This window comes from Colius striatus, chromosome 3 (assembly GCF_028858725.1).
Source record: "Colius striatus isolate bColStr4 chromosome 3, bColStr4.1.hap1, whole genome shotgun sequence".
NCBI classification, from domain to species: domain Eukaryota; kingdom Metazoa; phylum Chordata; class Aves; order Coliiformes; family Coliidae; genus Colius; species Colius striatus.
In genome coordinates this window covers 85,855,740-85,999,918 of record NC_084761.1, presented here as the reverse complement: position 1 = coordinate 85,999,918, position 144,179 = coordinate 85,855,740, and the positions used below count along the sequence as shown (strand labels likewise).

The 144,179-nt window shown below is 39.2% G+C and overlaps 2 protein-coding genes across 4 annotated transcripts; one reads left to right on the top strand and one right to left on the bottom strand.

The window, feature by feature from the left end:
- Positions 1-52,719: 52,719 nt before the first annotated feature.
- On the top strand, positions 52,720-117,209 carry STX18 (syntaxin 18). Of its 2 annotated transcripts, XM_061992902.1 has the most exons (11): positions 52,721-52,963; positions 83,639-83,706; positions 95,239-95,354; positions 96,369-96,446; positions 96,551-96,617; positions 100,113-100,228; positions 105,167-105,255; positions 114,492-114,550; positions 115,163-115,232; positions 115,859-115,939; positions 117,097-117,209. In XM_061992902.1, the coding sequence occupies exons 1-11, from the start codon at positions 52,802-52,804 to the stop codon at positions 117,190-117,192; spliced, it is 1,002 nt and encodes a 333-aa protein (XP_061848886.1). In that variant the 5' UTR covers positions 52,721-52,801; the 3' UTR covers positions 117,193-117,209. The 2 variants fall into 2 exon arrangements, with proteins under 2 accessions (XP_061848888.1, XP_061848886.1); XM_061992904.1 differs by lacking the exon at positions 96,369-96,446 and having other exon boundaries at positions 52,720-52,963.
- Positions 117,210-117,572: 363 nt separating this feature from the next.
- NSG1 (neuronal vesicle trafficking associated 1) lies at positions 117,573-142,822 on the bottom strand. 2 transcript variants are annotated; one of them, XM_061992905.1, is made up of 5 exons: positions 142,459-142,822; positions 141,748-141,898; positions 138,199-138,315; positions 126,274-126,384; positions 117,573-120,193 (listed from the first exon to the last, which is right to left on the bottom strand). In XM_061992905.1, the coding sequence occupies exons 2-5, from the start codon at positions 141,874-141,876 to the stop codon at positions 119,993-119,995; spliced, it is 558 nt and encodes a 185-aa protein (XP_061848889.1). In that variant the 5' UTR covers positions 141,877-141,898; positions 142,459-142,822; the 3' UTR covers positions 117,573-119,992. The 2 variants fall into 2 exon arrangements, with proteins under 2 accessions (XP_061848889.1, XP_061848890.1); XM_061992906.1 differs by lacking the exon at positions 142,459-142,822 and adding an exon at positions 142,395-142,413.
- Positions 142,823-144,179: the final 1,357 nt, after the last annotated feature.

The window sequence follows — 144,179 nt, the reverse complement described above, 5'->3', positions numbered from 1 at the left end:
TTTATTGAATTACTGAAGCTTCACAGCAATGACAATGAGACCCTGGGAAGCTAGCTGAAGAGAAAACAAGATTACACAAGTCCAACAATTCAGAATGAAATCATCAGTCTAATGAGCCGTGAAGTTATCCACACTATTGTAAAGGAAATTAATTGTAGTTCACAATACCATTCTGTCATAGCTGATAGAATTGAGGATTACATAGATATAGCATGCAGGAGAAAAGTGTCTATCTTCACCACATTGACCCTGGCATGCAAATTAACAAAACTCAGTTATAATTTCCTCCACATCAAATAATTCCATGGACTTCATTGGAAAAAAAACTGCTTATTGACATGGAGTTCCTTGTTGATAATGCACAATACACATTAATAAATCAAGAACATTCTCGAGATAAGGTCCTTAACTCCATATACTTTCAAGTCTACATATATTTTTAACCGAGGTGGGATTCACAGATCATCTAGTCTGCTCCTCCTTTGTAAAAGGATAGTTTCAATAGAGTCCAGTATCCAGACATACGAGATATTCAAAGGAAATTAAAACTAGAGATATAAAAACTAAGGTCAGAAGTCTTGCAATGGGAGAATGCAACTGTAAATGTGCTTCCTTTAATGTCCCATACTCATAAAACCCCTGATGAGTCTGAAATAAAAGTTTGTAAGAGAGTCAAAGCACAACACTAAGCAGAGTATGTCAAGTAAACTTTGTCAAAGAAAAGTTAGTGAGGCAAAGAACTGATTCAACTGTGTCTATTATTAAATAAGCAGAAGAAATTGTCTAAACATTAGAACTGGATCCAACAGTACCTCTGTATCCCAAAGCTTGCTCTGCTGCTATGCTGTTAGAGGAGACAGCAACTTTACATAATCAAAGGAAAAGAATTTTTCAAATTGTAGTGCTTCAAACAAATTTGTGGTTTGTTTAGCTGAAGAAGTTGTTCCTGTAGGCTAAATGAATATCCACAGTTGTTTTGTGTTGATATGAATGAAGAATTTGCTGGCTGTCAACCTGAAGGGAAAAAAAAATATGATTAAGAAATATCCCCCTACTCAGAATCTGACCATATGAAATATAACTAGAGACATCTTGCACACTAGAACAGCTCCTGTTGGGAACATACAGTCTGGTAACTGTCTCAGCACAGCTGCAGTCCCTTCAGTGTGACAGCTTCACCATCAACTGCCACAGAGAGGCTGTGACTGCAGAGCTCCACAGTTAAGCCACCTCCAGACTAGACTGAGGACAGATTAATTTATTTTCCTTTTCTAACAACTTTGCCTGCAGTGTTTGTTATTATACTTACCAGCCCAAAGATTCACAGCACATGCTGTTTCCCCAAATATCTGCTTTGTTAGGAACTGTCTAGCTTTGAATGCTCTGCAAGCATCATATCATCATTTCAGGTCATACCAGGGGAAAGCAGGCTTTTATTAATGCCTTTACCCATTATACAAAGCTGTGCATTTAGCCAGAAGAACATCACTATTTTAGGCAATATGCTTAACATATAAAATTTAGAAAAAAAAGAGTAAAAGAAGGATCTCAGGTGACTCTCATTAAAATTTCACAATTATATGGAAAAGTTGTTTGGCTGTTGTAGCACATTCCCATTCTTACTGACAATGAATCATCTTTGATGTATGTGATGCTTCTATAACTCATAAAAATACTTAAAAAGAGAAAAAACATTACTTTGGGAAGGTGTTGGACAACACTCTAATCACACCTTTTCACCCAAAAAGCTCAAGGTAGAGTGAGTGTAGAGTAGGCTCAAGGTAGAGTGTTAGCACTATGAGCTACCATAGAATCAGAGGAATTAATGCCAAGGCAAAAATAGCTATAAAGCACACAAGAGAAGCTACTGTCAAAATTCATCAAATTGTTAAGCAGGTGATGAAATTGACTGACCTTCTAAGTCTAGTTATCAGTTGAAAACCTGAACTTTCAAGAAAATTGTGCAAGTGGTTAAAGTGGCAAGATTAGTGTAAGAAACCATTGGTTTACCTGAAAATTAATGTATTCTGGCCTACTATGTGATGTCAGCTTTTCACTTCAAAGAGTATTGAATCGGGGGAAAATATTTGTATCTCTGAGAATGTTCTGGATTTCATGTCTCAGTCAAAGACTGTATTTCATATGGGAAATAGAAGACAGTTGTCATCTTGAGATGTGTCAGTCTAAGTGTAAAACTATACTTGGAGAGATAAAGAAACATTTTCTGGACAATCTGTGTGTCAGAATTGCTTTCAGGCTAAGTAGCATGAGTTAAAAAACTTATTTTATGCAGTGGAGAGATTTTAACCTAGTTTTGTCTTAACTAATGTGTACAGAGATACCATGCATCTTCCTGCATCACAGTTTACCCATTTGAGAGGAAATAGAACATTTTTACACTTTCAGAAAAATTGATGTTGTATAATAGTAACCGTAGTGAATCAAGTCCAGAATCTTGATTCTAACAATAACAGATTCTAAGTGTTTCAAAGTAAAAGCTAGACTATTTATTATTATATACCACTGTAGATTTTAGACCAAAAATCTTACATTCTGAAACTGTTTCCTTTACCTGTTTTTGCTCTAGTGAGGAAGAATCCTAGCACATGCATAATTTCCACATTCTATTGCAGTAACTTGACTATTTTTGAGGTTCCTCAGCATGGTCTCTTCACCTGTTCAATACTTATCTTCCATTTTTATGCCTGACCAGTTCCTTATAAGCAGTCATACTGCCAATTTCATTACCAGTCTTATCTTGCTATCTACTGCTGTTCTTGAACAATCCTGTTCACTGCTACCTGCATGTGAAGGTTATATAAACCTGCAAAAGACAGTCACTGCATCCTTGATAAGAGTAACTGCATACTTCACAAGGTTTGCAAGAAATCAGTGCAGAAAGCAAAACCTAATCAGTCAGGAATGTGAATTTCTTGCACATCCAGTAAATACGTGTATTCTTCCATATCCGCTTCTTCTGATGAGATGTAGATTGTTTATATAGGTGTAATGCTTTCTGCTGCCCAGTAACCAAATAAGTTTGTTAAGCAAGATCACTCAAAAGGAGCTACGTGAACTTTCAAACTGCCCAACTGCAGGTCAGTGCATAATCTTCTTTCATCTTATATCTCACAGTGGACTAAATTAATAGTTTGTCTTGTAACAAACAATTGCAATATCTCATAGTATGGAAGTGCAGATACTGCCTATTAATTTCAAATTGTAGGGAAGATGGAAGAGAGCAGACCTAGGAAGATTTTCAAGAATACCTGGTAATGGAAAGAGAGGACTCAAAAGGCACTTGGCTTTTGTTGGGGTAATATAGAGAAGAGTTAATCGACATCATTTTTAAAATAGTTAAATTGTCCCATTCAAGAAAATCCAAGGACATCAAAAACCCTTAAGTAAAATTCAGCTGCAGTAGCTGGAGTGTATACCCATAAAAAATCACAACGTAGTTCTGTATCTCTTCATCTATACTATATGAATTGGACCCTCTTCTTGATTTCTGTTACTTATGCAGCCCATATACCTTCACTCATATCCTGGACAACCAAATAGCTGTCCTAACTCCCTCTATAAATGTAAAAAGCAAATAATTTGGCAGGTTTAAATCCTGACATTTCTTCATTAAAAATTGAACCAAATGTAGAAAAAAAAATCCTTAAATGTAGATCAGCCATTCAGACATTTCCCTGAACACTAGCAAAACACTGCTTACAGCGACCATTTTTCACTGTATCTCACTTTCTTAAACATCCCAACAGAAAACCACATGCAGAATTGTTCAATTGTGTAATTCATGAAAGCCACACCAACCCTAGAGTAATCATAGTAATATAGGAGCTTATAACCAATAAACATTGTTTAAAGTATAAGACTGTATGCTAGTGGCTCTGAATTGAGGTAGGAGTATGTGGGATGTGGGTGATGGAAGGGAAGTAGTTGGGGTTGAGAGGAAAAACTGATCAGTTGATTGTAAATGGGGTGTGGAATGATTTAACTGCTTGGTTTTTTTCATTTGTGGGCTGTGAAATTTAGGAACCTTGTCTCAAAGGTCATGAAGATCTGGTGCTTGAGTATATGTGGATGTGAAATAAAATTAAATCTGCATTTCAGTACATCACATTTTCTTGAGAGGAAATTAGAGTCTGGTTCTTGCTCGTGTATCACAGTAAAAAATTGTGGCATTTAATTGAGGAGTTATGAGATTACACTAGTAGAAATTGAATGAGAGAGAATGAGAGTCCAAAACTATAAATATATTATTCTATAAATATATTCTGTAACTATAAATATATTATTCATGCCCAGTGTTTTACTGAGAGCTTGTAGAGCAGCATTTAAAGAACGGATACAACATCACCTAAACGCTCCCTCTTGTGTTTATTCTGAAAACGGCAGGTCTATGCTCAATAATGGGACAAGAGAAATCAGATTTTTAGTTAGCAAGTCCCTCACAGCAATGCTTTATGACATTTTAAAGACATCTGCATATCCTAACTCCGACTGTAAAGACAAAATCAAGTAGCATGTAAATATTTTTGTAAAAATGAACTTCAGATGTGGAAAACCATTTTGCCAAAACAAAATCACCTCAGTGATTTTCAAGGAATCCTGAAGTTCTGGAAGAGCTTTTCCTTACAGAGAAATCTCAGCTATGCTTTGGAGATTCAAGATATTTGCATTTTCAAATGTATTCTATATTCTACAATAAAATTGTCATGGAAGTGCAAAGCTGACAAATGACAAATGTGAAAGGATATTTTGTTGAAAGGTAAGTGTAGACAAGTCTTTAAGAGTAGCATTCAGAGAACAGTCAAACAGGTGACTGCAGTTTCACTAAAGAGAAAATATACATATAACAAATTCTGTTGCTGTTCAAATCTAAACTCAGAAATTGCATGGGAATAAATGTCAACTTCATGTTTTGCCTGGAAATCTGACCACTCAGAAAGTGCAGTATATTTTGTTAAATGTTTACTGCCTGTGGCTTGAAATCATTAATGTTAAAGCATAAGAATTTTAAACCAAAAGTAAAAGCTGCTTTGGCACATGTTTTTATAGCTTGCATACTTGAGGTTTATTTCAAATCTGATCCACAAGCTACTCTGATGCTAACTTACTCATTTAGATGCTGGTGGCATTATTGGTTACGCACTAGTTTCTTTGACAAAGTAAATATGAGAAAGTATTTTTTCAGTAAAATATTTGCATCATTTTCTGTCACAGAAGTTAAAAAATCCTTTACTTCATCATGTAAGCAAATGAGAGAGACAGAAGATTGATTGGAATTATTAGGGGACACAAATATATCAGGGAGAGTCAGAACTACACAGACAAATCTCAAGTCTGCTCCAAGAAACTGCTCCATGTTGTCAGATACAAGGTGTCATTTAATTTTTCAGTTTCTAAGTATTTGAAGAATATCTGCCTGTGATGAAATGTTGAGAAAATGTCTACACATGCAGATAGCTTTCAGACAATTCTAGCAGGCCATTTTAAATGATCCTCCACTTGTTTCAATGAGTGTTTTGATTAAGGACTAGCAAGAGTTATATCTTAATCTGTCATCAAGATTCGCATAATGGTCTTAGCTCTTACAAACACTTATTCATGTGAATTCCTCTGCAAGTGTGGTCTGTCCCACTGTACTAAAAAATAATAAAAACAAAAGAAAATAGAAAAATCCTATTTCTACTAGTGGAGTTTTACAGGACTTGGACCTGAATGATCACTGTTGTGGCACATGGTCACTTTTGTGATTCTTCTGTCCAAAAAGTTGAGAACAGTTATAAACCAATTTGAAAGCTTGGGCATGCTTTTACTATTTTTGCTGATTCAGAATGTTTCATGTTTCACTTGTCACAAAATGAGCCATGTGTCTGTACATGCAGCTGTAATGCAATCTGCTTCCTGCTTCACTCCTAACTACTCATGGAAAAGTTAAGCTCTGAATAGACAACTGCTAGCCATTTCATTACTATCTTCCTCAAAACATTCTTTAAGAAGTTCTAACAAGACTGAAGGCAATCATTTCTCTGTGAATTCATTCCAAAACTAAAGATGGGAGAAACACATGAAATTTCCTAGAATCTGTGTGCTATTATCCTCAGCTCTGTAGACCCAAAATGTCTTTGGCAGATTTTCTTCTACCTCTTTTAACCAAGTGCATATTTTTCCCTTTGATGGTGATTCATATTACGAGCAATTAGGTCTTGCTCAATATTATCTTTGCATGTTCTTCTTCATTGGCCTGAGGATTGAAACTCTTCATGATGGCTGTCCAAAATAAGCCTTACTGGTCTGTCTTCCATCATCCTAACTACATAGTCTGCCCACTCAGGTCACTGGGATTTCACTCCATTCACCACATTTGGCTCTTCATAGACCTCCCACAGTCCCTCCTTCAATAGATCTCTCCACACATCACTCTCTCTAACTGGCCCAAATATTTATCACAGGACTTAATTCTCAAAGATCTTTAACTATCCTTTGTTCTTTTTTAGTAAATTCCCTTGTTCCCCATTCACATAAAACAACATCTCCCAGTGGTTCTATATATTGGCAGCTTGATCTTACTCTGCAATTGCCTTAAGCTAAACATTATCTTCAGAGAAAAGCAACAACTGTTCCTCCTGTGTACTAATTGCACATTTTCCTTTACCAAAATGTTAGTGAAGTTTTCTGGAATTCATAGCAAAAATACATGATTTGGTAATTATCTTTAGAAATTATGAGTTTTAATAGTTCTGATTAAACCACTGTATCTGTCATATTTTAATAATGTTTCATATCTATCATACTGCTTTTATAACTGTTTTCTTTTTCCCTGTCATCCAAACAATGAAGTTTCAAATTAAAATGTCACTATTGACTTTATTCCAAGTTTCTAGCATTAATTATGTATACATTATCACATGTACTTCTCTTTCCAGAGCTATTGTTATTTTTCCTGTTGCTGCCCACCAAGTTACACAGTTCCAATATTGTATATTGTTTCCAGATTAACATGGAGGTTTCCCATACAAACAATAGTTTTATTACATTTTACCCATATTAACATTTTTTAAAAATCAAATCCTGCAGTATTTGATTCCATGGCAGAAAGAGAACATAATATGCTATAAAATTAGCCTTAAATCAAGTAAATATCCTTTAATTCCTTTAGCTCCAGGCGAAAGATGGTATCTCTGAGAGAAAAGATTTTTAAAGCTTAAGGACTCCTATTTTGCATCCAAGCAGTAAAAGCCACTAAAGTATTGCTGTTACCTTTGTATCACTATTTGTGAAGAACAAAGGCCTTTTTAAGCAGTGAAAAGCATATTGGTGCAATTAAAGTCTGTTAATAACAATTGGAAGTATTTTCATAAGTCAGTGCAAACTGAGGTTTTAATCTTTGGTGAAAAGATTTAATCAGGAACTTCTAACACGCTGGAATTGCTGTAAAAACTGATGACTTTATCTCCTGTCCATCTGTCTATTTTCTTCCCATTTGCTGTTGCCTTGTAATCTCGCTCTTTATCCAAAGTTTTAATTTCACTCTCATACTTTGGCAGAGCTCAGTATGATCACAGCTTCTGTCAAATCTTAAAATTAGTGGGGCTGTAAGAAATTCCTGTGTGGAAGTGCACCATGTTGTGGATGAAAGTGCAAAATATAAGCACTGACAAAGAAAGAAACAAAATTTAGAGTATGATGCAATAAAAGCATGGGAAAGTTGGACATCACTTTAATAGGGTTATGTGGAAGCTATGAAAGAAGTTATGCTCTTTGCTAAACATTTTGCCAATGAAAATAAAACAATCCCTGATGTTTGGGAAATGGACAGCAGCACACAATAATGCCAACAGACTCACTTCAAATCATTTATAAATACTAGTCTAAGGAAACTGCTTTTGCTTGCAGGTGACTTATTGGCTGCAAGGCTCTCGTATTGCAGATTACTGGAAACCTATCAATCAGGCAATTTAACTTCTCTGTTTACATATATAACCAGGAGCTTGCCATGAAAAAGCTGTTGCTTTGCAAAAGGTGTTTCCTGTGCCTGTTGTTAACCTGCATTTCAGCTGATAGGCATATTTGTCTTCATATTGGCCATCATGCCAATTTAAGTGGAGAAGGAGAGATGATGGAGAAATTCTGGAGGCAGCTTCCCTGTATAAAATGTCAGTATGAATCCTCCCTTTATCCTGCATTTTGTCTGTCTGTCTATGCAGAAAGGAAGACCTTTCAATAAATGCCTGTCTCTGGCCTAGTCTGGGGTCCCTGAAGTTAAAGATTCTGACGTTCTTCAGTAGCACTCGGTTCCTGGTATGTACATGTGCAAGAGCCCATCTAGGTCAGAGAATGTCGATGCTGTTGCAATTACAGAGAAGCTAGCTGTAACTCTGTCGTGAAGACTCACCATATATCTGAAGCAGAGAACGTATTATCCAGGCAGCAAATCCACCCTGTATGTGGGACAGAATTTTGGAGTGCAGGATGAGTCTTTTTAAGTCTCCAGGTAAATACATTATCTTAATTTAGCCCATAAAAATTGGGTTGGTATTTCAAGAAATTTAGCATCTGTGTCAGTGTTTTCTTTGAGTCTGGTTACACATAATGGTAATCCAAACATATTAAGATTAGGGCAGTCTGGCACCTATAATAACTTTAACTCTGCCCTTCAGTGATACCACAAATAGGGAAAATATAGGATAGGGGAATCTTATGAGCTTTTAAAAACTAAATATAATCTAATCCAGGACCACAAAGACAAAACACTTTAATTGTAATCATATAATTACCACACAGTTAAAGATGTTTCAGAGCCTTAATCTTCATTGATTACCTTAATGAGTGTATCTCTTTTAAGTTTAATCACATTTTCTAGCTTTGACTTTTATGTTATTGAAACAAATCTGTACAATATTTTTTCCAAGTACCGTCTTAATTTAGCTTTTTATCAGGGCATACCACGTAATTGATTTTTAAAATGAGTAGTTATGTGCCTCAGATCAATGGAATAGCTCATTTTTCAAGGGATTTATACAGCATGTTAGAAAATACTTCACTTTGGTTAGATTAAGGACTCTAGTAGTAGGGTATACAAGGAAATTACTGTGTTTTATAGCTCAGTAGATATATCTTCAAGTGTTATATTAATATGAAAATATGTTTTTAAAGAAAAATCTTTTAACACAATTTTTCACATTAATTCATTTTACACAAATATGCCATTATTACAATTATATTGGAATTTGATCACCCAATGTATTTAATTATACACAATTCTGAAAGCAGAATACAAAAAGTAAGTGTTCTAGCAGGCAAAATTACAGTTTATATATGTCTTTATCTTAGAAGTGCCTTGTCTCTGCTCTAAATACATTAGTTTTCCATATGTTGCTACAAATTGCTTAGTCAATGAATGCCTTTGATCAAAATCTAGGGAGGAGCACCACCCTTTGATTACTGTATCTCTCTCTAAAGCCATTCAATAGCAAAGGTTGATAAGAACAGAGATAAAAGTTTACCAGCAGCCTAAGATTTGGAATGTAATTGAAAGCTAAGATACCCACAGATAGGTGCAGTGCTGTTTAAAGTGAAAAAAAAAAAAACCAACCTGGGGGATAACGAACAAGAAACACTAAGAGTTTGTTTTTGCTTGTTATCCTTGCTTGTTATCACAGAATCACAGAATGGTAGGGGTTGGAAAGGACCTTTAGAGATCATCTAGTCCAACGCCCCTGCAGAAGCACCTAGATCAGGTCACACAGGAACATGTCCAGATGGGTTTTGAAGACCTCCAGAGAAGGAGACTTCACAACCCCTCTGGGCAGCCTGTGCCAGGGCTCCCTCACCTCTAGAGTAAAATAGTTTTTCCCTTATGTTTAAATGTAACTTCTTTTGTTGACCTGCTTCTGCAGAGGGGTTGGACTAGATGATCTCTAAAGGTCCCTTCCAAACCCTACCATTCTATGATTCTATGATATCCACCATTTAGATATCTGTAAATATCACAATGTTGAATGACTAATGTCCAAGCACTGCATTTTGCAAAGGCAGTAAATCAAAGGTGGAACTTTTAGGACAAGTCATTGGAAGATTTATATGTAAAACTGACTTATATATACTTTTCTTTTTCTGTTAAAACCTGGCAGTCTAGACCTGCTACACGGTAGCAATACCTGCATTTGTGGGGTCACAGTCAACAGGAACTGTAAGGAAATGTGCTTCCAGGTCCTGCTGCAGTCAAGAGGAAGAGCTTCTAGTCATACAGTCAGATATGCGAGGTCAACAGGGAAGGCAACCACTGACAAGCTCTCTAGAGACTGGGATAGTCCTCCCAGTCAAGAAACTGATAGTGACAATGACAACCATTAACAAGAATCTTTTAGAAATAACTCTATGTAGACTCCCTTTTTGCCATAACCATTTTCAAAGCAATTGCTAATTTGGCATGATCCAGCTTGTGTCACTCTGTAGCAATACGTCCCTTTAGTTCAAAAGCAGAAATTCAACCTCAATCCAGTGGAATTTACACAAGTGGTACCATCTACAAGCCTGCTGTGAAGCTGGTTGCAATGCTTGCTTTAATGTTTTGCTGAATCGGACCGGACCAAAAAAGGACACAAAGTATCTCAAGATTCCTGCAGAGAAGAGAAAAGTCTGTCAAGCTCTAAACAAAGAAACAAAATTCACAGAACTATATAGAAAGTATTTCATTTTGGTAGAAGTATTTTACAAGTGATTGGTAGTAAGTAAGGGTGATGACCATGTGAATAACAATTTGCTCCTTTCATGCTGCTCATTTTCTGTTCACTTCAGCACTTTTTGAGTTAACTTATAACCGAGGCTCCTCTTTTTTTATTATATAGAATAAACATAGTATATGTTAGGCTAGGATATGACTCTACTGTCAGATTAAAGTTTCTGAAAGAGTTTTCTATGACATGTATATTACTTCCTTTGACTGGACACTAGGAATCAGTTTCTAGGACATTTTCTTTTATTTGACTGTAATAACAGAGGAGACACAAAGTATGGCTGAGCAAGTGATTATACCTAAAACTTGAGCCTATCCAATGCTTCATGCTGAGACAAAGCCCTGTCTGAGACAAAGATTGCCCTTGCCTTCAGGCAGTTTCTAGTCCATTCAAGACAATTATTCAGGCATTCATAAAAGAGCATTAAAATTAAGACTTTGTTTATAAATATGTGCTTTCCATGAAGCTCACACTTATTTCTAGTCACTGGGAAAGCTCTCAGGGTGATAGTAAAGCATAAAATAGATCCCTAGAGTGCAAGAATGTGAAAGAAAAAATTTACCTGTGAAGATGATAATTATCCTAAAATAGTAACTGAGCTTGATTTAGTTACTAGCTATTTACACATATAACTATCACGGAGTTGCTATGCACTAAAGACTGGAGTAGTCATTGAATAATTGTATTTGATTATTTAGCTGAAGCTCTTATACTCAGAGGCTTTCCTTGTAACTTCAAAAGGGCTAGGAGCTTACCCATAGCTTAGCTACCTCAGTCAGCTCTCTGAAGAAAGTGAGAAACTGCAGATGGGATTTATCTTACCTAAATATAGCTGCCTAAAGGTTAGGAGTCTAGTCTGCAGCACTTACCCAGACTTCCTGTGTAGCCAGTAAAATGCTGCAGTCATCTTCTTATGCAATAAATTCCATCTACCTTGATGCTTTATGAGATCTACATAGCTATTTGTGCTTTCCTAAAATGTCATAGAGGCTACACTGCTTCTTCCATCTTCCTCTAAGCCTGCAGAACATTTTACTCCAGGATGCTTCCTACACTGCTGTGTTTGTGAGGTTAGCTCTGCATGGTCTTTTCTACTTCTCTTTTATTTTCAACAAATGCTCTGACTTCAAAGAAACCCTGTTGATCGCCTTTGTTACCAGATACAGTCTACGAGATGATTAAGCCAGAGCCAAGCAGAAATTGCTAAGGGGGATAAGGAAGAGCTGCAGTCAGTATACTGAGCATGAGACTAGCAATTGCAGAGCCATGGGCCAGGCATCTGTGAGCTGCAGTTTATTCTTTGGTCAGAGGCATAAGACCCAACTGCTGAGAGGCCATACACAATAGTTTCCTAACCTATCTCTCTGCTGTATCTCTGACTATGTGAATAATTATATTCTACTCCAAATAACAGACAAACTAGTAAGTTTAAATCTTCCTCCTTAGTTGTGATTTCAGCCAGTCTGTTCGGTTTTGCCTTAAAGGCCTTGGAGCCATCGCAGAGACCGATGAATTTTGCAGTTGAGCAACTGCTACCTGAAAATTAACACTTCCTTAAACCATTTCTCCTGTGAACCTCAAAGTCTGAATGCCAAATCAGGCCTGTAAGCTTGATTTACTTTTAGAACTTAAACAAATATCAAGTTAAACAAGTAGTTTAAGAAGCTGTTCCTCTTTGCTTTCAGCAGTTCATTACCATTTCTCAGCTCAGACTGGGTACCCGATACATATGTATGTGAGGGCTTACTTGGCTAACATCAAATGGAAAAATCAATATTGCAGGTTAACAAGATCCAGTCTGGGGATCAGAATACAGTTGAATCTTCAGTTATTCTCTTGATAAAGACATCCCACCTGACAGACTGAAGGAGTCTTCTACAGAAACTTTTTTTGCCAAAACATGCTGTTTTCATCTTCTGTTCCTCATAGATCAGTAAATGGTTTTATAGTCTCCATATCTTCTGTAATGAAGATTCACAGCTTTTAAAAACAGGTTTAAGGAGACTTGAAAGGCTTTAGTCTTAAGGGGCCATACAATCTGCCATCTTATTCGTGCTTATCTTCATGGTTAACTCCATGGAACAGTAACTGCCTATCCATACAATATCTAGCTTGTTTTCTTGATTGGATCTTCTAGTTGCTGCTGTAAAGAAGAAAATTAGGAATTTTCAGTGTCAACAGCTTTTAAAATTCAGAACAATCACCACAACAGAAACATAAGAATGTGTAGTAAAATCATCAAGGATTTATTTGAATGTATTCTAGTATTTTTAAATGATCAAGAAGAAATAATTTAAGTAACATGTTTGTCTAACTTGCCAGGAAGTGATTTAGGCTGAATTTAAATGTCATGTAACTTATTCACTGCAAGTTGATGACTCTAACTGATGTGACATCTAATGTCACAAAATGGCACTTACAACTTTAAGATGGGGTTGTCCTGCTCTTGCATTGGTTCTTCACACATGCTGCCTGCCATGTTACTTGCGTTGGACCTAATAACCAAGAGACCTATGGGTGAGTTAGTACAGTTTACTGTTCTTGTGGAAAAATAATACACCTAAAGAAAAAAATTATTATTTTCTTCTGCATGAGTTCACTAAACTATCTCATACTCTGTTAAAGCTGACAGAAAGAAAGGAAAAAAGCAAATGGTCTGAGAAGGGAACGTGACCAGTCATTCAGAAAGAAGTCTACAGTGCTTTGAGTACAATGATGAGACCCTGGTCTTATAAGTGTTTTATTTGATCTAAAACCAGACTGCTGAAAAAAAGCCCTATAGGAACCTCTGTGCTGCTAGTAATATGTTTTCACATTGTCCCTTATGCTGACATTGCACGTAGCTGTAGCTTGACCAGGTGCCTTACGTACAACAAAACGGCTTTGCAGTATCAGCAAGTCCAATTACTGAATTTTTTAAAAAGCAGCAGTTTATGAGTACTTTTTGGTAAAATTTAGGTTTGTCAGTTCCCTGATCTATATCATTGTGTAGTTATCTAATTTGCTAGAGGTGGTACAGGAAGAAATGTTATGGTATGCACAGGGACTAAGAAACGGTTGCCACAGCCCCTTTGGTAGTTCACTCCTAGATCATCTTAAAGTGAACACAAGATGTATGCCAGGCTACAGTGGATATCAGGTTTAGATATAAAACAGAGAAGGATCAAATACCATCTGTGTTGTAATTTTGTTAATTTTTTTATGCACATTATCTGTTTTACGCTTTTAAGGTTCATATTCTTTGAAGAAATAACTACAACAGCTATTCTGCTATTTCATTCTGTACTGCTATAATCATTATTCTGCACATCTAGAAATAATGCATGCAATTCAAAGATAATTTCTGGTTTGTATCTTGTGATTCAAATAAAATATGTCTCTAATTAGCTTCTGAAAGGAAGTATTATATATGCTGAACACAAAAGTGACCTTTTTTTCCATGCCTAGAGAGATTCTGCTCTGCTAAAGGAAGAGACTGTGCATAAATCCAGAATATCACATAAGTAGTCAAGGGACTCAACTGTACCCAAAGTGGGATCAGAGGCCAACAGTTTTGTGATATACTTTTGTAACACGTTTAATCAATTTTTTACACCACGTATTTCTTCCCTCTTTCCATTAAACACAACATTCCTTTAGCACAAAAGTTTTATTTCTCTTATTTCATGCCTTTTCAGAACCTTCCTTCTAGTCATCTTTCATATTTCTTGCATCTACAGCCTCTTCAGGGGACAGAGAGGTTGCACAGTCTTCACCTCTGGTTGTTCCTTGCAGCTAAAATAGGTCTTTAATTTTCAGCCAAGTATTTGCTTTGTAAAAACTGGAAATTAAGTCAATGTACTGAAGACAACGATCACTCTCAGGCATTTTAAAGAGTGATCCTTGTGTGTAGTTCTTTTAACACTCACAAACTTTTGCTTCTTGTGACAACATATTGTAGAAAATAAGCGTATGCCAGTATTGAAAAAAGCAACTGCGTTTTCAGAAAACATAAATAGTGCTTTCAAAGGGTGAAGATACTAAATACAGTAGCTCTCTCTCAAAATTGTTTAGAAAACAGAGTAAGAGATCAGAAAGTGTTGTGAAGAAAAAACTAAAGCATAGAAATGTCTTGGGGAAAAGCGGTCAAAGACAAAATCCTGGCTCTTTAAGAGTCAATTTCCCATTAATTCCTACAAGGCTTGGATTTTCTCTCCAGCATTTATGCTAGTTGTATTTACTCTTAATTCCTTCATCCTTACCACAGGGCAGTAAACTTTCATTTTCTTGTTTCCTCCTTAGAGAAATTTGAGGATACACAGCAATGCACTGTAGATTGCTATAGATTTCAGCAGCCTCCAGGCCAGTCGTCAGCATTTCGTAAGTGATATGGTCACATTTTCAAAAATTCTTGATCACAAGTTTTCCTTATGTTGTCTATGTCAACTGTAGGGAGGGTTAAAACAGGACACTTAGAGTTTACCTGCAGGTTCTCTGTTGCACAAATCCTAGAAAGATACTTTTAGCTCCAAGCATCTGAGCTCCTTCCAATTTTTTATAGATGAAACAATAATGTCGTGAGACCTTTCATCTTTATGAGCTTTCACAGTGTTCATTGTAAAACAGTTCTGGGGAAACCTGGAACTTGAAATTGATTAATGAGGCTGCCAGGCTGTCATTAATTAATGGAGAAACACAGATGACTGTCCATAGTACCCATAGAAAGGATGCAAGACACCATCCAGTCTCTTTCATCTCCTGAGAACACACTCTAAAAGAACTTTAAAATATGAATCATGGTAAAAAATTAGGAGCAAGTCAGGTGTCCATACCTCTTGATCTGCAGTGCAATGTAACACACAGAGACTTAATGTTATCTTTCTAAATTTTTAAACAGTTAAATATTCTATTTAGTCAGTTAGCTGACTCAGCTGAATTGCCAGAGTATGCTGGGAATGTGAGTGTACAAATATATGAGTACCCATTATTTTTACAATGAAATCTATAGAACTATGTCTATGTTTGTGAATGAAACACAGGCCCAGCCTGCCAGATATATGATCAACCATGAAGTTGAATTATTTGCATAATCCCTGGGACAGTTTTGGCCTGTGCAAAAAAAAAACCCAGTCTTACAAACTGTATCTAGATCAACAACTATTATCAACAGCAAGTTTGGATTTGGCTTCCTGATTCCAACAGGAGAATTCAACCATAAAGATGTGAGCTGTGTCACACCATTTAGTCATAGGGCCAGAAAACACTTTGTGGCCTGTTTAATTTACTGTTGTAAATATACTCTAATGTATCAAAGAGGAAATATATTTTCAGAGGCAGCATAAGCAGCCAAAAGGACTGATGCTTTCACATTCTTGAGCATGGCAGCTACATACACACATCATTTCATAAAAATTAAGTCATATAAAAATATACTTTATCTTAATGTAATGTCTACATTTTTGTTTGGTTATTTTCTTTGTTAGAATCTTGCTCAAAATATCAATTGTTTTGGTAAAGACATTCTAGTAATTCTGATTTCAAAGCTAAAACATGTATCTTCTGACTTGTATTATAAATGTAATCTTGTCTAGGTTTTTTCCTATCACATTCCTGAAAAACTAAAACATGGAATTTGTAAAAGTGTTTGTGATCAGGAGAGCTGGACTTTAAAATAGCTTCTGTGTTTATCTCCATGCATTTTTACTTGTCTTCCATTCAAAATAGAAACACAGCAGAACTGAGTCAAAGAAAGCAAGGTCTTGCTCTTAAACAATATCAGCTTCCTGATCTCTGCAGAGATTCAGAAAAAGAACAAACCGGGGAGTTCTGGCAGTTGCATTGCTTATCACTCTGTATGATGCCGAAGTTCCAGGTTATTTCAATATCAAAGTGGGGAGAAGAAACCAAAAAGTCCTAAACAAGCCAAGATTTAATAGCACTGAGGACAATTCAAAGCAATTACCAGGTAGTGTGTATCTTACATTACTTCAGGCATGTTAGAAATGATGTAATTTGCTTTTGTAAATAAAGGATAACATCCAAGACTGCATGTTTATTTCTTTTGAAAAGATAAGTGTTCCCTCTGCCAGTAGCCTCTGCCTACAAGGCTGAGGTTTTATCTTACTGTGTGTTTTCCACATGAAGCTATCAAGAGGAATCTTTCCCATGTGTTAAATGCTTTGTCATTTCAACTTCATTTTAGTCAGCTACAATTGCACTTTAACATACAATTCATAAAAAGCAAAATTAGCTTGCAGGTATCTGGGTCTTAAAATTCAGTTTGTGATGTCTGCTTTCCTGCACTAATGGTTCATGTAAATCTGTGGAATTTTATGCCAGTAATCACCTGTACATTTCCCCCTTATGCTTCAGCATAGGACTGTGAGAATTACGATTGTCTTCTTCAGTGTAGAAGGTAAGAAAAACCTGGTAGCAAGTTTATGTACCTAGAAAATTGTTCAAGCTGCAATACCAGTACATGCACATATGATAAAACTTCTGAGAAGAAATGTGATCAGACAAATCATTATGCAAGTTGTGGTTTCACTTAACCTATTTAGTCTGTGAACATATTTGATGTTTTCTTACAGCAAACTTAATAAATTCAAACATCCCTAGACTTCCTGGCCACCACTGTCCTTTACTGGTATGTAGATATTTGGAACTCAAACAGCTGGAGGTAACTTACAGTCTGTTCATGCTACCTTTGCTACTTACACTTTAATTCAGTATAAAGCAAATAAACTTTCATCTCCTAGGCACTTAAGCTAATTACATTTAGCCAGAATCTCAAGTGTGGGAATCAGTTCTATATATAGCTATTACAAAGCCAAACATCATAAAATCCAGATGCAAAAAACATGGCAGCTTGGTCTAACAAATTTTCTTTGGCGTGAAATATAAACAAAACCCTATCAACCACTCTAGCACTTCAGATGTCAGACTGTTAATCAGTGTTTTAAAACAAAACCGTACTTTACTATGATGAGAATGTTCCTGTACATTATTACTAAAATGTACTTAAATACTAGAAGATATTAGTCTAACTAGTATGTTGAATCTTTGAAAGCATTTTCCCAGAATAGTAAACACGAGCTATAAAGTCAATTTCATTTTGATAGTCTATTATTTTTTCCATTGAAGGGATTTTCCGTGTTTTCATTTCTATGCCACAAGTACTGATGGAACTGTGGCTTTTGTAAAAACTACTAGCAGAGATCAGAATTATAAAAAGCCTTTTTCAAATCAATCCAGCCTTTAACACTTTACTTATCCCTACAAATTTCTAAGTCATACTAAACAGTTGATAAAATAAAACTAAACGAGGTCATAGGAAAGAGTAGCAATGTAATCTAGCTGTCTCATTTTTGACAAAATAATACATGTATGTACCAGGTTGTGTGATACATTAGCATTCTGTCCTTCACAGGTGCATTAATACTCTGATTTGGGAGCATATTACTCCACTTGACACAGTGAAAACTGCTTTTAATATTATTTTTCTATATGTAATCCAATAACAATATAAATAAGTTCAAGGTCCAGAAAAGATTGTTTTAGCTTTAGAAAGCTTTGCAGTGCCTCATTCTTCTCTTACACCACTAGTGTCAAACTGCTTCAGCTTCAACGTTCTGATTCCTCAGCTCAGTCTGCACAACAAACTGTTGTGCATCACCTTAAGTTCATACCGTTGTTTACATAAAAGTAAACCCTAATTATTGTATGGATTTTAGAGGATGCATAGTGCACCTCATTTTGGCAGTAAAAATTCCATCTAAGATAATTTGGGAGGTCTAGATCATATTAATTCATTGTAACTTGTTTACTACTGGGTTCATTTATTAAAAGGTGCACTGAGAGTGAGTGTGGGGTTCAGTTCTATTTGTTGTTAGAAAAGTAATTTGAAAAATTATCATCTGGCAATTCCTGGAGGCAGCCTGTAAGCTCCTGTCTGCTTTTGAACCATCAGGAGTCCTCAATGCCTGTGAAGCAAATGTGACACCTAGAGTTCACCAGGGGATTCCCATCAAGTCATCTTCAATCAATGTCAGTCAAAATCAAAATTCCTTAGTGGGATATTTGTACCAAATCTAACGAAGGTGCAATTCTCGTCCAAAATAAGAGAGTAACCCACATTAGACTAGTCAGTATATGGCATATGAGACAATAAGCTTCAAGACTTTGATCTAAGTATTTTTGCTTAAACAGATTCCAACGGCTCCTAGTTTTTTTTTTTTTTTTAAAAAAAAGGGGTGAGCGGGGGAATTCACCACAAAAGAAGCAGATGGTGGAGTCATTCAAGGGGGATTTTGAAGCCTGAGGCAGGGCACAGATATAGAAGCACAAGATGAACATGCTTTTTGGCTGTGGACTGTTGCCACAGAGCTCTGCTGGAGGAATGAATCGTGTTCATTCTGCCTCAGTAAAAGCCAGTTAAATTAATTTGTTAGTGTAGATGTTTTGATATTGTCTGATACAGGCTAGAGAGTGGTTTTGTAATTCTTCCTCTGTCTTCCCACTGGCAGTGAGAAGTGAGATTGTGCACAGTAGGTGTTGCCTGAGATAGAGGACACTGTCTCCACTGCTTTAGATTCAAGCCATTTGCATCTCAAGTGGTGCATAACCAGTTGATTTCCTCATAATACAGGTTTAGATCTTAACTACTGGTTGTCTCATCTTTTTCTGCTGTGAGATACAAAATATCTTTCCTTATCACTCTTACTAGTAATGACTAGTCACAGAAACTGAAAGCGCTGAAGAGCAGAAAGGTGAGAAATTCCAGGATGCAACTCTGTTGCTGCCATGCAAAATGCTTGTTTGTCAAAGTTTTGTTAAACTCTGCCTATACACAAAACTTGTAAGTGGATTCCATGACTTCAGCATCCAAACACCAAACTAAATGACAAGACTAACTTGACCAGTCCTCTATGCTCAGTAAACCTCTGAAGTGTGTAAATCTAGTTTTCACTAGTTTTCATTTAGTTAAGCTATTAAAAAATGACAGACCAGGAGTTGCCATTGTTGTTGTTGTTGTTGTTGTATTACTGCTGGCATTCCCTGAAACATGGTTATTTCAGGGACAAAACCCAAACCAGAACCTAATCCATCAAAGAGAGAATAATAGAGGTGGCATTTTGAAATGAGTCAATTCCACACAGGTTACACTCTTGATTTCTTCACAAGGGATTGCCAAATCTTTTTAGTGTTTTGGAGGATTCTTTCCTTCACCTCAGTAAGCAATAAACAAGCAATACAAAGTTTATAATGCAGTTTTAACAACCTGTGTTACTTCTTTTCCCAATGGATGCTGCAGATTGTGAGTTTCCTCACAACTTTCCTGTGAGATTAAGTTCAGGCATTTTGCCCAGGGCAAAGCTAAATACACTTTATTCACACTCTTCTCTCTTAGTACATCTCACACAATGTTTTAAGTTTTTAATCTCCTTGTACTCTAATTCATGCTACTGTGCCTTAACAGAAGTTAGACTCACTGGAAAGGTGTCAATATTATCCACATCAGAGTAAGCATGACATAAAGATCTTCAGACATACCACTTATATGTATTTGAGGAAATCAGAATGTTAAGTGAATTTGAGTAAGTAAAATACCTTACCTACATAAGAAATCTACTAAAGATATTGAAAATATTTACAAGCTTATACAGCTGCATTGCTGCAAACCTTTGCTAAAAAAACCCTCAGTTTTCATAAATAAATTAGGAGAACAGGTCTGACATTTCTTGGGTCAATAGATGAAGTGCATAGGCCTGTCTCGGTGTAAACCTGCAATAATCATACATTTTCTAATGCATAGTTAGCTCTGGACTACTTAGTTTCCACCAAAATTCAACAACAGTTGGATGACTGTTTCCAATGGTGATCCCTTCCTATGCAATTTATTTTTCATAGCCATTAGATTTCTAAGTTACAAATGCATTTTAAAACAAACTAGAAGTCTTTCTTCTGTTACACACTGCTCATAAACTTACAGCTTGTTTTTCCCAAGGATAAAGATCTAAGGAGAAAGATGGGACCTGTGACCAGTGTGCAATCACTGCAGAACTAAGAAGCTGTTTTAATCTAAGTATCTCATCATACTTAAAGTATGGTAAGCTCTGCATTGCCTTTATGTGAAATGCTGTTGAGATAGTATTCAGACACCTAAGAGTCTCTTCTAGCCATACATTCTGGTTTTGGATCAATTTATGTTAGCATAGGTCTACCATAACACCTCATTAGAGTATAAATTCAGAAGTCTCATTCTTCTCTGAAGTTGGGGTTCTCTGACATATCAATGTCATATCTCCCTTCTGGCTCAATGGACAAGGTATGATAGGAACTCCCTGACACAGGGCATTTGAAGACATGGAAGTTCAGCCAGTAAAGGAGCATCAGGCTTGAGTTACTCCAGCTACAATTCCCATGAGGCAGTGAGGCAGCTGAAAGATGCACATGGCTGCAGGCCAAGCCTAGGCATTTGGGCACATATCTGTGAAAATGTCTCTGCTTTCATTTTCTTGGCATTACTGACATTGCATTCAAAAGGAAGACCTATTTCTTCAGACGTCTGTCCTAATAAATGAGTTATTTGGAAATACAATTTCCAGTGCAAAGCTAAAGAGGGAAATTCTTAACATGCTAATGAGCCTGCCATGTGCTTTGGTCCTTTAACCAGAATGACAAAAAAAGTATCTGTCAGCATTTTCTTAGACACACATTCAGCTTTTCCAAGTGACATGGATTTCTCACTGCAATATTTGAACTCTGTTAAGAATATAACTGTTTCTTCTAATAATGGGGGTGAACTTGCCTAACTGTTTTTCCTTTTCTTTGTTTTTCCCCTATAATAAATATTTTTAGTGAGGATCCAGCAGCCTGTTAAGGACCATCTTTATTTTGGCTTTCCTTTTGACTGAGCCCTTTACAAGGGATGATGTGTGGTTTCCCTTTAGAAGAAGAAGAATTTTGTGAGTAGTTAAGGGCAAAAAAATTGAATTTGTTACTGGTGCATTCCACACTTTTATGATTAAGCCTGTAGCACATGTCTATGTAACTGGTACATAACATGATACCAAATCAGCCTGCATAACTAAATTGCAACATACCATTGATTTTAGTCACTAATAAAACACACACATATGTTTCAAGTGGTTTTAATTATCTGTTTATTATTAAAGTGTGTTTTCTCTGCTGTGTTTCTATAAAGTTTTGATGTAACAAAGAATTTGGCTTCCAAATTTAAACTTAATTGTATTACTTGAGACATTTTTAGACCTGGCAAACAGTGACAAATGGCCATTTACCAAACTATTATTCTTTAACTTTGACCTCTTAAAGGTGCTACAGAAATCATGCCTGAGAGCTGGTGTTCAGGGAAAAATAATTAAAGAGCTAACTGATTGCATGATATGACTACGTAGTTAGATTCACTGAAGTGAACCACTTACTGAGCTGAGGCCAGAACAGTCTATAAACCTGACTAGCAAACAAACCAACTCTGCCTTGCATTCTGTTCCCTTCTCTCACTAATCCAACAGTTCCTGCCTTTGTGATTCCCTGTCCTTTGCTCTTCATCTTGTTTTTATCCCTTTTCTGACAGCACAACTCTAACTCATTCCCATTATTCTTTTCCTCTCTTCCTAATCTTGCACAGCACAATATGACTTGGTGGCCTAGATGCCTTCCTGCACTATAGATGTGTTTTCTCCTCCAGTTTTGCCATTTCCCTAAGTAACATTCTTCAGAGTAAATCTACTTAATCCCAGTAACTTTTTCCACATTTCTGACTCACTCCTTAAACTTTCCATCCTCCTGTATCCGCTCTCTCTCCTCAAATGGCATCTCACTGACATCTTTGAGAGAAAATCAGCAAAGGCCTTTGCTTTCTCTTGTTTTGTCTTTCCCTCACCAACTTTCTCTCCTTTTCCCTTTATTCCTCTCTGAACTCTGCTTTCTCTTCCTATAAGTTATGTCACTTTGCCCTTTCAGGACAATCCTGTTTCTATCCCATAGTCACCTCCTCACCCTTGTCTCTCCAGCAGTTTTCCTATTTGCTTTTTACTTTAAAAATTCACTGAATGAAAAATTGAGTTTCTCTCCTCTGGTTCCACCATAGAATATCTCCTGGCCAACACGATGATTGCCAAAGTCTTTTCAAACCCTTAAACCACATATCCTTATTCTGCTCAATATTTCTCATTCATTTTCAAATGATGGCTCACAGATATTAACAAGAACATAATGGTGCTCACAGCAGTTTATACTCATAGAATAACTTAAAAACAAGTGCCTTCATCCATTTCCCACTTTGTCCATTGTGCTTGGGAGGAACTATCTACAGACATTGACAGGACATGGCTTCTTCACAGTCTTCTTTTTTGTTGTACATAATCAAACAATTCTCTGTAGCAACCTTTACTTATCACTACTTTTACTAAATTAACCTGATATTGCCTAGTTTTCTTGTACTCATTTGTGTGAATTTGTTTTATCTTGAGATGATTTTTAGGAAAGACTGTGGTTTATATCCACTCTTCATAGAACTCTTTTCACGGTAGGTTCTCAGACTATGACTAAGGCATTACTTCATTTCAGTAATAACAGTCAAACATTCAAGGCTTAACTGAATTTTAGCTGCATCTAAATGCATGTAATTGTTAATAAATCAAACTCTTCTTTTTATTGGAATTATTTAAATTTTAGATCTTTTTCAGTAATTTACTCTTCTTTGTAACTAAAGATAGTGAGAAACATATGGTTACTCTTTTTGATCTGAGTAACTAGCTATATTTTGAGATCTCATAGGTTATTCCCATTGGAAGAGAAACTGATGGGGTATTTTTTTATGTTTATTTCTGAAAAGGTTTCTTTCCAAGAAAGAAATTCCTGCCTTCTTGAAACCATCAGGATTCAAGCAATCACAAATAATACATCCCCCAGTCAATACTAAACTAATAACACACTCTGTAGACTTGTCCCAGGCCATATACTAGCACTATTTCTTTTTATATCTTCAATCTGTTTCTGAGCTTTGCTTTACTTCTCAATCTGAAGTCTCTTCTACACACACATATATCCATGCATGTGCAAGCTACGCAAAACTGCTTTACAATTTTTGTTTGGATTGGTGTTTTAAGTCTGGAGACTAACACTTGCCTACATGGAGGTGTTGAAGGACCTCCTACACTATTAGAAATAAACAGCAAGTTCACCCCTGTTCCAATAATGTATCTGTTAAATTGAGATTTTAAGAACTGTGTGCAGATTATTATGAATTTTGCAACATGTCTATAAAATCCTAACAGATCATAAAACTACTTTTGTATTTTGGCTTTGTAAATCCCTGGAAAAACTGTTTCATTCAAAAACGTAATGTATTTTTCGTGGATCACCGGGAATGTAACATCTATCTTGAGACATCTAAATTTTAAAACTGTAAGAAAAATACTCTTTTTTCATACAGTAAGATCGAGAAACTTTGCAGGAAATTTCCTACAAAAAGTGTTTACAAGCACTCACTCTGCTCTGTTCCAAAACCTGCTAGAACTTCTACATGTACCTGTAGGCTTTGCTCTTTGTGTGCATTTGAAGGACTCAGTTTGTGGCTATATGGTTACTACATGTGATTTTGTGGTGAAACGAACAAAAGGCACATCACAGACTTTGAAATAAACTCTAATTAATGTAGTACAGGCCTTGTTAAACCATATGTAAGAACTGTGCTAGTTTTACCCACACATTCCAATAGCTAGTATTTTGCCGTCACTTTTTATTAGCACATTATAACTACCAGCTAGCTTATAAGTGTAATACATGATGATACATTAAAGAATGTATAATGTCTTTCTGTCAGGAAAAAACTTTTCCATTGCCTTACTTTTGTCTTTGCACTTTCTATTCTAAATTTGTTTGTACATTCTGCTGAACCTACCATATATGCAAAATCTGTCTCCCAGTGGCAGTCTTGCTTCTGGGTGGGAGGGAAGCCAATTCAGGATTTTATCTGAATACTTTTGAGTTATTCTCCTTGGATCTTAGTTCATGATGAGATGGCTTTTGCTGCTTTAGTAATCCTACTGGAACATTATCATTTCAGCTTTTTTATTCTTCCATAAATTTTCCATCTTTGCTAGTTCTGACGAATGAGAATCAGTTCTACCAATGCTGAGATACACTGAGTAAAGAAACATATGAACATGCCTCCACAGACACAGCAGACATGAGTGTGTCCTGCCATGCTTTGGAGATGGCCGCTTACAAGCCCGCTCTAGTCAGAAAGCTAGTTAACTGTGTTAGTGCAATATAGTGTCTCAGACAATTACATTTGCTGAGAGATAGGTATAGTGTTTTGGAAATAAAGCTCTCTAACACATGTATGGCTGCTGGATTGTTCATGACTTGTACCTACCAAGCTCATGACTGTTTACGCATAATCAAGATTAACATTTTGTATTTTAAATATTGTGTTCTCCACTTGGCAGTGTTCAGATCACTGGCATGTTGTCTTCATCCAGCCTTAGATCAGGGCAGATACAGCAAGTTGAGTGGAAGACACCTGTTGCAGCTGTATATATGCATCCTCAAATGATACGTGTAAATTTCTGTAGCCCCATGAACACAAAAGTCCTTTTTCAGTCTCATTTATAGTATAACAAAGTAGTTGTTATAAACTGTAACCTTTCAACACTGATCCTGATGAATATGCCACAAAAAGATAAGTTTTTTGCAGAAAGCAATTGCAATGATCTAACTATAATAATACCTAGCTCTTGTACAGTCCTTTTCATCAACTGATCTCAGAGCACTTTAGAAAGGAGATCGGTATCATTACTCCCATTTTACTCATTGGCTTCATTTTCTTACAGTGCATTGTCTTGATTTGAAAAATGTATACAAAACTCTCTATATTCATCTTTCAGATCCAATGTGAAGTGGGAGTTATGCTTTTTGCCTTTCACATCCTCCAACTCCTACGCACACAGACCCCTCTATTTCTTTCTGACTGAGTGGTTTTGCAGAGCAGAGATCAAAAGGAAATTTATCAGTATCTGTCTCCCTTCAGACCATTGAAGCCAGACTTCTGACAACTGTGTAGCAGCCTTAAAGCTGAAAGAGGCATCAAGAACAGGGAAAGAAAAGAGAGAAAAAGTCCCATGGTTACACTGCCATTGTCAAATTATGGAGGAGGAAATTACAGTGTGAGAGCACCCACAGATGCTTTGAAAGTAGGGTGGCAGGGGCTGGGGACTGTGGCCTCACTTGATTGTTGGTTTGTCCAACCCAAAAGAGTCCAGAGTCCCCAGTCCCCGAAGACCCTTGAGCTCTGAAGTGAAACACCATCTTCATGTGTTATACAGTTGTTGTTAAAGCTGAACTAAAACACATAAAGCTCCTTGAAATGTTGGATCACTAGTAGAACATACATGTACAAGTGAAATGGCAAATACTTTACTGAAAGTGCAATTTAAGGTGTACGAGTTAAACATAGTCATTCTTTCATCTATCTACCAAAAAAGGAGCAACAGAATTCAGAATTTCCTCTGCTAGAAAAGCTCTTATGTATAAATACTGAAACCTGGAGTAAAAACGTATGAGTTACTGATCTGAACTTTTCCAGACTCCAAGGGCTTCAGGCTAGGGATTGTCTGAAGTCCCTTGCTTAAATACTCAGCCAAGACTGACAAGGTGATATTAGACAGCACAGACTGTCCAGCTAAAGCAGAGGAAAAGAGTCAGTGGATCACTTTATGTCAGATGTGTTCAGTATTCCTTTAAAAGTATCCTCTATCTACTGTATTGCAAGCAACTTTACTAAAAACTCTGGGGAGAGCTCTGCTTCTGCATTGCTTTAAATAAGCATGTTAGTAATGTGATTCACTGATGAAAGGGGAGCAGATAAATCCCTGAGCTCTGAATAATAAAGCAAAAAGAAATGATGGATGAACCTTCTGCATTGGCAATTCAGTTGGGTTCAGATAATGAATCAAATGTTTAGCTGCTTATCTGGACCCTATCCCCACAAAACTTCAACCAGTTCTATCCAATACTGGGACCTCATTCAGCTCCCATTGAAATCAATTAACAGGCTCTCACTGACGTCAGCAGGGAGGACATCAGGCCCTAGAGCTCAAACAGGTGTGCTCCTGTGTGACTTACAGATTTTTTTGCACTTTGACTGAGATAGGGACAAGGCTGACAGAATACTAGTCTAAAGATAAATCTCCACTCAGGGAAATATGGGACAAATGAAAAGGCCAAGGACTTTAAAAATCCCTTAAGAAAACCTCTGGTGACGCCCCATTATTATGTATTTATTTTCTTCAGAAAATAGTTGATTCAGTTTGGGTTTTGTGGAGAAAAAAAAAATCAGATTTATTCTTATTTTGGCCATTCTGGTTTGTCTACATCAGTAGAATACATTGCATTTCACTGTCAATAGGTAATGATTTTGACTGAAAGATTCATTTTGTTCATAAGTAGGACCTGAAAAGATCTTTTTGAAAAACATTTAGAGTTACCTTTGAGTTAGTGGCAACATACATAGCAAATTCTCCACCCATGGTCAGGGAAGAGTTTAGAAGTTCCATATGGCAACTGGCACCAAAGAAAAGGAAGTTGGTCAAAGAGGTTAATTAATTGGGACACATCCTCTCAAAGTTTTGCTCAGTGTCATTACTACCCAGAGATATTCAACAGGATGCGGTTACTTTTCATCTTCTTGGCATTTCAGAAATGTATCTGAGTCTGCATTGTTGAGCCCTTTTCAGATTTAGGAGCTGTCAGTCCCAATACTTTTGTGTGACAGTGTAAATGAGAAAAGGATATACATTTATAGGGAACTTGTCAACATAGCATTCATATATTTACAGGGGGAAAAAAATCTCCACAATTCTAGTACCAATTTTTTTTCAGGGTTTCATTTTTTTTCTAACAGAAGATGTGAAACATTTATCATTTTAATGTAAAATGGATTTCATGTTGCAACTAAATAAATTTTCCTGATATTTTTCTTGTAAAAAACTTTGAATGAACCATTTCCTCCCGAAAAAAAAAAAAAAAGATTGGACTAATCAACAAAATTACACTTTCTGATAGGAAACAATTTCATGGTAAGAAAATGAGCCAGTTCTCTTGGTCTCTAGACACCAAAAAAAATAGTACAAAAAGTTTCAATGAAGTGAAGCCACAACTTTCAACGTGGTGGTGCCATGTTAGGCCATCTCCATCATACCACTGGGCTCAACAGGCGTGGTTGATAAGAGCAGCTGTAGGGATAACCATCAAACTTGTGTGGCAATGTACAAGGTCATTCTCCAAGAGCATAAGTCACTCTAATATAAAAAGACTACATAGAGAGCTGTAACAGACAAAACGATCCACACCCTAAAGTGCATACTTCTGGCCTGTAGGCTGCAGTATGAAAATTGTTTCATGAGTTTCTGTGGAGTGACTGTGGCCTCTCTGAAGATTTGGGGGAAGGTATACTTTAGTACATGCCTGTACAAGCAGTCACAAATGCCGGACAGATTTAGGTCCAAAACATTTTATAATCCAATTTTCTTATTAATTCTCATTATCACCTTCCACTTGAGTTAAATGCAAATGGAAAATAGAGCAGTCCATGTGACTATTTTATAGTTGTTTTCTGTCTAGGTTCATAGTCTGCTTCTCAAGCACTCCTAGAGTGTTAGCTGGACTCACTACACTGGAAGGGAATGTTCAAATGCGAAACATTTCCATTTATAATGAGCACAGATCATGGCAATATTTCCATTCCTACGGTCTTTCAAAAACCAACTTCATGGAACCTAATTTGAGGCCCTAAACCACATGGCACAGCTCTTGCAATGGTAAAACAACCATCTGAAACAAAATGTTCTCTTACCTACTTAGTTACTATTTCTGAAATGTGTAATGTATTTTTAATTTCCACTCATTTGAGGGTGATTGTGTCAAAAGTACTTTTCTTGAGAAAAAAGGCAGACCTTATATTGATTCTGCTAAGAACTAATGTGTTAAGTTCACTACATCTGATACAGAGGTAAAAAAAACCAAACAGAATTAGAAGTGTATTTCCTTCTGTGACTCTTCTTTTGTCTCTTCTGAAACTAATCTAATATTGATCTTATCAGTAGCATGTTACTTCTCATATCTGGATCTGTTACTTGTGATACAATGTACACAGTGCTTGAGAGGATGAAGCATGTCTGGCATGCCACATCAAAACCACAGGAATGTCATAGGGCTTTTTCCGTATTCATCTGAAGGAATCGAACATAAATTCCAGTGCATTGAGTGTGCCTATCCAAACATGATCACTGTGACCTGCAGTTTGACTGCATCACACTGGTGTCCCAAGGCACCAATGTTCTAGAAACATCTTACAAAAGTGACCGTAAAGATTATATGGCTTTTTCAGAGAGATGGACAACCAAGACCTCAGGGAACTATCATCCACAGGAAGGACTAGCAGAATTGTCTACACTCTAAGTACACGACATTAGAATATAAGGCACAGATGGTAATCCTACACAGAACAATTTATTATGAACATCTAAATTATACAAAAATGCCAAAAAATATCTGTTTTCCTAGTGGTGTTTGTTACAACATAACAAAGCTCTCTTTCATATTGTTTTGGACAACAGAAGCTTGTAGAAAACCACTTTGTGTTGTACATAACCTGACAGGAGAGTGTATCACAGAATCACAGAACCTTAAAGGTTGGAAGTAACCTTGAAAGATCATGTAGTCCAACCCCCCTGCTAGAGCAGGACTACCTAGATTAGGTCACACAGGAACTCGTCCAGGTGGCTTTTGAATGCCTCCAGAGAAGGAGACTCACAATCCATATGGGCAGTCTGTTGCAGCGCTCCCTCACCCTCACAGTGAAGAACTTTTTCTTTATGTTTCTTTGGAACCTCTTATGTTCCAGCTTGTACCCGTTTTCTCTTGTCCTATCATTGAACATCACTGAAAACAGCCTGGTTCCATCCTCCTGACACCCACCCTTTATGTATTTGTAAACTTTAATGAGGTCACCCCTCAGTCTCCTCCAAGCTGAAGAGCCCCAGCTCCCTCAGCCTTTCACCAGAAGGGAGATGCTCCACTCCCTTCATCATCTTTGTGGTGCTATGCTGAACTCTCTCCAGCAGCTCCCTGTCCTTCTGGAGCTGAGGGGCCCAGAACTGGACACAATTTTCCAGATGTGGTCTCACGAAGGCAGAGCAGAGGGGAAGGAGAACCTCTTTCGGCCTACTGCCCACAGCCCTTCTCATACACCCCAGGATGCCATTGGCCTTCTTGGCCACAAGGGCACATTGCTGGCTCATGCTCATCCTGCTGCCCACCAGCATCCCCAGGTCCCTTTCCCCTACACCACTTTCTAAGAGTTCATTCCCCAGCCTGCACTGGTACATGAGGTTGTTCTTTCCCAGATGCACCTCCCTACCTGATCATCCAGCCTACAGTTTCTCAGTTTTAGAAAGCACTGGGATAAGTAGCTTTGGATTCACATCAGCATACTGGAGATCAGATCTAGCTCATGAGTGGAAAATCTTGTCTGTTTATGGAGGTTACTTAAGAATTCTGTGCTGACATTGTAGTTTCAAGCCTGATGTCACCATTCATCAGAGTCATCTACTCTTTTTTGCCTAATACATACATAGGAACCAGTATCAGTGCAATTTTGTTAATAGAAGATACTACTTCTGAACTGCTCATACATATATTTCAGAAGTCAGGACAGAAAATATATGTTCTTTCCAATAATTAAATAATTTATAAGAAAAGATGTTTCTTAAGACTGTAGCTACAGTCAGTGGTATTTTTTTTTGTAATGAAATGTCTCACGTGAAAATAATTCTCAACAGTCAGGTCAAATTACACATTTGCAAATCTAACTGCTCCCTGGAAAGGCATCCTAGAGGGCAATAATGACTGAATAGTAATTAAATTGAAAACTGGAAAAGCAAACCCAGCATACTAGAGAGAATGGCAAAATTATACATTAGGCTATTTAACTTGCCATCTTCTGAAGACCATATGCTGAGGTCATTATTCAATTCTCACTACCCTTTCTAAGCAAGTACAATGTTAACGTTAAAAGAAATAGTTAAAGTATAAATCAACACAGGAGGCAGATTTGGGAGTGGAGTGGGATAAATTGGGCTAAAGTTGAAATTTTCAGAATTGTGTGCATGAGAACAGACACATTTTGTTAAATACCTAACAAAACAACTCAGTTTTCAGGGAAGTGGAATCCACACAAGGAATGTTTTTTTCTCACTTGGAAAATTCCTTTTTGAAATTGTTCTTTCCAGAACTCCCTCCTTCTTTCTTCTTTTGACCTTCTTTGCTTATGATTATACCCATCATGATTGCAATGTGTTTGGAGAAAGAGAATGTGTTGAAAAACCTCCTTAAAAGGTTATGGACCCAAAATACAATTATAGCAATTACATATAATAGTGGCAATAAATTCTTAAAAGCCTCCCAGAGACAGCTGTTTCGAAATAATAATGAACGTCCATGATTTATATCACTTTTGCCTTATTTATATTATCCTATTTCCAAGAAACTTTTCTGGAAAATATTTAATGCAGAACAGCATGGACTTGCCGTTGAAGTTTTGTGGCAAAACATTCAAGAAGAAAACTTCAAAGCAGAGATTACAGTCACCTGCTGAATTGCTTTAATTTCTTAATTACCTATTCCCACACGCAGAACTGAGGTCTTTAGGAAGTGTTTTAGGAAGACATGAACTTTTTTTTGCACCAGAATAAGTGTTTAATCTTCAAGACTTCAGCAGTGCTTGGCAGAAGAAAATCGTTTCTCATATGCTCTACCCTGGGATCTGCTGTGTGCCAAGCACTTTTGAAATGTAAACGTCACTTATTTGTCTAGGTGAGTGCTGTGTTTTTCTGAAACTATGGTCCTCTGATATTCCAGTGTTGAATGATCTATAAAAAATGTAACAGTTACAAGTTTCTTGTGTCTTAGACTGCAAAATACATACAGGACAGAATCCAGGCATTTACCCTCTAAAAATACATTTATTTTTTACTTGAGCTAAAGAGCTATCTACCGGCTCCACATAAATGTCCTTCAATCAAAGGACACTATATTTTTATATCAAAGCACTATATTTTTAGACATCATCATCTCATCTTTTTAGACACTTTACAATTAGTACTTTACAATGACTAGAAACTTTTGGAAAACTTGGATCCTACTAAGCTATCACAATCTGACAAACTATGGACATCGTTTATTCTGCACAATCAGAGGTCACCACAGTGGGCAAGTGCATTAAATATGTGTTTACTTGTGCATGTTTACAAGCAGTATAACTGATGGAGGGGGTTTCCACAAATAGAAACTGTCTCACTTATTCTTAACCTGTAATTACCGGTTTATAAACCACATCTTTCTTCTCCTCTCATTGTGTTTGTTCTTTTAAATCCCGTTCTAAATAATTTGACTTTTTAATTGCATGAGAAGATTTGCAGTATGAAGTTTTTTCAGTTAATTTCAGAGGACAGATGATAAAATGCTAGCTAGAGCACTATTTAGCATTATAACTACATGTCTTCTGAGATACAGCTCCTAAAGTATTGTAGATTAAGCCTTCAGAGGAAAACAAGTGAAGAAAGATAAAATAAAAAACAATGAAATTGGACAGTAATGTTTAAACACCAAACTTTTAGTCATGAAAAATACATTCACGTACAACAGGTGATTTATATTCCTGTATAACTCAAATACATTTGGAAATCATAGGGAGAGCATCCGAGATCAGTTGGAAAGTATTAGGTATCTTGCAAGAGTAGGCCCATATGAGGTTGTCTTTAGAATTACCTTTCCTACTCATCACTAATCACTTCTGCCTCCTTTTCTTTGTATTTTATTTGTTTCAAAGGCAGTGATAGGATCCTTAAGGCAGTCCCATAATGATACTAATTAATTAATAATTGGAAGCAATTTGGGTGTGTTGAAGAGCTGACCTTGGATAATTCATGCATTGTGACATGATGTACTTTACAGTGCCAGCAGCAGAAACAGCAGGAGTGCCATCCTCCAGCTGCCAGAACTAATTATGAGCAGTTTGTCTTTTCCCTCAGTGGCAGATTCTGTTTGTTTCTCAATAGCCAATTTAAAAGCCACTTTTAATATTATCATCAACAAAAGAATACCTGGAAAAAAAAAAACTTTTGACCAAGAAACTGCAGAATGAGTTAGATTTCCATGGTCAGTTTTGTTAATTCAAACAGTGAACAGAAGGCATAAAGCAGATGGAAAGTCTCATACGAAAGCATTAAAACTGTTCTTGCTTTTGCACAATTGATATGGTGCTGATGAGTTAGTTAACCCAGCAACTTAAAACATAAAGTCGCTTTCTGAGGGTGTTATATGATAAAGATTCTGACAAAGGGTCACAGGTTATATTCTCTATGAAAACTAATTCTGTGCAAGTCTTTGTGGGGACAAGGTGCTGAGAAAGTCATGTAGTCTTACAGAACGATCCCAGTGTTTGCTACATAGTAGGTAACTCACTGTTAGGAATTCTCATCCTTCCTATTACTCAGTGCACTCACACCATTAAAATCCCATCTTAAAATTTTATCCTTCCTCTATAGTAAGGTGAAAAGGTTCATTCCCAAGGGACTAATCCTGTGAGGTGCTGGTCTCTCTCCCCTCCCACTGACTTCAAAGCTAAATATTTGGTTCACATGAAAGCCTCTTTAATTCCCCATTACTGTAAGGTATACTTGTATACAACAGTGGGAGCAGTTGTCACTATAAATCAGACAGTTTATCAGGGGAGCTATTCTCCAGGGCAGAGCAGATTCTAACTTACCAAGACATACTTTATTTGTTAGCCTCAATTCCACAGGAATTTTATTCAGGCAGACACCTCAAGGCATGCATCTTTTCAAAGTGTTTAGGCAGGAAGTGAAATTCAAATTAGATACACTTAGGATGCAAATGCATTATTATTTAGCTCAAAATGACTGAGGCTCAGGGGTCGTAAATCCTGCCATAAAGAGATCTTTCAATTACCTTCTGTTCAGTGAATCAGAGAAGAGGAACCCTTTCCCTGGCTTTTTCATGCAAAACAAATTTGACTCCCAAACAAATATCAATCACCATAATACTCTATATTTTGGCCTCTATATGCACCTAACTCCAAGTTGGTTTATATGAGAGGGGTTTTTTTAAGATGATGTCAAACCAAAACTTTGCATCTGTAGTGTGACTGAAATCTGAACCCAGTCTTGATTGGCTCCTCCTTTTGTGAGCTGAGCCAAAACTCCAGAGTAGACAACGCTTGAAATCTGGAACCAGATCCAGATATGATTTAAGAATTCTTTTCTTTCCTTTAAAATCTCATTTCTTCCTCACCTCATCCCTGTCCTTCATTCCAAACACCCAAACTACAGACAAAATGCATTACTGCTTTCTCCCTCGCATTTCCACAGCATAACTTTTACTGGTGGCTCACATTTCTTTTCACCTCTTTGCTTGATATTTGGCTTTTATAACATTCAGTTGCTTCTCTTTCCCCTCCTTTCCTGTCCCCAGCTGTGCCAGTTTATTCTACATAACATCTGCCCATTCAAAACACTGCATCTGCTGTTGTTAGCTACTGTATTAACCATTGTATCCATCACAGGCACCTTGAATTCTTTCATAAGTTACTGCATCACATACATACCTTATTCGCCTCAGGATGCCTCAAACTTCTCCTTATCCTTGTTACTCTGGTTTTGTGTTATATTGGTCAGTTACTTCAATCTGCTCCCCAGTAGCTAAATTTTACATTACCATCCTTGAATATTGTTGCACAAAACATTGGGAAATTTTTATGATCTTCTGCTTTGATCTTCTGAACAGGTGTAAGAGCAAGACAAGCACATCTGTTTTCATAACTCTTTAAAAGGCATGTGAACACCTGTGTCCATGGACAGTGTCTTGGCTGGGAGTATTGTATTAATTGTGAAGTGTTTGCAGTCACCATAAGTCTTCAATCAGTGCAGTTCTTGGCATGTGTATCCACTCTTCAGATCATCTGTAGGAAGTTTCAGTTTTCTCATTGCACAGTGATGACTATACAACCAGTGGTTTAAAGCTCTGTATGACACAAACTAAAGTCTCCTCAGACACACAAAGCCATCCCAACAAAAAAAAAAAACATCACAAAAAGCCTGTTTCTCTGACATGGAGAAACTATAGGCTCAAGTTCTAAGTTCCTTAAATGTAAAAAAGAAAAAATCTTTAGCTCCATATTTAAATAACACTTGAGGACATATATATAAAACAATACACATTTCCCAGCAATATTTTAAGTCAATATATATGGGATATATGTTCAATGGAACAACTTTTAAATATATCTTCTCAGCAAAACTTGCTAGTAAAGTTCACGTTCACCAAAATAACTATTTGGTTCATTCATCAAGTTAAATATTTGGTTGTATTCTGATTGTACACATGGTGGGGTTTTTTTTCCCCAAAATAAAAGAATTGTTATAGTTTCCAGCATATTTTGAATGGAAGCACGCTTTTCAAAAGTAATGGTGTGGCTGCAGTGCTAGGGAAAGGTGCCAAATAAATACCTTCAAAGACTGAAACTTTCTATGGGTTTCATCTAGAGACTATTACAGAAGAAACACAGGTCCTGTGGTTGGGGAATAGAGGCATGTGTGAAGAGGTCAGGTTTCCACTCTCCACCCTGCTGCTTCATCTCAGGCCAGTCACCTGATCACTTTGGAACTCCACACTATGAGGAGGGCTTTATCTTTCCTACCTAGTCTTCGGGTAATCTGAGGTTTATTTTGCTAATGTTCATAAAGTGCTTTGAAATACTCAGTTTGAAAGCAAAGCATATTTCTTGTGGTTATGGTTTTATCTGTAGAACTGGTACTACATTTAACAGTTCCATTTAAAGATAAGAAAAAACTATTTCACTGTGAGGGTGAGGGAGCCCTGTCACAGGCTGCCCAGAGGAGTTGTGGAGTCTCCTTCCTTGGAGGTCTTCAAGACCCACCTGGACATGTTCCTATGTGACCTGATCTAGGTGAACCTGCTTCTGCAGGGGGATTGGACTATATGATCTCTAAAGGTCCCTTCCAATCCCTACCATTCTATGATTCTATGATTTATAGTCATAGTACCAGTTCTTTAACATTACTAATAAAACTAAGTCCTAATGAGAAAAGTGGGTCCTGTGTTGTAACTTTTTTTTTTTCTGTTTCCTCCTTTTCTGTCAATTCAGGTGATTATTTTAAAATGTTTTCCCTTGCTTTTTCCAGACTAAAATCACACAAATACTATACTTTTCTGACTATCTCAGTTTTCTGACTATCTCAACCAAGGACAACAACAACAACAAAAATCCAACACACACACAAAAAAACACAATAAAAACATTTGGATTGTGTACATTTAAAATTATTTGTAAATTAGGGTTTATGAGTATATACAGCAAATAAATACAATGGAAGCAACCATAGTGCCACAGCTTAAAAGATAGTATCACTGGTTTCTGAGTTTGTGCAGGCTTGCTTAGGTCTTTATCTCTGATTTCACTGTCTAAACAAAAGCTTATCTTTCTTTTGCTGTCCTTATCTTGTTCATCAGTTGATTGTTTGCTAAGTATCTCAGTGAACAAGACCCAAATGAAAATGACTGCTCATGTATAATTTGTTTGGATCAGATTAAATTGGAAAGAAGGTAAAAGTGAGAGAAAGTAGAATGGACCTTACAAGTGAGTAGTGGAGGTCAAAATGAATTAGCAAACATCATGTTTGAAGTTTTCTTTACCTCTTGTGTCAGTTCTCTGTGTACTTTCTGGAAAAGGGTAGCATGTTCAAAATAAATTCTTTAGCTCATGGCAATTTGAAATGTCTCTTCTTACTGTAAAGCAAGAAAATGTCTTGGGAAGAATAAAAGAATCTAACACAATTAAAGTTAACATAGCTCCTTTTGTCCCACTGTTGCCTGCTGACAATTCTTCCAGTGGTTGCTAATACTTTCTGTTCTACTATGCATTTCTTATACTGATTAATTTTAACTCTTGTATTAGTGGAAATCTTTGACATTGATCCTATATTTCTCACAAGAAGACTCAGAAACCTGCCTGGGATGTGGCCTGGAAAAGAAAAGCTAACCATGATGAAGTCCTTTGTTATTCTGTTTTGTTTGCAATAATACCTGTATCTGAGATTTCGACTCTATTTTGTTTTGTTCAGAAGTAGAACTATCTTATGACTTTATTTCAAGTAGATAAGAAAATAAAAAGATATCTGGGGAACTAAAAACCTTGCAGGACATTGTGACTTGGCAAAGGCACAGCAGGCCAACTATAGCAGGGCCAGGATTCTGGAGATAGTTGTACTTCAGCAGCAACCACAAGGTGTTAGTATATGCATTTTTCTTACTCCTCTTTACTTCACTCTCTCATAAATATAAATCCAGAGGTAAAAAAATACAGTCATCTAGCCCATGCCCCTTCATTGTACAAGGTGGATAATTTTATTATTATGTCCTTCTTCCATTTATTCTGGCCTATTTTTTGAGACACTTATTAATTTAAGACCAGAAGGAAAACCAATGTGACCTTGCACCTTTGTGTAACTTCTTCCAAATGGTACATGCTCTAAAACTGTATCATTTTTTAAAAAGAAAAAAAGTCAGATTTCATTTTCCAAATGTTGATCTTTATTAACCATGTTAGACAAAAGTCTCCCAACTAAATGGATGGGTTTGAATGGTCTTAAGCTTATTTTAGACAAATTAAATGATTTTTAGTATTTCACGTGTTTCTTTATATATACATTCTGTATTTCTCCTTGTCAGTATTTTCTTTTGAGAGAATAAGTATCTAAACTAGATGCAATTTGCCCCTTCTGCAGCAGCTTCAAAAAGACCATGTACGGCTGTAACATTTATCTTGGACTTGACTAGCCCTCTGCTGACACTTCCTGAGATCTTCCAGCCATACCATATTCTGTCATTATTTACCATGATTACTAAAAGATAACATGTACATGCCTCAGACCTCTGTCCATAGAATCTTGCTAGTCTCCTACAGCCATAAGATACTGATTTTGCTTGATAATTCAACCACATCATTCAATTGAATCCCCTCCTCCATCGTTACCTTCCCTCCCATGACTGACTTCACAGCCTCCTACCTCATCCTGACTCTTTCCGTTTGAGCCTTCCCTGAACCCCACTAACTCCACAGATCATTTTCATCCCTTTTGTGAGCATGTTCAAGAAGATACGATCAGTGCTAACAGCAGGGAATTTATGTCTGAGATAGCTCAAAATGGAAAGCCCTAGCTGTCATGTGTCCGCAAATTCTTTCTGTTGTATGGAAAATAACAGTGAGAAACAAGAGAAAGGGAAAACATGTAGCAATGTTCTTTTAACAAGTTACCTAGTCTACACCTATATGCTGTATGCACATATACTTTAAAAAATGTTGCAGGGTTTTATAATGCTTCCATTTTTTTGTCCATCACATGGAGATATTCTCAGGCTTATGTAGTCTGCCATGTGCTTTGAGATCCTCACTTCACAAAGAAACTTAAAGCATTACTTACTCATACACAATTTGTAGAAAATTTAAAAAGAAGCTCCCAAGGAGCAGCCCTCAATCCACAAAATCCCACCCTAAGGACTTTGAAAGGACCTCCTCTGAAACTACATGATAGTTAGTGGCGTGACATTTCCAACAGCACATCCTGATCATCTCTTTTGGACATCAATACCTACCAGAAGGATCACTTCAGCAGTAAGACTACTACTTTGTGAGCTTTAAAAGTCAATAGCTCTCTCCTTAGCACCTTCGAGGAGAAAAAGACTTGACCAAAATAGTATGGTTCACATTCAAACATCAATTTGACTTTTTCTTCCTTGTTTACAGTGATCCTCATGTAGAACACTGCCAGGCAAGCTGTTCCTACACGGAATACTGCATTGTGGGAGAGTGTGTACATAGAGAATGGCTGATTGTGTTGCAGGGAGGGATCGGTAAGTGTGCCTTTGAACTACCTCAGTGTTGACCGACTTATTCTGGCAGAAGGCTTGTGTCACTGTGTAAAAAGGGATATTTATAACTGCACTGAGAAAGTGAAGTAGGACAGCACTACACATGAATATTTCCTGGGCAGACCGAGTTTTGACGAGGCGACACGCAGCCTTGTGTGCCAGTCTCGAGGGCACCTTGGTGAATGCCGCGCACAGGCCCCAGCGCCGGAGGCTGGCAGCACTCTGCCCACAGCGCAGCCCTGCCCGTGGACAGGCCGCGGGCCGCGCAGGCCGCTGGGAGCCAGGAGGGCAGGTCCCACACCGCGGCTGGGCGGCGAGGCTGGCTCTGACCCTGAAACCAGGCTTACTGGCTTGGAAGGCAGACTTGCACAAACAAATATTTTGTGTAGCTGTTATGATTATTGTCAGTAACTGTCCTCATTGTTCAGGCGCAGGAATTCCTTTGGTCTCATAAATACTGAACCAAGCCCTCCCCTCCCCCCTTTAACTGTCAGATAATTACACAGTTGGCTTTAGAGTTTAACTTGTCAAAGGAGTTTCATTACTTTGTTCCTTTTGGGCAGCTTCCACTATTGTGCTTTCTGAACACTAAACAGAACCTATATTAACTGTCAGTTAATTACACACCGTTTTTCTTCAGTATTTACCAGTCAAAGGGGCAGGTAGGCTGCAATCCTATCATCTCAATCACTGTCTCTGCTCACAAAAGAATCAATAAAGATGAGTCACTTAGTGTCACCCAGTGTCTGATACTCAAAGCCACCCATTCCTAATTGCCTTTAGAGATGGATGATAATACAAACTTTGAAGTGATAATCAGCCTAATGAGTGGCCTTGCTGAGAGGGTAGATCATGTGTCAGAACAGTTTGCAGATGCTTACAGGCAAACAAAGCCAGCTTTCCTTTTAGACCTGAGAGGACCATGGCAAGTCTGGTACCCAGAGCCCAGCACAATGGCAGAGACTGGAGCACAGCAGGACGCTGTAGCCTGCTGATCACAACTGACTCCATCCATCTTGCTCTTTGCCTTTAATCAGCACAGTCAGAACAAGTCCTCCAGATCTCTGCGTGTTTATGCTGGATGTTTAGGCAATAACTGTGTAAAAGATAAATTCTCTGATTCTGAGTCATTGGATTTAAATAATAGTGATTGGACTTGATAGGTAATGGCCGGGGATCCAGCTAAAACTACTAAGCAAATGTAATTAAATACAATCGGGTGCAGTCAGCCAGGCAAAGGCAGAGACCATAAAAGGGTCATTCAGACAGCAATGAAAACAAACAGCGTCAGCAACAAAAACAAAACCAGTGTTTGGTTTGCTAATAAGAGCATGATCTAGAGGCCTGATCTCTACTCAATTTTTGCACCCAACAATTTCACCAAATCAATAATTTGAAAAAAACCCTCAGCAACAAACAAACACACACACATATAAAAAGATTCAATTGTTGTAATCCTTTCATCTGGATGCTGTTATATTATCATAAGGACATTTTCTTTTAAAAATAGTTAAGGTGTTGTAAATTTAGTCAAGTGTGAACAAATAGGCTATGACCGTCTCAATATAAAAGGATTGTTTTGATTTTATCAGTCCTTTATTAATTTAGCTCAATTTTGACAAGAGCTGACTGTGGACATGGCTTCAAAATCCTCTCACACAGAACCTATAGGAGTACATCAATTTGATTTCAAAATATAAATGAAATATATTAATGTGTATAAATGAACTGGTTAGCATGTGTAGCAATTTTGATGTAACAATTTAAAACTATTTTTGAGACAAATGCTAAAATCTGTATTCACTTTCTTAGCACTAGTTTTCGGTGATTCACTTTGAATCAGAGTGAGAAAGGTAGTGAAAAAATTGAGCAAGTGGTTTCAGGACTAGACACTGTTTTAATAAGAAGATTTCAGAGGTTTTACTGTTTTGCAGTCAAATATTTTGCCTGTAAAACTTGTCGTGCAAATCGGGAATTCTTGTGATAAACCAAATGAGAAGGAGGAATTGTCATAAAAGCAAACTAACCCTTTGAAATGAAAAGCAAGATTATTGCCGCATTTTAAAAAAAAAAAAATCCTCTTTCAGATATAACCAATCACATTTACATATTTTTTTACCAGTTTTAGATCTGCCTTACTTCCTATCTTCAAGTTAGTGAGAAAAGTGCATTCTTTATGATAGGAATGGACAGAAAAGATAGCCTTTTATTTTTTTGCAGCTGTTGTATGAATGTAACAGAAGGGCCAGTGGAAAAGGTTTTAGAACTGTCTGATTGTATTAGAGTTTCAAGGCAGTGTTCTCTAGTAAGCGATGTCTGGTACATGTGCTATATGTTCGTATGGTAACTTATGTCTTGAAGCTGCCTGCTACAATTAATAGTAATCAGCCCAACCTAACACTGTCTGAAGCTGTAAGAAATTAGTTTAGTTCTTTTGATAAAGAACATGAGAAAGAAGATAGTTTCCTGAATTTGTTAAGTGAGCTTGAGTCCATCAGTGGTCGTTGATCACACGGGATACCTAAGGTTCCTGAATTCACAAAGCTCAAAACACATATGACTGCCAGCACTGTGCTCTCAGTCTTGTGGCAGCCAAGGTAACTCGGCTCTGCCGAGTTCCCTCAGTGGCAGCTGTGAATGACACAAGAGTTTTCCATGCATTGAGGCTGTCTGTTTCCTATAGACCAACTGCCCCTTCATCTCTGCCTACAAAGCACTGCAGAGAACTAGCCTTCTCTAATAATGTCACCACAGAACTTTTGGGAAGTGTTTTCAGCTGTGGAGGCACTTTGCCTTTCTTCTTATCTGAGGAATTTGCCGAGAAAGACCACTCCAACCATACTAAAGTAATATTCTTCTCCAAAGCAAATTCTAACCTACAGTCCTATTTCTCCTACAGATAATACTACTTTAAAATACTCTTTAACTTACACCTTTATCGTTTATATGATTAAAGTTATTTTTTAGAGACTAAAGTTACTAACCATTTTTTTAAATCACCGTAGGTTCGTGCTAATTTAGTTAAACACAAATATATTCATAAGCATGCAAGTCTAAAAATGCCTTTTCAAGCACAAAATATTGTTCCCATTACATATCACTTATAATCCCATTCAAAAACCCCATCTGAGCTCTAAAACGTGTTGGACAAAGGGAAAACTTACCTGGGGACAGACCTATAGAACTGAAGTTGATAATATGGAATTAGTTAATGGAAATGTGTTGACATTTGAATTACAGTTGCAAGTTTAAGCATGTATGTTGCAGGCAACTGTGGATTGGAAATGAAAGGGGACACTGAATTGAATAACTGTGTCAAGTGACACATGTTAGCTGATACCCACTTAAATAACCTTGATTCAAAATTGCAGGTAGAGTTGGTAAGATCCACATGATACACTGCAAGGAATTGGGTAACTATTTAAAAAGAAAACCCAAAAAACCAAAAAACTGAAAAAACAAGACTTTTACTATATCTTTGAATTCCTCTCAGTTGATACAAACTTTAGGAGGTGTATTTACTGTTATTTTGATAACTTCCATTTTTATCATTTCATCTCATAATCATAATAAGGGGTTTGATGCTCAGCTCTGTATAGGAAGCAAGCTGTCTGAAAAATGTCTGAAAAAATTCCCTAGATATAAAGCCCTAAGAAAGAGAATTTTAGTAATTATTTTATAAATTATTTATTTTTTAATTGAATTTGAGCAATTCAAAGGCAAATGGTTATCAAAGGATTCTGAATTTCATATATTCTAAAAATACCTTAAACTACATCCCCATAAGTAGAAGCAGCCATAATCACCAGTGATCTTTAAAAATCACAGATATGGCTTCTCCACCAGTTTATGTCATTGTTACATGGGGTCATTGCTGAAAAGGGGAATCCTTACCTCCCAGTTGCACTCTCACTGCATTAAATATGCTGGCACTCACAGCCATGTGCAAGCCAATCTGATGGAAATATAAGCCTACAGAAAAAGCAAGGTCATCTGGTTGACTAGGCAGCCACACAAATGGTAATGACAGCACATGGGCATAGGCTGCCAGGGCCAGCAACAGGCAGGATGGGTCTTTCAGCACCAGCCTGAACTTATGTCACCTTAAGAGACATGTAACTGCACCCCAAGTCTGTGTGCATTTTCTTCTTGTACTATATAAGAAACCTCCTGGAGATTTGCCAATAAGCAGTCAAAGAAATACATCAATACAATAAATATCAACTTTTAATAAAGAAATACTTTATGTTTCTGTTTATTTATGAAATACTCTAACTTCTTGTTACAGACAAGAGCAAAAGAGTAAAAGACTGGAAAGCTTACAAAAGAATGCAAAGTAAGTATGCCCTTTCTTTAAGCTTTTGGTTTACATATTGAGATTGAGAGTGATTATGAGTTTAAACCAGTATCTCCAAGTTACTTTTCAAAAAAGTAGCTCTAAGTGTTTCAAAAATACCTACAAAATTCCAAAAATCTTTCCACAACGTAGCAAAGTACACCAGGAGCTAACCACCTGACAATGGAAGGCAAGTACATCTTGAGCAAAACACAGCAGGGTTACTAAAACCCAGAAACACTATAAATAAGGGAAAGTACAGGAGGAAATCAAGGTGGTTCAAAATAGTTACTGGAGACTAAACTTGGCCAAGACATGATGGTGTATAATTCTTTCGGCAAACTCAGTCCTATTAAGAAGTGCCATGAAAGTGGTAATGACAAACAGGAATGGGAATCTCCTTTTGTCTCACCTTAGACATACCTCTAGAGTAAGTAAAAAGCTTGCTTTTAAAAGCTTTAGCTCTGTATTTATTCCCTCAGAGCCAGTGTAAATTTTACCAACGATTTTAATTGGACCAGATCCTTAGTGTGCTACTGAATAAATTACGAAACCCACCTCCTCCTTTTCTTGGAAGTGGCACCATTTCCCATATTCATTCAGTCCAGCTCTTCCCTGAGCCGCAACTCTGTCAAGTGTTACAAACTACTAGGGCAGGAGAGAGCTGTAACTGTGGAACTCTGCAGCAAATTTTGAGTATTTTCTTTAACGCCTGTTGTTGGTAGTATATTTTAAAACAGATTATATAGCAAAGGTCAGACTCACCAAATAAAATGTGGCTTTTGCAAAGTCTTAATTTTTAAAGAAAACACAGTATATGATCACTGTTATGTTAAAATGCAGCCTGATTCAGTACTGGGCTGTTTTGCCTTCCTGCCTATTGACTTCAAAATGAATAAGCTCAGCCTGGGTATTTGAGAATTCATGGCTGCTAAGACATATTCTGGCAGGTCAACACAAGCATTATTCATAGGCCTCAATTCAGTCTGTCATCTGAAATGAAAGAGAGCTTTTCTTTATAAAGCTAAAATCCATCTTTAATTTGTTATCCTAGTAACTGTATCAAAAACTGTTTTAAACTCATAATATTATAAAAAAGAGGAAGCTGATAAGTAATTGAAACATGGTAAAATGGATCTGGAAATGACTGCAAGGCCACTAAGTGCATACACCAGCTATTGAAGGCAACTAGTTCATATAATCTTTTTCAGAAATATATCAAACTCTGTCTCAAAAGCAGCTAGTTTTATTTCTTCAGTTACTGCTATGGTGTAGTTATTTGTATTTCTTCCAGATTTAGTTACAGATTCATAGATTATACTCCAGAGGGGAACACTATGATCATCAAGTTTGACCTCCTGTATAACACAATCTGTAGGATTGCCCTGCATTCATTTAAGAAGCCAGTGATTTTGCAGTCATGAGGTTATTGAGAAAAGGGCATGAGAGCCGTGGTATCAGTGTTAGACTGGTGGGATTAATCAACTCATGTTAACACACTGATTATCATATAGTAAAGGCAAACATTTCAAAAGAATACTCCAGTCTGAAACATAAAGTGAAATCATTTGGACTTCCAGAGAGGTCATGGTTGAAATATCACAAAACTCTCTTTACTGAAAGCAGATGCTTATTAAGATTAATTTAGTGTGAAAAGTGACCCAGAATGCATATAAAAGACAATGCCTTCTCAATTATGTAATAGGACACCTCCTCATTATATTGTGTTCATTGAAGATGATGATATTTTCCTAGGGGATGTATAACTACAGTTTGCCCAAGTCCCTCTCCCTCACTTTAGATTAAATATCAGACTGCATAGGATGAAGCCAAGTGAACAGAAACAAGAGAACTCAAATAAACACCAATTCAAATGAAAAAGAAAGGGCCTGTTATGTATGTGTTCTAAGTATACATGTTCAAAATAGAAAGTTACAATGATACCACTATACAAACACAAAGAAACTTACCAGCATCTATTATAAACAAAAATACCTCTTTCCTACCTTTGTTCATGGAATGAAATGAAGCCCAATCTATAGGTGTAGATATTCACATAACTTTTCACACAACTGGAACAACTCCTCTTTCTTGCCACCTTTTCTCTTTTTTTCCTGTCTCTTTCTGTGAGCTCCCTCCAGTGTTCTCAAGGAAGTATTGAATCATTTCATATTGGTGTATTCAATTTTTTATCACAGGAAGTACCACAATAAGAAAGATTACATTCATCTAATCAAAAATCATCTGCCTCAAAACTAGATGCTGAGTCTAAGCTGAAAGTCTCGTCTAAATTAGATTGTGAAATTCTGCAAGAATCAGATTGCTTCTTCTTGAACTGCAAGAAGAAGATGCATCCTACCAACCAGAGATGTCCCTCAGAATGAATGGTTCGCTTTGCCACAAGGACTGCTGGCTGTAGAATTGGCTAGAGAATGAGCTGAGACTGCGTACCAGCTTTGAGACTATTTAGAGTTAAGGAGTATCAATTCTTTCCTTCTTTTCCCCTTAGGGACTAACAAGAAGAGTTTCCATTCTAAACTGGAGGTTCATCAGTTTGAAAAGACAGACTGGCAGGTGAGCCTGGACACTGACTCTCACTCATCAACATGAAAAGAACAAGTTGGCTCTAAGACCTTGTCAGGTAAGGTACATTCTGTATAGCAATAATAATGCCTTTGTACACATCTAAACTGAAAGGCTAAGGGGATATGATTACAACCCTGTCAGAAAGCATTCAGGGCACTGAATCCAGTTCTCTGTGGATGTGCTAGCCTGCCTGGAGCCAGTTCAAGGATCTGTATATGGTGCCATGTCCTAAGTGCTCTAACACCTATTTACATCAAGTTTAACTCCTGCTTATAACAAGACAAGCAAGAATAGAATCAGACAGTGTATTTTCTATGCCTCTTCCACGGACTTCATGGAGTTACTAAATTAATCTGATAAAATGAGAATAAAATTATTCTCTAAAAGGCCTTGTTTATTTCTACTGGTTTGGTTTTCAGGGTCTCTCCTCTGGCAGAGGTGGGTGTATTGCAATCCTTTTCCACCCTTTCTTCCCTAAGCTGATTGTTTCTATCCTTTCCTGTGTATCCACACTAGTGCTTTGTGCAACTGGGCCATGAGCAAGTTCAGGGAGTTTAGCTGTAATAAAATCAGGCAAATATTGTGAGAATGTACATAGGCTTAAAGTCACAAGCAATAGAACTAAAGAGAACTTAATTTTGAGTACTTCACTGTCAATTAATTTGGTGTCTTTATGGGTCCTTTATTTATTGTGAAAGTCACTGTGACAAGCCACTGTACTGCTAATCTGCATGATATTCAGCTGATAGTAAGCCATTGCTTAACCTCAGAAATGTCAGAATGGAGCTATGGAATTACTCCAGTCCTTTGTGGGTTTGGCAAAGACTTTGTAGGATCTCTAATGACGTATGTTGTGCCTGATTCAAATCCCAGCAACGGAAATGTCTTTGATTTGGCTTATTGTTATTTCTGACCCTATAAATGTGGGGAGCACTCAAGCATTAAGAAAGATATTGTTTCTCTGACATATCAGTTGGTCATTACAGTTAACATCAAATGAAACAATGAAAATCCCAGTTTGAATTTTCTCTTTTAAAGCACACATAATACATAAATTCAGTGCCTGTCCAACCATCATGGTTTGTTATGTACATACCAGGATTTGAGTTTCTTATGAGAAAATTGAACAAAAATGGTCTGTATTTCATAATTCTTTCTTATACTACTGTCTGTAAATAACTTAAGAGAAGCTCTTTCCTTTTGCTGTCCTCCTTTAAAATAATTCTTTAAATAGGTTCTTTTTACATTTTATTTTTCCTACCCATTTTCATTTTTCTTCTTCCCATCCTGATGTAAGTGTCACCATCACTTCTGCATGTTTTTAACATGGAAACAGTTAAAACAGTACTGTTTAAAAACAGTACTTTAATGCAAAACATTAGTATACTCTGCACTATGTTCCATGACTGAAGTTCCTCTTAATATTTTATAACAGACTTTTTTCTTCTCCATTTTTATTAAGGGGCTGAAATTTTAGAGAACAGCTAGCTTGATTTCACTCTTAAACTCATGAATCTGGAGAAATAATTTGAATCTGGACTATGTTATGAGGAACTGCTGTGTCTGTGCTGCTTTTCAGTCTTCGTAACAGGATGGTTCCTGAGAAGTGTTTCTTTTCAACCTCTCTCCTACTCTTTTCACAATGGACATATCAACATTATTTTTCTTGGAGTATTCGTAAACAATCTCTTGCACATGTACTTTAAGCACTGCTCACTGCCAGTAACTCAGCCTGAGGGACAACATGAGCATCCTACATATACTAGATTTATTGCATATATATTTTCAAGCCAAGTCCTCTTGCATCCAGTCAGGCCTGTCTGGTTTATGCTTATTGTATCTCATTTCTAGGGCCCCATAGGCTGACAACCATATATGTAGTTGTTAGGGATATTCATTCCCTTCACTACCTAAATTAAATTATACTTGTAAGAACTCTGCATTAAGATTCCTTTGTGTTGGCTGCCACTCTATAAGGATTTGGCTGCTCAGGGAAGCTTGTGAGCAGCAAATGAGGCTGTGAATGTACAAGGTGCTAAACCCAGCTCTACCTGAAACATCTGAACATTCCTGTGCTTAACCAAAGCTGCCTGTTAACATTCATCAGTGCCATTTACAGAATGTTCAAAGGGCTCACAGTTTCATATATTTTCACAGTACTTAAAATTCAACTCCATAGTGTTGTCTGTACCCCACCTTACACCAAGCCTTTCCAGTCCCATATTTGTTTTACAAGTTCTTGTTTTTGCATTACATTTGCTCCCAGCTTGAATTTGTTGTAAGATTAACGTTACTTGAATTTCTTCTACATTTCAGCTTTCCTCTAAGCTCATTATAATTATTTTCTTATTCTTAAATTCCCATTCTTCTACCTGCCATCATTTGTCCAATGCAGAAGCTCTTTAGATAGCTGTACATTAAACTATGTAATATGCAAGTCTGTAAATGCTGTGAGTCTATCAACAGAGACATAAGATTCTTGTATATGCAACATAGACTTGCTCAGAGTATATGCTCGACTATTTATTTCAGGATTTCCAAAATCAGTGGTTTTGGAAAGTCTGAATACACTTTTTATTCATTGACTGTTTTTCTTAAAAATATATGTAATGTGCATGGAGAAATATACGGCTTGAAAATACAGTTTGAGGTAGTGACAGTGGAAGCCTTCATATATTATCTTGCTAGTATTTTAGTGCCTGTTCCCAAAAACTAGTCCACTGATGAAATTTAGAAGTAATCCAGTTGTTTATCAACTATCTACTAAGATTATCTCAGCATATGGGAAACAATGCCTGTTGCTATTGTGTGTTTCTCTTTTGTTGTTGAAAAAATATTTCAATTTTTATTGCTCTTTCTCTTTGCCTGGTACACAATGTTCATATATGGCAAGGCCAAGCTTCTTTTTTCAACTTTGTAGACAAATGTTAACTGATGTTACTGAAGAACTGAAAAAGAATAGTTTGACTTTGTGAGCCTCTGTGGTAGTGTCATGACAGAATTCAGTATACTGAACTTATTTGTGTATGTGCCAGTTGTGTTCTTTTCCTTCAGAGCTTTGTAGAAGAAACCATCCAGTCTGCAAGAATCTAGGAGGGTACGAGAAGTTCTCAAAGGAGAGAGAATTTGAATGAGCTAAAATCTATTCAGCAAAATTTAAGACAAAGAACACTATGTCTATTGACTTTTTCCGGGTATCTATGGTGGTTTTGGGAAATAACTGCATAGGGGTTACTGGCCTTATTTGTTCAAATTTTGACAGTCATAATGATGACATTTAGGTGCCTAATGTCAGGGTAGAGCAAGAACCAGCTGCTTGCTCAGGGATAGGGAGCTAGTTTCAACACCACAGCCAGCAGAGCAAGGCCTCACCAGTGGAACCTATCCTTAAAAGTCTTCTCCAACCATAATGATTCTATGATTCTATGAAATAACAGCTTCTCCCTTTTTGATTTTTCTCAATTACAAACATACACTGTGAACAAATTGCCCTCCTTTTAATATTTGGTTTGGTTTGCAACAATAACATCACATAAAGTTACTGGGCTTATGCCAGAAGTGTATAAAATGGACTGCATGTGTTTTTTGGTTGTCCAAGACAAATCAGAACTTTGTAGCTAGAGTGCATTGGAAGGGAAGATGTTCAGGAGCTTTATGTCTTCTGTTTACCTCTCACACAAAAGAAAATTACAATTTGAGGAGTTGCTTGTTTCTGAGTTGAAATGAACCCCACTATCCCCTCTTTAATGGGCTCACTGATTGATAACCACAGGGAAGCACTGACTCCTCTTCAGAGACAGGTTTGACATTTTACTGGACATGCCTGTTAAGCAGGTACACCAAGACCTGACAATCAGGAATGTTGTCCTCGCTGCACACAAACTGTTATAGTTTGCAAACTCCTAATTCCTTCTCTTCCAGACATGCTTCTGCTGAGGCATGACAGATTCCACAGTGCATATGTTCTTACAGATGTACCTGCACTGCTTGCCTGGACTGTAGTCCTTTGTGTGAGTTTTGGAACTTTATTCCAACCTTAAAATCTTAAATTTCAAGGTTAGTCTTTTTAGCAATTACAGGAAGCTCTAGCATGTACGATTGAAACTTATCTGTTAAAAAGTGAGCTTGAAACTTTGAAAACAAGGTGGCTGTGGAAGTGCAGGTAACTGCTGAGTAGATGCTGTTACTGTATACAGGAAGCTAGGATCAAGTTCAAATAAAAGCTCTGGGCACCAGTTCTCAGCAACTGATTTTAAAGCAGTTGTAGTCTTCAAAGCTATCTATTTATCTCCACATCAGAGACCCTGGGTATTATATAACTAATGAGTTAGTCCATTTGAGCAACCTTCTTTCACATTAAAAAGGTACTTAAACTTTTTCCTTTGTCAGATTGACCGTTCAGCCCGTTTCTGACAGATGAGATCAGTTATATGGAATTTTAATTCTGTATTTCTTTTAAAATGTGTCCTTTAGTGCCCAAATGGAGGCTTTAGGATTGTTGAGGTTCAAAGTTACTTGTGTAATACTACTGTTGCTGTTTTTCTGAAACTATTGGTCCTATAGATCAAGCACAAAGGAATAAGTAAAAGTATAAATAAAGACATATCTTGTTCCCAAAGAATTTCCAGGTAAGGTCCTGACTTAACAAAAAGATTGTATGCTTAACTGTATATGCCATGTGGATCCATTGACCTCAACAGCAGTATTTACAGTATTCACAGTGGTTTAACTTTGCAAAGTTAGGAGGTAAACTATAGTGTGTCTGGTAAAATTTACTTTGCTTTAATGAAGTATATTTTGTTTTCTTTATTCAAAAATGTGTTGAGTGTTCCACTGATTTTAAAGTACCTATTTTTTACTAAAAAATGAGTAAACTATAGCATCACATAGCCATTGCTAAGTTGTTTCTTTTCTAAAAGCAGGAAAAGAAGTTAAAACTTTCAAAATAACTTTAATATTTCTACAGTTCAAATGTAAATCTAAATTTGTTTAAAAGCAAAAATCTATAGATTCTTATCAAACGCCCACTTAAACAGCAGTACCTCAAGGAAGAGTAAATGTTAGCTTCACTAATATTGGAACAAGTTATAAAGCTGAATATGCACAAAACCAGAGGCTAATTCTGTCACCTACATTTTCAGGAGCACACAGTCACGGGACAAACTGTGCATTCATTTTTTTCACTTCACAGGAAGTTACCTGTGAAATAATGTGTTTGTGGACTGAGACATTAGGTAGCAGAAGGATGGCAGAACCACTGTACATGAAAACTAACCTTACCATGTAGCATTGGTGAATGTGCCTCAGAAGTGCCTTCAGGGAGTTTCAGACTCAGGGTGTCAGTGAGATCAGGAGATTCCAGGAAATTTATTGAGCGTGCTTACTTTATTTTTGGTAATGCAAAGAAAAGGAAAACAACCAATTTTAGGAATCCTACCTAAAAGAACCTGATTTACTATGTGTGAATTCCACACAGCTTTAATAAATATGTCCTTTACTAAAGTCTATTTATACCTAATTTCTTAATCCTGAAAGAGCAAACGCATTTGGCTCGAGGTTTGGTTAAATACTGCTGGCATTCCTGGAATGAAGAGTCTAATCTCCTTTGTTGTTCACTTTTTTAATGTATTTTCATGGTAAATCCAGCACCGAGGACAGGGACTGAAACCGGTCTGTTCCTTTAACTGGAAACACACAGCCCTACCACAATAAAAACACAGCTTAAAATAGAACAATAATAATAAAGCATGAGTGAATACTAATCACAATATAACTATGAGGGAACCACTAATCTACGCTGAATGGATGAGAACTGAACTGCAAGCAGAGTAGTAATCAACAAGGGAAGAAAGCCTTAGACTCTGGAGTAGATAGGAAAAACAGTTGTGGTTGATTAAATTCCAGTCTGCTGGGGATAGGATTTTGAAATTGTGTTCTTTGGAGACTGTCTCAGGGAACGTGCTTCTGGTCAGTGACAGGACAGTTAAAAAGTATGTGGTATCTGCTGGATCCTAGAGCATTATATGCATATATCTATATATCTGTATCTAATACCACTACTGGTGATGTCAAAAGTTTTCCCCTCTGCACCACAAAATTTCACATGGCTAGTCTACTGCTCAGCACATAGTCGTAAAGTTGTTTCAGTAACAAAGGTTGTTTCTTTCACAGAAGCCTTCTCCATAATCAGTTAGATCACAAACAGCACCGTACTGTAACTGACTGTGATACATCCTCCAGGTACTCCTGTGATACTGTCCTGGTACGAGATGGTTGCACATTGGAGGGCCTCAGAGATGGCCTTGGTGGAGATCAGTGTTGCACATTCCAGGTGTAACAGGGTTGCCCTACCTATACAGCCTGGGAGTCAGACACATGTGGCCATTTCCAAAAGGGATCTCACATCAGCACCAGTTCCAGATCCCAGTGCAGATCTGCTACCATGTATTGACCAACCCCAACCAACCTGTCTTTCCATGACCAAGCTGCCAAACTACACACTTGGGAGACAGCATATAATAGCATCACCTGGTGACAGCTGCCACAACGTCATTGCAGAGCGGTCTAACGTCAAAAAGTTGCTGGAACAGAACTTTTATTCTGCAAAGTGGCTGTTAGGTTGGAGGAGGCAGTACCCAGGTGTGGGGGAGCCGCGTAGGGCCCGGCCGCGGCGTTCCCGCCTGGGCGGGCAGGGGAGCGGGCAGGGGAGCGGGCAGGGGAGCGGGCAGGCAGGCCCCGCGTACCAGCCGACGGGAGCTGCGGGGCACATGGCAAACGCGTCTCCCCAACTCGAACCGCGGCTGCCCGCCCGGGCCCGGGCTCGGCGGTGCACACTCCACCGCGGCCCAGGCGGGCTCGGCGCAGGCTGACGAGCTGCTCGGCCCCGCCGCCGGACGCCGGCAACAAATTCAATAGGGAGCGCGGAGAAGGCAGAGCGGGTCCGGCCGCCCCGTCCCGTCCCGGCTCTCCCACAGCCCCACGCAAGGCGGAACGCGCCGCGCGAGACCGCGTTGTGCGGGGAAGGGTGCGCGGCGGCACCGGCTCCGGCCCCGGCCCGGGCCCCGTCCGGCGAGTGTGGAGGCGGGCCGCCATGGCGGTGGACATCACTCTGCTCTTCAAGGCCAGCGTAAAGACGGTGAAGACTCGCAACAAGGCGCTGGGGGTGGCCGCGGGGGACAGCGCCAGGGACGAGCTGCTTAGGCGGAACGCCGCCCGCTCCAAGAGCGACTTCACCAGCCGGGCCCGAGAGGTGGTGAGTGCGGCCGCGGGCCCTGGGGGGAGGGCGAGAGGCAGCCGGGCCCGCCGGCGGCCCGCGCTGGACGGCGCCCGGCAGCGGCTCCGCCTGGGCGCCACCGCGGGCAGCACCCCCCGCCCCCCTCGCCCTCCGGCCCGGAGCCGGCCGCCGCGTCCAGCGGTCCCCGGGGGCCCGGGGCGAACGAGCGGGCCCGGGAATCGCCCGCAGACAACCCCGGGGCAGCTCATTCCCACACGGATATGCGCCGGGTGGGCGGGAGAGCGGCGTGAGAGCCGGGAGCCCGGCGGCCGATGTGGCGGCTGGGGAAGGCTCCGAGCCCGCCTGCCGCCCGCGCTCCCCCGGCGCCGCTCCTTCGCGGCCGGGGGCCAGCTCCGCTGCACGGGCACGCGGGGCCGTCCAAGGGGGCTCCGCTGGGCGCGACCCCTTCCTCACAGGGCTGGCGCTTCTCATCCTGCAAAGCCGGCTTCCCTCGGTCAATGGCGTGGTGGTGCTGGCATTCACATGGGTGCTTTCTCGTGTCAGTTGCCACGTCAGAGAGCGCTTCTGTAGCACATATGAGCGTTAAGGGTTTGTAACGTATATTCTATACTTCATTTTGTTGTTTTCCTTTGTCACAAGCTGTGTCTGGGAAGTTACAGTTCTATACAAATTGCATGTACAAAGGTAATCAGAGCATTTTAAGACTTGAAAAGACAAGAACTGGGAAGTTAAAGGCTTCCAGAGCTGAAGGCTGACCAACATGAATAGTCCTCAGTTCACAGTCTTGCTGTAAAAACAAATTTGTTGCAGATTATTTTCTTCCATATCAAGTAAAAGATAGGGAAAAAAATCTGATACCAAAGCAGGGTTTGAGTGACACACATTTAATAAGATAATGGCTCATATTTTGGAAAAACTAAGAGGAAAAAGGTTCCTCAGTACACTCTGAGGAGATGGGATTAGAGAATGCATATGCAAGTTTAGGACTAAACAAAAAATGCACTAACCTTGTTCTCCCGTTTTCAACCTATGAATAATTTAATTTTCAAGCATGGATGTTAATGTCATGTTTCTGTGCTCAGTGTACTTCTCCCAGTTCTGCAGAGTACCTGCACAGCAAAGAAATTTTCCCTTGTGTTTAAGTGGAATTTTTTGTGTTTCAGCTTTTGTCCATTACCTATTTTCCTGTCGCTGGATACCACAGAAAAAAGTGCCGCCCCATCCTCTTGACATCCACCCTTTCGGTACTTACAAGTATTGATGAGGTTCTTCCTCAATCTCCTCCAGGCTAAACAGCTCCAGGTCCTCCATGCTTTCCTCATAAAGAAGATGCTCCAGTCCCCTGATCATCTTGGTGGCCCTGTGCTGGACTCTCTCCAGAAGTTCCCTGTCCCTCTTGGGCTGGGGAGTCCAGAACTGGACACAATACTGCAGATGAGGCCTCACCAGGGCAGAGTAGAGTATAATGCTATGTTATGAGTGGGTTTGCCTACCTTCTCACTGGTAGGGCAGTGCTGATTGTTGAGAGAAACAAAAATTGAGATTGTTTCCCTACTAGAAAGCTGCAATAGCAATGACGCTTTTTCCATTGCTTGCAATTTATAAAAGACTTTATGATATAGATGTTAGTGCTTCTTGGTCAATTAAAACAAAGGTATCATTTAATTATTTTTTCCCTTAGGCTTGTACAGTGACATGGCTATTTAAGATCTCATACAGATATTAAATTTGCATTTCATCATACTTTTACAGGCTTATGTAGGTGCCCACCAAAGTCACTCTATCCCTTTCCCTTCTCAACCAGACAAGGAAGACAAAATATGAAGAAAGACTCACACATCATAAGGACAGGGAAGGAGATTCCTCAGCAATTACCATCACAGGCAAAACAGGGAAATTAGTTCAACTTATTACCAGGCAAATCAGAGTACAATAATGAGAAATAAAACCAGGTCTTAAAAACACATTCCCCTCACCCCATTCCTTCCTCCCAGGCTCAACTTTGCTCTCAAATTCTCGATCTTCTCGACCATCAGCAGTGCAGGGAGATGGGGAAGGGGAGTTCATCACACACTGTCTTCTGCTCATTCTTCTCAGGGAGAGGATCCCTCACACTTCCCCCACTCCAGCATGGGGTCCCTCCTACAGGAGACAGTCCTCCACAAACTTCTCCAACATGGGTCCTTCCAACAAGCTACAGTTCTTCATGAGCTCCTCCAGTGTGGGTTCCACCCATGGGGTGTAGTCCTTCCCATGGGATCATGAGTCATGACAACAAACCTGATCTGCTATGGGCTCTTCTCTCTCCACGGGTCCATAGGTCCTGCCAGGAGCCTGCTCCAGCGTGGAATTCCACAGTCACAGCCTCCTTGTGGCATCTCCTTGCTCCAGCATGGGGTCTTCTTCAGCTGCAGGTGGATCTCCGCTCCCCTGTGGCTTCCGTGGCTCCAGGGGCAGGGCCTCACCATGGCCTGCACCATGGGCTCAGGAGAATCTCTGCTCTAGCACCTAGAGCGTCTCTTCACCCTTCTCTTTCACTGACCTCAGTGTCTACAGAGTTGTTACTCTCACACATTCTCACTCTTCTCTTTGTCCGCAATTGCTGTTGCACAGCAACTTTTTTTCCCTTGAATATATTATCCCAAGAGGTGCTACCACCATCACTGATGAGCTCAACCTTGGCCAGCGGTGGGCCTGTCTTGGAGCTTCTAGCAACTTCTCACAGAAGCCACTCCTGTAGCCTGCCCTACTATCAAAACCCTGCCATGCAAATCCAATACTTTAGTTCCTTGGTATGGTGTCAGATGTGTGATTAAGCTGAGTTAATGTGCTAAGTAATTGAAGAATTATAAAGATTAGAACAAAGCTATTAAAAAAAATTGGGCTTGAATGCTCAGTGTCAAACATAAGCAGTTCAGATGTAGCATAGGCCCAGTTTATGTGACACTTGTTCACAGCTTTACCAGTTTTGGAAAGTGTTTGGCACCTGGACTTCTGTCTTAGGACAATCTTAGGAAGTCTGACTGTGTAAGCCTTTCTTGTTACTTTTTGTGGCAGGTATGAGCTGTTGGAAATATCATCTGTCAAATATGCTTCTTTCTTAGTTATTTGAAAATACTGAAGGAATGAGTCACTGCTGACAATTCAATATGTGTTGGAGAAATGGAATCAGTGTGATACAGCCTATTGACAGAAATAAAGATGAATTAATGGTGAAACAGAATTTCATGGTAGGCCTGATTGCAGCCATGAATGAAATTTTGTGTTTTGCTCGGGAGATTCAGGTTTTTAGAAAAGCTAAAAAACAAAGTGCTGGAAAATGAATTCTTCAAAAGGATTACCAGACATATCTGAAAACATATCCTTGAGAAAGGAAAAATGGAAAGGTTAAATGTTTCTAAGTCTTTAAATGCAAAATTTCAGAATGATCAAATGTCAGTTTGAAGCCATTCAATGCATAAGGATGCCAGATTAATGAGGCTGCAACATCTGTTATTCATATAACTTTTGTGTATGGATTCTGTAGGATGATTAACTGGTTCTTGAAAAAAATTGGTATGATAGCCCAATGGTCACATCAAAAATACATTTAACTGCTCTGGACCATTATGTAATGAGGAGAAAAATCCCCACATAAAACTTGTCTCCAAAACTACTTGTGAAAGCCAGAACAAATGACATTGAATATAAATTTTGAGCAAACTTTTAAATTACAAGTCCACCTGTCTTTCATAGTATACTGCTCTGGCTACACACAGGTTAGTAGTGGCCTTCTTGTTCAGTCATTAAAGGGTTTTTTAAATCGTACATATTCTGAGTAAAACAGCTTTCATGCATATCTGTGCAAGTCCAACATGTCTCACTGTTTGGATACAGCCCATGGGATATTTTTAAGTAGCATTGGTGTTAGAGATAAAGAGCTAATGTTTCATCCTTGATCCCAAACATGGCATATTCATGTGCATCTTTTCACAGTTTGGTGTTAGAGAGTTCTTGTTATGAGAAAAAAGGGGTAATGGTATTTGTATATGGAGTTTACAGTGGCTTAATCTTTGTCACTGAATTAATAAAGCCTCAAAAAGTATGAGGAATGCCTAAATCAATTGCTGGACCCCTAAATATAGGGGCTACCCATATAGGACTACCTTGAATAGAATGACATAATTATTGATATAGCATAACTAAAAGTGTTTTTTAAAGATATACACTGTCTGATCCCTTTCAGACTATTCAGGATTGTTTAAAGAGGTAACAAGAATAAAATTCAGCCACCAGAATAATGTAATGGTCTGATTACATTATATAATCAGTAGCTAGTATATGGCACTAATAAAGACAGCTTTACTCCCTCAGTGGAAAATTTCCACAGGTTTACAAATTGAAAAAGTTTGCAAAATGTTAGTAGATTATTAGATCTAGATTTCAAACACAGGATTCCTCCTGAAAGACTTGACTTGAAGACTGGGAGCTCCATGGGCTTTTCCATTGGCTGTATTTTGATATATAGTAGCTTCAGCAACAGATGAGTACCAATGAGTAACATCATCCCTATTCTAAAAGTAAAGTATGTATGAAAATAAAAAAGCCAAATAGTGTTTTATCAGAATATTACAATTATGCTCCTGGTTCTGAGTCAAATTCAGGTTGGTGTCTCCAGAACATACCAAATTCCATCTAAAATTTTAGCTTAGACTGAGAAAATATCCCAAATAATGGATTACTCAACTCTATTAACTTTTTTAGGGGATGGGACATGTATTTCCTGGATCTAAAATAGACTTGAATTGAGCTTCATCCTGAAAACTTGCATATATGAGAGTGATACCATTAAAGTCCATGGCAGAGCACAGTCAGTCATGCATGGTCAACCACTTCTGTTCTAGGTGAATAGCTGATAGTAACCAGTGCTGTGAGGGAAATGGCCAAAAATGATTAAAATTATGTACTTCAGTGGTTTTGGGTTATACTTCAACAAAAGAATTCTAGCTCAATTTACTAAGGTTACTTTATGCAACCGTTTTGATTCTAATGGTGACATAAGAATAACTCCCATGAGAGAATATTTGGGTGCAAGGGAAATATATATTGCTTATGGGACAGCAAATTGTAGTCTTTATTAGAAATTGATGACTCTGCCAAATTTTGGACAACAAGTGATATTTCTGTTCACTTCTTTACTTTTAATGAGAGGTAAATTCTAATAAATTAGGCCCATAGCTGAGGTCATTAGAATTAATTTTGATTTCTCCCAAGTACAGTTATGAAAAATCCCTTTTCTCCTCAAAGTTCACAGAGAGTGCTGCATTTTGTATTCATTTACATGTACATGGTTTTCCCTCCTCGATTTTCTAGACAGAAAATACAATTCTAAATTATACTTTTTCAAATGGGGAGTTACAGTGTACTGCTTTCTAATATTGCAGATTTATCTCTTTCCCTTTGCAAATTATGGTTAATGTTAGGGTTTTATTATGATCATTTATTGTTTTTACTTCTCATTTCCTTAATCCTTGTTAGAGAAGGAATTTAGCCCAAGAGATGGAAGGGAAAGAAGTTGATAATTTTAATTAGTAGAGGATAAGGAAATGGCAAAGGAAAGATATTTTTTTAAAAAAAGATATTTCTAGAGAGAATTGAAATCCTGACATTGTTTAATGCAAGAGGATTAAATGTCACATCACTAATGTTCCCCATATGATGCTTCTGATTTTAGCAAAGCTTACATCAGTAACAGTGGTGAAGGATATAGGTTGTCCTTGGGGGAAGTTACGAACTCTTACATTTTGGGAAAAGTCAGTACAAATGTCTGTGGTTGTTCCCCCTTGCTTTGTTTGTTTGTTTTTTAAGTTCCATGGGAATTATCTTCTGAATATAACTGAATAGCAGGATTGAAAGTTGGCTTGTGGGACAACTTTCCTTAGTTGCCTATTAGTTTTGTTTTGACTAACTGGACCTCACGTGGTGTCAAGGAGTCCAGAAGTATCTAAGGCTGTGGTTCCCATTTTGAGGATGTCTTTGTCCTCACATCACCTCCTTTCAGGCTGTTTGTGGGACTTTCTTTCCTCACTTAACACTTGTTGGAGAAATTGTTGTATCATGGAGTTGTTAACTATAAAGTCTTTGGTGATTATCATTGTCCATTAAACTGACACCTCTTGTGAGATCTTGATTTGTCATCTTGACACATGTAAGGATAAAATTTATGTAAGTTTGTAGTGCATTTTGAAATGGAAGAATGATGAGGTTTATCATACATAGCCTTTTTTTCTCAAACATAGATTACATTAATGTGACATCTGAAGGAGAAAAGCAGGCTAGGGGCAGGGTGGTGGGTGCTGTGGCTGTCTGAAAAGCTGGAGATACAATGGAAGAGAAAGACAACAGAAGGTGAACAGGCTTGGCTGAAAGAAAATAAAGGGATGTAGGTTGGAGAAAAGACATGAGGGTTAGAAATGTAGGTTAAAAAAACAAAGAAAAAGAATGACTATGAGGAAATGGAAGAAGAAAGAGTGAAAATGAGACTTGGTACTTACAGATTAATGCATTTAATTGACGCATTTGTGCTTTTTACTGTTTCCTTGAGTTCCTTATCAAAGTTTTTGGAGCAAGAACAGCTCATTATTTTGAGTATTTTGATACACTGCCATTTCTAGAAGCTTTGAACTGTGTGTTTATTTACATTAAAACATAATCTCTTGTTTGGGACAGAAATGAACTTAAACAGACTCGAATTTAAGTGTGATTTGTTAGCAATTTAGTTGTTGGCGTATATTTTTTCAGGTATTAGCAATGAGACAAAAATAAAGCCGATTTTTGTGGAAGTTAGTAACTTCAAGGTTCTGATTCTCCTGCTCCTCCACTTTTTTGAAAATAGGCCGAGTTTGGTGGATAGTAGCCCAGAGAGCTTACCCATGACTCCTCCCAGCATCCTGCAGTTCTCGTGTTTTGTGTGTATGGTGTATTCTGCTTGCTAAGTTAGATAGGGGTGTTCTTAGATGTTTGAAATGTGCTACTGCTGTTAGTTTCTGCTATATCTAGGCTTGGACTAAGGAGTTTTTTGTGACAATGATCAAATAGACTTCCTAAGTCATCCCATATGTTAATTGTTTTGAACTATGAAGTGTACTGAAACATTAATAAATTGAGGAGATATTGTAATTTAGGATGCTACCTATGATACACCTGTGTGATCAGCAAAAAAAGTTGAAACTTGTCTTCATTACAGGGAACTATTATTTCAAAGCTTAAAGATTTTTGCCTCTTTTCACAAAAATTGGTTACAAATCATTGCTTGCAAAAACTTGTGGTTTTGCAAATTTGGGCTGGTTTTGATTATCAGGATTAGTTATTGCTGCTATGCTGAGATGAGTCCTTGTGATTTTTGGTAATGAGTAAGTTTTTATGTGTTTCACCATAGACAAAAAGACTTTAACTTCGCAGTGAAAGATTGTCTACTTTGATGCTCTTGTCTTTGAAATTTCAGACCACTATGCTTGAAAATATTTTTCACACGGGCAAATATTAAACCTCAGTATGGTAGCTTCATCAAGGAAAGTAATTAAAGGGTGAAAATCTGAGGTGTGAATTTTTTCCAGCAATTTGGGAACAATGTTCTTTACTGTTGAATGCGTTACAGTGTGATATAATTGCATAGAATTTAAAATGTAAGTTTCCTGACTTCAAGATGGTGTGTCAAAGCTTTTTGTCTGCCAAATAAATGACATTTTATAGCGATCAGGTACCAGCCTTGAGGTGTGTGTTGTCCCTTTTTACCCTTTCTGACTCTGCCTTCTCTTTTAATGGAGGGTTGTGAGTGCAATAGAAAAGTGGATGTACTGCGTTTGCTCAAATTTAAATCTGTTCCATTTCCGTAGATATTGTCCAGCATTTGAAAAACAAACAAAACAAAAACCAGATACAGTTAAATATAATCCAGCTTCCATTCAGTCTTTACTTTTCTACTATTAATAGATTTCTTGATGTTTCCCACTGGATGTTTCCTGTTTTGTTGACTTTTAAATCGTTTTGAATGTGGATGTAATCTAATGGATTATAACTTGAGTATTTTAGAGTCTGTAGTACAAGATGCAATTGATAGGTGTCTCAGTTGTGGATAGCAAGTGTGAAATGGGTTTCAGGTGAAAGGTTCTATGAGGATATCCAGAAGTGCTTAAATGTTATATTGGTCTATAGTTGAAAATAAAGGAAGGGGTCTTGATTTGACTCATAAGTTTAGTAGAACTCTAATACTCTAATACTCTATATAGTATCTATTCTAATACTCTAGTTAGAATTTGAGTATGGTCATGCAATGATTTAATTTTTTTTTATTATTTTAAAAAAATCTAAGTCTTCAGGTGTATAGTACAGGTGAAAATAAAATATCGCTACATTTAGAAGACCATAAACAGTCTTGCTGCAGGACTTGGGGGAGTTTTGGGAATAAAATGCCTTCCTGAGGACTGGCAGGTAAAAGAGAAATTGAGAACGGTGCACTGGTTAGTGCAGTGGGGACTCCTCGCACTGGCTCCAAGGTGGCAATGTAGCTGAAGTCCTCAATCTACAGAGATGGGGAGAGTTGATTAAAAGGGCAGGAAGACAGGGGAGTTTGGCAGCAATGTGTTGGAACCAATGTGTTCTACAGAGTATTGGTATTTTGGGGAGGAAAATATACTTTTGGATATTGGAGTTGTTCTACAAGTGTTGTATCATCTACTCTTTTTCAGATGGACATGTGTAAATACAGACATAATTGTATCATTGATTTCTTTTTTCTTGCCTGTTTTCAGGTAGTCTGGATGTTCTTAAAAAGTAGAAAGAAATTTGAATTCCCAAGCTTTTTGAGATTTAACTTTTTAAAAGAAATTCCAGCTTTCCTTTGAGAGTTTATGTCTGAGTTAGTTTAGTGGTCTAATTTTTTCCCCCTACCTTATCTTCAGTTTAACAAGTCTTTATTCTTGCTTTTACTCTTGCTCTTTTCTGGAAAGGAGCCAAAACATTGTGTGAACTACAGAGGAACATACTGCTTACTCTTGTGATACTTTATGTATAACATAGGCATATTAGACATTATCTATATCTTTTTTATATCTAGTTCACTTTTATTAAAAATAAGTGGTGGTAGCAGACATGTGAAAACATGTGAAAGACAAACATGCAAAGGTCATGAAAACCATTTAATGGTTAGTAGGGAAACAAATATTTATTGAAAATAAAACCCATGTCTATAGGCTCTAATGCTGATTTTTGGAAACACTACAATGTTGTGGTATTTGCAATAACATGTGCCCTGTACAGTAGATACTGTTTAAAATTGCTTGGGAACTGGAGTTTGCAATTGTGAGCTTGGAATGTCCTGCAGATAATTAAGTTGTGGTCAGGCTTTAGAAAAATAAGAAGTTCTCGAACTATGATTTTATAAACATGCTACAATAACATTTCTTTATATTTAACAGTTTCTTATAGAAAGCTGATACTCTCACGAGGCATTGACTAAAGGTAAAACATCAAGAAAGAAAAAATATTAAATTAAAACTTCACTTAGGATGTTGACAGTTGGCTTGTAATATTAAACAGATGTGTGTGTTCCTGGGATATTCTTCTTTCAGAACCTTGTTGCATACCCATTTTTAAGTGACAGTTACAAATTTTTGATTAATTCAAAATACTCCTTTCTTCAGTTGTCTTTGTTATATATTATTTTCTTTGAGTTGATTCAGCTGGATATTGTGATGCATGCTGTAGTTTCTGCTGTGATATTCAAAGGGAAAGTGGTCCTTTATCTAGTCTTAAATTGAGACGTAGCTTGTTCAACTATATAGAAAAATTATTATATATGTGGAAGGATTCTTGGCTGCCATGCAAGCAGGACATTTATCAATTCTGGCTGTGGATATGGGAGGGCGTAATTTGGCCTCTTCCACTCCCTCTAAATAGTGCACATAGGAGTCAATACCAAAGTAAAGAAACTGAAGTTTTTAAAAGATACAATTTTCATGAAGCGTAGGGGGAATTGCCAATTTAAAATGTATAGCACTACAAAAATTACAATGTTGAGTCCAGTTCTCATGTCAACCTTTTTCAGAAATGTGGTGGTGATGATGGTGGGAGTTTGTTTAGTTTTGTTTTTTATAGAAAAGAGCTACAAAAATGGTGTGAAAAAATCTACTTTGTGGTGAGAATTTTTGTGATGATCATAAGAAAAAAGTCTCCTGTTTGTTCAAGGATCTTAAGAAAAAGCAAAAAGAAGCTACATTCCTGTAAAAAAGTACACATTATTTGTGGTGTGATTCAGCTGATCTTTGGTAGAGTCTACGTCACTTAAAGTTTCAGTCAAGTGCATATATTCCAAAATACATACAGCACACTACAAGTAATGCAGGAGTTAATGCATAGAAATGGCTTAAGAATTCCTTTTTACATATGGGACACTGCTTTGTACCAAAGCAAAGAATTGGATACTAGTTTTCCAAATCCTAGACTATTGCTCCAGTGACCTATGACTCTGATCAGTCTGACCTTAGACTGTGTGAATGTCTGAATGTTCTGTCTTCATTTTTAATAATAAATGCATTTACAGGAAACAACGTGTTAAAGTGTTTCTAAAATAAAATAGTGGCATTAGACTTCACAGCGTGTTTAATCTAGTTAGCTGTTATAGAAACAACTTGCCACAAAGTAAGAAATCACTTTTTAATGACAAGGGATTTTTTGACTTCTTGTTTAAAATTTCAGAGAGTGAATGGATATGTACATCCAGTGAAATGTATTAAAGCAGTTAAATGATTTTTTTCTTCAAAGATTGAAGGAGTCATCAACCAATGTGAGATATGCGTAGCTTGATTAATACTACATTGCTCTAGTCGGGATACTTACTGACTGTTTCGTATGTATGAGATGGATATGTCCTTTCTTTGTTTTTTAAAGATTTGTGTAAAGACACAGTGTTGCACCGTAATGTGAGAGTAGCTTACTATAAGAATACACCTTACTTCTCTTAATGGTGTTGTTTCAGATTCTTAATATTTTTGGTTCACTGTTGAACCCGTAAAAGTACAGATGGGAAATACGAGAGCTCAGGTACAGTTTCTTATGGTTTTTAATACAATGTAAAGGAGTGTACAGGAAGTACAGGAAAATATTTCATGGAGATAATCAACAGTTGTAGGAAAAAATATCAAAGAGTTAATTGGTTGATCTGAAGTGTGACCTAGCATAACATCTTATATTGTATTTATTTTCTTCTGTGCTGTGGCGTACAGAGTGCACAACGCTGTGGTCTGGCTGTTACTTTACCATTTCTTCACAATCTATTGTCTGAAAAATTGCAGTAGTTTCAGGAGTGGTTTGTGGGTTCACACGATATGCTTGAAATATTTGTAATAATTTTATTTTGTAGGGAAAATATTTTTTTTGAAGGAAACTTCTTGCTTACACTGAATGAAAAGAAGCCTTTTCTATGTAGCTCTTCAGTAATGAGCGATTCTTCTTTTATTAAGCGTGTGCACCCTAGGTAAATTCTAATTGAGTATTATTCTAATTTTAAATAAATGATTTTTAAAGCATCCACTAGAGGTATGAGAATGAAAATAAAGCAAATATTACGTGGATTTTATCTTTTGAGTAAATTTGCACACTTATTTTAGACACTAATAAGAATCAGAAGTTTACTTCAAAGATTTTTTATTTATTTGCTTATATGTGGTTGTTACTGATACTTTCATATTTTAAAAAGAGCTACTATTACAAAACCCCATTGTTTGTTTGCAGACATTTTATGGATTGAACTATTTTGAACAATCTGATTTGTATCAATCAGTTTTTAAAATATAGTGGAAGAAGTTTCTTCTTTCAGTGAGGCTTGTAAATTGTAGTGGGAATTCTACACAGCTCGATGATGACAGACATGACCTTCTGTCAGAGCAGGCGTACAAATAACTGTTATTATCATGCATCTTTCTGCTGGGGCTTTGTGGTGGTTGTTTCTGGCTTCAAGTTTTGTCCCTTTCCTGGAGGACTTTGAAATAATATGAATAAAATGTTAATCCTGAAAATTACAGGAGATAATTTGCTATGCTCTTAAACCTCCTTCATTAGCACACTTGGAGACAGAGAGCTATTATATTAACATATTTCCTATTATCCTTATTACCGGTGCTTAAATGTCAAGTCTCTGGCAGAATAAATCAGTAGGTGTCTGATGGTATAAAGATAACTGACTGAAGCTGTTGCTAGTGAGATATTGTTGATTAAACACAAATGCATAATGTAACAGAAAATGCTTTCACATTGGAATTTTATAAACAGGAATATTGTTGTGGTGCAAATGAACTGAAACTCTTGAATAGTGAGTTGTTCAGAATTAAGTTTCCTACCTTTTTCAAGACTATAAACCAGACTGTTATGTAGCTTCTGACTGCATGGTCTGTTTTCTGCTTTAAGTTGCTAGTATGGTAGCTCTGAGAATCCCTAACAGAGAGCAGAGCTAGATATCCTTTGCGGAGCATTTGAACTTTTAACTTAGCAAAACATTTAAAGATGCAAGATGAAATTCTGGTTGTACTCAAACAGGCTGTAGAGTTATGGTTGATCTAATTTAAGGAAAGATTTTTACAGAGAATTCTTAGCAGAGTAGAAGTTTAATGCTCATTTTTTTTTCCCCATGATTGCCTTGTGAATGAGAGTGAGGATGAATGCTCAAATAAGAGTATAAAACTAAAGTCTTCTCAAGTGCTTTTGATTATGTTTTAATAAAGGTACATTCCTTTTTGTTATTTGCAAGAAGTGAACTGAATTAATTTGGATTACCCGTACATTGTTCAATTGAGTCCTAAGAGAGCATTCTATGAAACTTCTGCCAAATGGGAAGGTATTATGAGTAAGGACACTTCTAATTTGTATTATTTATTCATATCTCCAAAGATATTCTGTGCCCTAAACCAAAATAATTCTACAAATATTTATGCATAAAAGTTGCTGGGTAAAACTTGCAATCTTTGAAGAAAGTGTAGTCTTGAAAGTAAGTACGAGTTGTAGCAATTAACCTACATGCACATTTATAATTCTAGAAAGTGGACAGTGCATTACATTCAAAGACTGGATCTGAGAGACCCAAATTGCTTAAAACATCAGTTATTGAAGATATCCCCTTGGGACTTTGAAAAACCAGTTAACAGATGAAAGTACGTTTTGAAAAGTTTGACCTTACAGGCTATCATAAAATGAATCAAAACAATTCTTTCCTCCCCTGAAATGTACAGAACCCATCTGTATCTAATCCAGTAATTATAGACTGAGTTCAATTACCTTTTCAAACTTGGAGCAGACTGGAGACTAGGCAGTGAACAAACACAGGGTTTTGTCTAGACCTCAATTGACCACAGTCTAAAACTTGAATTTATATCTAATTTTATTTTTAGCTTCATTTGATAGCTTTTAAAGGATTTCTTTTGCTACCTAGCTGTTAAATCATGAAAGTTTTTACTTTTGACCTGGTGTTTATGGCTAAATTTTTGTCCCAGTAAAGTGAATAAAATGACACCAACTCCTAAGAGTTTAGTGGAAGGATAATTTTAAATGTAGTAAAACCAGGTTAACCAACTCTGTTGCGTCTTTAATATTGTTGTAATGAAATTACAAAGTAATCTGAACAAAGTTATGTAATTTATTATCAGTGCTCATGTCTGTGTATTTAAAGTTTGATGGGTTTTGCCCTTTTGGGAAAATGAACCCAAAACCTACTTGACTGCCATGTTGCCAGTAGTTGATACACATTAGAAACTATGCCGAAAGTATATTTTTGGCAACTTTATTAATTTATTTCAGTTAGAGCAAACAGACTATCCATTCAACCATACAGACAATGTTAAAGAACACATACACAGTTACAAGTTATAGCAGTTAGTATAGGTTTGTCTCTTTGACCACCCAATTGAAGCCCAGGAATCTTCCAATACTATTCCACAAAGGAAACAAATCACATACCATACATCTTGCTGAGTAGAGTCTTGCACTGCATTTGCTGTCTGACATAGGAACATTGCCAATATAATGTTCTTACTCCTTCTAGTACAACCTTCTGTGCAACCTTCAATTGGAAAGCATTCTTTGCAATAAAGGCGCGTGTAGTTTGCAGAAACCAACCACAATGTGCAAGACTTTTGTTGTAGTACATTTCCTATCTCTTGAATAGCAGTGGAGGGGGAACAGTTAAGGACAGAATGAACACCACATTTTTAACTTTTAGCTGTGTGGTATGCTTTTGATGGAATGGCATCTCTTGGCAAGTGAAGGCTATGATAATTGGTGCTTTTAGTTTAACTTGTTCTTAATAGTAATCGGTATTTTGTAGCAGTTGCTGTAATTAGTGAAGAATGTGGTTCATGATGACTTCCAAGTCAACACATGTTTAGTGAGTAAGGCATACTGTTCCAGTGCCTAGTAAATTCAGTGTGTGACAAGCAGGAATCTTTTTATGTTTAATTAGTTTTCCTTGTGACACTTCTAATGAAATGCTGCATAACTGTAAAAGCTGAATGGGCCAAGAGATTGCATTGATTATTCTGAATGTATTTTGTCACTATATTTTATAAGCATAAAAGTTCACTAATATTTGTCTTTGGGTTTTTTTCTGTAGTATATAGTACTTTTCAGGATGAATGATAGTGTTCTGAAAAGGTAATAGGGAAGTATATAAAATTATTTTAATAACTCTAATTATAAAGCAAAATTTGTAATAGAATGTGATGAGGAATGTAGTATTTTTTGGTATATAGCATCAGTCTGGGTTTGGTGGCTTTGGTGTTACTTTTCAAAGAAGGGGAACTGTCATACACTCAGAAGTCATGAAATCCAGTCTTCAATTTCAGTCCTTCATTAAAATCCTATTTATAAAACCACTGAGAACTTCTTGTTTCCTCTCAACCTTAACTCCACATCAGGCACTAAGATGACCTTTCAGCTCTTGCTAATGACCAATGTCATAATCTGTTATATGATCATATTTGTATTAGAACATTTATCATAGAAGATAAAACCATATGCTGGCTAGAAACATTCAGCACTTCAAATAAGCCCCCCCACCTTTTTTTTCTCTTTACCATAATAGCTATAAGAAGTAATTCACTTGTAAATTCTGCCATCCAACAAACCAACAGGCCTTGTAACTGAACGTAACGGAATTTCTGATTTTTTAATTTATGTAATAAAATTGTGTTGTAGCTTCATAGGAAAAGGCTGCTATATCCAGGATGCTGAATCTGTCACTCGTACTCCTTTTTGTTTTATAGGGCATAATTTTTGCATAGAATGAAAGCATTTTAGACCAATGACTAAAACTAGGATGTTAGTAAAGGACATGCCTTTAGTCTTACCTGAAATGAGTAGTCTGTCTTGTGCACTATGTTTAGTCAGATCTGGGTAATTTTTATTCTAAGTGTAGTGACACTCTTCTCACCCCAAATGCTAAGGCTGTTTTTGAACAGTGTTTTAGCAGTAATTATAAAGATTTAAAAAGAGAAAAAAAATTGTCTTACAGTAAAAATGGAAAAATTACTGTTTAGGAGTCTCTTCCAAGAGTTTTTCCTGACCTTATCAACTCTCTGTCCCACATGAGGCTTTGTTGGTTGGTACAGTTCCACCTCTTTGCTCACTGGCAAAAGGACTTTGTGACTGTTGAAAGAAACCACCGAATTTGAGTTAGAAACTAGCATTCAACTAACACTGCATTGCCTATCCTTTATGTTGGTAATGTAAAATTAAAATGGTCAATATTATTATATTATTTCTTAAAAAATAATTATGTTTTCATTTTAGTGTTTTTTAAAAGTGAAAGTACTTGTGCCTCAGTGGATATTTTTGTGTTGACTGTTTTAAAACCAGATTACTTAAGTCAGCCCAGATAATTGTACGTTTAGTCCTCTGCCTTCAAGCACAAGCTCTGAAACAGATAGAGACCATGCTTTTTTTAACTGCATCTGTTCAAGTAAATGCATTTCATTTTCCTTGTATGGTCGTTTTTTAAATCTAAAGGGAATCTTAACTGTATGATAATCCCTGGACTTTCAGTTTAACTGAAAGAAAAATCATGTTACTTCAAAGTTACAGTTCAGCTAATTTGATACAGTGCAACTAAATATAACTAAAGTTACATTAGTAAAACTTTCTATTTAGACAACAGATTTTATTTTCCTTCTCTGTCTTTTTGTCAGTATTTCTATCTCTTCCGTATTTGTTGATATAGTGATATCAGACAGACACTTGAGTTGCTTATTGCATATGCAGCATACCTTCAGACTGGTTTAGATACTGTGGCTTTCCGTATCTGCACTGCTGCTATACGGTTTCAGAGTTGTACAGTGTGTTCAACAATATGCTTTTCAGTTGATGTAATATGAGAGCTGCAGACATTTGAAATTGTTTTGTGTTTCTGTGGCAAACAATTGTAATTTTGGGATGCTCTGGATCTAAAGCTGGTATACCAAGGAGTAAAACGTGCTATTAAAAATATGAGGTCAGATTAACTTTCTCTTTGCTAGCATATATATGATACACAGCATTTTGTTTAGGCTAATTAAAACACTTTCAAGTAGAATATTTGATATCCTAATATTTTTGATTACTGATTTGGAGAGGTTGTTTCTTCCCCAAGTGGTTTGTTTGTTGGGGTATTTTTATTTACTTAAATAAGTCCCATTCTTTCAACTACCCACTAGCTTGTGTATCTCTGGTATCTGTTCTACATTTGCTCTGAAAATACATTTATGACTTTAGCCAGGATATATCTTTGGTATCTGTTGTACTCTGAAAATACAGTTATTACTTTAGCTAGGATATATCTTATGATGTTTTGAGGTTTTTTCACTGTCTGCCTCAGACCATGCACTTCTGCACTCATTTGTATTTTCTCTTCCGTCATCATTTCTTCCCTTCATTCCTTTTTCGGTATTGCTCTTGTTTTCTCACCTCTGTGCCACAGCTTTACCAACTCTTGTTCCATCTACATATATATTACGTTACCACGTAATCTTGACCATTCTTCTTATGATAAATTCCCTTCCCACTATTAAGCTTTCATGTTTTAATTCTGATTCATAGCCTTAAAATTTTCATCTTAAAGGTACTAGTGTGAGAGCTCCCCAGTGAGAAGGTATCTTGTGTTTACTTTTCTTTCTAAGTATATATGCCAGTGCATGGCAAAATCCTGACATGCTGGTGAGATGTGTGTTGATAATACCAACTCATCTGTAATGTACAGCAGAACTGTGGAGTAGTCCCTATTTTATTCTTTCTAGCAGATTGTTTCAAATAAAAACATAACTCAAAATCATTTTGCAAAACGGTAATTTAATAGATTTTTTTGTCTTCTGAAGCTTTCCTGATTCATCAGTTTACAGGATAAGCACAATTTGTTTATTCTCACTGGTAGTTAACATGATCTTATCTCGGTGTACCTAAATGGTGGGTAACTGACTGTGCTCTCACTGCAAAGTGCTTGTGAACGTAAATCTGTCAATAAATACACGTCGGTGTGTGTTTCACCACCTTGCTTCCTAAGATTGTCTCACGACTGGCTGGGCACTTAGTTGTATTTATAGTCAGTAATTTCAGAATGGAGACTTGCTTTCTTGAGCAGCCATGAAATTAATTCCATAGTTTACAGTCTTTTTGTCTTGGAGGCCCTTTGGAGTTGGCTACTGGCCGAAACCTCTGACTTGATGCAGCAGTATATGGTGGTGGTATGTCTCAGTGCAGATGCCATTTCTTTTTATTTCAGCCAACTCTTTTCTTTCCTCTTCTTGTGTGTCTGCATGAAGTTTTTTACTTTAGTTCGTTTGATTTGTTTCTGTGTTCTCTTCCTATTTGTACATTGCATGTTTTCTGTGTATGAACACCATCAAAAAGCTACTTACTATGTTACATTGTAGATTCCTATGAATTCCAGGCTTTATAAAGATGGGCATAATGCTATCAGAATTGAGTAACAGGTTGCAGAAACAGGTTATCTGTTACAGTAACTAGGTGGGTTAGCTGGGAGACAAGAATAGACTGTTGTATTTTCAGGTGTTTCATATGGCCTTGCAAGGTTCTCTCATTGAGTCTTATCTTTCCCACCCGGTTTACAAGCCAAGCTTTCATATCCACGTGAACCTTGAGTTTGGCTGAGTCTTCTAAATCATTCTTTACAGACTGGGGTAAGAGGAAGACATCAGAAGTTTATATCTCCCATGTTAGCATTGGTTAGGATGATGTATATTCAGGTGTTTTGTTACACAATTGCTTAGCTCACTCCAATAATACCCCAGTTTCTTTTCAACTGACTAATAAAGACGTTTCAAGAGCAATGTCTTTAGAGCAAGATACTCATGGCCCTTAAAGTGTGATATTTTGATATATTTTTGCCATTGCTGCTAAAGAGCATTGCTAGGTACAGAGATTTTCATAAATCTCTCTTTGAGGTGCTGGTAAGAGGAACGTATATAGTACATTCAATGTCTTCAGACCTTGGATACAGCTGGAAGAAATTGACAGTTTTCCTGAGAGGGTAGGGTACATGTGTGTGGAGGAGGGAGTGCAAGGAGAGGGTAACAGGAGCACGCAATACTCTTAGTATTGCAATACTCTCAGTCTATAGGAAACACCTTTTTTTTTTTCTTGAACATAATGTCACTTTATCTATGCTGACGTATAAAAATGTTTCCCAGTTTGTGGGTTTTTCCCCTTCTCTACTGTTCGCAATTTTTTTATATTACAAACTCATTTTTTATCTTGCAATATCATAGCAGTTTCTCATGATTAATGTTATTATTAAAAATGTTTCTTACCTTTCATTTCATCTCTTTAATTTTTTTCTTACTGATTGACATTGATTTTTAATAAAATTGAAGTACTCAGAAACCCGAATGCTTTGTTAAGTTGGTTAAGTATGATTAAGTTGTAAGAAGTAGCCCATCAAGTAAAATCTTACAACTGCATACAAAACTATCTGTTGAATTAAAAGCCAAGAAATCCAACTTTAATTTACAATAGCAGTGTTCTGACTTTCATTAAATAATGTTTTATTCTATTTTGTTTAAACTCAAGATTAATTTCTATGGTTAGAGTGGATATAAATCTCTAGGTTGATTTCTGAAGGGGCTTATTTTTTCAGAAGAGGGCTGACAGTCTCTTCTTAAAAGAACCTATTACTTAATTTTATTTTTCTAAGTTTAAATGCTTAAAAAATATTTGTAATGCCACCCCAAAGGCGTCATAAAAATGTAAAAATAATTATACTGTAAAATTAACAAAAATTACAGGAAATGGACGTTTAAAAAAAATCTTTCTGAGATTCATGGCTGAGAAAGTGAGAAAGGAAAAGTGTTTTACTTCACGACTTAAATTCTTGTCAGGAGTTTCTGCTTTCAGTGATTAAAAGTATACTTTTGAATTGTCAGCATTACTCCGATGCGGAACAATAGCATTGATTTCCCTTTTAATTACAACTAAAGCTTGCTGCTCTCAAATTCTGCAAGCACTTTCTTGGGAGAAATTTCTAGAGAAATTCTATAGGATTTTTTTCAAATAGAAATGATCCTTCTCCATGACTGGGGGCAACCATTTTTTTCACAAGCCAAACTAGGCTTATGAAACTAGGCTATGAAACAAACTAGGCTACCCCTAGGTAGAACAAAGCCAACATGAATAGTGTTTTGTGGTGATACTTTTTCATGCCATATTATTATACATTAGCTTGAGAAGCTAATGGTGATGTGGTAGTTAATAGAAATGTGACAGACCAATGTAGTCTAAAGGAAGGGATTTTTCTGAGATACAATGGCTGGACTTGAGTCCTGTCATAAGATTCTTGAGTGGGGACAAAGGTAGGTGCCTTTATTCTCAGTGATGCTTTTGGGCTAGCTTGTACTCTGGTAAGTATGTAAGTATATCCCTTGCTGGAGAGTTGAGAATCTCTCATGGTTTGCCTTAATTATAAGACACTTCTATTTCCTAGAAAGGGACAGAGTGAAAGGAACATGATAATATTAGCAGACTGGATTTCAGGCTGACTCTGTTAGTATCCCTGTCCAGTCCACAGAACAAATCACAAAATGGTAGGGGTTGGAAGGGACCTTTAGAGATCATCCAGTCCAACCCCCGTGCCAAAGCAGGTTCACCTAAATCAGGTCACACAGGAACATGTAGAGGTGGGTGTTGAAGACCTTCAGAGGAGACTCCACACCCTCCCTGGGCAGCCTGTGCCAGTGCTCTGGTCCAAGAGTTGTTAAAAGGATTATCCTTTTTTTTTGCTACTGTTGCTTTCCTCACCTGAGTTTAGCCAAAATTTTTGTTGCCATAAGGACTAGTGGAGAAACGTTCCCTAGGGATGGATGTAGGAGTTTTTTGTTGGATTCTACTTCCTAGGTGCTCTAACAGAGTAGTAGCTTGCTCAGAAAATGCAGCAAAGCAGTCCACTTGAAATGGGGCAGCATAGAAGAGATCTCTGTGTCTGATTGAGAAACTTTATTTACCGAAGACATGAATAGCCTCTATCAGTATGTCACTCTGCATCAGCCACATGAGGACTTACAGTGGCTAGGGCCCGCTCAGTTCCTAAGATTTAGGGCAGGTGACCCAGGTCTTAGGATTTTCTGTTACATGAGTGATGGGGAGGGAAAAGGGCCCTTTGTCTTAATTTTTCTGCTGATACCATAAAGCACTTAGGTGAAAATCCTAATGTGTACAGAATTAGCTTCTTTCCAGTATATTTGTTTGCCTCTGTGCCTGATCTGTACATATTCTTTAGACAAGGAATTGTAAACTTCTCATTTCCAACTGGGTGTTTTCTTGGTCCAGTGCAGTGTTTTAATGGGGGCCAAATTTATTTGGCCTAAATGCTAGAGCAGCCACTAATATTTCATCTGTGTAATACAAATGAATGTGTTGAATATAATGAAAGGATTTTTGCACCAAGAATACTATTGTGCCAATGGTGAAAATCCAGAAAAATACTTGAACGCTGAAACAAAATGGTGCTTGTCCTCCTGAACTGTATTTGACAGAGTGGTAGGATTTTGAAGGACAGGGTAAGTGCTGTGTCAGTTTGTACAGCATCAGCATGTAGGTGTATTAGTGTAGATACACCAAAAATGAAGAAATATAAATAAAAAGGGACTGCCAGAGGAATGTGGGACTGTGGCATATATGAGTCTCTGGTCCAGCTGCAGGTTCAGCAGATTGCATATTGGCACAGCTGATGGCACAGGCTTCGCTGCTTGGATGCCCTGAGGTGGCTTCTGCTGAAGCAGATTCCCTTTAGTCCCAAAGTGAAGCACATGCACACATAAGTCTCTCTGAATTGCACTGCAAAATCTTGGATTCTGAATTGCATAATGATGGCCAGACAGACTAACCTTTTATTACCATGTATCTGTTAAATGAGACTGGATATCTCTTTATGTTTTCAAACGTTTTTGAGTCAGAAACAGTACTAAATAAGTTCAGACTGTGAGAACAAGGGGCAAGAAAAATATCTCTTGCAAAAAGACACGAGCGAAATTGAATGCAGTTAATGGAAAGGTTGTAAATGGAGCGTTTTGAACAGCAATGGTAAAGGCCAATTATTGCAAATATGTATTTTGACCAATTTACTTTTATCTCTCAACCAAAACATTCCCCACAATTGTTGTGGGGCTTATATTTTAGTCAATGAGGTTTTGGATGATTGCATAAAAATATAAATGTTAAACAAAGTTATGATTAGAGTTGGACAATAAACAAGAAAAAAGGGAAATGGTAAGTTTTATTAAAGTCAGATGTTGTTGGTTTTCTTTTTTTTTTATTTAAAGTATTTGTTGCCACAGAGAACAAATGAAGACTGGTTACTAAAAACATATGACATTGTAGAAATCATGCTTTATTTTTTTTTTCTGGAGATCACCTCATGTTTCTGTTCACTCTCTACAAGCCATTTTCAGAATATTTAGATGTGCTTTGGTATGTGCAGGTATCAAGCCAATGTGTTCCATGGAGACCTAAGAAAACAGTAACAAAATTAACATGAACCTGTCTTGAATTCAAAGTGTATTGCAATTTTCTGTTTCAGAATTGAAATTCAGTGCTTATAAGTAATCATCCTATACAGTAATATTCCTCCCATTTATTTATAGATGCCTAAACAAAAAGCTTTAAAGTGGTTTTAAGAATATGCAATATCCTTTAGGGTCAGTTCAATCTTTAAAAAAATTGACAACTTCAAAAGACTTTTTCTATAATGTTGTAGTTTGCTGTAGGTACCACAGCCATTTAAAAAACATCCAGCGACTCCACCACCCAAATAATTCCCCAGTAAAACCTTCATCTAGTGATAATACTGGGTACTTTCAGACTTTAATGTGGTCAGCGGAGAACTGGAGCTTTCAAGCTCTCAGGTCTTAATTTTGCTTTACTCTTCTAATAAGAGCCTTGAATAAAAAAATGTTTTGCTGTTGTGCCACAAAACTGCAAAAATAATCTTTTCCTTTTTCACTTGTCTAAATCTTGTACCAACCCTGCATTATTTTTGAAGAAGCATGGGAAGATAAAATGTGAAGCTTTTAGGCTGATAGTGATTTATTTAGTACTAAATTTTCTACTTTATATAATAAACAGTGAATAAAAAAATAAAAATAACCAACTGGAGATATAAAGTGCACTTTAGAGACTATAAATTTTTAAAATGTGAACTGATAGCAGCAAAAATCAATGAGAGACAGTTTTTGAACTGCACATGTAGTTTATAGCTATATGCCAAGTAAAGCAGGAACTTAAAAACAAGAAAGTATTAACTTGAAAAGCAAACTGGTTTGTTCTTTGCTGTGCAAGACAGTGCTTTTTTAACTTTTTCCTTTTTACCAGTTGATTGATATTAAGCAAAGGGAAGCATTTTCTGCTACAGGCCAGATGTTAGGATATTGGCTTTGCTTCGTACTGCAGTTCGGGGGGTTTCTTAATCAGTTTGTTAATGATCACCAAACACTGCCTGTGGAATTCCGCAAAATGGATTTATCTTCCAACGTCACACAATGACTAATGAAAATGTTTATTTTAAATTTTAAAAGTACTGATAATATTGCACATTGTACTTTTAAATTATTTTAAAAGTTTTGTACCAACTTTACTTTGAAGAGTCAAAATGCTTCAGTCTTCATTTTCATGGCTTTTAATTCAATTAATTCCATTTTGAATACCCTTATCCCATGTACTACGTGTTTTATTAATACAACACCTCATTGTTAGTTATACTAATTCCTTTGCTATGAATACAAGGGTGCTTATAAAATGCAATTAAAATGTTTCCCTGCCTATTGCTGCTGTTGTAACATATATGCTGATGTAAAGCAGAAGCTGAACAAAGTCACAATTTTCCTGAGATTAGAGGTAGCCAGGCTGGCTGTCTCCTCGCCTCCTGCTCCTCGCTTCCAGCATTGGGCCACCCCCACGCTACAGCTTAGATATTATTTGCTCTTTTGGGTTTCAGATTACGAGAGCAATTGATCTGCGTGACCTATTTTAGAAACTTCCACGTTTGCCGGGGAAACTTAAACCAAATGTATCCCCTCAAGAGACAAATCATCTGAAAACTGTCCGGTTGAAGTTTTTAGGCAGGCAGGGCTCCTCTGCAGTGAATTTTGGTAGGACAGCACCACCTGACGGCCTGCTAAATAAGTCACCATCCAAACCCCCTTAACAGTTTTCACACTATTAAATTCAGAGCTGAAGCTTCAGATCTGAATTTTATCTTTACCGTAATTGATTTATTTTTTGTTGCATGTCACTATATCAGGGAATATCATTCAAAGGTTCTAGTTTTTGAAATGTAGAATCCAGGTAACAGTATTTTAAAACCAAAGTCTTGTCTATTAGACAACATCGTGCAAGGAGCCTGGGTGAGTTCAATGGACTGACAGTGGTTGAAGTGCAACCTAGAAGGAAGCTGTGTGGGACCTAGCCTTTCATGTGTTGTACTTAAAAAATAATACCTATCTAATCAAAGGTGGTTTGTAGTGGAAAACTTCTCCGTAGGAGTAATTTCCGCATCAAAACTTTCCTAACTAGTCTTTTGCAACTCTTAATAGTTGAGATAAAAGCCCAAGCTCTTTATTTTAAGATTTAGTTAATATTAGGGTTTGTTTATGGTATCTGTTATGTTTGGGGTTTATTCCAGATTTCTGAAGATGATTGCCTTCATTACACGCACTGTCACTGGAAAATGTCTTCTTAACAATTTTTTTATAGTAAAAATAAGTTTATGTTGTTACACCAATTACTACATCTCGTTGTACTGAGACTGTACTCTTTTTTTTGTCAGAAATTTGCAGTCTCTAATGTCTTAAATTTAGTGAAATTCATAAATTCTTCTGAAATTGGCAATGGGTATGTTTGGGTTGACTGTGTGCTTGGAACTGAAAACATGATAAGCATCTAGATAGTCATAGCAATCTTAACTTTTTCTGCTTTTTGGAGAGGGAACTGTAGGATACAGTTACCTTCCTGTGAATCTGTAGATGGAATTTCTTTAGGTAAGATACTTGAAGATCAGACTCTTTGGACATATTGAAAAATTAGTTATAAGGGATTTCTTTAATGTTTAATAAGACACTTCCATCAGCAGTGCTTGTCAGTGCTGCTGAATCAACAGTAAATGCCATGCCTCTTTTGACTTTGCAGGAACCTTTTTATTATGTTTTGGGTTTAAGTGTCTTTTAAAGTTTCCTTTCACAAAGTACATCTTTTAAAAATTCAGTGGCAATACAGTGTGAAGTGTAACATCAGTTTTATATGGTAGTAAATAGTTGCTTATTGTTCTGATGGAAGACTGAACTTGATAAAATGCTACGTTTGTTCAATGAAAATGACTATTCAGTGCCGTCGAATTCTCTCTACAATATGTCACGGGAACCTACTCCAATCATTTTAATCGTAAACAATGCTGCTGCTTCTTGCAGTGGGTTAAACGTATGCAAATTGGAACCTACTGTTTCTTGAGTGATCAATTCTTTGTTGGGAGTGGAAAGAAATGTATATATTGCTAAGATACTGAAAGAAGCATATACATCATTGTTTTAAAGTATATGTATCTTTTGAAGATGCTTTGGAATGAATGCTTTCCTCTTTCTCTTATTTAAAAATACAGTCTGCTCTAAAATAATAAGAAAAATCTCAAAATAGAGAGACATCTACCATTTCTAGTTAAGGTCCCAAGTATAAATAGCACTGTGCATGCCACCTGTGGTAGCAGATGGCAGCCATTCACAACTTCCTTTTGTGTTGGACCTGCATTATATGTAATATTTTCTTTTATGTTTTAATAAGAGTTGTTAAAAAAATCCACAGTGGCAGCAAAACACAGCTATATGTATTAAAGAAGTAGTTTACGATGGAGATAAACTTTTTAGAGTGCCAACTGGAACCTGAAGAAACTTACATTACAGAATTTAATGTGAATGTATGAAGTGTTTTTTACTTGCATGATGTTGATGCTTTTGTTGCCACCCAGTGGAAAACTGCTACTGCTTCACTGTAGGGAATCAAGTGGGTTTTCATGATCAGAAATACACTTGGCAGTTTTTAAATAACATCTGGAATCTCCAGCTTTGGTAAGTGAGCTTAGGAGGTTAAATTTCCTAAGTTGTAACTAAATACACCTTTGATGGCAGATGCATCTTTTAGGAAGCTCCCTGCTAGTGCTCTCCAACTTCTGCTCCCCCTTGTGCCAGTACAGGTGTTGATGGAGCTGAAATTAAAGAAACCAGTTCTTTCCACTTGACCTTAAGCATTAATAACCCTCATTTCCAGACAACTAATAATAAACAAATAAAGTCATTTCAGTGTTTACTGTGTGGTACTGACCCTCAAGGGAGTAGTGCCAGTGGGAATGGGAAGAGAAGAGGGAGAGCCTGGAGTTTTGTAACATGTCAGAACGAATGTAACCCTTCTTATGCTGCAGTGAACAGAACTTGGAGAACATGCTGTTAGTAACCACATAACTGATGCTGACAATAGTGAGAGGTAAGGTGTTTTTTTTTCACAGAATCACAGAATCTTAAGGTTTGGAAGGGATCTCGAATGATCAAGTCCAACCCCCATGCCAGAGCAGGGCCACCTAGAGTAGGTTGTGCAGGAACTCGTCTGGTGGGTTTTGAATGGCCACAGAGAAGGACACTTAACAACCCACCTGGGCAGCCTGTTCCAGTGCTCCAGCACCCTCACAGTGAAGAAATATTTCCTTATGTTTCTTTAGAACCTCTTATGTTCCAACTTATGTCTGTTACCCCTTGTTCTATCACTGGACATCATTGAGAAGAGCCTGACTCCATCCTCCTGACATCCACCCTTTATGTGTTTGTAAACATTAATGAGGTCACCCCTCAGTCTCTTCCAAGATAAAGAGCCCCAGCTCCCTCAGCCTTTCCTCATAAGGGAGATGCTCTACTCCATTATCTTTGTGGCCCTGCACTGAACTAATGTGAGTTACCGCTGGAAATTCAGTAGTGTTCTTCCCCAAAAGGTACATTTAGTCTTAATGTAGTGCGAGAGTGTTAACTCTAAAGGGCACTTCTCTAAGCCCTCTTATCCCTTCAGGGAAAAAAAGAAAATTTAATTATTTGAAGGCTGAAGGAGAGGCCTATTTCTTTGCTGCAGACTTTTAGAAAAGAAAAAAAGATAATTTCCAGAGGCAGAGAATAGGAAACATGACAAGAGGTCAATACTCAGATGTGTTTGTGCTTTGTCTTCAGAGTGCTTTCATCTATCCTTCCAATGGCTGTGCCAACTGGAGGTGTCAATGTTTTGAAAACCGACCTATACAGCAAATAGGAAGTTGCAGTTATGATGGATAGAGAAATTGAGTGGAAAAAAATAGATATACTGAAATGCAGGTGGGATTTTAAATTGTTCTAGGACTATTTGAAAGATTAGTTAGAGAAGATACAAAAAATCATTGCAGAGACAGTAAAAAAACAAGGGGAGAGGGAGCAACTGAGTGGCCAGGAAAGCTGTTGCAGAAGGGAAGACTTTGTAGACATAAAGCTGGTTTTGTTAAAATTTCCAGTGAGTTAATTAATGGTATTAAAACCCTCCAAAGGTTTTATAAAGCTAAACATTCTTTAGCTATATAAATAAAAAGAGAAGTATCAAAAATAGTAGATTTGTCATGCAGCTGATGTATAGTTTAAGAGTAGTTTAGGTGTGGTCTCCAGACTTAGATGAATAAGGAAAAAGCCATAGGTCAGCAGGGTAAAAGCAAGACATGTACTGAGAACTAGAGCATACTACTTGTACAAAGTCTCAGAACTTTAGTGCAGTCAAATTGCAGTTATCAGATAACCTCTGGATTGAGTTCAGACACAATGGATATGAGAAATCTCAAGTTCTGAAGGCAGCTATTTTTAATGATAATATATAGAATTGAAGATGGTACCATGTGATCAGAGGGAAGCAAATTTAATGCATATAATTAAGTCAGCAGAGGGAAACTGATGATGGCATCAGCACGGCCTGACCCAAAAGTGGTCCAGGATTCAAAACACCGGTAAACAAGGTAAATTTTAAAATCAATCCCAGAGTAAGATGTATCGGTAAAATTTACTGATGAGAGGAAAGAGCATAATATATTACAGCAAGTGCTGAATGTCTCTGAGGTCTGGAGTTGTGGGACAAGGAAGAAATTCATTAGTAGAATATATAGGTACTGAAGCAGAGAATAAACTTGAAACTAATCAATGAAACAGTGAAAGAAAAGATATTTCCTGGTAAGTTACAAAGTAACTAACACCAGTGAAACGCCCCCTCTGGTCGTCTGCATTGGAAAAGGATGGTAAACTGGAGCAAATGCAAAGGAAACTTATGGTTTAGGCAACTTCAAAACTATGTTTTGTGAAGAAATGTAAAACCTGGAGTTGTTTGTCAGAAGCTACAGAAGTGAGAGGAAGATAAGGATTATTGATGGTAAACTCAAACACAGATGCAGGAAGCAGAGCTCTTAAGAGAAAGGACTGTTTTGAAGCAAGATCAAATGCCTAGAAGTTGGTAATCAGTAAACCTGGAAATTTAACAGTTCTTAGTCATAATAAGAGCAGTAGAATTCCAGTAAAGCTGTTCAGTTGGGACAGGGAGATGCAGTGTTATCTTTAGGCTGGAGCTTGGTAACTTTGTAAAGAGTGTATGGAGGGCCTCTGATAACCCCAGAATAACTGCAGCTTGATAACCCTTGGAGATATCTTCAAGTTTTGTATATGTGTAATCAGGGATATTTTTTGTCTGCAGAATACTAAGCATGGTACCAAAAAAAACCCACTCCAAAACCTGTCTATTTTGTTGAATAAAATTCACATTCCCTTTAATGCTAGTGAGACCTTTTTCACAGATCTTGTTTAATTTTGTTGATATGGTAATGAAAAATTGAATTCAAAACTATGCCAGGAGTACACAGTAAGAAAAGGCAAAAGAGAAATAGCAGCAGTGCTGGTTAGCAGAAGATGCTGTTAGAGTTTGAGGGAAAGTAGAACAAGAAGTCTCACTTCTGATGCAAATCTTGGGAACTAAGTGCTTGATGCGAGTATGGGCATAATGGTGTCATTCTAAATTCATGAAAATAGCTTTACAAATGAAGGAGAGGCAAAGTGGGGTCAGTGCGATTCAAACACACGATGACAATTTTAGCCTAAATAGAATGCTCTTTGTGACTAGATGAATTAATTACTGTAAGACAGTGTTCTTGCTTGTCATTCTGATTCTTTCTGCTTGTTAATCACTCCTAAATTGTAGCTATTGCAGTAATATTAAGATTTATTGCTTATAAAATTTTACTAATCTATGTTCTAGTTTAGTGTTTGTTCATATATTAATGTAAATGTTTTGAAATGTGTTTCGTATTTTACATTTCTATTCTTTATCCTCTGTAGTACTTTGTAGTACTTTCTTTCTGCCTATTAAGTATTATTGTTCTACTGAAACACTGTATGACTGTTTTAAATGTTTTGCTTTCATAGTCAAGCTTAATTTACCTACTCAGCAAATTTCATGACATATCAAGTCTGATCTGAGAAAGAGATTGCTATACAAAAAATAAGTTCCAATGTGGATGAGAAGGAGCATCTGTAGAATGGTTTCACTTACTCTTTGTTCCTTGTTTGATCTTGTAGTGATTTCAGTATTTCCTTTCTTGTTGCGTATGATGGTGCTAACACTCTTTAGGAAACTTTGGATTTACTGCAGGTTCTAACAGAACTCAGTTTGCTATGAATGGGATGGAATTTCCCCTGCTGTTAATCATGTGGAAAACTGTAAACATGAGAACTAGGAAAGTTCTTATCCAATACTGTGAGTTGTCGAAAAAATGAAACAGAGCAAATAATAATAGGGAAACGTATGTGTATTTATTTGCACAAGGGAACACTTTTTTTTTTAGTTATACAGATCACTATGGTCTTACTAAGTACATTTTTTCCCTCTTACTTTTTTCAAAGAGCTGCTGATCTTTTGAAAAAAAAAATAATTGGGGGAATTAATCTTCTATTTATCCAAACTATTCTGTATTCTTTCTCTGTGGTTTTTGTTTATTTAATTACAAGGAACATTTGCATGAAAATGGGATTTTAAGACTTGAACAGCTTCTGATGCTTTTTCCCAGATATATGGAGTAAATGGCATTTATTGTATTTGTAAACTAAAACAACTGTTGTTTTGTAAAGTTGCTTGCTTGCTTTTTTACACTGAATCATTAATGAATATTTGAAAATATAGTTTAGAAAGGTTCCTCCTGCCTTTCTCTTGAAGTTATATGCTATTAATATATAGAATTCTCTCCCCTACACCTCCCCCCATCATGTCTCTGTCAAGACCTGCCAAGGAAGTCATATTAGAAACGCTCTTATTTCTGTGAACAATTAAATGCCGTTTCTGTATTTCTTTTGTTCTCTGAAATAAGCATCATCTTCTGCTACACCAAGTCTTTTAAATGAGACTAAAACTTGCAAAACTTTCAGATTTTTAGTTTTTTTCATCTTTTCAAAGGAACTTTGTAAAGATTTTTAATAAAGAATGTCAAGTAGATTTATAGTAAAATGTTTTCACAGTGAAGTGGAAATCCAAGAATAGAAATTTGATAGGGATGAATACTCTGGCAAAAGTTATTAATGATTATCAGATGATAGAAATACTACTTTAGTTTGGGCACAAACTGATCATTATCTTCTGGTAAAAACAGAAAGGAGAGGGACAGCACCTTGCTCTATCTTAACCTCAATGTTTATATTGCATCTCATCAGTAAGATGTTAAAAACTTTCTTACATTAACTTTGAAAATGAACTTATTTTCTAAAATGAAGTTAAGATCTGTGCTGCCAATTTAGCTAATATTTCTGTGTTATTGTGTCATACTGTAGTTACAAGTAGTATTTAGTAGTGTTTGCTTTATGCTTTTTGGATAGAAGACATGTTTTTGCTATTTTTTTTCTGAGTTGTGTTTTCATAGAACATATCTTTTTAAAAATAATTTAAAATTTTATGTATTGACTGCTTATAAAATGTGAAAATCCTAATATAAAAGAATAATGTTTTGATAATATTTAATTTCAGAATAAATAGTTTTACAAATTCGTGTTTGAAGCATCAACTTTAAACATAAAACCAATCAGTTCCCTAACCAAACTTTAATTATGATTTCTATTAATTTAGATTTCTCATATTGGAAAGCTGAAAGATTTTCTTCTGCAACATAGAAAGGATTACATTAATGCTTACAGGTAAGTGCACATCATGCTTAAATATTTTTACTTATATATTTTCACATTTATAAAGTGAACTTCTTAAAAATCTGTAATAGCCTAGGGACTAAAACCAAAATGTAGATTTCCTATCAATTGGCTTACTGTAAGCTACTTATAGTCCTGTCAAAAGAAGAAAATGGTCCTAAATAAAATGAGACTCAGAAGATTTCTGTCTCTTTAGACTGAGTTCTGAAACAAAATAAGTTGGCAGTCTGGGTCCAACACCTTTTAGGGACCTGCAGTGCAGAGTAGGTTTCTGAAGTGGTTCTTGAGACAGCAAAATAGTAATTTTAATGATCCAGGTTTTCCATTTCACTGTGTGAGGAGGGGATCTCATCAACACTTATAAATACCTGAAGGGTCGATGTCAAGAGGATGGGACAATGCTTTTTTCTGTAATGTCCAGTGACAGGACAAGGGGTAATGGATATAAGCTGGAACACAAAGAGTTCCATTTAAACATATGGAAAAATGTCTTTCCTGTGAGTGTGAGGGATCCTTGGCACAGGCTGCGCAGGGAGGATGTAGAATCTCCTCTGAAGATTTTCAAACCCGCCTGGATGTGTTCCTGTGTGACCTGATCTAGGTGAACCTGATTTAGCAGGTGATTGGACTAGGTAATCTCTAGAGGTCCTTTCCAGCCCCTACCATTCCGTGATTCTATAATTACCACCTTATTTTATTTCATATTGTAGAAATGGGTTTGTGACACCCTTATGACTGCTATAAATATTTATTTGAAAAACATAGATATCCTCTGCATGTCGTCATATTGCAGACATCACAACATCTAAATAATCATTCTTTTCCTTACTTTTCAGTCTATAGATCTATCTAAGACAAAAAAAATGAGTGATACCACATAATGTTCATTTTTCCCCACATAAAATTTCAATGGGAAATTTTTGTGTGAGGAAGAACACTCACTTGGCCTTTGCCATGCTGTCATTTAGAGCAGGTTGATCTGCTACCCTGATTATAAGGAAAGAGGAGTTTTCCAGTGTTCTTGGACAACATTTTGTTTTGTGATTCATGGTTCAAAACCAAACCTTTTAAAATTCCAACCAAATGTAAAATTGGAAGAATGTACAGTGTGTGGAACAGAATGCATCACAGTTGTGATGCATTAAAGAACTGGGATGCACTCTTTATCAAGATGCCAATGAATTTTTACTAAGTGAATTTTGCACTTTGAAAAGAATGTCATCAAGTTGTTCTTGAGGTCACAGAGGTGGATCATTGTGGCAATGCCCTTCTTGAGGGAGCAGGAGAATATCACTTAACTAAATGTATTTTTTTCACAGTCAGAAGCACACAACTCACTTGGGTGGATTTGAGGAGAGTAGGGTGTGTATAAGCAAATGAAACAGTGTAGGTAAGCTTTCCTTTTTCCACAATCTTCTGAAACTTCACAATTTCCTGAGTTGTCTTTCTCCAGTCCCTCAACATAACTGCAGTATTGGATGGGATGAGTCAGCCTTGTGTGCATTCTGATTGTGCCACAACCCTGACTTAAGCTAAGCTGTTGCTACAGTCAAGGTAGAGAAAATGCAGTCTAAAGTCATCTTGGGTTGAAGACACTGAGTCCCAAGGTAATTTAATACCTTTCTTCAACAGACTTCATAGATACTAAACAGGAACTTTATCCAGACAGGTGTCTGGATAAAGATGTCTGTCCCCCAGGAGACGCTAATAGGAACAGATGAACCATCTGCAATTCCTTAGGCTTGGTCTATATTGGAGCAACAGACTTTCAGACAAACAGCTTCTGGGCCTGAAAGGGTCTGTCATAGTAATAACAATACTATACAATCGGTGGTATCAAAATGTGTGCCTGTGTAGGTGGCCAGAAGACTTCTGACACCATTTTTGTCTCCCTGAGATTTTAAAAGCAGTGTTTTGATGTTTCGAAAATGAAATGAACAAACAAACAAAAGATTTTTGGCATGTTTATAATCATAAGATAAGAGCTATTTGTAGGCAGTGCCAGTGAAAATGAAGCTGGGGGATGTGAATGTCAGTTCTGTGTGCAAGGCAAGTTGAGGAACTGCTTTTCCAAGTAGAAGCAGTGTACGGCTATGTGTAGTGACAGGCTCTCCTTGAAGAACACTAGGTGGAGCTACCAATTTGATACTGAAATAACGGGTTTTACTGTGTGAAAACTTCATGTGAATGCCTAGGCCGAGAAACTGCAAATCATTGCAGTGTGAGCAAACAGTTGGTAGCGGTTACATTTTGGGTGCTATTTATATTTTATTAACAGTAGTGTGTAGAAAATTGAAGTGACAAAAAGAGTAAAAATTTATCCAAGCTATTTTGTTTTCTAGAAGTTTTTTTAGTGTTCATTTTATAAATTCTCTTAACTCATTATCATGGTATTTCTCATTGATTTTCAGCTCCCCACACATCAGATATTAACTAAGGTGAAGAAAAAAGAAGTACCATTTCCTTTATTAAGCTTCCAAATAGTCCTTCAGGTCTCACCTATGATGTCAGATGATTCTACCCTTAATGGTCAAAAGTTCAAATAGATAGTACTGTCAAATTCCATACTAGATTACTGATGCTGTTCTACTTTGATGATAGCATACATAGTCTGTTGTACACTCTTAGCAAATGCCCCACTCATTCAAGACAGCAGTTTTAATATATTTTCAATACTTAAACTATGGAGGGGGAAAAAAAAGGTTTAATTTTGTTCATGGAATTTGACTACTCTGTGTTTTGTCAGTTCTGCTATTTGCTTTTCCAAGTATAGTACAATGTGTTGGTGGAATTCTTCATTCAAGTTACCACATTGACTTATTTTATGCCTTTTAAAACTTCCTCATGTGTTATACCAGGTACTTGATTGCTTCTTCGACCTTACTTTTGCACACTATAAATTCTTTAATAATACAGTTTTTATTTTTGGCATACGTAAAATCTCCTGCTACAGAGGGGATGTCTTTAATTCATTTTTAGAGAAAGCCAACTAGAAGAAGAGGATTAGTTGAAACTGAGGCCCTGACCTATTTTATCTAATGAAATATTTAACTGAAATATCCAAGTTGAGTCTAAAAAGCTCAAGAATCAGTAATTGGATAGTCACCTCCTTTCTTCTTGCTTTCACTGTTAGATACAAAATATGTGAATGGCAAAACACATGAAACAAGTGATCTAAGCGTGCAGACCTATGGGCCATTGCACCTTTATGCTGACTTGTTTATGGAGAGTCATCTGTTTTCTCTTACACATTGTTTTTCAGCTTTCTGTGATAAGGACTTTTCTGGTTTGTTTTCTTGTCTGTTTTATCCTGTCTACTGTGATTCTCTCTTCTGGATAGAACTTCTAAGCACCTTAGCAATACCAGAGATGTGGTATCATCTTCCACTCACAGAGTGAATTAGGATGGAAAGAAACCTGAAACTGATCTGTTAGAAGACTCTGATTTCAGAGGAGCACATATAGAAGCTCCTTCAAACTTCTCTCCAAATGTACAATTACTTCTTGACATTTGTCTTAAAAATTGGGGGTTGTACTGGCAATAATACTTGGGCTTTCTCTGCAACTCATGTTTTAAAGAAGTATAATAATGAAAATAATGAGTGAGAAGCAAAGATTATGACTCATGTTGTTATTGGTTATACTTTCTAAGGGGAGAAGCAGTAACTTTCTACGTACCATCGCTTTTATTAAACATTAGACCCTTGTCTTAAGGAAAGATAAATAATTTTAATTATTTTCTTACTGGTTTCATATACACATTTCAAACCTAACAAAGCCCCCTCACACTCATGATCAGTGTGGCAAAGTATTTTATAAGAAACGTGTAGCTAAATTATGGGACACTACGTTTTCAATGTTCCTGCTGATAGTCGCTGTCAATTGTGTTGTTAACGGTAGTCTCACTTTGAGAATCTTTGGAAAGAAGTGAAACTCAACAGTCAATGTTTTAGGGCATGTCAGAGTGTTTAATTAGTTTTTGTTCGAAAAAGCTCTGACAATACCTAAGAAAAAACAGCAATAGTAAACATTATTAGGGCATTTGTTCATACCTAGTGTATGGTTTATCTCAAGGACTTTCTCATCAGCTTGTTGAAGTAGGCTTGTTAAGCTTCATAGTGGTGTTTAGACAGCACATATGGGGTGAGGCAATGTATAAGAAAAGTAACCAAGGACTTTTCCTTAAGCCAGAACTGATGGACTTTTTGAAGATTACTAGGTGTTTGATTGTACTAGATATTTTTTTTTATGTTTACTAGAGGTGGATTGTTAACTGGTTGAAGGTAAAAAGGCAGAGAATTGTGATCAATGGGACAGGATCTAGTTCAAGGCCTGTATCTAGTGGAGTCATAGAATCATAGAATGATAGGATTGGAAGGGACCTTTAGAGATCATCTAGTCTAACCTCCCTGCAGAAGCAGATCAACCTAGATCAGGTCCTTCAGGGGTAGGTGCTGGGACTGGTACTGTTCAATATATTCATTAATGACCTTGATGAGGGAACAGAGGCACTGTCAGCAAGTTTGCTGATGATACTAAACTGGGGGAAGTGGGTGACAGACCAGATGGCTGTGCTGCCATTCAACGAGGCCTGGACAGGCTGGAGGATTGGATGGGGAGAAATCTGATGAAATTCAACATGGGCAAGTGTAGAGTGTTGCATCTGAGAAAGAACAACCCCATGTACCAGTGCAGGTTGGGGAATGAACTCTTAGAGAGTGGCGTAGGGGAAAAGGACCTGGGGGTGCTGGTGGGCAGCAGGATGAGCATGAACCAGCAATGTGGCCAAGGCCAACGGCATCCTGGGGTGTATGAGAAGGGCTGTGGGCAGTAGGTTGAGAGAGGTTCTCCACCCCCTCTACTCTGCCCTCATGAGACCACATCTGGAATATTGTGTCCACTTCTGAGCCTCTCAGTTCAAGGACAGGGAGTTGCTGGAGAGAGTTCAGTGCATGGCCACAAAGATGATGGAGTGGAGCACCTCCCTTCTGATGGAAGGCTGAGGAGTCTGGAGCTCTTCAACTTGGAGGAGACTGAGAGGTGAACTCATTAAAGTTTACAAATACATAAAGGGTGGATGTCAGGAGGATGGATCCAGGCTGTTTTCAGTGATGTCCAATGATAGGACAAGGGGCAACAGGTACAAGCTGGAACATAAGAGGTTCCAAAGAAACACAAGGAAGAGTTTCTTCACTGTGAGGGAGCACTGGAATAGGCTGCCCAGATGGATTGTTGAGTCTCCTTTTCTGGGGACATTCAAAACCCACCTGGATAAGTTCCTGTGTGACCTACTCCAGGTGGTCCTGCTCTGGCAGGGGGGTTGGACTAGATGATCTTTCGAGGTCCCTTCCAACCCTTACGATTCTGTGAGGGTATGTGTGGGGGGGGAGCAATAAATCGCTTACTTGTTTGCAATCTAATAGAAAATCATTGAATGCTCACCATATCTTTTGTGGAGAGTATTGTTAACTTAACCAATAAAAGAATTAGCCATTAAAAGGCTCTAAAAATAGTGTCTTGCTGGCTTCTATACAATGCTAGATTGCTTTCTTGTCTTGACTTAATCGCATTTTTATGAGAAGCAAGGGATAGTAAAACATGTAGATGGTCTGTAAGGACTTTCTTTGTGGAGGAGTGTATAGTATTTCCCTGTTCTCCAGGGATTTAGTTGCAAATTAATTCTCTTATTTTTGATTGTACTAAGTTTATGTATCACATTTTAGAAATAGTAATTCTTTGTAGCAGCATTCAGGAATTTCTCAGCAATGTTTTACAAAACTGAAAATACAAATTTGGATATTCCTCTACTGCCTTTTCCAGTAGCTGAAGCTTTCCCACAAACTTAAAAAAGAAACTTTAAATATGTTGTTATAGAATTTTTTGTTATTTCAGCCAATAAGTTTTCATTGTGGATTTTTGTTTTGTGGTATTTGGATTGAAAAAGGCACAAGTGAAAAGCACAAAACATAATAAATAATGTTTCAATTTAGTATTTAACAAAGAAGTAACATAGTAGTTGCCCCAAAGAAAGTAGTTTAAAAATGTGTGCTATATTTCCATCTAAGGTTATACATACATGTACAAATGTGTATGAACCTACACACTTGGGTGTGTATAGGGGAGCATTTAAGTATTTGTAAGGCAGTATCTACTGGTGGCAAGTTGGACATATCTCTCCTGAAACATTTCATGTAAGTATTTTAGAACCGATTTATTTCAGCTTTTTGCTTCTCTCTTTTCTATAGTACAGTGATGGGATTGTAGACATGATAGACTGGAAGGAACATGTCTGACATTCAAAAAGGGAATGACCAGGTCGTTCTACCACCATGTTTTGCTTGGTTTTAAGTATTTCTTTCAGTAGAAATTCTCCCTCTTTCTTCCTGTTTCCTTACACTGACTTATTTTGGTTTCTCCTCATTCTCTTCTAGAATAAAAAAAATATAGTATATTTGGCTCTTCATACATGTTCTCTTGACCTTTGGTTGTGCTCTTTTTTTTCTCCTTTGGACACTGTCCCAACAGATATTACAATGAGGTGCTGAAATAAAACAAAAGTCCAGCTGAGGCCTAGCCTAAAGCTGAGGATAGCAGAAATATTACCTTTCAGTCATAATGGATTATACTAATTTGTGCATCCTATTGTAATGATAACTTTTTATGCCTGTTGTTGTTACGTTCGGTTTATGATCCAATACAGTCCCAGATGGCTTTCTGAAGAACTGTTCCGTAATCAGTTCTTCCCCATTCTCTGTGAGTTCAGATAATTGTTCCTGCTGCCACAAAGAGCCTCTGGCCATTTCTTACTCAAATTCTTCATGTTATTTCTCCAAGTTAGCAGTATTGTTTTGAATTGAAGTCTTGTTCTTTTGATACAGTTTTCATTTGCTTAGGTTTATGCTTCTGCAAGTTTAATAAGTTGATACTCCATTCTGTTGACTTGAGTTTTTGATGAAAGCATTAAACAGCATTAGATTCAGGACAAACCCCTATGGAACACAACTCCTTGTGTCTTTCTGTTTTTATATATAACTATTCTAACAGTTTCACATCCATACTTGTTCCTAGCTTATAAGAATGCCATACAACTTACTCTTGATAGATCTTGGCTACTGGTTTGATTATCTTTTCATTCTTTCCTAAGTGCCTAAAACTCGTTTATTTCTTCCTGTGTTTTCCTAGGCTGAGTGGAAATCTTTTGCTTTTTTCTTTCCTGTAATCCTATTTTTTTTTTTAAGACAGTTACTACACTTCATCTTTTAATCAACCTAGCAGTTATTGTCCCTTAGCTCTTGGCAGTGAGGATGTGTCCTTTCCTTGACACATTTCTTGCATTATTATAGGGTCTAGTCTCCTGTTTCTCTGTATGAGTGTATCTACACTCTGGGCTTTTTTGCAAGTCACTTACCTTCAGTGTGATCCCAGGAGGCACTGCACCTTCAGGTACACTTGTGTCATGACTTAGTTTGTGTAAGAGTCTATCTTATATGCTCGTTCACTCAGCATACTGATATTTATCATCTGACACTTGTCACTACTGAGGAGAATATCAACAAAAAGTTGGGCCCAGATTTAGCAGCAGTAAGCTAAGGGGAATAGTAACTACAGCTTACAAATGATGAAAGTTAATGCAAAAGAAAAAGCAGTAAACATCTACGTTCATATTCTGTATAATATAATATAATGTTACTTATCTACTGAGTAACAAACCACCACCACATTATTAGGTGCTTAGTAGTATTTGCAGAGCAGTCTCTTGTTATCATTGGCATCCCTTGCCAGTTGTGTCTTATTCTACACTTACCCCTTTTCTGATTGTGTCCGTATGTGCTGTGTTCCTTTAGACTCATCAGTAGCAATCAGACCTAATTTGTACTTTCTTTATTCTGTTTTTTTTGTGTTGTAGCTCAATGAAGAGCTCATGAAGTAGCCAAGTTGGTCTCTTACTGCATTGCCTATTCTTCTTTTTAATTAAGGGCAGAATTACATATATTGTCATGTAATTGCTATATAAAACCTACTAGTTCATTTGAACTATTTTCTGTTTCTTTTTTAGATTTCTCTTTTTAATTCAATTTAATCTACTTATTTTTCTAGGCTTTTGAAGTCTTACTACTTGATGGTCAGTCTTTATCTTACTGCTTACTATTAACCCACCTTCTTAAAAATCACAAATAAGTTGCCTTCTAGCCCAGGTTTCGCATGAAACTTTCTCCTATTGCTTAGGATAAAAGTCTAGATTTTTCCCCTCCATTCTTTATCTGCATGCATTAGCCAGCATGTGTCTTGGCTAAATCTTCAATTGCTTCTGAAACATCTGGTTTCTTTGGCCTTTCTTAATTTAGTGATGTATCAGTCCATTGCTGTTATACTGCCACTGCACTTCTGAGCAAGTATTTGTATCTCTGATAGACAAGACACATCTGGATTCTCTTTGTTCTGTTGGGTTTTGTTTATTTTTTTTGGACTTTTTTTTCCTTGGCATGTTCTTTTAAATGAGTGGTTAAAGGCTAGAGGCTGGTCATTAGATGGATTTTCAGTATCATGTCCATGTACAGATTTACTGTGGAGTAAACTGAGAACTTCAGTACCTTGTTAGTAGATGCCATATGTGTTTTGACATAATGAGATGTGGTTGTATAACTGTTCCTTTCTTCTCAGGAAGGTTGAGTTTCAGGTATCCTTGCCTCTGAGTGACTTGTTCAAAAGCTCTGGTAGCAAAAGTTCTTCTTTTCTTGAATAAGATAGATTTTGCTACCTTTGAAGCTGTGAAACTCCTGTTTAAGAATTTGACCTATTCTATTTTTGTATTAGCAACTGTGACAAGTAACTGAACAACTTGTTTCCCAATGTTAAAGCTGTTAGTTTTCATCAATCAACCACTCTTAATACTAGTTACACTTTTATTAAAACATCAAGTATGCCTGAGGCAGGTTTTTTAATATATATTTCCGACTTAAAGATCTGGTTTGCATATTGTAATCTTTATTTTTACCCTGTAAAGTTAAAAAGTGCATAGAAAGCATAGAACTCATCAAATACCACAAAGCTGGGCAGAGTACAAGAAGCTAGACATAAAAAGAGAAGAGCTTTATACTCTCTCAGTAGTAGACTAGCCAGAACCTTTTATTGTAATAGAAGAGTTAAAATAGAAGAGTTAAAATAGAAGAGTTGAGACCTTTTTTGCTTCATCAAGAGGCCATAATGAAGCTCTTACTCCATCTGTGTTTTCCATCTGAATCTATGTGCCTTAGCATGCTCAAGTAACTTTCTAGGTGGGACTCACTGAGCAGTAGTGTTCATTTTCCCATACCAGATGATCTCAGTGGTCCACTCTGTCTGGGACTGTGCAGAGATGTAGGAGTGAATTTTCTGGCTTTACAAATGCTGAGATCTTGCTTATGCCACAGAGTAGTAATAAAAAGCCCTACCTACATAAGCTGTGCAAAGGGAGTGGAACTCATAACAATATGAGTTATCTTACATTGCATATGTAACTGTCAGTATGTCATCTCAACCAGGCTATGGAAAGCCTCTTCATCAGACATCTCTAAAATTAGACAATTTTAAATCTTTCACCATTCAGAAGCTACTTTCTCGGTACAAATTGGAATTCTAGCTGAGAAGAACACTGATCATAGCTGTGATAGGGATTTTCATAGAGTCATAGAATCATTTCAGTTGGAAAAGACCTTTAAGATCATCAAGTCCAACCACTAACCTCACAGTGCCAGGCCCATCACCAAACCATGTCCCTCAGCACCTCATCTACATGTCTTTTAAATATCTCCAGGGACAGTGACTCCACAGTCTCTCTAAGTAACCTGTGCCAGTGTTTAACAACCTTCTGAGTGAAAAAGTTCTTCCAAATATCCAATCTAAACGTTCCCTGATGCAACTTGAGGCCATTTTGCCACAAATTTATAAAACTTGCCCGCCCTGACCAAAGGGGAGCGATTCAGCTAGTAAAATAGAAATGGAAATGGCATATATATGACTGCTTTTGTGTAAGTTATAAAAAAATAATTTTATGACATTTAGAATAGTTTTAACCAAAGGAGGAAGAAAGCCCTGAGATTTAGATGTCAAATACGTGGCAGTGTTGGAAACAAACAAGTACAGTATGGACTTGCTTCTAATTAGTTTGCCTGACTGTTAGCTGGCTAACCGGTGCTTGTATATTAACTGACCAGTAAGCAGAAACTAATTTTCAGGCCAGATGAACCATGTTCTGCTTTTTTCATGTGCAACCAGTCACATGGGATGGGAATGAAGAGATTTTGGTGTAATTCTCAGGAACATTAGAGTACACTTCAAACTTCGTGGAGGAGGTCTGGGAGACACACATTGACAGTACATTGGAAATGGAGAAAGGACCTGGTGGTTTTGTGTGTGACAAGAGATGATGAGGTGGAGTGAATGTTAAGTGGTTGCAGCCATTCCTGTGGCAGAGTTTGCTGCAGACACAAGAAAGATTTGCAATTATTGCAATGAAGTGTGTGAGAGAGCTCTAAGGGTATTGGGCTAGCTTTGCAAATCGAAGATCCCTGCTTTTTACTTGTATGACTGCATGAATGTAGCTGTATTATACGTACCTGGAACTATCAGGGAAATATTCACATATAAATAAAAATATCAATAAAAACGAGAGTGTAAGTTAAGTTTTTCTTTTTTTAAAAGCAAATATAGTAGGCTGTGAAGACTATATCATCAAGAAACCCAGGGTGAACACAGGATGAGCTGCTGTAGCTAAGTTTTATGATCCTGTCATCTGTGGCCATGGAAACACTGTTAAATACCTTTATAACAGTATGCTTTTTCTGGTGATTATCTACAGTGTATTAATATTTTAGTGATAGGCCTCCATTTTTTTTTTAATTTAGTTATCAAAAAGATATAATAATCCTATAAGAAAATATTAAACACAATGTATTACCTAAAATAGATATAAACAACAGTAACAGGTTTTAATAAATCTTAACATTGACTTTGATATAAAAAAGTGTATTATTACTTAGTGTTCATCTTTAATTGTGTTTTAATTCACTGATTTCATAGTACAGTTACTTTAAAAATGAAACTCAATGTTTAGGATAATGAAAACATGCATTTCAGTAAAATTAAGTTCTGATTTTCTGTACTACTTATAACGTTTGAGCTATTCCTTTATCCTTCTTGTTTTCACGTTTTTAGAACTGAAAAAATGCTTCATTGAAATAAGTAGTGAGGGTTGTAATATATTTTTTAGTTGTATTTTCTCCTTATTCACTCAGTATTTGATTATGTACAAAATGACAGAATATATCACTTTGTCAACATCTCTTACTAGTCCAAAAGGCTTTAAACCTTTCAGCTTTATAGAGGTGGCATTTTCATCAGTGGTGGTTGTAGTTTTACCTCTTTTTCTGTGAAAATCAATGTTGCAGAAAAGCTTCTGAGGAGATGGTGAGTGGGAGGAAGGTCTGTGCACTTTTAAGTTTTATGTTCGGGATTTCTTAAGTGACAATTTGTCTTGTTTTTCAGCCATATTTTGTCTGGATATGTGAGGATGACAGATACAGAGCGTGATCAGATAGATCAAGATGCTCAGATATTTATGAGGACGTGTGCCGATGCCATTCATCAGCTGAGAACAGAAGGTAAACTGAGGAACTCTTAAATGTATTTTGCTATCGATAAAGGCTAATATACTGCTGAATATGGTGAGTCTGAAATGCTTTTGGAAAGAGATTGGTGAAGTCTCGTTGCCTTTTTGTTAGCACCTGAGCGATCCCATTGACTGATTAATACTCTACTGAATTTTCTTTCATGTTACTGAAAAGAGAAGCCAGACTGTAGAATTTTATTCATGTGTTTAAATACACTAATTAGCAAGTGTAAAAAGATAATCTTAAATATTTATTACTTGACTAGTAATTTAGCACTGTGGAACAGAGGCTTGAACCAAAGCTCAATAAATTCAATGGTTGTGTCTTTCTAGCTTAGCCACCTCTAAGATATTACAAGTATGATCTTTTCAAGTTTGAGATAATTAATTAACTTTAACAGAATCCTGTTAAAGTAACAGAGGTTTTGACAGCTTCAGTATGGAATCATACCTTTATAACAGTATCTTGTGAAAGTTTTAGAACTTCTGGTTTGCTATTCTCAAGTTGAGTTGCTGTATGTGTGTATTTTATCAATAAACAAAATTTTTTGTCAGCTTTGAAATCTAAACATAGTTGTAGCATTACTCTGAATCACTGAATGTCAGTCATGCGTGGGAACTTCATAATACCAAAATAAGAACTATTAATATATGTGAATTAAAAGAACGCTTGACACAGTAAATCCCAATTATTTCCAATGTGGCCTATATACTGGAGAACTTAAAATGTTAGAAGTTCAGTATTTTAAGCAAGTCTGTATATATAAAAATGAATGACATAAATATTGCAAGACACCAGTTGTTTCCAGCTTTTGCTTAGTTGTAATGATTTCCAGTATTTTACAACCTGTATTTTAAATAGTTATATTTCAAATAAATACTAATATATAACATATGTAAATTGTTAATAGGCTCTTGAATAGAACTTGTGCATCAACTAAAAATATAAACTGTGTAATTCAGTAAAAACATGAAAGATTAACACATTCTTTCTTTTGTATTTCAGCACAGAAGGGTGTCCAGTCTTCTCAGGTAAAGGAGCACAGAACAGCTGTCTTGGACTTCATTGAAGATTACTTAAAAAGTACTTAGTATTTATTGAATGGTTAAAAAAGAATGGTTGTATTTTTCCAAGAAAGAAATCATGCTCTTCTAACCTGAAGTTGTGTTTACTGCTGTCTTAAACAGGAGTGTGTAAGCTGTATTCTGAACAAAGAGCCATCCGAGTTAAGCAAGTGATAGATAAGAAGAGACTGTGAGTAGCCTCAAAAAATAGTTTCACTGTGCTTTTCTTTTGCAGGACATTCAACAATAGCATTATTCACATTTAGATTCTAAAGAGATTGTTTTAATGGAAGTCTGTAGTTGGATGAGCAACTTCTGCTATCAGCAGGGACATTCCAGGGCTGTCTTGCATCTGAAGTCTGTAAATGTACCTATATAGTGTTGTCCTTTTCATTTATGTACCGAATCAGTGAAATGTGGGTTGATAGACTTACTGGACTTATTCAGATGCAGGAAAATATTTTTTGTGTGTCTCATTAGGTAATATGGTGCATAAAATAATTTAGAATGAAATCCTGTGCATCAATAATACATCTCAATGATTCTCTTCAGGATGTTGCTTGGTTCGGTACAAGAGATGTTCTCTCTTTTGTTCTCTTTCTTTTCACCTTTTTTTACTTTTGTTTTGTTTTTTAAGCCACCAGCTTTTTGCTAAAGCAAGTGATTATGTTGTGAATTAATGCTACTTGACAAGGCAGGTCTTCATGGCAAGTAGAAACATGATAAAAGTCTTGTATGTAACTTTTTCATTGAAAACAAAAGGCTTCCTGCTTCCTTTTGTGGAGTACGTTCAGATCAAAGTCTAAGAAAAGTGAAAAGATTATGGGCTTGCTGGATTTTTGGTCTTTTTTGAGGGGGGGGGCTTTCAGTCTAGTGGCAAAACCCATACTTTTTCAGATTGTTTTTCACCACATGCCCAGGTGTAAGAATAACAGGGAAAAATATCTGAACTGAATGCCTGAAAGTCTTTCCATGTCTTCTCAATCTGCATTATTTGAACTCTAACCTTCAGTTCTGTGATGTAGATTTTAATGTAAAAACAACAAACTCTGGAATATAAACATCAACAAGTAATTTCTTGTGAGTTTTTCCACAACTCTTTTCAACTTTATCAATTTGGTGTTTGGCTTGGTCAGATACTTATACTGGAACTAGAGAGATATTTTCGGAAGTCCATAAGTACGTTTTAGTATATACATTAAATACTCCAAACCAGTTCCCAAATGTGGTAAGAACTAAGGAGAGAAAAGTACAGCATTGGTATTTTCATAACTTCAGTAACTTTTCAGAAAAAACATACAGAAACAAACATAACCTTACAAAGAAAGGTAGTGTAGTTCCTGCAGTTAGAGAATTGGCTAACAAATACCAGCTCTTCTGTTTGTTTTGCTCTTACATTATTCTTTCCTTGTGAAGTCCAAGGTTCCAAGATTTCTCAGATGACTAAACAGAGAAAACAACTCAATTTGCTGAATGTTAAACATGGAACAAGGGAAGAGCTATTTCAGAAGTTAGAATGCCACTCAATTCAAGAACAATAAGGCATTAAAAAATAACCTACAAGGTGTGGTCCTTTTATGTAATATTGGAGACTACCTCTTTGCCTAGAAAACAGAATTTGGCCAGGTGGAGTCTGTATGCATTGCAGATGTGATGTCATCGTCAAATTGTCATTTAAATTCATTTAAATTAAAATTCAACTTAAATAATCATAGGACATAAACCAATGTTTATGATGACTTGAAGAAAAATTGCCTTTTTTTCATATGCCTTCAACTAGTTGATCTGTAAGTTCCCCCAGGATTTCAGCAGATGCTTTATGTGATAGTAAGGACACATTACATCACTTAAAAGAGCTAGGCAATTCTTTAAATAGTACATCGCAAGCATTTTGTTAATTTTTAATTGAGAACTTCTTACATTAGCATACAAAGTAAGGACAACAAACAATAAAAGAACGAATTTCTGTAAAAGTAAATTAATCCTAGTACAAATCTTCTTTCTTGCAATTTAGTCAATTTAAAATACGTGTGCTTCAGACAATAGTGGAAGGTTTGCAGAAGAAATACACTTGATCATCTTGCCTTTCATAGTCATAGACACCCTAAGCTCTTCAACAAATTGCCTGTTATCATTTCCTTGCATAAGTTGCCTTTGTGCATTAACTGATTTTTTTGATTTAAAAAGTTCTGCCAATTATGTATAACTACTTCCCCAGAAAGAAAAGCTGAGAAATGGAAACAGAAGCAGCTTTTTCTGTAGAAGTACTTGGTTATGATTTTCAATTTTTATATTTATTGGTATTCAAAATTGTATTTCATTTCAATTTGAGACTTCTTTTTCCCCTAGGCTATCATGTGAACTATGTATGCAGTTATTCAAATCAAGCTGATATTATCTAGTGAATAAATGTTTTATTAATATCAGAGCTATTATTTGAATTACATGGACATCCAGATAAGTCTCTTTTTTTCCCATCATTATTAGGCAAATTTGGGACTTGAGAGGGAGGAGATGAGAGGAGTTCTTTTTGGCAAAATTACCAAAACCCTAGTACTTGCAGAGTTTTTAGAACTAAAAAGTTCCCTGATTCTGTTTCTTCTTGTTAAAATAACGTTGTTAGATGACTAATGCATCATATTCTGTTTTTCTCAGAATGTTCTAATTATGGGTTAGAATTTAGACACAATACAAAGAACAAAAGGAACAAAAAATGCAACACCTTCTGTTAAGCCACAGGGGAAGATTGCAGATCGTAATGAGATTAACTGTTGATTATATTTGAGAGGGGAGGAAGTGATGAAGGTGGCACAGCAAGTGATTCAGCTCCTTGCTTTTTGGGGATTTTTCTTCAGCTACTTTAACAGCATAATTGCAGTTACAGAATTTGTGGTAGGCAACAATAAACCACAGAAGTTTACTGGGAAAAAAATATCTTGCTCCTAATTTTAAACTTGCTTCATGCCACAATGAAATGTACTTGACAAATGCTTTATATGTAATTACTGAATAGGCTGCTCATCTTTTTCATTGCCTTTCTATTAAAATGACATAGCAGGGACTTAGATGTAGTTACATATCTGTCCACTACGTGCAGTTGTTCTTTTCCTTGCTTCTAAGTGGTCTGTTGTGCGTTTTGGCAGACAAGGTGAGGATCGCTTTCATCCTGGCTAAAGTAATCTTTAAAATCAATTAAATAAAAATACTCATTTCAGGAAAAAGCTAATTCTGATGTATTTTCTTACTTTTCCTTTATGGTAATTGACAGTATAAAGTAAAATTGTAACTATTACTTGAAAAAAAAAATGTAGTGGTGTTGGCTGTTGCTGCTAAAAAGAACTTTCAGTATGACCAAAATGTTGGTTGAGTGTTTTAAAATATACATCTTTTAATCCACTGGATTTTTGAAAGGAAGTTTATTAAAAGTCTATGTTCTTGTGCTATAGCTTTCAAAATTGTCCTCAAGTCTGAAAATATAATGCATTGTGTTCAGGAATACTATCCATGCTTTCTTTGCTCATGTAATATATTTCAGTGAAAGCTCCTAAGTACATTTTGTATCTCAACTGGGAAATAATTAAGATTAGGTTTGTAAGAGTTAAAAGGGTCAAATTTAATGGCTGTTATCATTTTAGAGAAATTCAACTTGGTAATATCAGTTAAATTATAGCGTTTCTGCTTCTAGATCCAGACTTGAACCTGAGCAGAGCAACGTGTCCAAATCACCTGTTTCCCCTGAAAAATCTTCACAGAATCTTTTAGATGATTCTGAAGAAAAACTCTCTGTTGAGGAAAGCAAAGGTAAGAATAAAACATATTTCACTTTTTATGGCAAGACTTTTCTATTCAATAGTATTTTCTTCATGTTACAAGAGTCTGTTCCTGTGACTTGCACCTTTTCTGTCTTCCTCTTCCTTGAGTTGATCAGGCTTTTGTGAAGCACATTGTGAGGCTGAGGATGCAGAATCTTAAACTTTTTTACATGCTCTTTGCAGCCAGCCAATAAAGTCTTATGCCTTGCTCATCCTCTCAGTAAACTGTGTGAACTCTTTAGTTTTATCAATATCCATCTATTTAGATATCTTCTGGGATCCATCTGATTTTTCCACATTCCTTTCACTGATGGCAAGGAATTAGCTCAATGGCTTTCTGGGAACATTTCCTAGTTTTTAAGTATGGAGACCTTGAGTTAGAGAGTTCTACAGTAGGAACTCGAAGGTAGAACATGCTCACAGAGAGGAGGTTACTGAGTGGCCAGAACCAGTGGTTTTGGGGATGTTTTTCTCCACAGCATTGAGTTTTCCTGCTGGAAGATTGGATCTCGCCTTTCAGTGGTCAGGAGACAGCCAAAAGTCCAGATCAGTATCTCTGACTCCAGGGTCATTTCAGCTGGTGCTGTTCTTGACAGGACTTTTGAATGTTGCTTCTGATGCCTTGATGGCCTGCTTCTGAGACCAGGAGGTGCAAGGTACTTCTTTTTGCAATTGTGGTCAGGCTTGGGACGTGTATGCTGGCAGAACTTTGTTGTGGAGTGTCTTTTGGAGTGCCACCACTATTCGACTCTGTTGCGTTTGTGTGGAGCTGGTTTTTGTGTGGTAACAGGAGGAGCAGGCTGCAGTGCTGGCCCCTGTAAGCAGTTCTTGAAACTTTCCCTAGCTCTGAGTTGGAGCCACCTCCAGCCTGACTGTGCCAATGTGGTGCCTCTGCTGTCTCTATTTAAGAAGGCAAATTTGTAGTGTGTAGGAGATGGTGGAAGGGAAGGACAGGATGGAGGAGATTGTGTGGACCTCAGAGTCAGAGAAGGCAGAAGGGAGGAGGAGCGCCGGACCACAGACTCTCCTCAGAGTGGCCTATGCAGGGCTGCCTGGCCTGTGAGGGACACCACAGTGGAGCAGGAGGACCAGTGAGGAGTCCGCCTGTCCTGAGGGAGACAAGTGGCAGGAACCATTGGGAAAGGATGGGCTGAAACCCCCATTCCTTGCACAAGGAAGTAACAACACTGTGATTGGATGCCTGAGCCCAGGAAGAGGGGAGGGGTGGGGGGAAGGTGATCTTAAAGGGCTGGTTGTGCTCGTCATCATTCACCCTACTCCGCATTGCTTTTTGGTTGGGTATTTCTGTTTTGTTTTGAGTTGCTGGCAGATTAAGTTTCGTTTTCTTCCCCAAGTTGAGTAGTCTTGTCTATTTTGCCTGGAACCATAAGTGGCAATTGAGGCCTCCCTGTCCTTATGAGGTTCCAAAGGCCCTTGGTTCTCATGGCTGGTCACGGTCCCTTTGTTCCTGGATGGGCCTAAACCACTAAAACAGATAACTTCAGCTTTCATACCCATAGAGAAAACTTGTTTCTGAGATTCTGGAGTTGCTTTCCCTGGCTTGAGTTCTCCTGCCTATGCTGTCTAGAGCAGTCCAAGGTACCCTGTTATCTACAGAGTGAAGTGTTTCTTTTGGAGAGAAATGGAAACTACAGATGTGGCATTATATTAGAATTATATATCATCAAGATAGAAGGAATGCACTGGATGGCCATATTATTCTGATAATCAGTTATTGATTCTTTAGTGATTTTTTTATTAAAAGAGTGAAGTTCTTCTCATTGATGCCTTGAGGGCCATACAAAGGGTGGATTAATGTACAGTGGGTACTCCATTTCTGGATGAAGGCTCTAATGCTGAATTCCCTCTCATTGTGCAAACGGTTCCATTTTCTGATATGGCATTGCTTATCTTCCTAACCAGTTTGTACTGCTGCAGCCCTATCAGTATGCTCCCCCACCACCCTGCCCCAACACTGAATGTATTGTAAGAAGTAAAGGTTTTGACTCTGTATCATTTCTAGTGCTTACTACGTTTTTATAGTCAGTCTGAAGTGACGTGGCACAGAGCTGAGTCTCACCGTAACACGTTATCAGCCCTTTGCAGCTGTGAGCTGCTGCCGGCAGAGAAGCAGCACCATAGTAGCTCCTTCCTTGCCTGGTGCTCTTGGTGCTGAAGTGTCTCTGCAATCTCTGAAAGTGTGCACTCCCACCACATCCTGTCATTACAATTTTTAGCTCCAAAAATCTGGGCCACACTGTGGGAAAATGTTCCTTGGTTGCCTTGGACACAACAAACCACTGCAATAAACAGACATGAAGCTTTGTTTATTGGACATTCATTTTCATAACTCCAGTTTTCACTTTTGTTAGTTTGTGCTTTAATTTTTTAATAAGAAAGTAGGCATCTTGTCACATAAGTGGTGCTAATGCAGTACTGACTTATATGAGGGGCTGCTGACTAGTCTTTGAGAAAACAATGGCACTCTTGTATGAAAATAAATCTGTCTGAAACAGTTTGCAAATGCACACAGCCTGTGATGCCTCACAGAAAGATAAGAGTTGGTTGTTTCTGCTTATAGAAATTAGCCTTGTGATTTCACTGGTAGGTGGCTGTCAAGGCATGGAAGCAACATGAAGGAGATGACTAGGAAACACGCTCAGTTCAAGTCTTCCAGCCTTTGATTTTTTTAATTTTTCAAGTAACTTTTAAAATTGTTAAGAATCTGGAGAAATTACTGTGTTCAGAATTGTGCTGGCCATGCCTCTTTGTAGGAAAATAGCCTCTCTGGAAATTGCTTTTATATGCTGACAGTATTTATTTGCATATTACAAATCTGTCAGTTTGTGGAAATAGATGTAAATAGTGAATAGCTTTTGAACTAGTCCACAAGCTTAGAAGCTGTCTCCTTTCAGCATGGAAAGGGATTCAGAAGATTTGATCACTTTGTATCTCCATCATGTAACTACATCTCTTTCTGAAAAAAGAAATGTAGTTTGGCTTTTGCTGGGTGAATTGTAGAAAAGCATTAATGTCAGCCCCATGAAGGCTGCAGAACAACTTTCCTAGTAGCCAGAAACATACCATGGTGACAGGAGGAACCCTGGGGAGTTATGTATTTCTCACTTACTTCTTACCATGAATATATTTACTTATTAGCAAACACATTGGGTACAGGTGCTGGTTTTTTAAACAGTGCTGACAGTGCCTGAAAGTAATTGGTTCCTCTGGGATAAAATAGGAATACATATTTTTTCATGGCTCCATAAACAAATTATATTATTTTCTTTCAACCTAGTAAATAATATAATAGAAATAATATATTATGAATAATATATTATATGTATTATTTTTAATATAAACCAATATATAGATATTATATTTTTTATAAATACATGGATTACCTAAAAAAGCAAGATTTGTATTTCTGTGAAATAGACTTGAAATACTGATGATACCCTATGGAAAACATGGAATTGAATTCTTCCTAAACAATCTTTAAAGATATTCTTGGGTTTATTTATTATTTGTTAGAAAGAGCAGATCTATTTTGGGTTTGTGGTTTGTTCAAAAATCTACTGAATTCCTTGTCCACATCCCTCGTTTGTTGTTTGTACATCCTGGTTTGGTTGCTGGGAAGCAAAACACAGATTTAGAAAGGAGACATGCACAGCAATACTCTTACAACATTTTCTTTTTCAAGAGTTTTCACTTTATTTCTCCTTATAATCCTTCTTGTAGATTTGTTTATAGATAGGACTACTTTCAGGAGTCTTCCCAAGACAAGTCAGTGTCTGAATGGTGGTGGATCAGCGCTGCTTATGTGATTGAAAAAAAGGGTTTAGGAGGTTGTAACAAAGCCAGTGAAAATACTTACAAATGCCTGGGGAAAAAAAAGAAAAAGAAAAAAGACTGGAATAAATAGGAAGTCTGAAATGAAAAAGTAGAAACTAAATCTTTCTGTATTTTAATCTGCAACCTGCATCTGATAAACAAAAGCAGGTTCTGCTTTTACCCATCATGGGGTAGTGCACATCTCCCTTTTGGGTTTTGTGAGAATGTCACAGCCCGTGGGGAGAAGAGATGCCTTCTCAAGAGCACAATCTTATCATGAGGATTTTACAGCTTCAGAAACAGTAGGTTCCTGTAGCACAATTTCTTTTCTTTCCCATTCTAATTTCTTCATCTATAATCAGAAGTATATAATTAAACCTAAAAATAAATCTTCCAGAAGGGAATGTCCCAGAAATAGCTATTCAAGATCTTTCGTGCCCAACTCCTGCTAAGATTTATGCAGATGATTAGCTTTAATCAGAGGGGAAGTACTACTGAAGCCAATGAGCAGCTTTGATGTGTAAGGGTTGGTTTGTGGGATTGGATATGATTCCTGTTATATGCAGGAAGACCCCTTGCACAGTCTGCTGTAGGATTTGCATTGTAATATGCAATTTGAATAGCATGAGGAAATTGAGTTTTTCCTGTAAATTTTGCTCAAAATGTCTTATTCTGATTTTACTTCTTGGAATGAGGAGCTGATGTTTCTGTCAAGTCTCATTGGAAGATCACAGTTTGGATAGAGATGGTCATTTTGAAAATGACGTGTTTTCTTCTGTTAAAAGACAAATGCTGCAGTATTTAGTGCCCTAACAAGTCTGAGTGCATTGTGAGTTCTTTTACATCCTACACTATCAGAATCTTAATGCAGCCCCTCACAGTTCACAAAGTTAAACATTCAGGTAGACTTTTGTCTTAGTTCAGAAGTTAAAGGTTATTGGTGTAACTCTCTGCTGTAAATATAGGGTGAATCTCGGTTGATGACAGATGAGAGAGAAGGATTTCATCAGCATTCCAAAGTGGATGAAAAATTATTTTCACGTTACTGTTCAGTGTCTTTCATCATCCTGAGTGTTTGGTGGTTCTCTTCCAGACAAGAATCTGCCTGATGCCCAGAGTAACCTTGGATTATGGGGCGATGGCAAAGGTGAAGATGAGCTATCACCTGAAGAAATACAAATGGTAAGTGTACCTTATGCCGTATTGCCCATTTGGTTGTATTTTCTGCTGTATTTGTTTGTGTTTAAAAAAAGTACAGATTCACCCAAATTCGATGTCAACTTTCCTTTTCTGCAGAATAATGCCATATCACAATACACCTTTTGCACGTGGCTTCCTTCTTCTTCTGGTAGCAACTAATTAACATTCCTACAAAAGACATAAAATCATTAAATTAGTATCAGCTGGTTTTGACAGTAGAAATTAAAATTGTTTTAGAAATTACAATTATTAATTGCTTTTTTAATTAGGAGATGATAGAAGTCAGAGCAACACAGAAAAAGCATTACCAGTCTTCTGAAAGAATAAAGTGTTGACTGTTTTTTACTTACTAGACTATTTCTAGAACACACCTAAAATAGTTATTTAACTAGGAAATTACACTTCACTTTATTCCTTTTAATATCTTTTTGAATTATCAAGATCAGGTTGGTTTCCTAGGAGGAACGGCTATAAGCATTCTGTCACAACAGAATTTCATGGATTTTACCTTTTCTGCATTTCTGTTACCAGCACATCTATGTATTGTTTGATCCAGTTCTGCTTCCAATTGAGCTGATACAATACAAAGTTTGTAACGCAGGCATGATTGCTTGCAACCCATCTTTAAGACTTTCTGATATTCTTACATTTTATCCTTTTGAAGGTGGCTCAAAGTCCTTAGAAAACCTCTCTACATTAGCACACAGATCAAGAAAAAGTGATTTTTAACATGCCAGTAGATGTACAGTTTTCCAAAGATGAGCTTTACTAAGGCAAGGGGCTGCTGCAGTGAGTATGTGAAGCTTCCTTGGCAGTGATCAGAGATGTTCCCCAGCACAACATGCATTGCTCTTCCCGTCAGAGATGAGCAAGTTCACATAATTACGGTATGGCTTGTCAAAGGAAAAAGGTTCTTCAGAGGCTGCTCTTGATGCTCTCATATTGTCCTTGAGTGTCGGCCTGAAATGTAAAGGCTTACTCCTGCTTTCTCTTTAAAAGAGAATTCTTCAAGTATTTTCATTCTCCTGTGTTTAGGCACAATTATTAGGCCTCTTGCTGTAAACTTCTAGAGGATCAGGAGAAGACAGGCATCAGAGGTGGTGGCTTTGACAGGGCTTACTAGTAACTGACTACTAAATGTTTCATTGTTTTTGTAGGCCTCACACTGTAATTACGTTTTAAACGTGTTACATCCCTTGCTGTGGTACTTTGGGAATAAACACATTTCTTTTTCATTAAATCCATTGATACTTCTTAGCATAAGGCCCCAGATACCTCACAACTTGACTCACGGACTTTGGCAGCTCATCTTTGTTCTATTTCTGTTATTAAGACTGAAGAAAGAGAAACATCTTTAAATGCTGATTTTTCCCAATAAGGGTTTGAATCTTTCCCTGGAATAAGTTCACTTTATTGACTTGTGAGAGGATGTGATTCCAAGCCATTGTAAGAGAAAAATCTTACGTTCGTAGTTTAATGCTTTGAAGGATTTCTGCGCTCCTCAATCTTCAATCCTAACCTGCCCCTTACGAGGGATTTGGAGAGGTCTTCCTAGGGGAGAACCAACAGACATTTACAAAAAATCCATTATTATTCTTTACCCAGTCAGAGCTCTCTTGTGCTCTGCTTTTGTAATTATTAGTGTGATTTTTTTTTTTTAATTACTGTTGTTTTACACTGATTTACTTCTGTTGTGCTTTCAGGAGTTGCACTTCAGGGGTATAAAAATAACACTGCTGCTCCAAATTAAATAACCTTTCAGCTCAGACTGTATGTCCTTAGTGTTAGCTTACACAGCTCTGCCTAGCTTGCAAGAAAAGGTACAGTATTTAAGAGTGCTTCCATGTCAGTACCATGATTAAGCACAGAAAAATGATTTCTTCTGGAAAGGTCTCATAGAGTCATAGTATAGCAGGGGTTGGAAGGGACCTTTATATATGATCTAGTCCAAACCCCCAGCCAAAGCAAGTCCACCTAGATCAGGTCACACAGGAGTGTGTCCAGGCAGGTTTTGAAGCCCTCCAGAGAAGGAGACTTGACACCCTTCCTGAGCAGCCTGTGCCAGGTCTCAGCTTTAATCAGTCTGTTTAAAGAAGCAGATCAAAATGCTGCCAAAATAAAAATAAGATGCTTTGAAGATCTATATATATTAATACGCTGAAATAATATTACTGCTCTTGCACCATTGTTTATTGTTAAATGTCCCTGTGTGAATTTACATGTAAAATTAATTTTGTCACATACTCTCAGTACTTGTGGTTTAGTGCTGCCACTAGGAAACCAGCACTGAGAAAAAGCTTCCAAAGGGAAGTCAACACTACAACAGTGGATTCTCTGCTTAGAATTTCTTCTGAGATTCACAGAAAGCTAGTTCTGAGCTGGATGTCTGGATCTGTTGTGGAGTCTTGCTGTCGTTCTTGCTGTCTCTGGGTATCGTCTCACCCATAGTGGTTCTCCCCTCTTATGCCTCACTGCAGCCTGACAGGGTGACCACCAGTAGTCAGGCCTGGCTGCCTCTTGGCTTCTCACACTGACTGTGACACTATTTTCTGGCACTGTTGTGAAGTACAGGCTAAAAGTGAACAAGCATCAGTTACTTCCACATTATGCCTTGGAAAGAGTCTCCTTTAGTATGGTCACAGAATCTTAAGGATTGGAAGAGACCTCAAAAGATCACCTAGTCCAACCCCACTGCCAGAGCAGGACCATCTAGAGTAGATCACACAGGAACTCATCTAGGTGGGTTTTGAATGTCCCCATAGAAGGAGACCCCTCAACCCATCTGGGCAGCCCATTCCAGTGCTCCCTCACCCTCACAGTGAAGAAATTCTTCCTTGTATTCCTTTGGAAGCTTTTGTGTCCCAGCTCGTACCCATTGCCCTTTGTCCTATCATTGGCCATCACTGAGAAGAGCCTGGCTCCATCCTCCTGACACTCACCCTTTAAATATTTGTAAATATGAATGAGGTCACCCCTCAGTCTCCTCTTCTCCAAGCTGAAGAGCCTTAGCTCCCTCAGCCTTTCATCAGAGGGAGATGCTCCCACTCCATCATCTTTGTGGCCCTGCCCTGAACTCTCTCCAGCAGCTCCCTGTCCTTCTTGAACTGAAGGGCCCAGAACTGGACACAATATTCCAGATGTGGTCTCAGGAGGGCAGAGTAGAGGGGGAGGAGAACCTCTCTCAACCTACTACCCACAGCCCTTCTCATACACTCCAGGATGCCATTGGCCTTCTTGGCCATGAGAGCACATTGCTGGCTCATGCTCATCCTGCTGCCCACCAGCACCCCCAGTTCCTTTCCCCTACACCACTCTCTAAGAGTTCATTCCCCAGCCTATACTGGTACATGGAGTTGTTCTTTCCCAGATGCAACACTCTACACTTACCCTTGTTGAATTTCATAGGAATTAAAAGAAAAGTGAGTCAGCATTTATAGCAGTGGTAATACAGATGTTATTGTGTCTAGTTGTAGTTAATACCCCCCAGTAAGGGTCATTTCTTGTCAGGTAATTTTTTTGCCACTGGATTGCATGTTACATTGTGAATTGTGTATTTGTGCAATAGCTACATGTGCACAGTGGGGCTTCAGGTGTGAACGTTGCCACTAACCTGTTGGTGCTCAGAGATGAGCAAGCCCGCTCCTATTGTGTGGATGAACACTATAATTAGCTAATTTGCAAAGGCTGGGGATGTAAGTGGTGACTCTTCCACAGTGAAGCTGCTTTTTCAGTGCATCGTCGAGGAAACTTGCAGCTAGGAGTGGGCCTTTGTTAGCAAAAGTTGGATACTGTGTCATTTCATTCCTGTCAGAATTTAAATGCACTGGATCCATTATTTTAATTTTCAGATATATTTAGGTTCAAGGTGTTAAACGTAGGTGTAACTGGGTAGTAATTTGAGTATTTGAACACGCTTTGCTTTTTTCATTGCTCACATAAATCCCTCACGCTAACCTGCCAATGTTTAATGACTTCAGTGTGCTTTTAACGCAGGAATAGAAGGGTCTTTACAAACACAAAACAAACCCTCACAGCTTTAGTTAATTTATTCACTCAGGGGACAGTTAATTTTTGTTTCTCCTCTGCCTCAACTTACAGAGAAGTTAATTTCTACTTTTTGAACATTTGATTAGTGAAGTGTGGACCAACTGATTTCAGTTACTCAAAATGCGGCAGCTCTCAGAGGGTAGGACACACAGTGCAGAAACTGCTGTGCTGGTGTTAAATTGGAATGTGTTGTGTCAAATTGTACTTAACAATTGTCAGTCGTAGTTTTGTGACCTTCCTGTGGGTAAAATGATGAACTAGAGCCCAATTATATTGCTGCAGCAGCAGTTCCTATCTGTGTTTTGCCCACAGGAGAGTTTTACGTTGTTCAAAGTGGTTGCAGGCTATTGTATGATTTGCACAATAAATTTCAGTTTGTAACCCTGAGTACAGGTATATTAATGGTTTTTATAGTTATTGTGAGCAGATGTCTTGTGGTTGCATTGAGTGGGAAAAAAATCTGGCTCTGCTGTTTGGTTGTGAAAATATCTCATTTTCTCTGGTTGCCTTTTTTATTTGGTTGGGTTTGTCTTAAATTCAGGTACAATGCATATAATGACTTATCTTACAGGATAACAAAAAGGAACTGTGATTATTTCTTCTGTGCATTAAGATTTTTAGTCATATCTTTAGCAGTTTGTCACTTTATGCTGTACTTTGGTAACAGAATATTTCACTGTCAAAAAAAGAGGCTGCTTCAATAAGCCATAAATCACTGAGCTATGCTGATGGCTGGAGTTTGGGTTGTGTTTCCATCATGCAGGCTGAGGGTGACCTGCCGGAGAGCAGCTCTGTGGAGAGGGACCTGGGAGTCCTGGTGGGCAGCAAATTAAACATGAGCCAGCAATGTGTCCTCTTGGTCAAGAAGGCTGATGGCATCCTGGGGTGCATCAAGAAGAGTGTGGCCAGCAGGTCAAGGGAGGTTCTGCTCCCCCTCTACTCTGCCCTAGTGAGGCCTCATCTGGAGTCCTGTATCCAGTTCTGGGCTCCTCAGCTCAAGAGTGACAGGGAACTTCTGGAGAGAGTCCAGTGCAGGGCCACCAAGATGATCAGGGGACTGAAACATCTTTCTTATAAGGAAAGGCTATGGGAACTGGGGCTGTTCAGCCTGGAGAAGAGGAGACTGAGGGGGGATCTCTTAAACACAAAGTATTTAAAAGGTGGATGACAAGGGGATGGGGCAACACTGTTTTTCTGTAGTGTCCAGTGATAGGACAAGGGGTAATGGTCAAAAGCTGAAACACAAAAAGTTCCACCAAAACACACAGAAAAACTACTTTCATGTTCAGGTGAGGGAGCCCTGACACAGGCTACCCAGGGAGGGTGTGGAGTCTCCTTCTCTGTAGGTTTCCAAACCTACCTGGATACGTTCCTGTTGACCTGATCAAGGTGGACCTGCTTTAGGCACGGGGGTTGGACTAGTTGATCTCTTGAGGTCCCTTCCAACCCCCACCATTCTGTAACTGTGTAAATCCCTCAGTGACAAACTGGTGTATGATGTGTGCTGTGCCCCAACCAACCTTTTGTTCAGTGGACTGCTTTCTGTATCTTACTGCTGCCTGCAGCAGGCAGCCCCCTCCACTGTGACTGCAAATTGCCGTTTAGTAGTGTAAAAGGGAATCTGTACCAGTGGAAAGACTGAACTACCAAAGGGACTTCTTAAAGAACGCTCTCTCAAGTGGATTTGTGCTATTTGTAAGGGATTAAAATCATTCACTTGTCTCTTTATTGAAAATTTACTTTCTGAATTAGTTACCATCTTAATTTTACTAAGGCAGCAAAATAGGGAAGTTCTGCTGTTGAGTATTTCTGCCGAAATGCTTATCCTTACAGAAGCGTAAAGAACAGGTACAGCTTGCTGGTGCCATGTAGTCACTTCAGGACCAACCAGCTGACACAGTGCTGAACCTCATGGCTCTGTTCCACTGTTCTGATCCTTGACTTTGTTCTGAGGTGACTCCACTAAAAGCCAGGGACATACAGCAGTGTGAAGGTAACATGCAGTGGTGACACACCTCACACCTTTAACCATCTGCCACTGTGCAGTAAATACCATTGTATTAGTTAGTTGTATTTCAACTAACGCTCTGCTCTGTGCTAGGAGACACTGCAGACAGCAGCAACGATGACATCTGAATGTATTGCAAGGCTGACATTTTGATTTAATAAAACCATTGGATATTTAGTGTGGAAATCAGTGGGACTTCAGGGAGCTGTGCAGTATGCTCCTCCCTGTTCTCCCTCAACTCCACAGTAAAGGTGACAGTGCCCAACAGCCCTCTTCCTTGTCTGTGACCTTAGACTCTGGAGAAAGCTGTTCTTGCCAGTCAGACAGTGAACCTCCAGCACAAAAAGAAATTGGTATTTTAAATGAAATAAAACTTATTTTTCATTATTCTCTATGGCATAAATTGCCTGTGTCAGAAGACCAAACCTTTTTCTATGAGATTCATTGTTACCCTTCTTTAAACATACCTGTCACACTTGCTTCTGCCAAATTAAACCTACACATTTTTAATACAGTAACCATTTCCCTAAGTCATGCAGGTTGACATTTAATTTGCCGTTAGCACAAGTACTGTTTCTCTGAGGTCTGGATGGGCCTGAAGCAAGATGAAAAATGATACAGCACAAAGTGTGGGGAATGGTAGTGATGATACGAGGTGTGGAAAGGAGGGAATGAAGGTGAACAGTATGAAAGGTGACTTGCCTTTTCTTGATTTCTTGCTCTTCTGTGTTGATCTGTGGCAATGCAGAACTCATGCTCAGTTCCTGCTATCCATTCTCCTTAAGCCAGCCCTACCGTCTGGTCCTGAGGTGGGATTCAATTTACTAATACACCCAAAAACTCAGGAGGAAAAAGTAGTTAATGAGCTGAAGTGTCGTGTCACAAAGTCAGACGAGCAGCAGCGCTTGCTTAGGACTGTGTATGTGGGGAGAGAGAGGAGCAGGACAAATTCCTCAGTGGCAGCACTAAATCGTTTTCACTTCACCTTGAGTAGTTATACATACTTTATCTCAGTGTTTAGTGTTATGAAAGTATTTGATATGTCAGAAGTTTCATCTGGAACATTGTGGATCATTCTGCATCAAGGGGTGCATCCGTCAGCATCTGGAGCAATGTGCCTCGAGCTGCACATGAGGAAGGTCTTAAAAGGCCTGGGACAGCGGTGCTGGTGGCCTGGCTGGGGCAGCGTGGGAGTAGGTTGGCAAGCCAAGGATCCTCACCAAACATAGCACAGCAGTAACGTTACATGTACATACTCCCGCAGAGCAGCTCTGGGAGAGAGGCTGTGGAGCAGAGGAACTGTCTGTTGTATTGTAGCCACTAATTTTCATGTTGCATCTTAATGACAAGCTGCATTGTTGTTGAAACTACTTTGAAATACCAAGTGCTTCATTTTCAGCTATTTCAGGAGCACCGCTAAAAGCAAAACACCCATTTGCCTTTCACTGATGAAACACAACCCTCACTGTTACCATAATCCTCTGTGATTTGGACTTTCCAACCCTCATGCTTTTTGCATGAGATGTTTTCCAATACTTACCCTCTTCTCTGGGCAGCACCTCCTTTTCTTGCCAGCATTAAGGGCCGAGCATTTGCTCGAACACTGAGCAGTTCCCGCTGCTCCAACAGAGAACCACGTCTGACCCGTGGGGCTTCCTCCACCGTGTTCCTGACCACACGCTGCTCTGCCTTCAACAGAGCGATGAGACCCTGCAGGGAGGCCAGGAGAGCTGCTAACAAAACTGCTCTGTGCCAGTGCTCTGCCCAAAGCTGGTCTGTGACAGAGATAGGGACGACCTGACCAAGCCCAGGCCGTGCTGCTGCCCCTCACAGCTGCCCCTCACAGCTGCCCCTCACAGCTGCCCCTCACTGCTGTCCCTCACAACTGTCCCTCACCACTGCCTCTCACAGCAGCCCCTTGCAGCTTGCCACTCCGAACACTGCTGCCTGGCACTGGCACTGCTGCCTGTGGCACTGGGGTTTAACCTGTCAGAGGTGTGCAGCAGGCTGTGTTTTCATACCGTCATGTGCTATTTCTGTATACCCATGGAGACCAAGTGTTGCCTAGCTTTGTGGGAAAAGCGCATGGACCCGTGGCCAGCTGTGTCCATCCCGCAAAGGCCCAGCTGCTACCAAGGCTTTGGCCATGCAGAATTAATTGACACAATACCTTGAGTAAGGTTCCCCTCCCTCCTCCAACACAGGACTCATGACCCTTCCCCCACGAGGTGCTCTGCTGTCCCCGAGGGCAGGAGCCCTTTGGGCACGGCAGAGGCCCCGAGAGTGGCTGTGGGACTGAGTGGCTGCTGGACTGTGGGACCAACTCCTTCAGGCACCTTGAAAACCCCGTCTTCTTAATTCCTAATGGGCTCTTTCTAAAACATAGTCCTAGCGACGCGGTTCCCCTGGAGCTGCAGCACGCCATGGAGTGCCTTTCTCAGCTGGGTTTTGGCTGTGCAGATTTTGTTTCAGCAAATTGTGTCATTGTACTTGGCTTCATGATCACTTGTTCTGTAATGAATCCCAAATGACCTGACAGGTACATCTGAGAAGTCAAAGCTGCTTTTCCCGTGTAAGGTCTTCTATTTATGCTTGTACTTTTAAGTCATAGTGCTAAAAGTATATTTAAATGTTTCATCAGTCACTCGAGTTCGATATGAAAGAGGTCTACTGGAATAACTGAAGCCAGTGCATTTGTAAAGTATGAAGTACCACATATTTCAATATTTCACATTGTAGCAAAAAGTGAACTCGATGGCATGGGCAGCAGGTGAATAATGTGAAGGACAGTACAAGGATGCCATGGGGAGAGTCACACGCTTTCACAAGCATGGAAGCTTTCCTCACTCAGATTTCTAAAATAAATAATAATAAAGGACAGATTTCATCCAACTCTGCTTTTCCTTACTGCAAAGTCGCTTGAGCAAAGTCTTCCAGTTCTCTTCCCGTTACTTTGGGGTTTGTTTCATTAATGGTATGAGAACAACAAGCGGTACAGTGGATACTGCTCATTTGGGCCAGTGTTAGTAACTCTTGAAGATCTGTTGAGACACATTGTAACTAGATTGCAGGGAAGGTGGGAGGTGTTTGGCTGGGGTGCGGTTGGAGAAAGTTCCCCAAGTCTATGCCTGTGAACTCACATGTGCTGTTTTCCTTCTTCCAGTTTGAACAGGAGAACCAGAGACTGGTGGGCGAAATGAACAATCTCTTTGACGAAGTCAGGTAGAGCTTTGGGTTCCTTTACCAATGGTCCTGTTCCGACACCCCCTCTCGCTGAGGAGCCCCGTGTCAGGGAACGGCAGCGGTGCTGGTGGTGGGGTGCGACAGATGGGACAGGACAGAGCGCCCAGGGACCCAGCTGTAGGAGCTGACGCGTTGTGCTGTCCTGCCATGAAGTATGGTTCTGACACACAAAGCACCCCAACAAGTACTGACTACACTCAGAAGGTTTATGTTCTGTCCCACCTCCCGCCTGGGCGTCTGCGGGGGGTGCAGTCACTGAGCCCATGTGGTGCCACCCGCCCTCCCTCCCTGCAGAAGCCCAGTGGCCAACTCCAGCTGTGGCACTCCTGATGACTGTTAGTCCTGGGCAAGGTGAAATCTGCACTTGGGAGCAGCACATAAAAGGGCAGTGTCAAAAGGAAGTGGCTGGAGTGCAGGCTGCCAGTGCCCGGGCCATGCCTGTGCCACAGCTCCCTTGGGGCTGGTGGCTGCCCATCTGCTGGTGCCACAGCGTCCACCCCAGCCGACAAACCAGCCAGGCTAGAGCCAGAACCTGCAGGGCAAGAAAGCTCTGCACTCGTGTCTAATGGAGTGTTTCTGTTCTTTCCCAAGACAAATTGAAGGAAAGGTGGTGGAAATCTCCAGATTACAAGAGATATTCACTGAAAAGGTCTTGCAGCAGGTTAGTATAATTTAACACTACAGCAGCTTGAAGATTCTCTTGGGAATATTTTGGTCTTGGTGTCATGCAAGATGGAAACTTCAGATTAATGAATCTGTGACAGCAATGAGAAGGAAAAGATATTTTTGGGTTTTTATCAAATGCAAAATCAAGACCTTTGCTGTTGTTATGTATTGGAATGCACTGGGAATAGAAAATGCAGCATGTGTGTTGGAATGACCCCTGTCTCAGAATCAGTGTCCTGTTAAACGTGTTAGTTAACGGCTTCTTTCCTGGGAATGGTGGCACTTCTACTAAAAGCACTGGCAGAATTAGACAGGTTAGATTTGATCCTAGATAAAATGGGAGGCTTCCTCTCAATTGGGGTGGTATCCATTAAGGCTCATAAAACCACAGGTAAAGAAATGACAACTTAATTGCCTTTGTACCTTTATAGAGGCTCACAGAGTCGTTATGGGTGGAAAACACCTTTAAAATCATTGAGTCCAACCTCTAACCTCATATTTTGAATCACTGAAGGCAAGATGTCGTTAATACCAGGTTTTGTGTTCTGCTTGTTCCCAAAGTCCTTGAAAGTGGGGTTTTTTCCTGACATTCATCACCATTTCTCAATTTTATTTTAACAGGAAACTGATATTGACAATATCCATCAGTTAGTCGTGGGTGCAACAGAGAATATCAAAGAAGGCAACGAGGACATAAGAGAGGTAATGTCTCCAAGTTGTTTTCACCTCAGGTGTTTCTCATACCTTTCAGTTGCTTTAGACCCATGGGAGCTCAGTGTGGCGCAGGCAGGGGCAGGACCGGGGCTCAGGGAACTCACTGGTGCAGGCCTGGCACTGCTGCTCACCTCACCTACAGCCTGCAGGAGCTGACTTGGCCTCCCCTGTTCTCAACCAGAAAGGTGATGTGGCATTTTAGCACTGGTCAAGTTTATTTAAACAGAAGAGAAAATGTGAGAAGTTGCAGACTGTGAGTAAAGGAAGTGCTGCTGCTGCTGGTCACTGCGCGGTGGCAGGAGCTCCTGCCATGCTGAACCATGTCCCAGAGGCTTGTGTTCCCCCCGAAAGCTCCCAGAGGGGGTGACTCCAGGAGGCATTACCAACTGCTCAGCTCCTCTCAGCAGGGCAGTGACCAAGGCACAGGCTGAAGGTGCTTTGGCATCATTTTTCACATTTGTAGGTAGAACGAAGTTTCCTAAACCACACTGAGAAACAGCAGGGAAGGGTAATGAATACAAAACTTGGTCTCTGTCACTGTCTGTAGTGTGTTAGAAACATGTATTCAGAGTGTAAGTCTGAAACATGAGAGAAAACAGCAGGTCCCAGGCTATGTACCAGCCTCAAGCTTTGGGAGGGAGGGTCCAAGAAGAAATGCTTGCTAGGCTTGCTCCTTGCTCCAAGCCTGAAACAAGGGACTGACAGGGCTGCATCAGCCTCCACCAATAGTTGTCAGGTTTAGGTTGGGTAATTTGTGGGGATTTTTTGGTGAGCAGATGTTTATTAGAACAATGAAGGTCTGATTATTTCTGATCACACAGACTTTCACTTTTGGAACTTAAGCCCGATGTTTAATTGTTTTGATGCAGCTCTTAATGTTCCCAGGGTATTTAACATTGAGGGGATTGTGGGAGTTTGTTGTGGTGGTGGGGTGTTTTAAATAAACAGTTTTAAGACTTAGTGTGATACATCTAAAGAGGTACAGCCAACTTGACATGAATGCACCTGAAATTAATGGCAAGTTTTGACCTTTCTCTTGTGGGAAGGGAGGATGAGGCCAGCACTAGGCATCTGGGGTTGCCAGCGACAAAATTCTGCTACGTGGTGACTGCTGATGGTAACAGAGACAACCTTTTTCCTCACAGGCCATCAAAAACAACGCTGGATTTAGAGTATGGATCCTCTTCTTCCTCGTGATGTGTTCATTCTCCTTGCTTTTCCTGGACTGGTATGATAATTAAAAAAATACAATACTGTCTCTGTGCTTTGTGTGCAAATTTTGGACACATTTTGGAGCGGCGCAGCTGGCACACCGCTGTGCTTAATGTGTTTTTTCCCTACTGCTATGATGGAAATATTTTCCAATAAACAAGCACATGTCGATACCTGTCAGAGAAGAGGGAGCTGACAGTGTACCTTTGTAATCCCTCCCTCAAACATCAAACCAGACTTAATCCTGCAAAGAACACAGAAACCTTTGAAAGAGCTGCTGAGAATGCACCGAGCTGGAGCAGAGCTAAGGGAAAGGAAAAAAACCCACACGGGTCCTATCACAGTCACCCCCACAGCTGTGATGTTCAAAGGCCAGATCAAGAGAAAACTGTTGCTGTGCAAAAGCATCTACACTGTCTCAGGCTTTTATTTAATCATACCACTTCAGTACACAGTGATCATTTCGCACATGTATGACCTCTACTTCTAATCCTTTGAAACTACTCGAGTCGGAGATCAGGTTGATGTAATAGTAACAGCAATGGTAAGAAGTCAGCTGCGGCACTTTCCTTCTGGGTGAAGAGAGAATACAACACAAACAGCTTGTGCAGTGACACAGATGTTCTGGGATGGGGGAACAAAGGCAAAGGATTGACATTATTAAAGCCAAACTCTTCAAAGCACTGAAATTGGGAACAATTTGTTAACTAAAAAATACAAAACAAACCCAAAACAATCTCAAAACTAGGTGGGAGTGAGGAACCTCCCTCCTGTTAAATGGCAGGAAAAAAGGAGTTTGACTTTACGAAGCATAAGCATCTGTTTCTCCTAGCTCTTAAAGCTTGGTATTTCTTAACATTTATTGTTATGAGAAAGAAGTTGTTTCTCAGCAGCAGTTTTTATTGTCCTACATTTCAGGGGAGAAGATGGGCCATGAATCATTTCTGTGTAGGACAGTCTTGGGGAATAGATGTTTCCAGGGTGTGAGAGTGGAATGTTCTCTGTAACTACATCTGTACGAAATGTGTGTTTTGCCCTCTCTCTCCTGTGTCCTCTCTACAGGACACGCAACACGCAGCGGCCTCCTCAGGCTTTACTCTGCAGAGTGAAAATGTCAAAAGTTACATGTAGAATGACTTGTCACCCCCTAAAGCCCGTGTGTGAGGAAATGCAAATGGGGGAGGGAGGCTTTCCAGATCTTCAACTAGCTTGATATTTTCAAATGCAAAGGAAAATTTGGCACATAACTTATTGCTCTTTTTATGCATTCCACATACCAAACTGACTTAATAAAAAGCTTCTTACAGATTGCTGTGTAATGCCCATTTCACACCAAACCTTGAGTGCTAACAGTTATTTGTACCATAGGGTAGGAAAGGGGCTTGATAAAGCAATTCTGCTGGAGAAGAATAAAAGCAAAGCTGACTGTGTTTGTTCTGCTACAGAACTCAAGACACAGCCTACCCTGATCATTTCCCTGCATTTTTGTGTAGTCTCTCCCAAAAGAAAAAGAGAACTTTTGACATGTCCACTCCACCATGTCCCCTTCGAGTGCCACGAACACCATGGTGACTTGCCTCAGTGCTTCACATTGCCTTTGTTAAATTAAGATGATGTCTTTTCTGTAAGATATTTCAGATTTATAATAAAAAATGAAAACATGGTTTCACACAACGAATAGAGAAGTTTGTAATTACTTTGAAACTTTAACCTGAACCCACCCTACTATATTCTTCTACATCTCTTCCCCTCCCCAGCCACACACAGTTCTATTCTTTGCTCCATTTCACGTGTAGCTTTAAAGCAGACAGCTGTGTCACCAAATACGCTGCACTTTCACGTGTGATGCCCTGTGCTTTAAAAAGTGGCAAGCTGCAAACCATACGTAAACTAAGAGCTCCTTGGAATTAATAAAAGGGGAAGATGTTAATGTAATAAGAGTTAAATTTGGACTTGCTACTCCCTTGGTTGTATCCAACAAATTAGGCACCTGCTGTGAGCCGGCTTGCTGCCTCGCCAGGATGATGCAAAGGTGCTGTTTCCCATACAGACAGCCTGAACTGTCTCTGTTTCCTTGTCCTCACCCTCCCTCCCTCACGCTGCCTGTGTTTTTCCCTTCCCTAATGTCTATCTAGTTTGTGTTTCAGTGCACATCCTTACCAAGATGCTAAAGCCACAGTGGAAATGCAGTAAAATCCTGTTGACAGCAATAATAAAACCATTGAGCATGCCTTGTTGCAAAGAACATTATCACTTACAAATAAACAACAGTAAAGAAAATGTAAGAAAAATGCTACCTGACAGGTTCTTTCTCCCTACAAGTCATGACATTATGCCCCTGACATCATTCTTGCTTGAGCCAAACCCAAGTATTAAACACAGCTTTCAGCTAAACAAGAGATCACTCTGCTTATGGCTGGGGTGTTTCAGTTTGCAAAATGACAAAGAATTAAAAAGTTGATAAATAAGGTTCAGACAACAGAACACATGATTCATCTGAGGTCCAAGCCCTGAAAAATCCAGTGAAGCAATCTGCCAGACTCTCAATAAACTGCAAGAACATCTGGAAGGGTGGATGCTGTTAACATCGCACAGGGTGTCAGAGCTCTAAAGCGATGCCAGTTGGTTTCTGCCCATGAATGTTCTGCAGCAAGTTTTTGTTTTGGTTTGGTTTTTTTGTTTTTTTGCAAAGCAGTATCAGCAAACAGAAGCAGTTGCACCATAAACATGAGTAACCTCTAAAGTATCCATAATTATATTTAATGAAAAGTTCCTTAAAGTCCCTTAGTTACCTTCAAATGACATAGTGTTACTAATTAGCTGATCCCACTAAGCCGATTTCTCGGCAGCTTCTGTCTCCTGCTCAGACAGTTTCTCTTCGGACAGCACCGTCATCCAGGGGGACACGGAGCGCGTGATGGTTTGCTTGGCCAGGTTGTAGTGGTTTATCACTGTGTAAAACTTCCCTCGGGTGCTGGAGTCTTGTTCAGAGTAGTAGTTTTCCAACCCAGCCGGAATGCACTGATTGTTCTGCAAAGAAAACCCATCACTGACATCACCCATATGGTCACAGAATGGTAGGGGTTGGAAGGGACCTCTAAGGATCATATAAGTCCAACCCCCTTGCTCAAGCAGGTCTGGGAGCCTAGATCAGCTCACACAGGAATGTGTCCAGGCCGGTTTTGAAGACCTCCAGAGGAGGAGACTCCACACCCTCCCTGTGCCAGGGCTCCCTCACCCAAAAGAACTTTTTCATTAAGTGGAACTTTTTGTGTTCCAGCTTTTATTGTCCATTACCCCTTCCTTGTCCTATCACTGGACACTACAGAAAAAAAAGTGTGTCTCATCCCCTTGACACCTTTTAAAGCATTAATGAGCTCCCACCTCAGTCTCCTCCAGACTAAATAGCCCCAGTTCCTGCGGCCTTTCCTCATAAAGAATATGATCCAGTCTCCTGATGGTGGCCCTGCACTGGAATCTCTCCAGAAGTTCCCTGTCCCTCTTGAGCTGAGGAGCCCAGCACTGGACACAGGACTCCAGATGAGGCCTCACCAGGGCAGAGTAGAGGGGGGGCAGAACTTCCCTTGACCTGCTGGCCACACTCTTCTTGATGCATCCCAGGATGCCATTGGCCTTCTTGGCCACGAGGGCACACTGCTGGCTCACACACACCAACACCAGGTTCAGGGGAGGGGTCTGTTTTGTTTAGTCTAAGCCAGCCTTCACCTAGAGAGTTGAGCTGCAGCACACAGTGCTGTCCTACTGTGTTCAAAAAGCCCTTCCTGCAATCCTTCCACTACTCCTGTGCCCGCCAGGAAGCCCAGCTGGGTTTACGTGCCACAACAACCAGCACACAACAAACACAGTTGCCTAAAATTATTTTTACAAGTACTTAGTCTCTATTTCCAGACATATTTTGCTGTTTTTTCCTCCCCACTTTGTTCCTGGTGTTTGGACTACAGTTACACATATCTGTGTCCGACCTTTAGAGTTGCTTCAGACACTCCAATATGGTGTTTTCAGTCTGAAGGACAGAAACTAATACAGATGCATCGGTGCCAAGGCAGGAGCAGTTTTATAGCCCAGAAAAGAAGACATACAGGGAAAACACCGTCCGAGCGTGTACACGCATACCAAATACTTCACTCTTGCTTGTCAGAGATGTGGCCACCAGCAGGCTTTCAAAAAGCTGAACATTGTAGTCCCACAGCTAATGTCCCAGAAGAGCACTACCTAGAACCTGCTACATGCTCAGAGCTTTTGAAAGTGAAATACCCGATTTAGAGAGTTAAACACTAAACAGGACCCAAGCTTTGCTGGCAGCTGTGCCCATGTCACATGGGTCTCATCCAGCAGCCCTCCCAATGACAAGGCAGGACAGGCCCACAAGGCAGAGAGTTGCACTGAAGGGACAAATGAGGTGGGAAGAGCCTGTGACCCCCAGGTTCTGCTCCAGCACATCACAGCTCTTGCAAGGGCTCTGCCCTATCTGCTAGTCCAGGCATTCTTGGCTGATACTTCAGAGTGTTGGGTGCTCATCTGGGCAACTGAATTGACCCTCTAAAATATCATTTAATCATTGTTTAATCATTTCTAATCTTTAGGTTTTCTTAAAAAGAACTGTGCTGTTTGGCCTCCCTGCTTCCAGCACCAGGAGACTAACATTTATAATACTACAGTCCAGCAACCTTGAACTGTTGCTGTTCTCCTGGAACCTCGCAAACAAAACTTCATACTGGGAATTTCTAAGCACAACACCACATCCAAAAATGTCATGGTTTCTAGGACCAGATGCTGTCTCAAATCTGTCTACTGTTACTTTAGGGATGACTCTTGTCATGGGAAAAAGAAACAGAAGTGGCATTAAGCTCCAGTAGCAACAGTTTCAGATAGTTTAACTCATAAAGCACATAATGATTGGGAGAAGATCCTGCAGTTTGCCTTGGCTTAATAAAAATTTTGCATCCTAAAAATGTTAAGAGTGAAAAAAAAGCATCAAAAGGTATGAAAGACAAAAGCGAGAAGTTTTGGCAAAGCAACTGGCCTATAGGCAACCTCAGGAACCTGCCTACCCCGATGGATCCAGTCTGGTGGTAAACATAGAATCATAGAATAGTAGGGGTTGGAAGGCACCTTTAGAGATCATCCAGTCCCCCTGCAGAAGCAGGGTCACCTAGATCAGGTCACACAGGAACACGTGCAGTGGGTCTTGAAGACCTCCAAGGAAGGACACTCCACACCCTCCCTGGGCAGCCTGTGCCAGGGCTCCCTCACCTCAACAGTGAAATAGTTTTTCCTTATGTTTAAATGGAACTTTTTGTGTTCCAGCTTCATCCCATTATCTCATGTTCTGTTGCTGGATACAATAGAAACAAGGGATGCCCCAACCTCCTGATACCCATCATTTAAATATTGGTAAATATTAATGAGATCCCCTTGGATCTCCTCAGACTTGGAAGGAAGCTGCAGGAAGACTTGCAGTCAGACTGACAGTCCCCTGGGAGCAACACAGTGTCACCTACACCCGGGAGCCTCACTGGCTGCATGTTACCACATTCACCCAGGAGCCCTTTGTTCCTTATCTTTTATTAAGGTAGCAGTCAGGGCAAAACCCTCATGGCTTTGTTTAGGGGAGCACTATAAAGTAGGCAGGATCTAAGCCCAGCTAAGCAGACGCTTCTGCCCTATCAGCACTGCCATATCAACAGAGGCTTCCCCGTGGTGGGTGGGAATTCTCGTATCCACCAGCTGCTGGACTGGGGCCTAGATGGAAAATATAATAATCCAAGAACCTGGAATAGAGCTGTCTGATATGTACATTCACCTAGAGCAACCATGCCATCTTCTGAGGTATTAGCCACGCTTTATCTGGGATAACTGACACAACTTCTGATGGGACAGAATGACTAAGGAGTACACAGACACGGCCATCTCTGCAGTGATTATCTCACCCAGTCACGGGATGTAGCCACAATTCTAAATATCTAAAACGGGATGGAACACAATCAATTGATCTAATGAAATCTGCCAAGGAAATTCAAAACAAATACAATTATCAGTGCTGAACACAAACCAAGATCACTGCCAGTGAAAATTGCCACAGAATCTCGTGTTGCTTTGTGACAGGCAAAATAACTCAGTCGTTATTTTTTGTAGTCACAAACACGCACAACACCTGACAGAATAGCCTAAAGAAACACACAGCAGTTTCCATCTTGATTGCATTTTTCCTCCTGGGATTTCACCCTTCCAGAAAAAGACAGGAAAAACCTGCCCTTGTGCTCACTCCTCCTGGTGTAGCAGCCAGGGACAGTCCCTGGGCAGGCCTTGCAGCACTGGCAGTGACTGCACGAATGAGGACAACTGGTGCTGCATCCTGCCACTTGCCTGAGCCCTTCAGCTCACACAGGACGTTTCTCTCCATCCACTTTGTTTCCATGGTTCCTGGGTGGGAGAAGTGATAAGGAAGACCATGAGTAGAAACTGGGATGCTCCAGAGTCAGTTGCAAGTATCTTGGTTCTTTCACAACCCTTCTATTACAGACATTAGTTAAGGCCTTTGATGCCAGGGAGAACTCTGGTTGCCAGTTTATCTGGCTGTGTTAAGATGACTCCTTTTGTTCCCTTGACATAAAGACCCCAGTGGTATCCACCTATAAATAGTATCTTCTGTCACATTAACTTTGCTGGGTCAGATGATGGTGGTGTCCTCAGTGCACTGAAATTAGTCCGTTGTACCATCCATGAGGCTGACAGAATGCAGGTGCCTTGGCAACGAAAGCTAAACTAACAGATGCAGCATGGAGCATACTGAAGCCCTGGAGAAATCCCTCCAGGGTGTAAGTGCACTGAGGTCTCCAAGGAAAACTCTGGTGAGTCTCAACAACAGCCAGTGGAGAGTGCTTCAGAGGAAAGAGCTACTCAACAGCAGTATTAGGGCCATGTCAGAAAGCTTGAGCAAGCACCAAATGGAGGCTCGAGCAGTTTTAAGATCGCTGTACAAAGGAGAGGCAGCACCTTCTTCAGCACACCTTCAAGCCCTGGATGTGTAGGACAGCAGAAAGGCTGAAAGCACTGAAGCCTTTGGAACTGCTCCATGTATGAGGGCATCAAAGCAGGGAAGAAGTGAGGAGTCTGACTCACAGCTGCAGTAGCTCAGCCTCTATGTAGAGACTCCCATGGTACCAGGCTTCCTGAGGCAGGGCACACCTTTGTCCTTAACCAAGGAATCTCATTGGCATCCAAAGCCTGGAGACATCCCTGCCAGAGAATGATACTGAGTCCACCTGAAGCACGAAGCTGGTACAGAGAGACCTTGGTGACAAGGAGACAGGTTCCACCATCCCTCTGAGGACACCTGTGCCAAGCGACGCCGTCACGCAGCATTATGGACTCTCCCCAAAAGAGATGCAAAGGCAACAAATACAAATTCCTGGCACCACTGCTCATTTCTGGCCTTACATCATTTGCTGTGTTTCTCCTGTAAAACTCCAGAGTTCCCTGACCAGCAGTGCTGTGCCTCCTGGCGTTGTGCCATCACACAAAGCCCAGCCCTGGGAGAGGGTCATAAGAGCAGCACAGCCCTCTGTGTGCTGCACCTTACGAACAGAGCAGGAGCCGTGGGACTTCCTGCCCAGCCTCTGCTGCAAACCAGGGCCCACAGAGAGAAACCCGATCAGAACCTGTTCACAGAGTAACTGAAATACAGCTAAGAACCCGTTCTGTTCTCCCCCTAACTTCTTGCCACACTGGGAAGGAAGGAAGGACAAAAGATGCCAGAAGGCTGCAGCTCAAAGGAAAGGTTGACACGGTATGAACGGAAGCAGAAGCAGCAGACTGTTACTAAGCTTATGACAGGAGCATGGCCAGTCCTGTCAAGCCAGGATCGTATCAAGATGGGCTGGTCAGGAACATACAGTCCATATCCCAGATTTCTCAAAGCCAAGAGAAAGCCTAGGGGAAAAAAAAAAAAAAAAAAGGCCCTTGTCCCATGAGACATGAGCACAGCGGGGTTTCAGCGCTTCTCTGAGATGGCACAAAAACAACAACAGCAGAACCAAAAGCCAGAACCCCTGAGTTATAGCAAAGGACTCCAAGCACAGCAGCCTCTGCCCTTGCACCAAGGGAAAGTGGCAACCCAACCCTTACTGCCTGGAGCTAAGCGAACCCAGCAGGGCACGGCTGATGACAACTTTGGACTAGATACTTGTAAGATAATGACGTGCCTGAAGTAACAGAATCAAAGTCCTGACCAGGATCATCAAGGAGTCCTGAGGCAGCCAGCCATTCCTTCTTAAATCTTTTTGAAGATCATCCCAGGTACCTCCTTTGATTCATTATGTGACTTAAAAAAAAAGAGGAAAGAATGCCATCATCTGCTACTTTTCTTACCGAACTCCAGCCAAGTCCAACCCTGCTACATTTACAACTGAGAAATCAATGTTGCCTGTCTGACTTTCAGCCCAGGCCACAGCTGAGGAGCCAGCACTGCCATCTCCACGAATGAGGTGAGCCCCAGCCTCCTTTTCCCTTAGCACTGGTATTTTTTCCCAGTAAATGTGTCTGCCCTCTTTTGGCATCCCTTTTGGCCTCTGGCAGAAGGGCTCAGAGGTCACTGTTCTAGAACAAGAAGCTCTTTCTACAACAATAACTCTAAGGTAACTTCAATACTCTTAATGAGAACATCACTCTATTGTTTCTTTGACAAATATTTATGAGGGGTTTTTCTTTCCTCCAGGTTCATCATGCTCTTCTTTCCCAAGACACAGGAATTTGGAAGAACATGCAATATTATACCATACCACCCAACAACTGAAGGCTTTGTCCAGACAACTGCAGATGAAGGAGGTTTGAAGTGTCCTTCAAACCTCCTGGTGTTGGGTCTTTTGCTGTATTTTCAATGTTCAAAAGCATTAGCCAAATAACATTATAAAACTGTGCAACAGTACAACCTCAATTATAAATTAAGCAGAAACATAGCACAAAGCACAGCAACCTAGGAAAACAAATACAAAGTTCTAAACAGTACAGCAGGACTTAAGGTTATGCTGAAAACAACACAGAGAATGTGACACACTCTCCTGTTTTTCTAGAATGTGTACACGATTTACCTTGAAAACAAATCCTTCTGGACAGGTGTGATCATACTTGTAAACCTTGTAGACTACCAGAAATACAACACACGTTAAGAATGCGAGGGCAAAAAGGACCAGCACGGTTACCTGCAAAGAAAAAGAAAACATGCTCATGTTAGGAATGTGCTGCTTATTCTATTGCTCTTTGTAGGCAGCAGAAGGCTGCCATGAATGCACTTCTACAGTAAAAAAACAAGCAAAGGATAAAAACAGCTTCTTAATTATTGCAGGAGAACAGGGATGCAGCACGTAAGTGCTTCTACCTGCCCCTGCTCAGAGGAGGAAGCGAATGCCCTGGTCAGTGGCGCATCCTCTCTGTGCTGCAAGACTGGTTGCATTTCTCTGCAGTGGACACAAGGCCAGGACACATGGAGGTAGCCTGGGGCTGCTGCAGTATTTGGGTGATGTAAGCCTAGTTTGTGTCAGCTGGTATAAGCACGTTTGTCTTCCCTGCACCTGCCCAAGAATGGAGTTGGATAACAGTAAGGTAGCACAGGTGTCACCCAGAGAACACAAAGGTGACTGCAGCAGGGCAAGGAGAACGGATGAGACTTCCTTGCGCCTACTGGGAACATATGGATAGTTACACCAGTAGCCTGCATGCTTGGTTCCTCCCTTATTTTATAGGTTGAATCAAAACTTCTTCACCACACAGAGATTTTGCAGCACTTCCCTGCCAGATCCATAAGGCAACACACCACATTCAGCACAGGGATGGCCTTGATTGATTCTGGGGCAACTCCTCCCACAGTGCTGAGAGAGAAGCCTTTGCAGATTGCGATATGAGGAACTCACTGACTTTTCACCATGTCAAGTACCTCTCTGGTCCTGAACTTGGGCTGGTGAAAAAATTCAAGTGACACTCTAAGTTGAATCCGAAGCTAGTGTCAGTATCAAGGTAACCTTCCCCAGGGGTAAACTGCAAGCAGCTGAGACCGATAGCCTTTGAGGTCAGATAGGAAACAGAACTATCTCTATAATTACCTAACCCACTGCTAAGAGAAAGCACAAGATTTTGGCCTAGCAGTTACACTGCAAAGCTCACTAATTCAACCCCATTTTTTGTGGAAGGTGTGAGCTGTGAAAATAACATTCCTCAGAGTCCCAGATGTGCGTTTCATTTATTCTAAAGCTTCTACTGATAGACAAATGAGTAGCTCAAGGAGATTACAGACTAAGAGTGGTTGAGGGGTTTTTTTTGTTGGCAAATTAGAAAGAAGCCAGCATGTGCTATAGCATAAGAAACAGAAACAAGATTATGTGATTTAACTAATGAATACAAAGTACAATTTCATCTAAATTAAAAAGGAAGACAAGGAAGCCCGTTACAGACACCTTCTAAAAAATAATCTAGACATATCAAGGTCAATTAAGCAAACACGAATAATCTGGTATTCGAGAACGCAATGACAAAAAAACTGCAGCTTTGCCTCTTGGTCCATTCCTGATAAACATCGGAACTAACAGGGTTTACAACACCTCAGTCCATGCGTGGCAGTGGGACACACACACTGAAGCTCTGAGATTAATCTTTAGGGATGTCTCATGCTGGGGAAACAAATTTCACCCTGAGCAGACACCAGTGAGTGCTAAATGTCCTGGCTGAAACAAGGCTGGGGAGTATCATGTGGTGCTGAAACCAAGGATTTTAGAATGATTTTTATTAGACACAAAATAAGCCAAAAAAAAATGAGGGCCAGAGGAGAGACAGGGACAACTGCAGATTCAGGAAGTATTTTAGCAGAAGAAATGTCAGTATTAATGTAACAATGCTGACAGTTGAGACATGGAGCATGGACCTTTCTGGTCAACAGCAACATCTTCAGTTTCTCAAAGGAGTTACTGCATCACAAAGCCAAGAAATTTTAAAAATCGTATTCTTAATCACATTCCAAAACCCTCACACTGCCATCCCTCTTCAAAGCCCATTAGTCTTTCCCCAAGTTTATTACTCCTTTGCATACACAAAGGTTAAGATGGACAGACCACTCTTGTCTTGCCAACCCCCTATTTTCCACTCACATGTCCTGCATCCCAGAATGTCCTGCACAATCCAAGAGATGAAGTGTATTTTCCTTTCTGGTCATTCCCTGTGGCCCAGTTTAGTAACAAACAACATAACCCCCACCATTCCTGGCCAAGCCATGCCCTAGCTCAGCCCATCCCACATGTTTTTAACCGGGCCTCTCTCTTTCTTCTGTGGTTGGTTGGGACCCCTTTCTGCTTTGCCTCAGCCATTACAAGCTTGGGGCAGAGTGGCTGGAAAGCTGCCCAGAGGAAAAGGACCTGGAGGAGTTAATCAACAGCTGGCTGAACCAGAGCCAGCAGTGTGCCCAGGTGGCCAAGAAGGCCAACGGCATCCTGCTTGTATCAAAAGTAGTGTGGCCGGCAGGGCCAGGGAAGCGATTGTTCCCCTGTACTTGGCACTGGTGATGCTACACCTCAAGTACCACGTTCACTTCTGGGCCTCTCACTACAAGAAGGATATTGAGGTGCTGGAGTGTGTCCAGAAATGGGCAATGAAGCTGGAGAAGGGTCTAGAGAACAAGTCTGATGAGGAGCAGCTGAGGGAGCTGGGGATGTTTAGTCTGGAGAAGAGGAGGCTGACAGGAGACATGAGCACTTTCTGCAAATACCTGAAAGAAGATTCCTAGTAGGGTGGGGGTTGATCTCTTCTCCCCAGGAATGAATGACAGAACATGAGGAAATGGGTTCAAATTGCGCCAGGGGAGGTTTAGATTGGACATTTTTCACAAAGAGGGTTGTTAAGCATTGGAACAGGCTTCCCAGGTAGGTGGTGGAGTCACCATCCCTACAGCTATTTAAAAGACACGTAGATGAGGTGCTTAGGGACATGGTTTAGTAGTGGGCTTGGCAGTGTGAGTTCAGTGATAGGTGAAAGGCTTTTCCAATTGAAATGACTCTAGGATCCCGCTCACACACATCTACTAGGCCCTTCGCACTCTGGCTTCACCCAAACCTTGTATTTCACCTTCCAGTGTTTTCCTGTCCCCACAAGCACAACAGCCTTATTCTCAATTTCCCTCCCTGAAAGTCTATTTTTACTTCAGGCTCTAGAAAAACTGACTTCCCCAAAGCTCCTTGTCACACCCCCTAAGACCCTGCTGCCTGTGGGAGCTGTTACAGCCGCGGGCCGTCCATCCCGTTGGCGCATCCCCGCTCGCCTGTGGGGTTGCAGGACCAGGGTCACCCTCCCCCACAGCTCCAGCTGCTGTCAGGCAGTGAGGGACAGTGGGGAACCCCAAAGGAGTTCACCCTCACCCAGCGCAGCAGCTCTGCAACGCACACGTGGCACACTCCAAGCTGGTTTGGGTCCTTCCCTTCCTATGGGACACCATTCCCTTGCTCTGATAGTCACTGCTCTTTTTCTTAAAGAAAGGGCAAAAAAAGGCTAGAAAGTGGGAACAGAGAAGATAAAATTCAGATGGGATTATTGCTGAGGCTCCCCATGCCCTACAAGATATATTTCACACAGCTTTCAACAAAGGCTGCTCTCTCTAGGAGCTCAGGCCTGTGAGAAGTGGCACAGACACCAAGCAGAACAGTTGCTATGGTAGGGATCAATTCAGCTCATATTTGTCCTCCACAGACAGGAATAAACAGTTCAAAATGCTTTGAAAAATCTTCTCGAATCTCAGAGCATTTTAATCACATTCCCTGGCCATCCTAGTAGCAGGAAATAGTAGAATCCTAACACTATTTGTGAGCTGTAACCATTCTGACATACAGAAGCTGCCTCAGGAACACACTGCAAAGCTAACAAGCTATTCTGTAGTTGAGATAAAAAATTAGACAATAGAAAAAGATCTGAATTTCCACTACTACTGCAGGATCACTCTCTCCAAAGCTCTAAAACTGTTCTGGAAAGTAACTGTGTTTTTTGAAAGAGGCCAAAAGCTGAGTGTTGTGTGAATGGCTGGAGCCTGGCAAGTTGCAGAGCCACAGCCCCGGGGCTCAGCTGCTGAGACATAGAGCATTTACCTGTTCCAGTGACCTCCTCCAGTGGAGCTGGGAGTTCTCACTGCTCATACAAGTCACATTCTGCACAGTTCTTTCATTGCCACACAGTAAGCCACTGTGAAGAGCTCTCAGGGCTCCTGGTTCATAATTCTCAAGCAATCTTTCTCCCTCACTTACTGTATTTCTTAATGTTACTAATTTTGGTATTAGCAGACAAATTTTTACTCTCATTATGTCCAATAACTTGCGATCATTTGCAAATCCCTAATCAAGTAATCTCTTATCTCTTCTCTTTTAAAAGAGAAGTTCCCTTCTCTTGCCACCCTTCAGGATACAAGTAACTTGTGTGTAAGTAAAAGACAACTGCACATGCAAACAACACAGATGGAGACAAATCCATCACTGGATTCCAAGGTGATTGCAATCACCTGTTAATCCAAATCCACTTCTCTCCTATAAGCCGAAAATCCTTCTCTTCCTCCTAACAGCCTTTTTCCTTCACTCTTATAATAACACACCACTGATGGTCCACAATTGTGAGACCCTCCCAGGTTCAGTTCATAACTGAAGGCAGTCAGCTTCTCACCCCACCAGTAACACAGCATGACTCGACCTCTCTGCTTTACCTTCTGAGGTCTTTCAGAAATAAGAGTATGGAAAGAGGGAAGGTGACAAGCTGCTCTTTAAACCACAAGCACTACCAAAGCTGTCATTTTACTGCTTTCTTCCACAGCATTTTTGCACACTCATTATACTCTCTTCCTCCTACTGAGGCATAGCTGCCACTTGCCCCCTTCCTCTGTTCAAGGGAGGAGACGATGTAACACAGAAGCGCCACTCTGTTCTGGAAGGAAATCTAGATTCTCTTCTCTCTGTGGTGGCTGAGTGCAGGACCCCACACAGTGGGAGCAGAAGTCTTCTGAATTACTGTGATCATTCACTGCCACATACACCCTGCAGAACTCCAAGGTAACTGTTCACACCACAGGAATTATGAGTTTTTTTAATACTTTCTATGAAATAACTACAAGATGGCACAAACAAACATTTCTGTTAAGTAGGAACTCAAAGTGTGGTTTTGTTTTCATCTTGAGAGTATCCTTTAAAGTTGGTTTTAAGGGGATCTGGCAGCAAAACTAAGTGAACAGAAAAGAAGACAAGATATTATGTATGTGGAAGATTTTTTAATAGATTGTAAGTGAAGAGCAGAAGAAGGACAACGTCTAGCCAGAAGCCATTATGGTAATCAAAATGAGAGATGACTAATGAATGAAAGAAGTGTACCCACAGCAAAAAAAACCCCCACAACCCTATCTTCAGAATTTGTAAGCATTCAGCCAAACAAATGAAACTCACCAGGCCTGACAACCACAATAACATGTACACAGCTAGTGATAAGGCTTTACCATCAACACCTGGTAGATCTTCCCAATCAGTCCATCCTACTTTGCTAGAGCTGCAAAACACTGCAAGCTGTATTTTCTCTGCCTGGCTACTGCAGCCTCCTCCTTCCTCACTTCACCAACATTCATTGTGCTCCCCTTTTAATCAAGCTGGCATATTACAGCAAAATTCATCAACAGCACTCACTGTCTCTGCTTCTCTCCACATCTCTTCCCAGCTCCTGGCCCTTTCTGAACAAATCACAAGCCACATTTCAAAGCATGCACAAGTCTATCCACTTTGTTCCTCTTAGCTTTATCTTGCTCCTTTTTGCCTGTATCCCACAGTCCCACTAAAGCCCGGGTGCAATCTGGTTTTCCTCTGCCTTCACCTCCCACCTTTCTCATCACACCTCTTCCTCTTGCCTGAAATTCTTTCATTAACCCACTCTCACCATGCTGGTCTGCACAGCCTTCCTTCACGCTTCTCCTTCCCTTGTGCACCTTTCAGCACACAAACCCACCTGGGAGCATTCCTGATATTACGAGAAGTGGAACTAAAGTGGAACTAACAAGACATTCAGTAATTTTCACCGCTCAATCACTAGCACTTGGTCACATCTTATCTCTGCTCTACATCTACGCATTATCTATTTCAATTGCAGCCACTTGAGAACACAACATTCCTTCCTGATTTGTCGATGAAGTGCGAGGCACAGACTTAGTGCTAACTCCAAGCAAGAAGAGTGAAGACACACTTTTATAAAGCACCTTTCATACCAAGTGATTTACAACCAATTTATGCCTTGCTCACCAGTGAAACACAAAGCCCTCTGGGATGAAATACAGCAACTCTTCACAACCATTTAGGATGGGAAATTAAGATTACTGCTATCCAATTTAAACTACAAGAGAATTTTAGGCAGGTAGACTGTAATTACAATAGATTGTGTCTGGCTACATCCCACAGAATAAAATTTGTAAAATATCACACTGGCTTCCCTGCAAATGGCCATGACCTCCATTTCACCTCTCCCCACTGCAATTCTGCATCTCCAGCTGCACAATGCCCTCTACCAGTGTGTCAGAGAACACTGGGATCAGCTCTCCACTGCCACTAATATTCCTGCTTTTCCAAAATCATATTCTTGCTTGCTATTACCTGGGCCTGTCCCTAGAAGTTTACATGCAAAACATGTCTGAAACGATGCACTTCAAGGATTGAGAAGTGTTCAGAAGTGTTGAAATAAATGGCTGCATGAAAGAACAAAAGAAACGTTCACATCTTCACCTGCAACATTTGACTTGTGTTCCTTTACAGAGCAATCCAAATTATACAGAACAAGTTGGTACAAATTTCCTTCCTGCTATGGAAATATATTTACATAATCAAGATGACCGGTGACTTAAAAGACAACCTCATTTTAGAACAGTATTTCTAACACCACATGTCATGTTTAGCTATATGACTGGTATCTAAATATTAAACTCAACTTCTTCACCAGAACATTCCTATCAAACCTTTGTGCTCACAGAGGATCATAATTTTGGGGTAGAAAAAGCAGGTGAAATCAAAAGACTGCCCTTCTCAAACAGAGATGACAAAGAGGAGGAGAGAATTGGCTTGGGTACTTGGAAAAGACTGGGAGTGGCAGCAAGAAAGGCAGACAGATTAGTGAAGAACAAGAACTGAAAAGAAGCCACAGACCCAGTGCTTATTAACAGCAGCAGTGCAAGAAAACAGAACCAGTCTGCAAGGGAGTCGATTAATGAAACCCCAAGGAGATGCTGTTAGACGGAAACAGGCAACAAGGCAGTGCCCTTGAGAGTCTACCGCTGCGGCTTAACACAGCTGCTCATGACAGTGTTCCCATTATCTTCTATCACATGGCACACCCTGTATTAGTTTCTTAACTATAAGGATCTGAGGAAGCAGTTCAAGAAACCCTGTGGCCCTGGGACAAGAACCTGCTCCCTTCCCACATAAACCCAGAAGATATTACTGAAGCCAGGAGAAAGGTTTCTACAGAAGAGGAAAGGCTATACAAAAGCATTACATCTGGAGAGACTCCACACATCTTTTGTGCCACCAGTGTTGCTGGTTCTGCTCCAAGGAAAGACTTTCCAGTGGATATGCCGGCTGCAGGTATCTGACTGAGGCATCCGCTTAAATCTTCCAGCTCTGACTGGAAAAAAAATCCTTTTAGCCAAAAAATGTAGCAGGAGTATTGTCAATGTCATATCAGGGAATTATTAAACTTTTTTTTTTCAAATGGAAGAACGACAGCTGCCATGCAGTGCTGTTACTTGCATCAACTGTTTTGAAACTGCAATTACGTTGAAAGAAGAATCTCCTTTATTGTCCTTCCTTGAAGTAGTAATGGCAAGATTCAAAGCCTGCCAAATGCTTACACTCAAGAGCAACTTTAATCCTGTGAGTAGTTTAACTGAAGAAAACAGAACTACTCCAGGCAGTAAGTACCTGTCACTCTTCCAGAACTGACAGACATATAATACACTTAAGGAAGTGCTGTCCTGTACGAGAATCAGCTGACATCTTGTGCACCTAACAGACTTTTTAAGTGGGAGCAAAGAGCTACTCAATACACAGAGTAATCACACAGAAACAGAGAGGAGTATTTTCTTTATCTCTGATGACTTTTGCAGCAATAAAGATCATTGGTGTTACTAAGAAGGACTATAAAAGCCTTGAGGCAGAATTATGTTTTAAAGAATGCCTCCTTTAAGATAGGTATTTAAATATATATGTCACTGTCATTTTTCTCAGTCGTAAATTCCCAGGTTAAACTGTGAGAACTGATTCTGAAAGGAACTCTCCATCCCTCTTTCATTACCTCATGCAGACATTTCAACAACTGCTTGCTACTCTATAGTACACGGCTTGCACCATATGGTCTTACCACAGAAATAAGCTTGAGGCTTTGGCTGTGCAGAGTTAGATGCATGTAGAGATGTCAAGGATAAAGTCTGAAGAATTGGACTGCCTTTGAATAGAAGCAAATGCTTGAAGGCATACCACAGCCTGGGTTTACCTAAGGGCTTGAAATTTACTGGGAAACATAAGTGCTTGCTTTCAGAGTACTTCTAAATGTTCTTTATTCAGGTTTCCCCAACAACAGAAAAATAAATCTCATGCTTTGATATAACAGACTTTTTAGAAATTGGTGGGTTTGTCCACAGCACTCAATTGTAGCCAAATTCAGTGGCTGCCAAAACAGCCATCCCACCACAAAATCCAGTCACAGTTTGTAAAAAACTCTACTGTGTCAACAGAGGAGGCAAAGGTAAAAACACTACCATCAATTTTCTCCTGCAATAGCTTCCTCCTATGTCCTGATTCATAAGACTCCTTCAAAATGGCCTTTCCAGCCTTGTTGTGTTATTCTGTACAGCGGACAACTTGCAGGAGATAAAAAAGTCTTCCTTGTTCAAAGTGGCTTTCCAGATGTGAAGGACTAATTCCCACATTAGTCTACACTGTTCAAAGACCAAAAGCAAGACTTCTATTTCTCAATGAAAAATAACCTTCAGTGAAAAAATCACATCTTTCTCGATGTGATTAGTGCCATAAAACTAAGTTAAGACAACAGGGTTCTCAGAGTCAGGGAGTTGTCACGTTCTTCTGACAGGTTCTGATTTGAATTCAGAATGTGGCTTTCTCCAGGAAAATTATACTTGCAGTTTCTTTTGTAAACATTCTCCGCTGTGTTGTAATAACTGTGGTAATGTGGATGGAATGAAGAAAATACGTTTTATAATTTCTTATTCACCCAGCTGCTAAAAGACCAAATGATCTACATGACATATGGAGTCGCTTCATTTGTTATAATGTACAATTCCTCAAGAAAAACAGCTTTAGATGATCTGCACTGCTGAATCCCAAAAATGCAATCTGCTTTGTCCTTACTTAAGGAGTGCATCTTAGAATACACATGTGAATTATTTGTAAATATGACTGACTCTTTTTATTTTTAGCATGGCATTTGTGGCGAGCTCATGCATCGGTGAGGTACAATACTGAAGTCATTAAAATGGCATCTGAAGCTTTTTTCATGAACACAAGCCAAAGTCAATATCTCACCAGTTAAATAATGCATTTCATAATTATAGCAAATATTTAATTTTCAAACAAATATCCTTTTGCTCTCTCAGAATCAACAGCAGCAGTTAACATGATGGTTCACAATTAATAAGGACCCAGGGGAAAATCTCACACAATCAGTACTTTTCATCTACATATTTATGAAATTTCATCAATTATTCATGTAATATTTACTACTGGGAGTAGTGAATATGACAATCATCCCCGCTGGAGAACCAGTCACCTCTCTTCAAAATGTTGCAAGCTGCATAATTCAATTCTAAAACTGTTACAGAGAGATTAAGGGACATTTTTAGGACCTGAATGTTCTGTACGGAACTATTGTTTTCAATTAACTGAACCACAATTTTCCTAATTGATCAACCCACACACTCTTCTTTAGAAGCCTAAACTTACAGCCACTGTGTGAATCACCCTGCAATTCCCAAGAGATACCAAATCTTACTGAAAACCTCTCTCTGATGCAGTAGTTACCTAGCAGCAAAACCTAGCAACCCTGTAGCATGAGATTAATCCCAGAGCGATCATCATAAAGTAATATCTAAACGACATTTTATTGAAGTATCCCATCCAAAGGTATATAAAAATGCAACACAGAAACACTCAGGCTTTTAAATGCTCAGCTACACAAATGAGAAAAGACTACCCAACAGCACAACAAGCTATTTGTTTGTTCTCCAGCAAGGCCTCATTTGCTCAGCTCTCCCAACAAAGACAGAAAGAACACAGACGTACAAAGGGATAAATAAAACATTTACATTCAACTAAGATGTTAAAAATCTTTCCTCATCTACCATTTAACGTTCAAGCAATATCCTTAGTCCCTACAGTTAGTGGATATGCACAAAATTCCTCAGGTACAGGTTCTGCCCAGTTGCTAGGAACCTAAGTCCTACCAGAGTACTCAAACAAAACACTTTCTCTTCTCCAACACAGTAAGCATTTTCAGATCACCTTAGCAGGACCAGGACACACAGAAATCTGCATCTCACCCAACAATACAGCATGTACATCCCTCACCTGAGAGAACCGGGATTGCTGTCAAAATGGTGCTATGATGCCCAGAGGAGAAAGAGAGGTTAGTTAGAATGCAGCATTTTCCCTGAGGGATGGGATGTCCTTGCTCCAAATGAGGTAATACAAAAACTGGAACAAGGTTTCTTACCTCCTTACTAAATCCCTGCCAGACCCCACAACATCTCTGATTAGCTATCGGGGGTGGTTCTCCTCACAGCTTACAGGGAACCTACACGCTTCATTGCATGGCTGAAGCCTCCACCTACACCCAAAACATTGGTCCTGGCAACACTCTGACAAGTTCTTTTGCAAATGTAGCCTCAAGGGTCTGTCCCCTCCTCAGGCCTTCACTTTGTTGGTTGAGTGTGGTCCGATTCCACAGAGCAGTAAACACTCTTGTAAAGGTGGGCTTGGGCAGCTCATGGAACCACGAGTCAGGCGCAACAGAACTTGAGTCTTCATTGTGCCCTAAAACTCCTGTCACACAAACAGAAGTCAGAGGTGTGCAATACAAAGGGAATGAATACCTCTGCTGAAACTCTGGTTTTTTCCCTCCTTCTAAATGTTAGGCTTTCCAGATGTATCTGTACTTGCACACTGAACAGTGTGGTTGACTACTGTTTAAAAATGCTTTGGGTAAGATGCCAAATTAATAGCACTCAAAGTCTTCCTTTATTAAGAGAACAAGCTGAAGAGCCAACTTCCCTGCTTTGCTTTACTTCCATAGAGCCAGAAAACCTATTCTCCAGTGAGAAGGGGAGAGGTAATTCAATTCTTGCACCACTTAATCTCTCAGCTTTCCTCTGGGACTACAGAAGGGAGTCACAGGGGTGAGGACACTAAAGAACAGATATAAGACAGATTCTTGCCGAACTGCCATCTGCCAATAGACCTAAGATACAACTGGACCAAGAAAACTGATAGCAGAGACGTCTGGTACACATCCCTCAGCTGCCAAGTCATACATTTAACTATAAAAAAGTATGTAATGGACTATGACGGTGCTTTTAAGACAATGGTTTGGCCATGATGAAAAACAAGCTAAAAAGAAAACAAATACTGTTGTGGTTCTTTACCACTAACAGGAGCTTTATCTGTGCCGTGAGCTACCTGCACACAGCCCACACACACTCTTGGCCAGCCACATTCTGAAACCCACACGCTGATAGAAGTGCTTTCTGAATTCATTTGCCAGTGAGGGATTACAACCAAGATTCGTTTCTGCTTCTAATTGCTAAATACTGAACTACTGTAACATTGAATTTCTTTTTCTCATGTCCTACCCACAACAACAGCCACTCTGTCAGTTGTGGCCAGTTTTGACCATGATGAGAAACTGACTTTAAGGACTTCTGTGAGCATGACTCAGTCATTAACATCTTAGATAGCAGTGCTTACCTTAAATCTTTCTGAAACCCCTTCAGTGATGCTGATTGTGAATTCAGCTATTTTAGGAGTACGGAACTTTCCCTTCTTGCGATCGGGTTCATATTCTGTTTTCGTTTTGACCACAACCTTTAAAACAAAACAATAATTGTAAAAGCTGTCTTACTCAACCCTGCTTTTACCTGCTTACAAGCACATCTAACACAACATTGTGCTCCTTTCTTTTGTGTAATTCTTCTTTGGAAGTTCTAATCTGTTAGTTATTTTTCCAGTCGTACCAATCATCAACTAAATTATCTCTCAAAGTGGTTTGGACGGACCTATAGGAAGACTTGTTATGCCACACTTTCACAAACTGCTGTACTAGGCAAGCATCTGCTGAGTTCAAATCCAAATCACAAAGCTTCCCATTTTGTACAGTTTCAAAATAGCCACCTCCCTTTGCTTCAGGAGATCTCATTAATGGGATTTCAAATTGGAGACCAATGGGATGAGATGATTATTCAAGAATGCCCATAGAAACCCAGCAGAGGATGATGCCACCAGTAGCCATGTTCTTTGACGGTAGGATTTTGAGTTTAAAAGAAGTGAAACGACCGATCTAGAATGACATATTCGCTATGTGCTAGACTATAGCTCTTCACACTCTTTATTTTTAACATCTAACTCTTAAATTATCAGCTGCAAGCAGCAAGATGCATGCAAATGCTTGTGTTAATGAGGTAATTTCAGCTTGTTTCTTGCTATGAGCTACTGCCCCAAGCTACACAATTTAGCACCTTACCTGTGTTCCTAAAATACTCCTTACGTCAGTCATATCTCCAGTGCTCTCCCAGGCATTCTAGCCATATGAAATTCTCACATACCTAACCTATTTGCCTCATTTTTGTCTTCTACAGTTTTTCAAGATCTTTCCCAAAGTATCACTCTCAAGGCAGGGTGCAGTTTACCATATTGATGGTGCCGATTACATTTTGCTCAACCTTCCCTGTTCCGAAGAATAAATATGTAGACTCTTCGATTTTTAGAACCAGGTTGTATCTTTAGAGCTGCCTGTAGTATCAACAGAAATAATATTATTCTGAAATTCCTATTGTGATGCTTACAGGGAGCCAGGCACTGAAACTAAAGGTCTGAGTTCCCCTCTCCTCACTTCTCTGAAATGGTATCTAGAATGTGTAACTCTACCTATGCTCAGTACTACAGAGTTTATTAGACACTTTGGCAGCATTACACATATATGTGCAGGACATAGGTTTAGAAACTACTTTATCTATTTTCAGCTATAATGATTAAGATAATCGTTGTTAAACTTTACAACTGCCCAACAGCATCATGCAAGTAAACTAACTGAAGATTTCTGGAATGCTTTTTAACATTTTAATTGCCTTCCTCCCCCCTTTAACCTTGCATAATGTCAGGCAACTCAAATCACATTCAGCTGACACTGAACATACAGTTCTATCTGCTTGGTTATGTAATGTCTTCTTTTGTTTAACATACCTAAATATGAATTTAAAACAGTTCATCCCTTTAATTTAGAACCTGTCAAAACCATCACATTCTTAGTGCTGTAGTCACTACTGTTCAAGAAGTTATGCTTCACTGCCATGCTGGAGCTTTGTAAATGAATATTAAGCATAGATATATGAAGTATGTACTCCTATTCATTATACATGAGTGCCTTTGTACTTCAGAATTTGATCCATGTGTCAATCTTGACTTAACACTGTTTCTTTTTTTCACATCAGTTGCCCTACTACCGCCTCTTGAGTCTGTGGCAATCAGTAAAGACACATTGGCATGACTAACCAGACAGTCACAGAAGGAAATCAGTGGGATCAATAAATGCACGTTTTTATTTTTCCCCTTTACCTTTGCAAAAGGACACAAAAGGAAAGCTAACACACAAATAGAGAGTGGAAAGAGAAGAGGAGACAATCAAGTCTCCATTTCTCTAAGCTCCTAGCCCAGTCATTTATTTCCTTTCACGCAAGGCAAATACTGTGAAGGTGGGAGGAGTTCTGCCCCTTTCTAGTGGGAGCAATCAGACAGGCACAGAACCTCCTGGATTGACTACAGAGGTCCTGCTCAGGTTAAACCTATTACCACAGAGGTTCCTAGTTCATATATCTGCTTAGGAGTGCAGCAACAGAACAAATTCCTTTGGACGTTTGTCCTTGGTAATCGGTTCTATCCAGTCACCAGTTGGCAGGCATATCAGACACAGTAAGACTTAACTTGTTTTAAAGCCTTGGGGTGCAATTTTGTCCCCAGTTACAAGATTTACGCCCATGTAACCAAGGACAGAAAATGGACCCTCAGGCTCTCCAACAGCTGTTACAGCTTATTGCATTTATGCCTGCCAACTGGTCACCATACACAACACAGACCAAGGCTGATAGCAATTAAAATGGAGGTCACAAATTTGTTTTGCCCACAAGGAACACTCCACTGAGGTAAATTTCAGAAGCTAAAATTCTTCACCCCAGGATAAGACTATGTGATGGGGTGTTTTTTTTGGAGCTATGAGGAACATACAGCTATCAGTTTATCTAGAAGTAGAATTGAGCTCGTGGAAGAGCCAAAACCAAAAATCAGCATGAAGAGATGGATTACTGACCATTTCCATGATAAATTTTGTATTCTTCAAAGACTGCAAAGGTGTTTTGACAGATACCTGTGAGAAATGGGCAAGTCAATACCCTACTAAAATAGGATACTGAAAAACAGGACACAAATACCTGAAAAAGTATCCTACTACTGTATACCTTACAGGTAGTAACACTCAATTCTTTATTATGAGGAGAATAAATGTATTTACAGGCTACCACATGACCTTCCCAAATCCTCAAAATTAAATCCTTAGTAATCAAGCCAAGTAATGAGGCACGTAGGATGTCCACTCCCCTTCCAACCTGTAAGCAGTACATTGGACTGTCCCCTTCCAGCTACAGAGTATCCAAATCACCTATTTGGAGGGGTCTGAACCGAATTAAGTTGCCAAGGAGAAAGCTCAATAGCCTGTTCTCCTTTCATTATTTCAGCTTGTCGGGGGCTAGCGTTAAATTCCTACTGAAGCAGAGAAGGAACATGGAAGTTCTTTCTCTCTGTGGCCAGTTTGCCTATGTATATCTTGCAAAGAAATAAAGCAGTGCTTTATTCCACGCCCCCCTCCATTAGGAAGGCAATTTTCTGGACAGGGAAAATTCACAGAGAACACACAATACCTCCCAGATACAAAAAAAGATATGGAATAGGAAGGGCTACAACAATACAGCATAGAGAAGCTTGTATTTGTATATTAACACATTTCATCCAGCACTATTGCAATCTAATACACTTATTGGTAATATTTCTCACTACTCTATAACGTAAATCAATACCACTGAGTTTTCATTAGCTTAACTGTTTTTTCTGCCCCAAGAGAGAATTAGCATTCCTTAAAATACCCCATATTACTCAGCTTTCTAAGCTGCTCGTTACATGTAACCTATTCTTTTGTTGTTTGCCTGAGATTTGGGTGTGATTCTCTAGGGTGTAAACTAAAGCCTACTGTACCTTATCAGGAGGCGGGAACTGGAGCTGATTGACATCCAGGGGTGTGATCAGGGGGATGGTGTCAAATCCATCCTCCAAAAGGGGCTGCTTTGTGCTCTTGTCGCTGAAATTATTCCCCAGTTTCACCATTCTTCTAGGATAGAAGGATTATCTGCCGGCACACACAGGCACACACGCACAGAAATGAAAATGTCAGGAACTCGGGCTACACCAGACCCTTCCCCAGCCCCGGGGCACCCGAAATACCTTACAGGGGGAAAAAAAAATTAAAAAAAGATAAAAGACTATGTGTTGGTGGCGTTTGGGGAAGTAAGAACGATGGACAGCGCTTTTACTATCAAAGGGGGTAAAAAAATCCCACCATAAACCACCCCAAACAAAAAAATCCAAAAGCACCCCAAAATCTCCGACGCGTCAGCCTGACCCGAGCGACAGCTTCCCGCCCAGCCCCGGGGCGGCATCGCCCCTCACCCGCCGGGGCGGTGGGCTCCGGTGCCGCTCCCAGCCCTACCGCCGCGCCCCGGCTCCCCTCGCTGCCGCGGGGCTGTGCCCGCCAGCCCCCCGCGCCCTGCTCACGCCACGGCGCTCCCCGGCCTCCCCTCACAGGGGCAACGGCCCCCGGGGCGGGCGACGCCGCCGCCGCTCGCCGCCGCGGCTCCCGGCCCTCCCGCAAGGGCCGGCGAGGCGTGAGGCGGCGGCCGCGCCACTCACCGCCGCGGCTCCCGGCCCTTCCTCGGGGGGCGGCGAGGCGTCGTTCCGCCGCGGCCCGCGCAGCAATGGCGGAGGGGGGGTGGGGGGCGAGGCGGCGGTTCTCCCGCGGCGGGGTGACTCTGGGCGGCCGCAGCGCCTGGGCCGTGACGCAGCCGCCGCTTGGCTGAGGGCAGCTCTGGAGCAGCAGCACAAAGGGCCCCCGCGGGGATGAGGCGGGCGGCTCCCCCCAGCCGGCTACTGGCGCAGCGGCAGCAGGTGGAGGAGGAGGCGGCGGCGGGACGGGACGCGCCGCCCTCCGCGCCCCTCCCCTGGCGAAGCCGCACGGCACCGTACGGTACGGTACGGTATGGTACGGGCGGCGGCTGCCCGTGCCCTGCGCTGGCAGCCGCCCGTGCGGGCGGGGCCGGGGGCTTACTGCCCTGCCCCTCACGGCAGCCACTTGTCCCTCCAGGGTGGCCTCTGGGGCGGGGCAGCTCCGGCCGCGGAGCCTGGGCACCGCGGGCGCGGAAGCGAGGCGGTGGCGGCCGAGGGGGACCCGGCCTCTCTTTCCCCGCCGGCGGCTCTGCGTGAGCGGGCAGACACCGCCGGCCGGTCATCACCGCTGCCGGCCGGTCGCCATCGCCGGGCAGTCATGCTTCGTCCTTAGCGCGTCTCCCCTTCCCCCTTCAGCCGTTCCCGCAGGGAAAGAGGACGAGTGTGCTGGTCAGAACGATGAGACCGAGTTTCCTCTCTGCAAAGGAGAGGAAAACTGCGATCGCTTCAAGGTAAATGCGTATTGCAGAGCTTTGCAGCCTGGCCGAGAGAGGACATCTTATGATCCCATCTGTCTTGGAGGGGTGAAAAAAGTGATTCATATTCAGTGAGCCGTCTCCTGTAACTCAAGGCAGCCCGCATGCTCACGTTGGAGTCTTGCAGGTGCATTGTTTCCAGCGTGTGGAAGGATCACCCGTGTAGGCAATGCAACAAGTGAATTGAATGGTAGGCAGCTCTTGAGAGAGGAGAGGCAGGCAGGTGCTCAGCCTGGAGCCAGTTTTATGCTTCAAAACCTACCAGCCTCCTGTCACAGGTGATTGTAAGAGCCACCCCTCTTTTCCCTTCTCTGCTCAGAGCGAGCACAAATTACAGGCACTATATTGTGAAGTATTAAAAATTAAATTGTAGAAAATGAGAGTGGCTGCAATTCGTATTCCAAATTTTCTTCATCTCAGAGCATCACTGTGTTAGTTTATTCTACCATTTGTTTTTTCTTGGTACCACATGGGGCAGGGACTAAAGGTTTTCTTGTGCTTGGGCTTCAGCTGTAAGTCCACAGAAATATTTAACAGTGATGATACCAATGTGAACTGCAGATAAAAGTCAAACCACGCAGCTCACGGCTTCTCTTATCCTAGGAACTGATACTTTGCATTTAAAAGCACCGGACACAGGTCTTGGTGGCAGAACTGGGCCTAGTTCTGAAATGGGCAAGGTTGAAATGTGTGTAGATACAGAGTACCAGAAATACTTCATCAGTGAGCCCTCCCACACAGAAGTCAGAATTTCCCATCTTTAAGGGGAATTCAGGCTTTTCTGTGCAGAGCATAGCAAGACTAAGGGTTGGATTAGTTGTTTGGGTTTTTTTTAATCTCACAACTTTCTTGTTGTGAGCATTGTTTTTAATATAATATAATTTTATTTTATCTGGAAACTACATGAGCCATCAATGTACTTTTTGGCCCTCA

Bases quoted from the DNA above. Each gene is read 5' to 3' on its own strand.
- STX18 (XM_061992902.1), top strand. From the start codon at position 52,802: ATGGCGGTGGACATCACTCTGCTCTTCAAGGCCAGCGTAAAGACGGTG. The intron at 52,964-83,638 runs GTGAGTGCGGCC...CTATTAATTTAG, and splicing joins CCAGCCGGGCCCGAGAGGTG to ATTTCTCATATTGGAAAGCT. The intron at 114,551-115,162 runs GTAGAGCTTTGG...TTCTTTCCCAAG, and splicing joins AATCTCTTTGACGAAGTCAG to ACAAATTGAAGGAAAGGTGG.
- NSG1 (XM_061992905.1), bottom strand. From the start codon at position 141,876: ATGGTGAAACTGGGGAATAATTTCAGCGACAAGAGCACAAAGCAGCCC. The intron at 138,316-141,747 runs GTACAGTAGGCT...TTTGTTTTAAAG, and splicing joins AGTTCCCGCCTCCTGATAAG to GTTGTGGTCAAAACGAAAAC. The intron at 126,385-138,198 runs GTAAGCACTGCT...TTTTCTTTGCAG, and splicing joins GGGTTTCAGAAAGATTTAAG to GTAACCGTGCTGGTCCTTTT.